General features: G+C 34.4%; 3 protein-coding genes and 2 long non-coding RNA genes across 28 annotated transcripts; all 5 read right to left on the bottom strand.

Annotated features, from left to right (window-relative positions):
- Nucleotides 1–28,405: 28,405 nt before the first annotated feature.
- On the bottom strand, nucleotides 28,406–29,540 carry LOC127151246 (uncharacterized). Its single transcript, XM_051090697.1, has 3 exons — nucleotides 29,324–29,540; nucleotides 29,057–29,248; nucleotides 28,406–28,975 (listed from the first exon to the last, which is right to left on the bottom strand). The coding sequence occupies exons 1-3, from the start codon at nucleotides 29,371–29,373 to the stop codon at nucleotides 28,705–28,707; spliced, it is 513 nt and encodes a 170-aa protein (XP_050946654.1). The 5' UTR covers nucleotides 29,374–29,540; the 3' UTR covers nucleotides 28,406–28,704.
- A 2,199-nt stretch (nucleotides 29,541–31,739) lies between these two features.
- Nucleotides 31,740–33,527, bottom strand: LOC127151245 (uncharacterized). Its single transcript, XR_007824040.1, has 4 exons — nucleotides 32,646–33,527; nucleotides 32,409–32,567; nucleotides 31,961–32,296; nucleotides 31,740–31,879 (listed from the first exon to the last, which is right to left on the bottom strand). It is a non-coding gene; the product is annotated as an uncharacterized LOC127151245 (long non-coding RNA).
- A 10,983-nt stretch (nucleotides 33,528–44,510) lies between these two features.
- On the bottom strand, nucleotides 44,511–56,580 carry LOC103496696 (pentatricopeptide repeat-containing protein At2g03380, mitochondrial). Of its 11 annotated transcripts, none has more exons than XM_051090693.1 (6): nucleotides 56,421–56,580; nucleotides 55,900–56,314; nucleotides 53,697–55,785; nucleotides 53,472–53,551; nucleotides 46,058–46,158; nucleotides 44,511–44,839 (listed from the first exon to the last, which is right to left on the bottom strand). In XM_051090693.1, the coding sequence occupies exons 2-3, from the start codon at nucleotides 56,265–56,267 to the stop codon at nucleotides 54,156–54,158; spliced, it is 1,998 nt and encodes a 665-aa protein (XP_050946650.1). In that variant the 5' UTR covers nucleotides 56,268–56,314; nucleotides 56,421–56,580; the 3' UTR covers nucleotides 44,511–44,839; nucleotides 46,058–46,158; nucleotides 53,472–53,551; nucleotides 53,697–54,155. The 11 variants fall into 11 exon arrangements, with proteins under 11 accessions (XP_050946650.1, XP_050946644.1, XP_008456885.2 ...); XM_051090689.1 differs by lacking the exons at nucleotides 44,511–44,839; nucleotides 46,058–46,158 and adding exons at nucleotides 46,565–47,301; nucleotides 47,385–47,449; nucleotides 51,349–52,266 and having other exon boundaries at nucleotides 53,697–56,314; XM_051090687.1 differs by having other exon boundaries at nucleotides 44,511–45,390; nucleotides 53,697–56,314.
- A 1,864-nt stretch (nucleotides 56,581–58,444) lies between these two features.
- LOC127151244 (uncharacterized) lies at nucleotides 58,445–128,855 on the bottom strand. 12 transcript variants are annotated; one of them, XR_007824032.1, is made up of 11 exons: nucleotides 69,635–69,873; nucleotides 69,444–69,528; nucleotides 69,258–69,357; nucleotides 68,091–68,157; nucleotides 63,606–63,734; nucleotides 63,278–63,500; nucleotides 62,981–63,173; nucleotides 62,701–62,891; nucleotides 62,252–62,606; nucleotides 62,110–62,147; nucleotides 61,020–61,433 (listed from the first exon to the last, which is right to left on the bottom strand). It is a non-coding gene; the product is annotated as an uncharacterized LOC127151244 (long non-coding RNA). The 12 variants fall into 12 exon arrangements; XR_007824034.1 differs by lacking the exons at nucleotides 61,020–61,433; nucleotides 62,110–62,147 and adding an exon at nucleotides 58,445–58,733; XR_007824029.1 differs by lacking the exon at nucleotides 62,110–62,147 and having other exon boundaries at nucleotides 61,022–61,433.
- Nucleotides 80,908–87,182, bottom strand: LOC103496695 (folate synthesis bifunctional protein, mitochondrial-like). Of its 3 annotated transcripts, XM_017046566.2 has the most exons (4): nucleotides 86,909–87,182; nucleotides 86,394–86,485; nucleotides 85,559–85,695; nucleotides 80,908–82,836 (listed from the first exon to the last, which is right to left on the bottom strand). In XM_017046566.2, exons 3-4 carry the CDS (start codon nucleotides 85,611–85,613, stop codon nucleotides 81,371–81,373), a joined length of 1,521 nt encoding a protein of 506 aa, XP_016902055.1. In that variant the 5' UTR covers nucleotides 85,614–85,695; nucleotides 86,394–86,485; nucleotides 86,909–87,182; the 3' UTR covers nucleotides 80,908–81,370. The 3 variants fall into 3 exon arrangements, with proteins under 3 accessions (XP_016902055.1, XP_008456884.1, XP_050946652.1); XM_008458662.3 differs by lacking the exon at nucleotides 86,394–86,485; XM_051090695.1 differs by lacking the exons at nucleotides 85,559–85,695; nucleotides 86,394–86,485; nucleotides 86,909–87,182 and adding an exon at nucleotides 84,983–85,179.
- Nucleotides 128,856–144,179: the final 15,324 nt, after the last annotated feature.

Genomic DNA, 144,179 nt, shown 5'->3' with positions numbered 1-144,179 from the left:
GGATTTTGGTGTCCAAAAACTCGTAGTTTCTAGTTTAAAATTATATTCTATTCAATAAAGTAGTTATTGAGGACTTATTATTGAAAATAGAATACTATAATCTTAAATCCAACAAACAAAGGTTCTGAGGCTATCAAGTGTAGACTTGAACTTTTTGTAGAGACATAAACGTGAATAAAGTTCGAGTATATAGCCCAAATGGTCTATAGTGTATGAATAAGGTTGGGCGCCTTATTCTAGGAACATTATGGATGCGGCCTACTTTGCAGTTATTACAAATGATGTGATCCTGAATCCTTCATGTAGAGACATAGGAGTGGGGGAATCCTATATAAAAGAGCTTACATAAGATTGGAACCATGAAATAGTCACTTTTAAGTTATGACAACCTTGACTATATAAAACTAACTATTTCGATTATTGATGATCTAGGTAACTTTCTTAATCCTGAGCTAACTATGAACTTCTATTCACACGGAATTATTATTAGATCTTCATAGGTGAGGGTAGCTCAATGACGCTGGCCAAATAAACCTTTCATTTTAGGCGTTAGATCAGGTGAATGGCTAGGGGCATAAGGTGCAAGACATAATTCACTTCTACCCACTCTAGGGTTAGTAGATAGGTTGTTCCCTTAAGGATTGAATTGAAGTCTTGAACAAGAGGGCCCACCCTCTCATTGGCCCAAGAGGGATTCGATTTATAGGTTGGACCTTAAACTAATTGTTCAATAATGGATCAATGGAACTTAAGGAACAAGATGTAGTGTTGGGCGTAAAATGATATTTTAACCCAGCAAGGTTAAGAACAACCTATAAAGGATTAACTTACTAATCATGGTTATATAAGATGGACAGAAATATATCTATAGTGAGGAGAGTGCAACTAAGTGACTTTAGTAGAATGACCCATTAGTTAACGAATGTTTATTAGCTCGATCTTAAAGTGTTTAACCAGTTAATCTCGGATCATTGGAGCCTATGATCTATAGGTCCATTAGGTTTCTTTGCTAGCTTATATGGAATTAACTTAAAACAGTATGTTGGAATAATTTAAATTGTTCGAATTAGGTAGAGAGAGAGGAATTCACAAATATATAAGATATAGTTGTCGGTTATAGAGCTTTATGTTTAAATGTGAATTAAATATTAAAAAGATGGATAAGGATTCATATTCAGAAGCACAGAATTGATGGAAATGGTCAAAGTTGTAAAAAGTCAAAATGTTGACTTTTAACTTTGGAAAGTCAAACTTTGATCGGTTTTATATTCAAATGTAATTTAAATTTCAGAAAAATAAATGTGGATTCATGCTCGAGAGGTCAAAATTAGTCAAGACAAATAAAATGGTAAAATATCAAAATGTTGACTTTTGACTTTGACTTGAATAGTCAAGTGATTGTAATGCCCTTGTACTAAAATTAGTGGAAAAATCCAACTTTTTATTCCATTAACACTTAGTGGGATAGGTGGCTACATAAGATGTAAACACCTAGCCCACTAAGTTCCACTAATTGTTAGTGGATTATTAGGTGTTGAGATTTAATTAAGAAACTAATTTCATGCAATTTTGCTTGTAAGTAGTCTATTTAAAAGTTTCTTTTTCAATTGTTTAAGATCTTTTGCCAATTTTAATATTTTTGAATTACTAAATATTTCTTTTCTCTTTTCCAAAATTTCAACCCAAATTTTTTCACCTCAAAATTTCCATCACTCTTTCAATTTCCTTCACCTAATCGGGTTCACTGCTCGTTCCAAGTTTGAAAAATAGCGGGTCAACTCTAGTGGTGGTCCTGGCTTCGAGTTCGTGAGGAGATTGTGAGTATCATGAAGCTTCGAAGGTAAGTTTTTTCAATAGTCCCAAATTTTATTTAATTAGGATAGATTATGCATGTTAATCTTTAAATAATTTAAATGCAATTAGAGTAATATTTTATCTTAATTTCGCTACACATTTATTTTTTACATCACCCAGTTGTCGTTACATCCCAATTTTCCTCAATCCATGTGATTGTCTTTAAAGCATCCTTCATGTCCTCCCACGTTGGGTTTTTCAGAATAAGTTGCCCAATCGCGTTTTCATTCAATTCTAAGAACGCGTTAATGTGTTTTGCCTCAAAATACTCCTTCTTATGCTTCACCACTATGTAGTCTTCTTCATCGTTAATGAAACCCTTGTAGAATATGTTGACTACATCTCTCTGACTTGAAAGCGCGAACGGGGGCCCTTAGGAAGGTTAATAAACTGCCTTTGAACGGGAAGAACCCCTTTTCTATCTTGAAATTCTTGCTTACATACTCGTTGGAGAGGGGCGCATTTTCATCGCCCAGTCCCAGGTCCTCATCTTCTTCTTCGTTTTGGGCCCTTCACCCACAAGACCTTTCTTAATTCCTTTTTCTTCTCGCCTCTTGGCAAACTGTTCTTTCAAATCCTTTTTTTTTTTTATGGTGATCTTCCTTTTCTCCCTTTGAAGGTTTCACCACTTCATCCTTCAAAGAACCTAAATCCTTCAGTTCTTTCTCAAGCTCTTTGTAAATCTCTTCGCTTGAAGTTCTCTTCAGGTTACCCTTCTTCGTGGGGAGGGTTACTTTGTCCACTTTGTTGAGGAGTTCTTCTTGCTCCTTCATCCTCATCTCTTTCTTTTCTTGTGCAAGAGCCTTAAATCCATGTGTCGTGACTTTGAGCTTAAGGAGGCTAGATGTCACATTTTCCTTTTTCTCTTGAGCCTTTTCCAGGACCCTCTCAAATTTAGTCTTTGCGATGGAAGTGGAGGATCCTTTGCAATCTCTTTCTCCTTGTTTCTCCATTTCTTCCTTCCATTGTTCTTCCTCCTCTTTTTCTTTTCGTTCCTTTTCTCTTATTTCTTCCTCCTCTCGTTGTTTCCTTTTTTTCTTTCTCTTCTCTTTCTTTATGTCTTTCTCTTCCCTTGCCTCTTCCTTTTTTCAACCAACTCTAACACTACGCTGCCAAATTTGCATCATCCACATTTATTTCTACTCCGTTAATCTTTAGTGGCTTCATTAAAACATTATCATGTTCTTCACTTTAAACTCCTCGCCAAAGCATGGTTCAGATACTCATATCCTCAGGAATTCTATTAGAAGCTCAGGCCGTGGGGTTGTGACTGGGTTGAACATTCTCTAACACAAAACCATCAACGCGTCTTTGTCAGTTTGTTCTTGTGATTTTGTGGGCTTCTAGGTTAAATACCTATTAATGGTATTGGAGTTGATTTTCTTTTCGATAATTTGGAAGGAGAAGAAAAATAAAGAATAATGTAAAAGAGTGAGAAACAAAGTTACTTGAATTTTAACCGAAAAGATTGGTTAGAAATAATGGAGAGCTTCGAGTTCTTCAGAGAATGCAAGCAGCGAAAAGTAGGACTTCGTGTTTTAGATGGGTTTATAAAGAGGTTTTTATCACGATTAAGGAATGGTTATCGCATCAGGGCTAATCATTGCGATTGAAATGTGACAGGATGTTTGACACTGTCGTTTGGACTTCTGAGGTAGCTAATCATTTCTTTGTTTTTAAAATTTTAAATAACGGTTTGAATTGCATGAAAACCTAAAAAGGCCATGGGCTAATCATTTACATGTTTGTCACATAACCAATGAAGACCAGGTGTTTCATCACGTCTATTGCATGGACCTTTTAATTCATCGCCTTAAGGGAAATGCTCCCATATAAGATGATTGAAAATATTTGGCTCCAGCTGCTTGAGGGACCTTCTGGGCCAAGTCCATGCATCAAAGACTTCTCTAGTACCACAGACTTGTTCACACGTTCTTCGATTAAACGCGTAATTCAGTACAAATTGAGTGTTTTGCCTGAAATCAAAGCAAAATATTATATCTATTTTTTGTAAAAGAAATTTCCCACAACAATGCCAAAAATTTGCTTGTTGTAAATTTGGTGTTCCGATGTACAGGTATGGTGGATTTATCATTTTAGTATTCCTATCGCAAACCTCTCTTTACAAAATCGATGGATTCAATGGTGTGAGATTGAGGTTCTAAGCATGTGATTGCACTACGCGACAAGACATGGTCATCGCATGCGATATGCTCACTATTTCTCTAGGTCAGGATCATGCAATAAATAGGACACGATCATTTCCTAGCGTAACTACTAAATCTATGTAGAACACAGAGAATTCCTATCAAGCTTAGCAACAATGTCTACTTCTCATTCAGACAGTATACAATATCTATAAAGTATGAAGTATGTATGTATTAATCCTATTATTTACACTAGAGGTTTTGTAGAATGTGATATGGAATGGCATGATTGTGGATGGTGAACTAACTTGTGTTAAAGAAATGTGAAGGAAGTGTTGGAATTATGTCCTAAAATTTGTAGTTTGTAGTTTAAATTATAGGAAACTTTCCTAAATATAACAAACTACTGAAATATTTACAGCCCATGTAACAAAGCTCATAAATTTAGCCATTTTTTAAGTATTCCAGATTTGCCCTTCCATCCTTTTCTCCACTCTGCGATTTTTTATCGTCTTCTTCCTCTCTAGTCATGCGATTTCTTCCATCTTTCTTTTCTTAGATTTGGGTAACCAAATCTATTTCTTTTTATTTCTGTTTCTTCTTTTTCTTTTTTTTCATTGTATCCTCTTTCTTCTTTTTTTTTTTAAACAGATGATGTATAAAGAATCTTGAAAAAAATTGGTTAGGCATTTAAATTAGAGTAACCAAAAACTAAAAGATTGTGTATAAAGAATATTGAAAAAAATCGTCTTTCTTCTTTTCTTTTCTACGCAGATGGTGTATAAAGAATCTTAAAAAAATTGGTTAGGGATTTAAATTAGAGGAACCAAAATTAAAAGGTCGTGTATAAAGAATATTGAAAAAAATCGTTTATACCAAATTTTGAAAAAAAAAATCATTTAGATTTAGGGTAGGCAAATCTAAACGATCGTGTAGCCAAATCTAAACGATCGTGTAACCAAATCTAAACAATCGTATACCAAATTTTGAAAAAAAAATTAGATTTGGAACCCCAAATCTAAACGATCGTGTAGCCAAATCTAAACGATCATATACCAAATTTTGAAAAAAAAATAGTTTAGATTTGGAGTAGCCAAATCTAAACAATCTTGTAGACAAATCTAAACGATCGTGTACCCAATTAATTAAACAATTGTGTACCAAATCGTGTTACCAAATATATTACGCGCATTGTTGACGGAGCATTTTGGTATTTTACACTGTGGGTCTCTGAGCTTTTTCCATTTTCAGAATTGTTCTATACAATGTAATTACTTTGCCGCTTTTTTATATTTTTGAAAAGACCCCTTAAATTATACTTTATTTAATAAAGTGGTTACTGAGCACTTATTAGTGAAAATTAAATACTATAATCTTGAATCCAATAAATTAAGGTTCTGAGACTATCTAGTGTACACTTGAACTTTATGTAGAGACATAAATATGGATCAAGTTTGAGTATATAGCCCAAACGGTCTATAGTATATGAATAAGATTAGGTGTCTTATTCTGGGGACACTATAGATGCGGCCTACTTTGTAGTTAGTACAAACGATGTGATCCTGAATTTTTCATGTAGTGACATGGAAGTATAAGCACCCTATGTAAAGAGTTTACATGAAAGATTTAAACCCGATATTTTTCTTTGGATTTTATTTTAATATGAAAGGAATAAAAGAAATTGGAAATTAAGTATATAATTAATGGTTTTTTTTCTATAAAAAGAAAAAGGAAAAAAAAAGAAAAGAAAGGATAAAAAGAGAGGGAAAAAAAGAAGAAAATTTCCATTTTTCTTTTCTTCTTCTCTTTCCCTCCACCGCCAAGTTTCCCTCATCCATTTCTTCACCATTTTCTTTACCTTTTCTGCACCAAAATTTAGAGGGACTTCAAAGGGAAGAAGGCTGAAAAAGGAAGAAGAAGAAGTTCATGAAGTGTTTTTGTTGAAGAAGACAAGGAGTTTGCAAGATCAACTTCTCTATAGTTCACTAAGCACATTTCTAGTTTTTTATTAATTTCGAGCTACACATACATAGTTAATAGATGAGATTTAAATTTACTGAAAGCTAATTAATTTTCAAACAAATTTTATGAAGAAAGCTTGAGCAAATTCTGATGTTCATTGGGTGAATTTTGAGAAAGAAAACAAGGCAAGTGGTTTTTACGCGAAATCAGGAGATCTATGTTTTTTTTTAGTATTTCAAGGTGTACCTGTGAAGTTAGGATCTCTATTTAGTATGATTAGAAAGTTTATTTAATTCGCTAATACTCTTATGAAGAAATCATGAACCCAAAAATACTAAAAAAAAGTTAAATTATAGGGACACCTTAAAGGGCTCGTGATGTACGCGATTGTTGGAGTGGTTCTGTTTTGAGGGATATATGAGATTATACACAGGGAATCAGAATTTTATATCTTTAGGTAAGTTTTAGGGAACCTCAAAATAAAGATTTTGACATAAAGAAATCTCATTTTGGATAAGTATTGGAAGAGTTATGATCATTTGAATGTCATGCCGTGAATCTAGAAACTTTTGAGAAATGTGTGGAATATGGTTTATTGTTTTTAAAGATAGACTTCTTTAGCATTATCCTTAGTAAGCCATGTCAATCATAAAATTTGAAGATCATAATATTTAGGTTTCTAATACTCGATTCTGGTTTTTTGACAGGCCAAGAGGAAATAGGTCGGATTTACACATCGAGAAACTAGTCTTAGACTATGAGTGACCAAAACCAGTTTTGAATATATATTTTTTTCTTTCTCCTAATTATTAATTATGATTGATTGATCTACACGTTTATTTATAAAGCTTTGAAAATCATTTGAATTCCATGATTATTTTCAAGTATGAGTTTTGAGACTAGATTTCATAATGAAAATTTATGCTAGCACGTGATTATTGTATGTCTGGAAAGTATTTGAACCACTGTGTTTCAAACAAAGCATGAGTTACCAAGTTTTGTTTTAAGAACTAAAACTTTTCATGAACACAATCTAAGTAAACTGGAACTTTACGAAAGATGAAGATAGCAGGCATGTTTTAATGTTTTCGTATGATTTGTTTTATGTTTCCATTAACTACATGACTAAGGTGTTGAGCCCGAGGCTATATGGTACCGTGTGCACACTGGTTAAATTCCGTTGTTGATGATGAGTGTACTCCAGAGCAACGATGTTGTCGTGAGTGTTGGGGTGGGCCCCACTATGACAAAGACGATGGAAGTACTGGGTGGGCCCCACTACATCATAGAGCTTGTAAACGTTTGTTGTATTGGGTGTGCCTTACATAACGTAGATTTGTCATGTTAGTTAAAATATTTTGATATACTTGATATGCCTTGTTAGATTTCAATGACGTATATACCGAGTATTTTAGGAACCTATTCTTACTATTGTATGTCTATGTTTACAACTTGTATAAATAGATTTATATGTGTAAGCTTTCACGTGCTCTTACCTTTAAATTTCTAGTTTTAAACTGAGTCACTCACTAAGCTTTATAGCTTACCCTTCCAAAATGTTTTACCCACTTTCCAGGTAGAGATCAGGTTTTTGGTGCCTGATAGACTGCCTTAGTCTGCTGAAGCTTCAATGTCGATTGCCAGTACGTGGTTAGGGTTGTGCATAGAGTCTATTGTGCTATGATGTATACATCTTTGTATGATATAGGTACTCTACAGCTTGGGTAAGTTTAGGAGCTACAGTTGTATAAACCTTTGTGGGTTATGTTTTGGTTAAGGTTTCTCCAGGTTTACTCGTGAAATCAATTATTTCTAGGCTACACTACAAGTAGAGAAAAGCATTGTCGATCGGCTTCACGCCATCTTTCGGTCTAAGCTAGTAGTCTGAAAGGGGGTGTGACAAAAGATAAATAATACCAACATTTATTCTCCTTTCGAGACACAAATGATGGAAGTCATTTTGCCAAGGTGAAGTTTGTCTCCAAACTCCTTCTTGCACGCGTTAGCCTTATCCTTGCTATTTGCTCTCTCTAGTAGTTGGCGATATACACTGACCAAGTGATGATTATAGCTCAACTAACCCGATAAGCTTTATAATCTAAGCATCTTATCAAGAACTTATCGTAAGGCTAAACTATAGATAACACATTGACAAATGAATAGTAAAGGAATGATAGATTGAAAAGGTATAATCATGCAATGTATTAAAGAATATAGACCTTATGGGCCAGGAGGATTCCTTAACCCTTTGCCAGTGCAAAAAAAAAAGTGCGAGCACATTGCTATGGATTTTCTGTTTGGATTACCTCATAGTTCTAGTGAACATGATGGTATATGGGTGATAGTAGACAAACTCACCAAGTCAGTACGGTTTATATCGACTAAAGTGATGTCTACACTAGATCAGCTAGCTAAGCTATATGTCGACAGGATTGTGAGTCAGTATGGATTACCAGTGTCCACAATTTCAAATAGAGACCTCAGGTTTACTTCAAAGTTGTGGCCTAGTTTGCAGAAAGTATTGGGAACAAAGTTGAAATTTAGTACAACTTTCCATCTCCAGACAGATGGTCAATCAGAGAGGACCATCCAAACCTTAGAGGACATGTTGAGAGCATGTGTCCTTCAGTTTTAAGGAAGTTGGGATACCTACTTATCACTTATGGGTATCCCAACTTTAGATAACAGCTATTAATATAGTATGGAAATGGCACCATTTGAGGCTTTGTATGGCAAACCATGTTGAACTCCTGTATGCTAGAACAAAGTAGGAGAGCGGAAGCTAGTTGGTCTTGAGTTAGTGCACATCACGATAGAAAGTATTAAGTTGATTAGAGAGAACCTAAACATAGCTTAAGATCGACAAAAGAGCTATGCGGATAAGCGACAAAGAGACTTGGAATTCCAGGTTGGGGATCAAGTTTTCTTGAAGTTATCTTTGTGAAAAGGTGTTCTTTACTTTGGGAGGAAAGGGAAGCTGAGTCCTAGATATGTTGGTCCTTACAAGATAACAAAACAAGTTAGGCCGGCAGCTTATAGACTTGAGTTACGGGCAGAACTTGCTCGAATACATGATGTTTTTCATGTATGTTAAGGAAATATATTCCAGATCTGTCACATCTGTTGCAAGCGTAACCCGGGGAGCTGAAAGAAGGCTTTAGTTACGAGGAGGAAGCAGTTTAAATCATGGATAGAAAAGAGCAAGTGTTGAGGAACGAGACGATCACACTCGTGAAAGTTCTTTGGAGACATCACGGAGTAGAGGATGCAACCTGGGAGTCAGAAGATCAGATGAGGAGGAGTTACCCAACACTCTTCACCAAAGGACTTCCAAATTTTGAGGACAAAATTTTCTAAGGGGGAGGTAAGTTGTAAACCCGAGATCTTCGTTGGATTCTGTACTATTTCCATATTTTATAAGAAGTTGAATTTAAGTTGTTGAAGAAAAATGACAAAGGTTTTGCTTCAAGCGGTCTTAATCATTTTGGAATTTTTTTATAAAAAAAAAAAAAAAGAAAAAGAAAAAAGATGGAATTTTGTTTATTATTATTTATATAGTTAGGATTAAAAAGAAAAAAGGGAAAAAAAGCAAAATTTATCTAAATATGAATTTAAAAAAGAGGAAGAGAAGGTCAAAGGACACTCATACGGTGCATTACTTTTTCAATCTTCTTCTCCACTACTTGATTTTTCTTCTCCTATTTCTCATCTCTGTTTGGTCCATCGAGTTTAGAGTTGTGTTGAGGGAGGGCCTGAGAAGATTGGAAGCAAAGATTCTGCAGTTTCGAGATTGAGGAAGATAGGAAACAACAAGCTCAAGTCATTTCTCTTGACAGATTGAATTCATATAAATATTCTCTGGTTTTTGAGTTGATTTGAACTACTCAAAAGGAATTAAACGGTGAAGTTTTTTTTTTTTTTTTTGAAATTTTATTCAATTTTTAACAAGTTTTGTGAAAGAATCTTAAGCAAATTCAGGTTTTAGATTAATGTTTTTCGAAGAGGCATTCAGGTCACAATTTGATGTGTGAAATCATGAAGCCCCTGGTTTTTTGGCTTTCTCAAATTGTACAGAGTGAGTTAGAAGCTTTAAAAGCTTATGAAATTTCCTAAAACTTTCACGAAGAAATCGTGAGCCAAAAACGTTTGGAAGTAAGTTTAATTTCAGGCACAAGTCAAAGGTTAGCAGAAGACCCGAATTTTGGACTACCTCGGTTTCGAGCGATTTCTATAGCAATCTGTTAGGAATTTTGTTTTCCTTTCTTCAAGTAAGTTGTAGGGAAGTTAAAAAGAAAGAGTTCAATACAAAGTACATTAATTTTGGTGAAGTATTGAGAAAGTTATGATTGTTTGAAGTTAGGTTGTTGAATCTGGAAATTCTAGGGAAGTTTGTGAAATGTTTTTTTATATCTAAGTTTAGAATTGATGAATGTCATCTTTTCTCTTTTTCATAAATATAAATATCTTTTCTCCATGATTACATATATTATTCTTTACCATTCCATAATTTATATATATACACATATATACATATAGTTCACCACAATTTCTTGAAAAGAAAAATCTACCATTTTAATTAAAACCGATAACATACAACTTAATTCAATTTTCAATAACACCAAAAAGATCCAAATCCTCTAATCAATTATATATCCATTCAACAAATATTTAATTAATTATAATTTCCACAAAGCCAAACAATTCTCTTTCAATTAACTTAAATTAACACTCAATAACTCAACATAATTAAATAAAAATTAAGATAACTAAATTCAAAATTACCTTAATTTTTTGGGGTCGTTATATCTTATCTCATGATGGCTGCTATAAGATAGAAAATTTAGGCGTCCGTAAAGGCCCTCATCTCTACCTAGTCACAGTGGTGAAAACTCTAGGCATCTTTTCAATACGCTCATCACAGGACCTTTGTGTACAGGAAAAATTCCCTTGTAAGGTTGCCACAAATCTATGGATATCTCTTAGATATAGACTAAAACATGCTAAAACAATATCATGCTTTCAAACAATATGTTTTGCAATCTCAAACTCAACATGTTAAAATAACTCTTTGCATAAGCAATCTCTATACTTAGTAAATTAGGTTTGCTAAAACATTCTTTAAACTCAAGTACATTAGAAACCTAGCATAACATGATTTCTTATAAATTCCTCAGGAAACTCATAAATATGCTTTAAGCTTTCCAAACATTTCTAAACTTCAAACTTGTACTTTGGACAACAATCATATAAATCAAGTATAACCCAAATACATTTGCTCCAAGCATGTTTAAAAATAATCTAGTAAAACAAGTTTAGAAGTCAAGTTAAAACTTATTTTTATCACTCACAAATGGTAGCTAATTCTTCGGCCTATAAATTTCACCAATCTCTTATTGCCCTGAAATTAGAGAGGTTAATCCCAGTTTAATCCTCTAAGATCAGAAAATACCCAAACTTAACTTAAGAATACTGAAAAACACCAAATACAACTAAAAAAAAATGATGTTGTGGTATGGTTGGTCGATGGGCATGGATGACAAACAGCACAAGCCCGAGAATAGGCTCTCCCTCAAGTGCCTGGTCGTGTGCTTGCCTCACACACAAGGCATGTTGCACACTCCATGGTCACATGTCATTGCATTATGTCCCCCCTCTAAGCATATCTTGACGCTCTGAGCGCACATTGTTGGAATTTATGTCCTAAAACTCGTAGTTTGTAATCATATTCTATTCAATAAAGTCGTTATTGAGAAATTGAATACTATAATCTTAAATCCAATAAACTAAGACCCCAAGGCTATTTAAGTAAACTTGAACTTTATGTAGAGACATCAATATGGTTTAAGTTTGAGTAAATAGCCTAAAAAGTCTATAGTATATGAACAACGGTTCCGCGCCTTATTTAGAGATACAATGGATGTGGCCCGCTTTGTAGTTAATCCAAACGATGTAATCCTGAATCATTCATTTAGAAATGTGAATGTGGGGGAATCCTATATAAATGGTTTACATAAGATAGAATCGTGAAATAGTCATTTTTACATTATAAAAACATTTCCTGTTTATAACTAACTATCTCGATTATTGATGACCTAGGTAACTTAATCTTAATCCTGAACTAACTTTGAACTCCTGTTCACACGAGATTATCCTTAGATATGCATAGGTGAGGGCAACTCATTAGCGTTAGCCCAACAAGCCTCCCATTTCAGGGGTAAGATCGGGTGGATAATTGGGAACATAGGGTGCAAGACGAAATTCGCTCCTACCCGCTTTAGGGTTAGTAGATACGTTGTTCCCTTAACGACCGAATCCAAGTCTTGAACAAAGGGGCCCCACCCTCTCTTTAGCCTGAGAGGGATTCGGTTTATAGGTTGAACCTTAAAACCAATTGTTCAATAGTAAACCATTGAAATTTGAGGAGTAAGATATAGTTTTGGGGGTCAAACGGTATTTTTCTACCTAGCCAAGCTTACAAACAACCTGTGAAGGATTAACTTACTAATCATGGTTATATCAAATGGACATAAATATATCTATAGTAAGGGGAGTGCAACTACAGGACTTTAGTGGAATGACCTATTAGTTAACAAATATTGATTAGCTCGGTATAAAAGAGTTTAACCAGTTAATCTCAGATCATTGGAGCCCATGATCTATAGGTCCATTAGGTTCCCATACTAGCTCATATGGAATAAACTTAGAAAAGTATGATAGAATGAGTCGAATCATTCGATTTTGGAGAGGAGAAAGAAACCAACAAGTATATGTGATATAGTCGTTGGTTTTTAGATTACTAATAGAGCTTTATACTAAATGGGATTTAAATATTAAATATATGAATGTGGATTCATACTCGAAAAAGATGGAAATAGCCAAAGTTGTAAAAAGTTAAAATGTTGACTTTTGACTTTTTGAAAAGTCAAACTTTTGTGACTTGAATCTCGAGAAAGTAAATACGGATTCATTCTCAAAAGGTCAAAATTAGTTAAGACAAAAAATTGAAAAAAGTCAAAATGTTGACATTTTGGTTTGAAAAGTCAAAGTTTGACTTTGAGCAAATGACAATTTTACCCTTTGATCAAAGTTAGTGAGAAAATCCAACATTTTATTGGATAAATCCACTAACTATAGTGGGCTAGGTGTTAGCAAGCTGTGAAGACATTAAGCCCACTAATGGTTAGTGGATTATGTGTTGTTGACCCATGTGTTTGCATGCACATGCAACCTTGCATGTAAATTCTCTATAAATTTGGCTCTTAAGGTCTCAAGAAAAGGGCTTTGAATTTTTTTTTTCAAAAGCAAAATTGGGCTACTGTATTTTCTAAAATTAAAAGAAATAAAACTCAACCCTTTCCTTTTTTCCCATCTTCTTTCTCTCTCCAGTTTGCTTCATCCAACTAGTCCCACAACCCGATTCTGAGTCTAGAGGATAGTAGGTCAACCCTAGTGGTGGTTCGAGCAACAATTGAAGCTTCAAACGTAAGTTTTTTTTAAAAAAATCCTATTTTTTATCTTTTTCAGTTTAGGGTTTTTTATGTTAATTATTTGCAATTAGAGTAATCTTTCGAGCTTTCTTCTGCCCTACTCATCACACAGCCTATCGCATCGCATAGGTGGCACCCCAGGCCACCTGATTTTGCACTAGTCATGTCGTGTGTATGCTAACAATCTCTTAAAACCTCCTTATCTTTAAAATATGTTCAAAACAGCACCAGGCCCTCTTGTCACTCAGCTAACCTTCAATCTTGCCCAGAAACTTCAATCAACTTCCAGAGCTTATAGCTTCCAAAAACCTCTAAACAAACCCTATTGCCTAGCTAACGTGATAAAGCCTCTTACTCTTGACCACATGGATCATCATGCATGCACCTCACCATGACATGTCGCCTAGCGTTGCTTGGCTTACTTTTCTTGATGCCTAACTTTGACATAGGGCCTTTCATATCTCCCATGGCTTCTCCTCGCCTAGCATGGCCACAACACATGCTCACAAAGTGTGCCTGGCACGTTGGACATGCTCTTAGAGGTTAGACACTATGTTGGCTATCTAGCATGTCAAAACGCTTAGCCTTCAACACTTAGCTAAGATCAACCTAAAACCTTTTCATCCCTTCACTTGGTCACAAACCTCTCAATGCCTTAACACCTAGGCAAACTTCTTCACACTTTCTTTAACAAGCAACCTAAGCAATACAACAACAATTCAATACTAGACTTTGGCTATCCTTTTAACTTAGAAATTCCTAAGAAAGGTTAGGTTTAGGGTTTACAGTAGAAAGTTCTCAAAGCTTTGGGAGTAGAGCAACCAATCTAGATCATCCAACTACTAAAGAGGTAAACCAGCTTCATTGTCAATGACTAATTGATTTAACTTCCCTTGTTTCTTCTTTAGTTAAATGGGCACCAAGTCATTCAATGTATGGTGTATGTAGAATGATTGGACCCAAAACTGACAAGTCCCTTGAGCTTACGAAGAATGTAAATGCAATAGAAGGCCTTAAAAGGTATGATCCCCATAGCAACACATATAACGTGATATGGAGGGACCATCATGAAGTGGGGAAACCAAGCTCAATACGATCAAAGGCCTTCCTATACTCTCTTTTCTTCATCTTCCTCTCAAGGTATGTCTGTAGAAGATATGGATAAATCTTAGACTACTAACTCTCTTAAGTTTCAATAGGACATTCACCAGTTGAAAAAGAATACTATACAACTTTCTCAAAAGACTAAATCCTTCAAACAAGAAGCCAAAATCTTTTAACAAGAAGCCAAATCCTTCTAACAAGAAGCTAGGGCCAATTTCACAAACATTGAGAATCAAATCACACAATTGACAATAACTGTAACTGGGGTACGGATCTCCTGCCGCAAACCCCTCTCAAATCTTCTGCATCTATCATTCTCAAATGCTATTATAACCTCAGCATACCGGGAGAGCTCGGTATATTTCCTTTTATACTTGGCTACTGATAGTGACTCTTGCTTTCTCAAAAATTCATCTGTTTTCACTTCACAGTGCGTACTCGGGTAGTACTTGTCCATCATCTTTCTACCTCCTTTTTAAGTAGGAAAGTGGTCAACCTAACCTTCCTCTTTTCACAAAAATCCGTTACTTTGAAGAATTTCTCTTCCATGCTTAACTATGACTCGGCATCCACTGAATCTGTTGAACCTTAAAAAACTGGGACACCTAGAGCCTTAAGCCGCTAGGCACTAAACCCACGGGCTGAAACAACTGATGGTAAATCTAGTAAACTTGTCTCTCTCTGACTCAACTTGAGCCCTAGGGATACTAGTTCCCCATCAAACTGACCCTGGGTAGGATCCTATGTTTCGCCCTGCTCCTACCTACGTCGTCTGCTAATACGTGGAGGCATAACTCTTATAACATATAAAACTATTAGACATGTTATAGATGCCTCTAATTCAATACGTGATGTTTTGACTATGAGACTCTAATTTTACCTTATCTTACTTTTCTTATGATTAGCTAATTCTCTTGACTCCATTCACTAGAAGAAATCTGATCTTTAATGTTGGTTTAAAAGCGACATTAAACACTCTGTTTTTCTAGAACTGACGTTAAAGCCCATTTTTATTTTATTTTTATTTTTTAATTTTTAAAAAAATCAACTTTCTCTCTCTTACTTTACTCTTTTCACAAATCCTCCCACACACGATTTTTCATCTTTCTCAAATTTCTTTCACCCTTCTCAATCTCATCACTTTCTTCCCTCTCTTCTTTGATAGCTGTCGCCGCCACCACAGCATACATCAGTTTCTTCCATCCCTGTCGTCGTCTGTGTCCTGTCGTTGTGCTCGCCATTGCCACCACTGTGCCCAGCCGACCCCTTTCTTCCTTCGAAAATCTGTATTTTTCTCTCTCTTCTTAATCGATCTCATACATTCTTTGGCCCTTTTCCAGCTTCCAATCTGCATCAGCTTTAATTTGTACGCTACGAAGAGTGGAATCACACAGAGAGGGAAAACCCAAAATAAACCCCACTGCTGTGGCCACGGTGCCGGGCGGCAACGATTCCCTTAAAAAACGAGTGAAATGCAGCAAAATATTAGGGGGATTCATGATTCAGACATCGTCATCTTCGTCATCAGCGTCATCGTCATACTGGGTATCATCATCCTCCGGCGAAGAAGGGAAATTACAGAAGGCAGCGACGTACGGTCAGGCCGGGCGAAGCAAGAACAAAGGGTGGGCATTTGCTAGTCCGATAAGAGCTTTCACGAGGCCATCGTCTTCATCATCAGAAGGGAAAAGAGAATCATCGGAGAAAAATTCGACTCTAAATTTGGACGCCATTCCTTCATTGCTGGCCGTAAGAATCTGAACACAAAATTGAAAAATGAAAATTAACATGCAGTAATTTTAATTTTACATGTTAATCATGAAATTAATTATCTTCTTTATCATTACTATTGTTTTTAAAAATTCGTGAGTTCATATTGTAAATCATGTTGTTGTTTTGAGACTTCAGAAAGTCAAAACTTTTCCCCAACCTTCATTGTTTGCTTTCTGTATTTTCGAATTTTGTCCACCAGTGGGTTCGTTTTTCTTTCTTTCTTTTTTTCATGTACTAAATATCAACTAAATTAAATAATTCTTTTTGGTCATCAATCAATAACATAGATTTATTATTTCCTAACTCACTATTTATCTTTTTTTGTTTCTATGTCTTATTCATATAATGGACCGTTAGATTTTAATCCTCCATGAGGAATTGCCATCTACATAGTCTGATTTTCAACACATTTTATTTTGAACATTATGAGAAGCAGCTTCTTGTTTGGTTGATGTATCTTGTCTTAACTTGTTTGTGATTCAACCAAGAGGAAAAGAAGGTTTGGATAATTTCATCTTTTGAAATTTGTTGCCTTTAATATGCAGTGGATGGGAAAATGGAAGAGATGATTTTTATGCAGAAGATCAGGAAACTCATGCCACTGTGCTAGATAAACTACTGGCATGGGAAAAGAAGTTATATGATGAAGTGAAGGTACATTCAAGTGTTATCTTTCTTATTGTTATTCCTACTTGTATGGCAATTTTCTTTTGAAGAAATTGTGTAATAGCCAATAGCCATGGGAAATTGTGATTTTGCTCTCAATTAATTACGTTTTATTGTCAATGGATATTGTTTTCATTTGGGTTTACTGTCTATGATGGGAGCTCATCTTCATTCTGATGCAAAAAGGGAAAGAACTTTTTTTATTAACTGACTTCTATTGTGATCATTATTTTTCAATAGGCAGGTGAGATTATGAAATTTTAGTACCAAAGAAAGGTCGCTTCATTGAACAGGCTAAAGAAACGAGGTTCTAATCCAGAAGCATTAGAGAAAGCTAAAGCAGCTGTGAGTCACCTGCATACGAGATACATTGTTGATATGCAATCATTGGACTCAACTGTCTCGGAGATTAATCGTTTGCGAGATGATCAGTTGTACCCAAAACTCGTACAACTTGTTATGGGTAAGTTGTATTTTCTTTATATCTGTTCGTGGGTAAGTGGTATGAGGTTAGAACTAGTCGTATATCTAAATTATAGCATGTCTAAATCCCCATACCTTCCTTTTAACATTTGCATTTTAACTTAGTAACAAAAATCCAGAGATGCTGTGTTCTGACTTAATAAGAAAAACCCTTTTTGTCTCCAAAACATGAGCTTTGCAGCATGCGCAGAGTTTATAAGAAAATCTTTCTATTGGTTCAGTTAATTTTTCTAATCTTTCTAATCTTTCTATGGGATGAAAAAATTACTTGATCTCAATTTCACTTGCCTTCTTACTATTTTGTCAACAATTAAGCAAAAAAATCTTTCTAATGGTTCAGTTAATTCGTATGTTGATGTAGATATGGACACTGCAAAATATAGTTGCTTTGTGCTATATACTGTCCTTTTTGATTAGATGCAAGGACTTCTTTAGTCTGCAATGCATAAGTATACTAAGTTCTGATAAAACTCTGGCTTGAGGCAGTTCTCTAAAAAGTGAAAGTATGGAATTTGGCTTTATCTGTGAGACCCATTGCCGAAGTTGTTTTTCTTCATTTTGATCTTATTGTACTATCATTGTGCTGAAAGTTCGATTGATGTTGTAATCCCACAAACTCTTTTCGAATGTGATCATATCTTTACCTCTGATTTGTGGTTCTATTTTATAGTCACGATATGCTTTCCAGTGCTATGAAGACTTCATATTCCGCTTTGTTAAGAATTTTGGTCACTTGGTTGGAGTTTTGATACAGGAAAAGCATTGGTCTTGGCCCTTTTAGAGAGCTTAGGTACTTTTATAATAATTATTGATATTTAAATGGGAACTTCAAAGGTGTTGCTTGAGGGCTTATATAGAGGAACCTTTTACAAGTATCCTGCACATCCTTTTGCTGATGGAAGATGGATGTTTCTCGAGATTGGTGAGTTTCATTGCTATGATAAATACATGTAAGTCTGAAGTTTTTTATTTTTCTTGATTTTCAACTAATATAGTCAATCGTCATCTTCAGTTCTCTTATGATTAACTTAAATAGCTATAATGGTTGTTGCTTTAGTTAATGTTGTTAGTCGAGGAGTAAGTTTTTAGTCTCTTAATTTAATTTATTGATAATGAGAAATGGAAATATTTATGCTAACTCATGTTTTTAATTTCCTTCAAAAAAAAAAAAGTTTTGGGTTCTTTTGCATATTCTGATTGTTGCCATCGATCCATCTAACCACCCTCAGACCCTTGCGCATTGTGCAATAAAAGTTATGTTTGGTAACCAACCCTTTGCTTTATTAATTAGTAATCAAATGTGAATATTTCTACTAGCAACTAGGTCATAACATTGTTTCTTATCAATTCAACCATCTCGATGTCTTTTACAAGGAGCTATCACTAAACAAATGACTGCAATAGAAGAAATGGTTGCAAGTAAGTACAATTAGCCAGACCCTCATCTTTGTGACAAGATCTTGAAGTTGGTCATTTGTGAAGCGTTCTAGTTTGCTATTAGTTGCAGTTTTAGTTATTGCTCTCTCAATATATATTTTTCTTTCTTTCTTTCTTTTTTCTTCCAAAGGATGATCAGTGTAATAATTAAGCTTCATAATTTCATTGTGTATGGAGCCAAGTTGTATATAAATGTACACATTATTAAGATTTCATTTTGTATATGTACAAGTAAAAGATTTCATTTTTAACTATTTGGTGTCATACAAAATGGACAATAATGCAAGGATTTAATAAAAATAAATTTGAAAAAACAACATTAAAGACATCGTTAATGTCAGTTTCAAAACGACATTAATGTTGACATTAAAGACAACATTAATGTCGGTTAAAAAAAATTAAAGACATCTTTAATGTCAGTGGAAAAACGACATTAAAGATGTATCATAAGCGACATTAAAGACATTTAATATTGGTGGATACCGACATTAAAGATGAACCGACATTAAAGGCCTTCAATAACACCTTCAAAGATGTCGATTTATAACTGACATTGAAGGCCTTTAATGTCGGTTTATAACCGACATTAAAGCCCAACCGACATTAAAGCCCTTTAATAACGCTCGCAAAGATGTCGGTTGCCAAGTGACATTAAAGGCCTTTAATGTCGATTTTAAACCGACATTAAAGGCTAGATTTCTTGTAGTGATTAGTTTTAACTTAACTCTCTTAGGTTTCACTTAAGACTCATGCTAGGATTCTACTCTTCTAGTTCTACTTCAATTTAACTCTTAGTTAGTTATCCATGAACTAACTCAACTTTTAGTTACTACTCACAAGTTTTCTTAGAGCTGACTGCTCTAAACTACACTTATTCTAGTTCCCTTAGAGTGTAATGCTCTAATACCAAGTTGTCACACCTCATCCCAGAGCACCTACTCACTAGGTCCGAGATGTGGCGTGAAGCCAACCGACATCATTCTTTTTCTAACAACACTTGTTGACCCTACTTAACTTGTAGCTCTTAGCTATCTCTTTTCAATTAAACTTAGACATATAGTGAGGAAAAAAATGTCTAAACTTTGAATTAATAAATTAAAATCTTTGCAAAACATCTTCAAGTTTACCCAACCAATGGACAACCTATTAAACAGTCTCATATAAATAAAAACAAAGTGCAAAGTTCCAACTATGGTGACACCGAACAACACACATAATAAACTCTTATACTAGTCTATTATAGACAAGGGCAACTAAGTTCTCTCTTAGTTTAATTACAATCTATCATGCATGCATGGAATGAGTCATACAATAATCTAGTCAAACTTCAAGCAGAGTAGGTGGAGCTTGGTTTAACAAGTGTTGGAACCATGATATCTATCTTTAAGGGAAATAAACATTGAAAAGATGAGTTATAAAGCCCTATGTGTGACAACTTCTAAAACAAACTGTGATAATGAAAATTTTGAGTAAAATATACATAAACTTAGCAAAGCAACTTTCTTTTTAAACATAGCTTCCAGTTTTCTCTTTTCCTTCTTGTTATACCTTGAACTCCTTATATCTGTAGGACGAAACTCTAGGCATGAAAACCATATCCTGTGATACGATACCTGTGAGACGAAGCTCTAGGCAGCACCAATAGCACCCTATCTTGCTATGGCTATCATGATATGGAAAATCTACGCATCTGTGGAGGCCCTCATCTCTTTCGTAGTCTATGTGATGGAAACTCTAAGCATCTACTGGATACACTCATCACACGACCTCTATACACAGGACAATCTCCCCCATAAGATTGCTATCAAATCAAAACATCTTAGTATAGACATAATCCTATTAAAAAATCTCATGCTAAAACTTTAACTTACTTAAGTTAGCATGCTTATGAAAAACTCTTGCATTAAGCAAGTCTCAAATCTAGCTTTGCTTTAAATAATCTCTTTACTCAAATATTTGCAGAAACTTAGCATTCAAACACATTCTCATAAATCTCATGTTTTAAGAAACATTTCTCAAATTGAATGCTTTAGAACTTTAACTCAATCACGCTTTCTCATTACTCATTTCTAAACATGAAACTCATGCTTTATAAGTAATTACATAAATCTAGCTTATTCAAATCCTTAAACTCAAAGCATGCTTTAAAACATAAATTCTTATCCAGCTTATAAATTTATTTTAAATTCATTTTAGTCACTCATAACTTTTGATTAGATTCTTGGCTTATAATTTGTCTTAATTCCTCTTGCCCATAAAAGAACCAGAAACATCAAGTAAGTCTTAGGTTTTAACTAAAGAAAACTTCTTCAACTTCTTACCTTTTTCCTTTCATACTCAAGAGAACTTTTTTCTTACTAACTTTGATTTTCTTTGAACTCTTTGTTGGTCTTAGCTTGTGCAAGATCAGTTCTTCAAGCTTGCTCTAGCTCAACAAAAGCTCCCAACAAATTTAGAGTCTAAAATAACAAGCCCAACTTAGCAAACTTGCTCTTAAACTTCTTAAACGAGGAAGGAGAAACTTAAACTTACTTGGATCTAGCTTCAAGTTCTACTCTTCCTCTTTAGCTCAAACTCGTCAATACCCTTGACCTCTTGGATGTCTCTTGGACGAACACCCAATTGCAGCTTGGCATCGAACTACCCTCTTGCCTGACTTCACTCTTGCAAGGAAACTCAGCTTCTCTCTACTTCTTCTCTCTACTTGCCCTTGAAGTGAAAATGGTGAGAAATGAGAAGATGAGGGTCTTTTGTATTTAAAATGTCTCATTGAGTCCAAAAAACGCTAACCTCGCGTAATAGAAATTTTCGAAGATCTGCCTGTCAAGTGTCTTTAAGTGATCTTGGTTGAGAAGAACCCAAGATCCTTTGTGATCTTCACCCTTCTCAATCGAACATGCCCAAAATCATGCTCGAGAACCCTAATATTCCCTTTTCTGCTTCCAGTCCCTATGATGGCTCCAAATCCATCTCTAAAACCTTTCTATTTTTTAACTCGATCGTCAAGCATCGAGATGTTCCTACCTTAGCATCAAGATTTGCTCTCTGTTTTCCATCTCGCTTGAGATTGCTCAAAGCTGGCCCAGAATTCTTACTACTCTTTTTTCTCTGCCTTTTCTTTCAAGCGAACAAGATCGAGTATAAACACTTCTATCTCTAGATCTTGGTCTAAACTCTTAGCCATTCCTCAACTTCTTAGCAAGCAAATGAGATAGAAGATACATGAATTACAAAGTAACAGATCCCCTCAACGTGAGACTATATCCATACCCACACGCTTAGAACAATGAGATAGAAAGGTTGGTCTTTTTCGAGTCTTATCTTAGTCAAAAAGAAATATGGAAGCTGGCATTTTTGTGTCAATTATAGGGCTTTATATAGAGCCATAGTCCCGGACAAGTTTCCCATTGTAATGATTAATGAATTGTTCGATGATTTGAATGGAGCTTGTATTTTCTCAAAGATAGATCTTAATTGAGGTAGCATCAAATTTGAGTACAAGACAAGGATGTGATAAAGATCTCATTTTGAAAACACGATGGCTATTACGAGTTCCTTGTAATGCCTTTCAGATTAACCACACGCACTGATAACTTTTCAACTAATGAATCGGACTTTTCAACCTTATCTGTGCAAATCCGTATTGGTATTCCTTGAAGACATACTTGTTTACAATGCGAATGTGAGGACTCATGTGGAGCATCTCACTATGGTATTCCAACAGCTACGAAAACATAGTTTGTTTGTCAACAAAAAGAAATGTCAATTTGCAAAAGATAGAATCATGTACTTAGGACACTAGGTGTCAGCAAAAAGAGTGGAGGCCGATCAGAAGAAAATTAGAGCTATGGTTGAATCGGATCTTCTTGAGACAATATGGAGTTAAGCGGATTTCTGGGTTTTATTAAGTATTACCAACGGTTAGTGGCAAACTATGGCACTGTTTCATCCTTGTTAACACGGTTGACGAAGAAGAACAAACTTCAGTGGTCAGAAAAGGCTATGATAGCATTTGAAAATCTTAAAAAGGCCATGGTCACATTACTGGTTTTAGCCATCCCTGATTTTAACCGACCTTTCGAAATTGAGATCGATGCTTCAGGACTTCAGTTAGGAGCTATGCTGTCACAAAATAAGAAGTTAATCGCATCTTTTAGTAAAAAACCCTTAGTGGCGGCTTAAGAGAAATATGTGTATGAGTGGGAACTCATGGCTATTGTCTTGTAGGTGGAAAAGTGATGACAATACTTGTTAGGGAGTTGATTCGCAGTGTATATTGACCAGAAAGCTCTTCGCCACATTCTTTAGCAAAGAGAAGTCCCTCCCGAGGTGCAAAAATGGGTGACGAAGCTAATGGGGTATGACTTCAAAATTTTGTATCCATTAGGACCAAACAATAAGGCAGCAAATGCTCTCTCTCACATGCTTGAGGAGGCTCAATTGAATCTGATCTCAGTACCTTTGTTACTTGAATTGAGTGTGGTTGAGAAAGAGATTAAGGTCGATGCTAAATTGATGGGAATTTTTGACTGTGTAATTCAGTTTTTCATGTTTCTCAGTTGAAGAAAGCTATGAAAGATAAGCATCGGGTGCAACTGAACATATTGCTATTGAATTACTAAATGAAATGGGTTAGGAATCGGAATGGGTTTTGGAATCGGAAAAGGTGAACCAAATGCATTCAAAAGAAGCAGAGGGTAACTGCGTATGTATGGTAAGAACCAACTTGCCCAAGAAGCTACATAGGAATCATATGCAGTTCTTAAGTCCTAGTTCCCTAATTTTCACCTTAAGTCCTAGTTCCCTAATTTTCACCTTGAGGACAAGGTGACTCTTTTCCTACTTTCTATTAAGCAAGTATACAAGAGGAGAGGTGGAAAGGGGTTTTCACCCTAACGAAGGGATAGTTGCTGGGGTCCTATAGTCTTGCGATGTAGAGAAGAATGTTAGTATACGTTTGGGTATTTTGTGCTACAGTTAGTTATCTTGGTCAATGTATGTTTTTGTGGAATGAACAGTTCACTAGGAGAGTACAACCCTCTTTTTTTAGGCTGAGTTCTTGGTGTATTTCGTGCTAGAATTCTATAGCTATATTTCTCCTATTTCTTATGTATGTTCTTGTGCTTCCTTTATTTGACAAGAGTTCATGAAGCCTTGCATTTGCAAATATTTAGAGATACAACAAATTATCAAAATTATCATCTATATTGAGAGGAAATAAATGTTCGGCTTTTCCAAACTTATAACAAATTTTACAGACGACAGAAATCTAACTTTAGTAATGAATTGAGCCCATATAGGAACTCAAGTTGTTTTTAGAGCCCAAAAAACTGTCGTACGAACCAATTTTCACTATTTACAATATTGTCAGAGGCAAAAGAGGATCCTACTAGCCAAAGTTGTAAAACATGAGTCCTCCGGTCTAAGCCTTTAGTCAATTTCACATTCTGACAAAGGAGCACGAGTGTATTGTAAAGTAAAGTGAAAGCACTTTTGCCTACAGCAAGAAGAAAGCTTGTCAAAATTAAAATCGACCTGTATGAAATTAAAACTTAATTCAACAACCCTAATTATTTGATACAAAATAAGTTGGTGATTCAAAGATGATGGAATACTAAAAATGCACCAAGATGTCCTACGTTTGTTCAATTGCCGCTTAGTTAAAAATTCAAAGATATTGAACATCTCATTTCATAACCATATAGTTTTGAGTTTTTAGTTTTTGAAAATTAACACTCGTTTGATCACCATTTTGGTTTTTAAAATTAAGCTTAAAAACACTACTTGTAGCATTCTACCAATAATTCAAAAAACCAAGTCAAAATTTAAAAATTTAAAAAAGTAGCTTTCAAAAAGTTGTTTTTGTTTTTTGAATTTGGTCGTTCAACCATTATCCGTCTCTTTAATCAAATGAGATCATACTCCCTTGCAGTTGGTTCATCACTTCATGCTTATTCGGTTAAAGAAGGCTTATTTTCATCTAACCTTTACATTGGCACTGCACTTTTGAACTTTTATGCTAAATGCAGTGATGCTAAATCAGCACGAATGGTGTTCAACAATATGGGAGATAAGAATATTATCAGGTGGAGTGCAATGATAGGTGGATATGGAGTGCAGGATGATGGAAGCGGATCCCTTTCTATTTTCTCTCACATGTTGAAGGAGGATTTGAAACCCAATGAAGTAATCTTTATGACAATATTATCTCCTTGTAGTTATTCGAGAATGGTTGAAGAGGGATAGAGGTATTTCAAATCTATGATTCTAGATTATAACCTGTATGGTTGACCTTTTAGCCTGATCAGGTAGACTGGACGAAGCATTAGATTTAAGAAAATGCCAGTTCAACTAGACGTTAGTTTGTATGGAGCTTTCCTTCATGGATGTGGATTATACTGGAGGTTCGATCTCAGAGAAGTTGTAGTCAGGGAAATGCTACAGCTACATCCAAATGAAGCTTGCTATTATGTGCTCTTACCTAACCTTTATGCTTCATATGGGAAATGGGGTCAAGTTAATGAGGCGAGAGATTTGATGCTTCAAAGAGGTTTAAACAAAGTCCCAAGGTATAGCCTAGTAGAAACTAATGCAAGTGTGTTATTTTATTAGCTGAAGCCACTTGTGTGGCTCATATATCTTCATGTTCTCGTTGAGATAGTAAAAAAGACCTTGAAGTTTTGAAATACTGAAATGTGGAATTTTCTTACTACCCTTGACCTCTCCTTTGATGGAGTTCTAACGAGCCTTATCCAATAGGGAAATGTTAGATGTTGTGATCATCTAAATTTACTTGAAGAACTTCGGTGTTTGGAGTCGTTCTTAGTTTGGTCAAGGCTTGGCCAAGTACAGGGCTACATAGAGGTATCAAAACGTTCCTTCTCCATCCTCCATCTTTCATTTCAAAAAAAGAAAGGTTTTTGTCTATCTTAACTAATTTCGATCTCCCGAGCATGAACCCATATTCATTTTTCTAAAATTCAAATCAAATTTGAATATAAAGTCGGTCAAAGTTTGACTTTTCAAGGTCAAAAGTCAACATTTTGACTTCTTACAACTTTAACCACTTTCATTAATTTCGAGCTTCCAAATATGAATATCTATTCATATTTTAAATATTTAAATCACATTTAAGCATTAAGCTCTTGCTTAAAGCTATAATCGACAGCTATATCATATATATACTTTGTTGTTTATATCTCTCTTACCTAATTCGAACAATTCGAATTATTCCAACATGTTGTTCTAAATTAATTCCATATGGCTAGTAGGGTAACCTAATAGACCTATAGATCATGGACTCCAACGATCCGAGATGAACTGGCTAAACCCTTTTAGACCAAGCTAATCAACATTCGCTAACTAACGAGTCATTCCACTAAAGTCTCGTAGTCGCACTCCCCTCACTATAGATATATTTTTGTCCATCTGATATAACCATGATCAGTAAGTTAATCCTTCACAAGTTGTTCATAACCTCGGCTAGGTCAAAATACCGTTTTACCCCTTAGGCTACATCTTGTTCCTTAAGTCCCACTAATCTACTATTGAACAATTGGTTTAAGGTCCAACCTATAAATCGAATCCCTCTCGGCCCAATGAGAGGGTGGGGCCCCTTTTTTCAAGACTTGGATTAAGTCTTTAAGGGAACAACCTACCTACTAATCCTAAAGCGGGTAAGAGTGAATTCCGTCTTGCACCCTATGTTGCCAACTATCCACCTGATCTTACCCCTAAAATGGGAGGCTTATTGGGCCAACGCTAATGAGTTTCCCTCACCTATGCAGATCTAAGGTTAATCTCGTGTGAACAGGAGTACAGTTAGCTCAAGATTAAGATTAAGTTACCTAGGTCATCAATAATCGAGATAGTAAGTTTTAAACAGTAAACGACATTATAACGTAAAAGTGACTATTTCATTGTTATGTCTTATGTAAAACTTTTACATAAGATTCACCCACTTTCATGTCTCTACATGAACGATTCAGGATTACATCGTTTGTATTAACTACAAAGCGGGTCGCATCCATAGTATCTCTGAATAAGACTCCCAACCTTTATTTATATACCATAGACTATTTAGGTTATTTACTTGAACTTAATCCATATTTATGTTTCTACATAAATTTCAAGTTTACTCAAAATAGTCTTGGGATCTTAGTTTATTGGATTTAAGATTATAGTATTCAATTTCTCAATAACGACTTTATTGAATAGAATATGATTACAAACTACAAGTTTTAAGACATAAATTCCAACAAACTCCCACTTGGACTGAGACTCCTAGTGGGATGAAAATGTTTGAATTTCACCATAATAGAGAATAATGCATATGAGTACAATAAACATATGAATATAATAAACTAGGGCACATGCCCAATAAGTCTCCGACTTGTCCTAGTTTACAAACATCGTAGACATAAATTCTGTAGGTGGCCCTCAAACACTTTAGCTGTGAGGGCTTTTGTAAAAGGATCAACAATGTTTTGCTTAGAAGAAATCTGAGTCACTACAACGTCACCACAATGTACAAATTCCTTGATAAGATGGTACTTGCGTTTGATATGCTTTCCTCGTTTATGGCTTCTAGGTTCTCGTGAATTTACAACTGCACCACTTTGTCACAGTATAAAGTGATTGGCAGATGCATATTTGGAACAATTTCCAGATCTATCAAGAATTTCCTTAGTCATATTGCTTCCTTTGCTGCTTCACAAGTTGCTACATATCAACTTCCATTATGGAGTTGGCTACACAAGTTTGTTTTACGGTTCTCCAAACTATTGCTCCTCCATTCAGAGTGAAAACTAATCCTGATGTAGACTTTCTAGCATCTTTATCCATTTGGAAATCAGAATCAGTGTACTAAGTAAAGATTAGATCCTTAGAACTATATATGAGCATGTAGTCTTTTGTTCTTCTAAGATATTTTAGAATATTCTTAACGGCTGTTCAGTGATCACGTCCAGGATTGGATTGATACCTACTGATTGTCCCTACTGAAAAGCAAATGTCAAGTCTAGTACATAACACTACAAGAGACGGGGGTACTTCTGACGCACAAATACGTCGGCGAAAATGCAAAGTACGTCGGGAAAGGATATCCCGACGTACAAAACGACGTCGGGAAGAACGTCGGGAGAAATGCGTCGCGAAAGGCTTTCCCGATGCCGTACCAACACGACGTCGTGAAAGGTTTTCCCGACGTGGAGAGACGCATCGGCAAAGACGACATTGGGAATAAGGTTTTCCCGACGCCGTCTATGCCGACGCATCTCCCGGCGTCGGGAAAACCTCTTTTCCGACATATTTTTCTCGACGTAATGAACGTCGGGAAATCTTTTTTATATATTTTTTTAAATATTTTATTTTTACTTTTTTCCTTATAATATTTTGCTCAAACATTCACAATGATGTTTGGATTGCTCAAAAATATTTCGCAACGTTTTGGATTAAATTAAAATAAATTAATAAATATACAAACACAAATTAAAAAAATAGAATTAAAATTAATAATACGAATAAGTTGACTACAAAATATAGTTCTCAAAATAGAAAAAACATAAACATAATGAAAAGCCTCCCAACGAGGTGCGTATGCGCGTCATTCTACACCTTCGATCCTAAAAATGGTATAAAAATAACTAAGTTTAATACATAATCATATATTGCAAAAACTTAAGAATAATAGAGACATATATGCGTATCGCAAAGCTAGGGATCATGTGGTGGTCCCTATTGTGCACGAGTTAGGTCTTCAATCATCTTTTTCATAGCTTCCACTTGTGAAGCTAATGCTTGGTGATTTCTATCTTGTACTTCAATCCGTTCCAAAGCTTCATGAAGTTTAGCTTGTAATTCAATCTCTTTTTGTGTGGACTGCGAACAAGATGTCGACAAACTACTTGCACTTGCCGTTCTGCGGGCCTTCGGCTTGGGTCCCCAACCAAGGCCTTTTGAGTAGCCTGGTCGTCTACCCAACACCTGATCGCATATCTCATCCTCAGAGAGTGGCTGACTACCCTTTGGGGTAGGCTGGGGTTGGAGTTCCAGCATTTGATTCTGCAACAAATTTAAAAATTATGTTAAGTAACGCGCAAAAATATATAATAAAAGTGGATAATTAATAAGGGTATAACTTACATGCGCATCCTCGGCGCCCTGCGACACGAATGTCCCAGCTCGAACGTGTGTTTCCCGGAACAATTCCACACGATCGACCGGCTGCCCTCTTCTTTCAGCGAGCTCATACTCTCGTTGTAGAAACGACTTGGACCCGCTACTATGATTGTAAGGCTGCTTCTGTCTAGCAGCCTTGTATGTCCGTGATTGCTCCTGCATTAAAACAATTATATTGTTTATTTCTTATACATATTAAAACATGTTATCATAATTAATCATGACAAATACCTGGAATGCACGGCTGATATAATGGTCACAGAGGAAGTGCCAATCCTCATCACGTCCAACCAATGCGTTTGGTGGGTTGGCACGAGCCTCCTTCGAGTCGCCAATGAGAGGGTGGGGCCCCTTTGTTCAAGACTTGGATTCAGTCTTTAAGGGAGCAACATACCTACTAAACCTAAAGCGGGTAAGACTGAATTCTGTCTTGCACCCTATCCACCCGATCTTACCCTTGAAATGGTAGGCTTATTGGGCCAACACTAATGAATTTCCCTCACCTATGCAAATTTAAGGTTAATCTCGTATGAATAGGAGTTCATAGTTAGCTCAAAATTAAGATTAAGTAACCTAGGTCATCAGTAATCGAGATAGTCACTTTTAAACAGTAAACGACATTATAACGTAAAAGTGACTATTTCATGGTTCCATCTTATGTAAAACTTTTACATAGGATACCCCCACTTTCATGTCTTTACATGACTGATTCAGGATTACATCGTTTATATTAACTACAAAGTGGGTCGTATCCATAGTATCTCTGAATAAGGTGCCCAACATTATAGTATTCAATTTCTCAATAATGACTTTATTCAATCTATATACTGTAGACTATTTAGGCTATTTACTTGAACTTAATCCATATTTATGTCTCTACATAAAGTTCAAGTTTACTCAAAATAGTCTTTTAATCTTAGTTTATTGGATTCAAGATTATAGTATTCAGTTTCTCAATAACGACTTTATTGAATAGAATATGATTACAAACTACGAGTTTTAGGACATAAATTCCAACACCCTAGGCCATACACGCACAGCCAGCCCCATCCATCGTGTTAGTGAGCCTCGATGGGCCATTTTTAAGCTTTTTTTATTTTTGTTAGAATTTTAAAGGAAGCTTTGGATGTTTTGATGATCAAAGGATTCATTGAGGATTAAATATTGATATTTCAAATCAAGGAGGCTGTAAAGGAATTTTTCGAGAAGGATCTGTTCAAGTATTGTGAGTGACAACACGATTTCTAAATGATAATTTTGAAATATGATTTACAAGCTACCATTTAAATATGCTTTGAAAGCATTATTGTGCTATACTGATTATGAAAGCATGTATTTATTGATGAGATTTGCAAGTAATGATTTATAAGCAAGCTTGAGCTTCTGAGAAAGATTGTTTACTGTTTTAGAAAAATACTTGAAAAGCATGGGTTTAATGAGAATGATTTTAAAGAGAAAACCATGGTATTCTATATACTGAGTTCTCGACGGTCAATATGCACAGTCTGGGGTATGGGACTTTGCTAACCACTGAGCCAGCTACTACCGAGATTTGGAAGGATAGTAAGACCAAAGGCGTTCTACTATCTTGATCAGTATTATTAAATTAGGCACGATAGGTCGAGATAGTTACTACCGTGACTGAGTTTCCCAAGTATAGAATATACAGAAATAAAAGAGCATTTGAAAGAAAGAGTTTAGCAAACTGAAGATTTAAGATTTTATGCTTTATGATTGATTTATGGAAAAGACTAAAGTTTATTTACTAAAAAATATGTTTTACAAAACTGTCACTCACTGGGCTATATAGCTCACCCTTTTCAAATGTTTATCCTCTTTCTAGGTATAAATTGTGAACCTCTGCGTGCTGAACATACTGCTGCCATGCCAATTTAGTTTTCAATCATGAAAGGAATAGATTTGTTAAAAGTATATTGTGTTTATGTTTAAAATTTGAGTTTCCATGTTTTGTACCTATATTTTACTCAGCATTTGTAAAAGACATTTCAAATGGGGTATACTACGATTTTAAAGTAATTTCAAGGTTTAAATACTTCGGCTGGCAAAGGTTTCATGTTTTCATGTCAAGGGTCAGCTGGAATCATCTTAGAGGTGGATCGTTTCGGTTGACATCACACCACCTCTCAGGTCCATAGCAGGTCATCTGGGAGGGGGTATGACACTACCTTCAATTATTCCAACACTACAAAAAGAAAGGGGCCTGCCGACGCGGAGATACGTCAGCAAAGCCAGTAATGCGACGAGAGACGCTACGTCAACGTAAAAACAGACATCGACAAGAACATCATGAGAAAAGCGTCGTGAAAGACACTCTCAACGTGCAAACAGAACGGCATCGATAAAAGGTTACTGTTGACGCAGTGTTCGCCGACATGGTCAACACGTTGACATTTGGAAACTGTCGACGTCTGGTAGCGGTATCGTAAACAACTTACTACCAACATCATCAAGTACGCAAACGTACATGAACCATCGATGCGGCATCGGTAAACCTTCTGACAACGTCGCATCATCAGAACAACCATTTCCGGCGCATAATGTGCATCCCGAAATCCTTATTATAATATTTTTTAATTTTGTTTTATTTAATTCTTTTCAAATTGAAATCGAATTTGATTTAAATTTCATTGAAATACTAAAGATAAAAAATTTTCGTAGTTTAAAAATTACATACATAATGAAAACAAAAAACTTAAACTAAAAACAAAAAACTAAACACATAATCTAAGCGTCGATGTCCCATGAAAGCTTCCCATGCCTTCAAACCTACAATGACACAAAATTAAATTTAAATATATCTCACCAATAATATAAAATTAAAAAACGTAAAAGTTGAAAATTATATACCTCAACGAAATCAATGTCCTCTCGAAGCCCGAAAAAGGTCTTCAATCATTTTCCTCATTTCTTCCATCTGTCGAGTTTGTGCTTCTATCAAGCGAATATTTTCTTCGTACTTCCTGCTACTCTCTTCTTCTACTACCTCAAGAAAAGTTTTTAGCTCGTTAACCTCCCTGGCGTGCGCTAGCGCTCGCTCGACAAATGTGGATGAAGAACTGCCAGCAGCATCTTGAGACTTTGGTTTGGGGCCCCAACCAAGATCTTTTGAGTAGCTCGGTCGTCTACGCAAAACGGTCTCGTATATCCCGTCCCGAAAGAGTTGTTGAGAACCCACTAGGTAGGCTGGGATTGGAGTTCCAGCATTTGATTATGCAAATAAAATTTTTGTTAATTAAGTAAAATGTGCAAATCAATTGTTACGTGAAACAAGACAAATGACAACTTATAAACTTACATGCGCATCCGTAGCTGCCTGTAAAACAAGCTGGCCACCCCGAGCATGTGTTTTCCTAAATAACTCCGCACAATCAATTGAATGAACCCGCTGTTCAGTGACCCCGATGTGGTTGTAGGGCTGCTTCGCTTTAGCAGCCTTATTCATCGACGATTGCTCCTACATGCAAACAATCAAAATGTTACATAAAAAAAACAAATGAAGTACCGTTTGAAAACATTAAAAGTACTAAATCACCTGAAATTGTCGAGTGAGGTAGTAGTCGTATAGGAAGTGCCAATTTTGCACCCGATTGCTCAATCTAGGGGGTGGATTAGCACGAGCGTGTTCAGGATTATTGAACTTTTTGAAATGGCGGTGGTTCTGTCTCCTAAACTCCTTCCACACAATGAGCATTTGATGCTCAACAAACCGAGTAAGTGCTAAATCGGTGAAATTCGACACAAATCTATAAACTGCCTTTAACGACCTCAATGTATATTCGTATAGGTAACATATATGTATAAGTGATTTAAAAACGTACCTATAAACTGCCTTTAACGACCTCAATGTACTCCAGTGTCACATCAATCCACTTAAGAAAGCAGACTGGAAAAGTGTCTCGCGTTAACACGCCGATGGTATTGCTATAGCGAACGACGTGTGGTGAGATAGGCTTGTTCTGGCCTTGAGTGACAGATATGGGGATCTTGCCATTTTGTGCAACATATCTATCCAACTCCAGGTTCCTAGAGTGATGTCATCTCCTTTATAGAAAGGATCATTACTAGTTCCTTCATCAAATCTTTCTATAGAAAGCTCTCCATGATACACCTATTTTGGGTAGAAGGGACACATTCCAATGATTAATAAATGTCTCTCCACACCTCGAGTCCCAATTCGAATTCATACATCTCCTGCATGGACACCTTATTTGTCCGTACTCATCGACGTGATACTTTGCAATGTCTAAGAATTTGAAAACTCACTCTCTATACTTAATCGATAACTTATTCCTAATGTTCATCCAACTCTTGTCCATCGTTAAACGCCTATAATATAAATAAGTGTAATTATCTTACACTAAGGGCAACCATAATTCTAACTTAATAAACTACAAGCTATCATAATTGCAGGATAGCCACATCACATCAATAAAAAATTTCAAATTCTTCAATTTTATCAATATCATACATTTAAAAATTTCATCAATATCACAATTTCAATCATTATTATCACAATTTCAATAATAATCATTCCCTAACATATTACAATTGTTAAAATTTCATTCATACATAGAATTTGATTCTTAAACAATTAAATATACATTATAACTAAAAAAACTCTACCAATTTCAATTTACAATTTAAATCCTTTTTTCAATCTACTAAATTTTATACATTCTACAAAATACATTATTCTTTAACATACACATACAATATTTATACAATATACATTATTCCCTAACGTACACATACAATATTTATACAATATACATTATTCCCTAACGTACACATACAAAATTTATACAATATATAATATACGATTTATATATACGATATACAATTTATACATATAATCTAATATATATTTTGTAGAAATGCAAAAAAGAACAAAATACACTACTTTTACCAGTAGAGACAATGAACCAAATAGACGACGGCACGAGCATGGTGGGTAATGGACGACGATCCCTCTCCTCTCTTTCTTATTTTCTTTTTTCTCTTTCCTCTTCTATTCGCGCGCGTGCCTTTTTCTTCTGTGAACAGAATTAAAATGAGAGGGGATCTCCCGACGCAACTCAAAAATGTCGAGAGAACACCCCACTCTCGACGTTGTCACTTATGACATCGTCGGTTCTCCAAAAACTACCAACATAGTCACTTATGGCGACATAAGAAGTCTTTCAAAAGTAGTCAAAATGCCATACATCCCGCGACATTACCTACCCCACGTCAACAAAACTGAGACCTCTCACGATGCCATGCAATTTGGTCTCGTGATATTGTTGTTAGAATATTTTAAATGTTCAACCTTTGTCGATGCAATCAAAGCAACATCAACAAAAGGTCGACCTCTCACAACGTCTTGCATGCGACATTAAGAGTTATTTAGGCAACGAAAACGCGTACAAGCATGGCGTCATGAAAAGTATATATTATTATTTGAATTAAACATTTTTCGCCACATCTTCTCGTTCGGCGTCATGGAAGCCACTCTGTCGACGTTGTTTGTGCGACATCACCAAACCTCCAAACTGTCGACGCCTTCTTCACAGCATCGCGAAAATGTTCTTCTTACAACGTCGCTTTTCTCAATGCCTCAACATCGACAGACCTCCAATTTTTTGTAGCGCAACAAAGTACGATATCTCAACCACTTTTAAAGAGAAAGAAGATTGTAAATTCTAAGGTCATCTTACTTTCTCATACTTTACACATATGCAATTAAAAACATCCAACAAGAGCAAAAAGGAACATCCAACAAGAAACATCAAATGCATAAAGATTTAATCTCAACCCCCTCCCCCCCCCCCCCCCCCCCCGATCTCAAACCTAGTACCCTACCCTTCAACTATTCTAACAAAATACAATATCTCAACCATTTTCAAAGAGAAAGAAGATTGTAAAGTCTAAGGTCATTTATTTTCACATATTCTACACATATGTAATTAAAAATGTCCAACAAGGGTAACAAGAAACATCCAACTAGCAAACCAATGCATAAAAACTTAATCTCAACCCCCCAACAAAAAGATGCCTAATTACAAACTTTTTCAAGCCCTCCTTAAGAAAACATACGAGTGTCTCGACAACCCGTGCATTCACCGGTTGTCCATCCGTCCTTTTGTGTGCTTTAGTCCATAATGCAACTCTTGTGACCGAATGTTGGATCTAAACTACTCTTTTTTCTACAAAATGAGGTTTATACAATGATACCACATGTACAATATGGAAGCAAAATGGAAGTACAGTAATGACATTTACCATCTCTTTGGTCAAACAAGCTTTCTACTACATGTATGTGGGAGTTGTTTTTTCTTCATGGCTTTGTACTTTTCACTTTTCAACTACTCAAATAAAAGACATTCAATATTCGTATAAATTAATAATAAGAAAATGTAAGTGTATACATTTTAAAGTAGACATTTACATACCTTGAAGTTTGCACTAGTCTTCTCACCACAAAGTCGATCCAATCATCTACAGATTGGAAATTATCAGGAAAGAGCTTCAAAATTGCATCCTTTGCTATGGCATCTCGAATCTGTTTTACTAAGCGAGATTTTTTAGCCCTCCATAATCTACCCATCTTTTGGAAGAAAAACTTTTTTTACCAATCTTCCACATTGTACCTTGACGAAAGTATAAAATAGTTAGAAATGTGTCTTCTATCTAAGCTATTTAAGTGCAATAAAGTAACTTAATACCTAGATAGATTTCCATAATACTACTTTTAAATCTTATAGGTAGTTTTAGCCAATTCTCAAGATTCACTGGTACAACTTCTCTCACTAGTGGTCCAAGAAAAGAAGCCAATCCTACTAATTCATCACTAATAGGTTGTCCATATTTATTGAAAACAAGGTCCACTCTTAACTGTTTTTCAACGGTTATTGTCTTCATTTTCGTAGGTCCTCTTTTTTTTTTTTTTTTTTTTTGCAAAGTCATCGTTTCTAGTGGGGGTTCTTCATTGGCAATATGATCTTTAACTGTCTTCTCACTAGGCAAGGTCGTCATTTCAAATGGGGGTTCTTCAAATCCATTTACGTTAGATGTTGTTGCTTGCCTACGAAGTGCTAATCTTGTTCAAGCAACCAGTAAGTCTAATATAGGATTACCTTCAATTGTCTTCACATTACGCTTGGGTGATAAACATTTGGAGTGGGCACCAATGGGAGAACTTTCCTTGTTCTACTCATTTGGAAGAAGCAAACTATCACTAATAAGCTTCCTTCACGTAGACCTTTTCTTTCCTTTGACTCTTAGTCCCATGGTATTTTGTAAATCTCTCTCAGTTAGAGATAATGATAGGTTTCTTTCCATTTCAACCTAAAAGCAATAGTATTAACAAATAATCAATAAGCATCATTTTATAATATAAATATTTATCGTCCTTTTTGTTTTCACCATGATGGAGGTGGCTTATCCAACGACATATGCATAGATATTGATACAAAGTTGTGCAAAAGTATTTATGAACAAAGTTAATTTATAGTAAATAAATAACATCAAAATGATATTCATCTAGATAGATTCAATCGTTTACAAAATAAAAGTTTTTGATACAAAATAATCATATAGACAAAGGCTTATATAGTGCATCAAACTACTTCTCAAATGAAAACACCTTCACAATCTTGTCTTGCATAAATAAGCTTGTCACCTTCATCATCTTCAACCACACTACATATGTTTTCATTACTAACCGAAGTATCATCATAATTCTCATCGTACATTTCTAAGTTGTGAAACCCTTCGGTGGTGCTTTTAATACAACATACCAATTTGAAGTGTCATTTTCTCTAGTATAAAACACTTGTTTGGCTTGAGAGGCAAATATGAAAGGCTCTTGTATAAGCTTGCTTTGACTTTGAGGTAAGTTAACAAGAGTAAATCCTTCCTCAATTTTTACTCCATTGAGAACATTTGCCCAATCACATTTGAAGATTGAAAGCTAGTAGACATAATAGTCTAACAAGATGATTTCTTGTAACACTCCATAACAAGCAACTACATCCATAACTTGAGATTTATCTTTGGCACTAGATCTACATAATGTTGTAGCACATCTATAGCAACACCACTGTTCTGATTTGACTTTTTAACACTCTTTGTGTGAAATCGTTTCCCATTTATGATGTATTTGGTGTAAGACATTGCATTCTTTCTTGGTCATTCGCAAGCCATTCTAATAAGTTAGAGTAACTTTCAACAAATGAATCTAATTCAATCTGATAAGAATAAACATATCTACTTGTTAGTTAAAGTATCTTATGGTTTTATATATCCATTGTTTGATAGGATGTTTACAAATTAGTTAGTATCACCTTAGATTTCAATCACAATGGAAATTATTCTGTATGAATCTTCCAAAGTAGATTGGAATCTTTTGCTAGTCTCCTATCTAAGACTATGAGTTCATTCATATGCATCCTGTCCAAATAAACTATCATTAAATAATAGACTTAAATTACAATAAGTAATATTGTTTAAGGTTATATCTCACTCTATAAATGGTTCCACCTCCAATGTGTTGAATAAGATGTATCAATGTGCATTATCAAGTACATCATCAGATAGTTCAATTGAAGTTCCAGAAGATATAGGACGACCCTCTAAGATGACATCGTTTGGGTATTCTTCATTACGTTGTTGACTATTCACTACCTCAACTGATTGTTTAAAATACTTGTTTGAAAAGTCAATACATTCATCAGCTAAGTAACATGTTGCAATGCACCCTTCTGGTCGTGCTTTGTTTTGTACATTACCTCTCAATACCTTGATGTATCGAATAAATTTTATTAGTACACAAAAATTAATAATTATCAATAAATCAAAGATATTTACCTTTCAAATTTGCACATCCAACGAAACTGATTGTTTCACATATGCAAGTTTCGTAACCCAAATGAATTACCAAATGTGTCATTATATCAAAAAACGACGAAGGAAATTAAAGTGCCTTTCAAAAAGATAAAATGTCCACCACTTCTTTTTCAAGATCCAACATAACCTCTCTATCAATTATACGTTGGCAAAGTCTATTGAAATATGAGCATAGTCTGTATATTGCATGTCTTGGACCTTCTGGGACAAAGCCTCTAAGCACCATAGACAAAAGTTGTTGCATCAACACATGAAAAGCATGAGACTTCAACCCATCATTTTGCATTCATCTAATGATACACACTTTGAAATGTTTGAATTGTATCTGTCAGGCAACTTCAGCTTGTACAACCTTGAACAAAATAACTTCTTCTCAGACTTCGACAATATGTGTGGAGAAAAAGGTAGATAAGTTCTTCCTCCACAGTCTTGAGGATATAGGCTAAGACAAATTTTCAAAAGTTGTATGTCTTTTCTTGCATTAATTCCATATTTTGACTTTCCATTTATAACTAATAATGTACCTATAATACTCTCACATACATTTTTCTTCACGTGCATGACATCTAAGTTGTGTCGTATTGGTAATTCTAGACAATCAAAGTTTCAAATCGTTTATGGCGTAGTTCAAACCATAATAATTTGGAATGTAATAAGATATATCATAAACTTCAAGTCCATTTACCTTCCAATATGGTAGATCAAAAAAAATTGATCACTTCTTCCATTGTTGATTTGACGATTCTTTGACTTTTGCTCTTTTTCTTTTCACGTTTTCCCAACAATTATCAAAATTTTCAAATTAGGCATAATTGCACTATTTGTAGCTATTTGGGAGGTAACTCTTCTTCTATTCTACCGTCAAACTATGCATTTTTTCTTCAATATGGATAAGTCCTTGACAAGAATTGTTTATGATCCATATGTACAAATTTTTTACTATGTTTCAACCAATAAGAACAAGTACTTTCTCCACATGTTGGGCATGCATATTTACCTTTTTTAGTGCATCCGGCAAAATTTCCATATTATGGAAAGTCATTTATAGTCCACATAAGAATTGATCTCATATTGAAATGTGTTACCTATAATATCATGAACTTATATTCCTTTTCATAGTTGTTGTAAGTCTTCCACAAGGGGTTGTAGATATATCAATATCATTTCCGGGCTATCTAGAACTAGGAATCAACAGTGTCAACATTATGTTTTCATTTTTCATGCATACCCAAGGAGGAAGATTGGAAGTAACAAGCATGATCGACCAACAGCTATATCGACTACTTAAATTGGAGAATTGGTTAAACCCATCTATAGCAAGGCCCAACCTAAGATTACATGGATCCATAGAAAACTCGAGCCATTTTTATCAATTGTTTCCCATGCAACAGAGTCAACTGGATGTCTAATCTTTCAATTAGTACTTTTATGGCTCAAATGCCAACATAAACTTTCGCTAACTTTATTTATTTTAAACATCCATTTAAGTCGTGGAATGATAGGAAAGTACCTCAATACCTTGGCGGGCACACCTTGTTTGATTTGGTTTGTTCATTCATCAATCTTCCATCTTAAACTCGTATAATGAGGACAACTTTCTAACTTTTCATTCTCATTTCTAAATAGGCAACAGTCTTTAACACATGCATGCATTTTTTGGTAACCTAAATCAAATTTCTTAAATAATTTTCTAACTTCATAAATAGATCTTGAAATAACATTGTCCATTGGGAGCATGTCATGCAAAAGCCCCAAAAGGCTAGTGAAGCTTGTATCTAACCATCCATTAAAAGTTTTCAGTTTATATAATGCTACAACTACCGACATCTTCATACACTTCGTACAACTACCACACAATGGCATATTTGCCTCTTCAATCTTTTGAGAAAAATTGTTTTCCTTCATTGATGTAGAATAGTCATGAATGTTGTCTTCTTCTCCTATATATGTTCTCTCATAGAAGTTCGGTGCTTCAAACATAAAACTCTCATCAACTTCATTCTCGACTTCATCTCCTTCACATACTCCATGATGGTACCAGAAGTTATATGTAGGGTCTATTCCCTTAATGACCACATGCTCATATATGATTTGAAAATCACAATGCCTCATGTTTCTACGGTCTTTACATGGACAAAAAAAAATTATTGGCATCTGGCTTCCTTTTCTTCACTTCTTGCAGAAAATTTCATGCTGCTTCCATATACTCATTAGTAGCACTATTAAATAAAGTTAATTTAGTTAAATATGCATTAAAGGTTAACTCAATATTAATAGTTAGTTACTTTCATAACGATTTAAATGTACCCAATCTTTATTGAACATTTTTTAGATGTTGGTAATCTTAATTGGATGACTAGTTCAATCGTCAATGACTTGGTCAACAACTGGTACTTGAGAAAAGAGAATATTGAAGGAAGTGAAGTAAGAAATGAAAAGAGAGAGCAAAAAGACCACTTCTTTAAAAGAAATGATAGAAACCACAGCCAAACAAGGGACAAGGAAATTTAATGATATGTTTCTTAGTTGAAATTGAACCACTAGAGATGCAAGTTTCTTAAAAATTGAGAAAAATAAGAAACACTTTTTTTTTTTTTTACTAACACAACATTGGAGTGGTGGGTTTCACATAGACATCCATGCATATACTTGGTGTTAATATCGTCTATACAAGTATCAAACATCATGGTTGCTACTTGTTCATCCCAATGCTCTAATCGTTCTAATTTCCTCAAAAATTAAAAAAATGTTAAACTCTTCAAATAGATTGTAAATTACTTTCAATTCTATGGTCTGATTTTAATGCCTTCAATAATGGTTGGAAGCTTAATTCAGCTAATATGGGGTGGATCCTATGATTGGAGGTGCTCAAAAGGGTATTAATGGAGGCTTCAACAAAGGAGTTTACTAAAAAATTGGGAATTTTAACGGTAACAGTTTTGTAAATCTGAAAAACTACAAGAATAATGGGAAGGTTGAAGAAGAAAAAGGAGGAAAGACCGGGAAGAAGAACAATAACAAGAACAACAGTGGTGAAAATTACAATGATAGTAAGGAAGCTAATAAGAATGCTTTGGAAAAGAGGTTCAAGACCCTTCGCCATCAGAGTCTTTGCCCATAAATGAAACAATCGGTGGATATATATCAGTCTGTAACAATGAAACTATGCAAGAGAATCTCAAGAGGCAGCTTTTTGGTAAGCTTCTCCCTATCCCTTTCTTCAATTTTTATGATCTGAATCATCTCACTGCTTGTTTTTCTTTTTTTACATAGTTTTGATTTATGTTTGCCTTTTCCCCTGTCTAGGAAGTTCTAAGATTTTTCTATTGTTGTTTAATCAATGATTTAGGTTTACCTCCGATTCTTCGCCATTAGAATGGCCCTAAGTTTCTACTTGAACTAAACATTCTAGAGGTGATTTACAAATCAAACAATTTGATATTCATCCTCTTCTGTTCATTATAGCTGGATTAACCAACAAAACCATCTCTTCATAATTTGCAGGTACTTTCTATTGGGATTAATGTCCTAAAACTTGTAGTTTAAAAATTACATTCAATGATGTGATTATTGAATTATTTATTAATGAAATAGAATACTATAATCTTGAATTCAATAAACTAAGGTTCTGAGGCTATCTTGTAGACTTGAACTTTATATAGAAACATAAATGTGAATTAAGTTTGAGTTCATAGCCTAAACAGTCTATAGTATATGAATAAAGTTGGACGCCTTATTCTGGTAACACTATGGATGGACCCTACTTTGTAGTTAGTACAAACAATGTGATCTCGAATCATTCATGTAGAGACATGAAAGTATGGGCATCCTATGTAAAGAGTTTGCATTAGATTGGACCATTACATAGTCGCTTTTGCGTTATAATAACTTTTGCGATTTAAAACTGACTATTTTTTAATTATGTAACTTAACCTTAATCCTAAACTAACTATGAACTCTTGTTCACACAAGATTATCTTTAGATCTCATTTAAATGAGGGCAGCTCATCAGCACTGGCCAATATGCCTCCCATTTCAGGGGTAAGACCGAGTGGATAGTTGAAAACATATGGTGCACAGTGGAATTCACTCCTGACCTCATTAGATTCCTTAGATATTTTGTTCTCTTATGCACTAAATCCAAGTCTTGAACAAAAAGCCCCACCTTCTCATTAGCTTGAAAGGGATTTGGTTTATAAATTAAACCTTAAACCAGTTGTTCATTAAAAGATCAGTGGTACTAAGGCACAAAGAAGTAATCAACCTGTGAAGAACTTACTGTTCATGGTTATATCAAGTCAACAAAAATATATCTATAGTGAGGTAAGTGCAACTGCGGACTTTAGTGAAATGACCTGTTAGTTAACAAATATTTATTAGCTTAATTTAGAAGGGTTTAGTCGGTCAATCTCAGATCGTTGGAACCCATGATCTACAGTCCATTAGGTCCATCTACTAACTCATTATGGTAATAAATTTTAGAACAGGGTGATCAAAAAATTTGAAATAGTTCAAATTAATTTCGTTAAAAATATTTGATATTATTAACAAGTTTTTGAGAAATAAAAGATATTTAAATAAGATTTAAATATCGAAAATTCGAATAAATATTCAAATTGATTCAATTCGATTGATTGGGATTTGATTTAATATTATTTTATTAAAATTTATTAATTAGATTAATTGATATTAAATTATAAAATAATTAAAATTTTGATTTTTAGAAAATTATTTTAAAAATCAAATAAATTTAAAATTCAAATTCAAATTCAAATTCAATTTGAATTTCATTTTATCAAAAAGGTGAAGAGGTGATACTTTCCGCCTCTCCCACCGAATTTCAAACCTATAGACATATAATAATGAGTTTGCTCAAGAATTGAGGGATGATCAGCGGAAATTGAATGAAAAAAGTTCAGTGAAGAAAAATATGAAATGTTCATATTTTTTCGTTTTCTCTCAAAACATATAAAATTCACTACCGATTCAATCCCACAATCGCATTTTAAAGCCAAAAAATAGTAAAGAAAACTCTTATGATCATCTACGACTTGGAATCAACAAAATCGATCAAGAAACAAAGGAGAATTTTGAATTTTTAGTCTAGTGTTCTTGAATTCTATGTTTTTCTATTTTTCAGTTTCATGTTAATTAATCGAAATTAGAGCATTCCAAATCGATTTTCTTCCACTGTCATGCTCGTTTTTCCATCACTTTCTCTGTTGGATATATTTGGAGAACAATCCTCTTGAACACTAGAACGTGCTCATACACTAGGCTTGTATAGAACATAAGTGCACAAAATAATCGATAGTATGGCCAACAAAGGACAACAGTTAAGAGAATGAATTGGTGAGTTTTTGGAGTTTGGAAGAATCACCATCATCATCATCATGTCCTTTTAAGCTATAAATATGCTTGTTCTTTGTTTGGTGTTGGCTAATGTGAATGAAAAAGTGTTCACAAACAGTGCTTTGGAAGTTAATGTAACAATAAATGAACATGTATTGTAATGTTTTATGTTCTGGATACTGTATGGTTACATTATAGAAGATGAACATTGTGTTCGTTCTAAAAGTTTTAATCTGAAATGGAATAACAGAACAATGATGAATGGAGTATTGAATTGTGTTTACATATTTGCTCAAGTCTTGTAAGGATTCTTCATGTTTGGGAGAAATTATATCATACGATTAGCTTAGGTGTTGTTATTCGGGGATTAGCCTTTGTTAATTAGATCAAAGCATATAGTATGAAATTTCCGTCGTTTATCAACGGTTCTGTAAAATTAAAACCGACATAGAATATGACATGGTTTGCACTAATTTGCCAGAGATGAAGATTGATTTTTATTATTGTCGAGATCATCTCATTATTTTGTTCCTTTGTATAGTATATTTAAAATGGTTGCTACTTGTCCATCCCAATTCTGTTATCTTTCTAATTTCCTCAATGCCTCCGGTAGAAGAAGGTTTCTGTTTCTATACCAGTGGCTTTAAAAGATTTTGTGAATTGGTTTGTTTGTTATTTAGTTTGATGTCTTATTCCAAACTACCTTCATATTTGTGGCTGCATCTTTCCACTTGCATCTCACAAGCACCTAATTTCAGGTAAATTTTCAAACAATGAGTTATGAATGTTTTGTTTCTTGTATTATTTTAGGGAGTGTTTTTGTTAATTTAGACTTTGATCTGGATTGATGCATTGATGGGTAAAACTAGGTGACTGTGCTGGAAATGAGTTTGGTTTAGATCTCACAAGCACCTAATCATTTTTGTATGTGCTAACTTACGCAACTTAGCCATGTCTTTTGCTATTTCTTCGATGATTGATTGTTGGTTGAAGCGAATAATTACGATTCAATTCTTTCAATATGCTCATATATTCATTCTGGAAAAAATATGCTCAACCTATGCAGAAGATACGGTAAATATAGTTTTTTAGCTTCTTACAGCCTTCATACCCTTTTAACCGTCATCTGTATGTAATAAGCTTTAATAAATCAGCAAACTGAAAAAGGAAAGAGGTTTCAAATAGCGATACTTAATCCAGGTTGCAGTATAATGACTGAGGAAATAATCATGTTCAAGTACTGTATCTCTAATCAAATTTAAATGCTTTTCCTAGGTTCTATGAGAGATCCATGTTCTATTTTTAATTCCGTAGCTGGATACATGTAAAAAAGTCACATTCTTAAGAAATATTACTAGACCCAAAGACTATTAAGTGGAGCACGCAATCAAACTTACATCGACAGTGGTAACCCTGCAACAAGTTGAAATGGCATCAACCTTGATATGATCTGGATGCAACAGCAACTTTAAGGCCCTTGCTTTTACACTAATAATGATAGTCAAAACTCAAATAGTAAGAATCATTTGAATTATACTGTCTTAGGAAATATAACTTTCCAAGCTATCTTCATTGACATTTGACAATTAAAGAGAACAAATTGACTGCATAGAAATTTTCAAAAGAGGACTTAGTTGAAAATGTATTAGATTTTTCTTCAAACATCTAGCAACAAAATAGTTGAATCGAGCATGATGAGGACCTTTCAATATGGGTTATTGATAACAACTCCATGTGCATTCATTTTGTAAAATAAGCAAACAGAGAAGTTAGAAACCTTTGGTTACCCATCTAAATAATCTCCCAGCTGCCCTACTTCTAGCAACTTGCACCAATCAATTGACGTAAACCAGCTTTCCAAATCGATTATAAACAGAAAAGCTAAAGGCTCACAACACTTGTGCAATACTCTACGCATAAGTCCGATTGTTCTTCAACCAAGGGGTCCATTCGATATTGTCCAACAAAAATAATACGCCAGAGATTTCCATGGCCATTTTCCAACCAACACCTCCTTCCTTCCACACTAAGGCTACCACCTATAATTGTAAAGGTAGAATTACAATCACCCAATTCACAAAAAAAATCCTCAACCTTCTATACCCTCTTAAAGGAAATCTCTGACATTTTATCCAATTACACCAAAATGAAAGTAACAACATGAAGAGAACAACTTGAATACGTGTGAATCTTCTCTCTTTGAATGAAAGTGGTTTTAGATTCTTCAACATTTTCTTGAAAAGTTAACACCAAGAATGTTCCTTCTTAATATGAGAAAACTCATAAAGTAGCTCCAAACGCTTGAGAGGCCAATAAAAAATCGGGCAAGGGAGATAGAAGAAGAACATAGTTCATATAGGAACTCACAACTACAAATATATAACTAAATCATGATATGGATCGTAAAAATCCCAACTCCCCAAAAACCCAAATGTGTTTTCAGAATTTCACTGCAATATTCAACTCAAAATCAAAATTCGCTTATTTCCTAAAACATGGAACTTTTGCTAATTTCGTACAACTTTGGAGGGGTAGGGAGCCGGTTAAGTTTTTACCATCAACTACATTTAACTTCCAATTACATAATTGGTATCATTGAAAAATATTAATACATAAAGAACTGAAAACACTTTTAGAACGAGTATTAAATAAAAAAAAACAAATACTTAGCCAAAACAAGAGGGGGAAATGTTGCAAACTGATTACCTTCTCTAGATATATCTCAAAAAACCTCTTTTTTGCTGCCTCAGAACTAAATCCTGCTACCCCTTTCACTGATGCAACTCCTCCTAAAAAGTTTGCTTCACCTGGTATAATACACATATATAAAACATTTTTTTATAGTAACACTCTTACTCTTATTTTACTTGACTAATGCTGTTGAGAGAGGAAACACAGCTGAAAGAAGAAAGATCAGTATCCATTGGATACCTCTTAAAAGTAAGAGACAATAACGGAGGAAATTAAAAGCATAGAAGTTGGAAGGCTCTTTTTGGTCAGTTTAAATTGAAGCTCTACCTTTGTCCATACAAGTTTAAATACATTCTAAAGAAAAGGATGACATGAATATTGACAGTCAGACAGCTATGCCGATCATGGAACTTGTGGAGATGTAAATATAGGTTAAACCTCAAAGAAAAGATATTTGAAACTCAAAACAAAACCATTGAAAGCAATAAATACAAACCGGCTTACATGGAAACCCGAGAACCGGGAGAAAAACCACGATGTTTTTAGTTTTATTATTTTCTGATAATCATACAATAGGTACAAGAGGGAACAAATAGAAAAGTACAAAGAGATAAAAAAAGAAAAGAATATTTAGGATAAATCTCCCAAATGGGCTAAACCCACTAATTCTAACACTCCCCCTCAAGTTGGGACGTAAATACCAATGAGGCCCAACTTGCTAACACAAAAGTCGAAGTTTGGCCTGAGAAGCCCCTTGGTGAAGACATCAGCAACCTGTCGACTCAAAGGGATGTACAGAATGCAAATGCTCCCACTGTCAAGTCTTTCTTTGATGAAATGTCAATCAATCTCAACATGTTTAGTTCTATCATGCTGAACTGGGTTGTTAGCAATACAAATAGCGGTTTTATTATCACAAAAAAACTTCAATGGAGTCTCACATTCTTCATGAAGATCAAATAAAACTTTATGGAGCTAAATTTCCTCGCATATTCTCAAACTCACAGCTCTATATTCGACCTCAGCACTGCTCCTAACCACAACATTTTGCTTCTTACTCCTCCAAGTTACAAGATTGCCCCAAACAAAGGTACAATAACCGAAGGTAGACTTTCTGCCAACAATAGATCCTGCCCAATCCGAGTCAATATATGTCTCAATGGTTTTTATGTTTGTCTTTTTAAATATCAACCCTTTACCATGTGTCGTTTTTATCCCAGAATTCTTTTGACAACTTTCATGCGTTCCTCATAAGGAGCCTGCATAATTAGATATGGAGTGCTTTGTACAGGACCTAGTATCTTTTCTCAGTGTAATAGGAAGATCAAGAAAGGGATCATACTTGTCAAGTTTCTCTGCATGACCTGGTTCAGCTTCATTGTTACTGATTTCCGTTCTAACCTCAATCTGCAATCAGTAATAAATCAAGTGCAAGTTACTCTGTGGGTGAAAATAAAGGGAACACTACGTTTCTAATAAGGGCAATAACTCTAACACTGGTGAAGTACGTAAAGAAGGAACCTCAAAGCATTTACCCAATGCTGAGTTTCAAGCAAGGAAAAAGAATGGATTATGCTTCAGGTGTAACGAAAAGTACTCAGCCGATCACAAATGTAAAATGGAGCAGCGCGAACTAAGAATGTTTGTAGTGGTGAATGAAAGTGAAGAATATGAGATCATTGAAGAGAATGAGCCTAAAGGAAAAGAGTTATCTAGGTTGGAAGTAAAATGAGACAGTGCAACTTATGTGGAGCTGCCCATTAACTCAATGGTGGGACTGAATGACCCTGGGACTATGAAGGAAAGGGGAAAACTACAAGAAGAGGAAGTTGTGATATTAATAGATTGGGGAGCCACCCACAACTTTATTTCTAATAAACTGGTGAAGGAGCTACAATTACCCACCAAAGAGAGCACATTACGGGTAATATTGGGTTCAGGAACAGCTGTTCATGGCAAGGGGATTTGTGAAGCCTTGGAAGTACAGCGAAAGGATTGGACTGTGAGGGAGGATTTCTTACCCTTAGAACTGGGAGGAGTAGATATTATTATGGGAATGCCTCTATTCTTTAGGAGTGACTATGGTTGATTGGAAAAATTTGTCATTGACATTTACTAGTCATGGAAAGCAAATTTGCATCAAAGGAGATCCAAGATAAGTTGCACCACATAAGTTGCACTGTCGCCGGTATAGGAAATGGACAACTCATTCAGTCCAGATAAATTCAGTCCCACCATTGTGTGGACCAATTTTACAATTCCGGATAAATTTCTTATACCAACGGTTGAAGAGTTGTTCGATGAATTGTGTGGAGCATCTCTATTCTCTAAGATCGATTTGAAATCTGGCTATCATCAGATTCAGATGGTTGATGAAGACATTGAAAAGACTGCATTTAGGACTCATGAGGGACACTATGAGTTTCTAGTTATGCCTTTTAGGCTAACGAATGCGCCAGCCACATTTCAAGCGTTAATGAATGTCATTTTCAAACCACACCTAAGAAAGTTTGTGTTGGTGTTTTTTGATAACATTCTAATTTACAGTAAGAATGTGGAGGAGCGTGTGAAACACGTGGAGCTGGTTTTTTCTATTCTAAGGAAACATGAGATGTATGCTAATAGAAAAAAATATAATTTTGCTCAGTCAAAAATTGAGTATTTGGGGCATGTTATTTCTGGAGAAGGTCTTGAGGTTGATCCGAAAGAGATCGAGTCTATAGCTGAATGGCCGAAGCCAACTAACATCAGGGGAGTCTGAGGGTTCCTTGGGTTAACTGGTTATTATAGAAGGTTTGTGCAGCAGTATGGTTCCATAGTAGCACCTCTAACTCAGCTACTTAAGAAAGGGGGGTTTAAGTGGAATGAGGAGGCTGAAGAAGCATTTGAAAGATTGAAGAAAGCAATGATGTCCCTCCCTGTTTTAGCACTGCCAAATTTTGATCAACCGTTTGAGATTGAAACGGATGCATTAGGTTATGGTGTTGATGCTATCTTGATTCAGTCTAAACGCCCAATAGCCTTCTACAGTCATACACTGGCAATGAGAGACAGGGCACGACCAATTTACGAAAGAGAATTGATGCCAGTTGTTCTTGTTGTACAAAGGCGGAGGTCGTACCTATTGGGAACGAAATTCCTTGTTAAGACTGACCAAAGATCGTTGAAATTCCTGCTAGAGCAAAGGGAAGTACTCATTTGAGGTGATTTATAAGTCGGATCTTGAAAATAAAGCTGCAGATGCCTTGTCGAGGAAACCACCAAATATACAGTTGTGTGGCATATCAATACCAGTCTTGATTGATCTAAAATCTATCAAGGAGGAAGTGGAAAATGACTTAAAACTTCAAAAAGTGATAGTTGAATTGAAGGAGTTAAGAGACCAGAAAGACGGGAGGTATTTGGTTTAGAATGTTTGACATGTCAACAAAACAAAACATTGGCTTTGTCTCCAACTGGCTTGTTGGTACCGTTAGAAATTCCACAATAAATTATAGAGTGATATATCCATGGATTTCGTGGATGGACTGTCAAGGGCTAAGGGATATGAGGTGATATTGGTGGTGGTGGACCATTTAAGCAAATGTGGTCATTTTTTGCCCCTTAAACATCCTTATACAGCTAGAGCAGTAGCAGAACTTTTTGTGAGAGAGATAGTTAAATTCCATGGTTTCCCTACATCTATTGTTTCGGATAGGGATAAAATTTTCCTTAGTCATTTTTAGAAGAAAATGTTAATGTCCGATACAAAGTTGAACAAAAGCCTACCATCCGCAATCAAACGATCAAATAGAGGTAGTAAACAGAGGGGTGGAGACATATCTTAGATGTTTTTGCAGTGAGAAACCCAAAGAGTGGGTTAATTGGTTACCATGGGCTGAATTTTGGTATAATACCATATTTCAAAGGACACTAGGTGTAACTCCTTTTCTAGTGGTCTATAGTCAAAAGCCTCCATCTTTATTGTCTTATGGTGATGGTGAAACCATTAATTCTACATGGATGAACAGTTAAGGGAAAGAGAGATTGCTTTGGCAGCATGAACATTTACGTTTAGCTCAAGACCAAATGAAGAAGTATGCTGACCGCAAGAGAAGGGATGTTTTGTACCAAGTTGGAGATTTGGTTTTCTTGTAATTTAGACCCTACAGACAGTGAGGAGAAAAAGGAACAACAAGCTTTCTCCAAAAAATTTCGAGCCCTATAAGATCTTAGAGAAAGTTGATTCGGTGGCTTACAAGCTTGATCTTCCAGAAAATACTTCCATTCATCCTGTATTTTATGTCTCACAATTGAAGAAATTGGTGGCTGAGCACACGAATATACAACCTACTATTTAGTATGTAAATGAAAATTATAAATGGAAAGCAAAGCCTAAAGAGATCCTCAGTTATCAGAACAAAGTTGGAAGTTGGGAAGGGTTGTCGAGGCATGAAGCTACCTGGGAAAGCTATGAAGATATGCAGCGACTTTACCCTGATTTTTACCTTGAGGACAAGGTGAATTTAGAGAGGGGGAGTAATGATAGACCTCCTATTAGATTCCATTATAGTAGGAGAAAGAAAGGGAAGTCGCACATATGAAGCATGTGAAGCAGGGCAGTCAATTAGTAGTGATTAAGTTGGTTAACTTTAGTATAAATAGTAGTTAGTTTGGGCGGGAAGTGTAATTAGTTTTTGGGTGAGAATTTGAGTTGCAACTTGTTACTTCTTGAGAGACAGAAGAACAAGAGAGATTGTACTATGAATTGAGAATTCCTCAATTCACTTCTACTGTAAATTCTATTCAATACATCTATTTTAGGAAAGAGATGGAGAAACAAATATTTCATATAAATAAAGTTCGGGTGACCTAACCGAAAATGACACATAAAGTCAAGTTCATAAGTACTAAAATAGGAAGACAGTAAACTAGTCGTAGAGATACTACTCCGAAGGTATCATCATCAAGGATGTAAAGTCCCCTGCTATGCCAGGCAGTGTCAATCGTCCTCCCCGAACTCAAGTTTTGAAAGTAAACAGATACAGTGAAGCTCACGAGTGATCTTACTGATAGATAACAAATTGTAAGAAAGCTTAGGCACATGCAAAACATTTCGGAGGGAGAAACGGTCAAAGAGAATTATTTGTCCTTTCCCAGAATCGGGGCTAAAGAGTCGTCGACTATTCGGATTTTCTCATTACCGGCACAAGGGGTATAAGAGACAAAGTGCTCTGAGAAACTTGTCAAGTGATCTGTGGCTCCTGAGTCCAAAATCCAGGGATTCTTCCTATCAACACTAATAAGGCCAAGGGACTGAGACATACCTGACTGAGCAATGGCGCTTAGAGTAAGAGAACTGGTCTGGCTAGCAGTAGGGCCAGTTGGCAGAGAGTACTGGCAATCTCCCTAACATTGATATGCCCAAAGTTTTGTTGCTCGTTGGAGGAACGTTTGTTACCTCTTGGGGGCCGATTGTGGAGTTTCCAACACTGATCCTTGGTATACCATTGTTTCTTGCAGTGCTCACAAACGAGAATTGGTTTCCCATTATTCTTTTCATTATCAAGGGTCAAGGATCGAGCACTAAAGGCAGCAAAGTTAGTTATATAATTTGAAGGCACATTAGGAAGCGAAATTACCAGGTTCTTGGAATACATCGGTAGATTGGTCAGTGCCAAGGATGCTCCAACTTCAAAAACAACTCTCCTGTAGGTTTGGTTAATCCCGAGACCACAAACATATGGTGTCCATAACCTGAGGTACCGATGACTCGTCCGCTTCAATCCCCGATCTGTTACGGCGTTGGTCAGCCCCATTCCTATAGAAGAAAGGTTGCTATAAAGGGTCGACGAACAGATTTGCATTGCTGTAAAGATTTTACAGTTTTGAAGGTTGTTGTCCGGCGGCAATGGGCGGGCACGTGTGGCGGCGAATGACCGGAAGGGTGAGACGGTTGGACAAGCGACGGCGCATAGAAACGAATGGGATGGACAGTGAGATTAACAGACAGCGATGCATGAAGTGGTTTTTAGCCGGAAGGTTGCGCGAACGGCGGCAAGGGTTGGCGCATTGGATAGATCGACGGCAACTGAATCTGTTGGAGTAGTTTTTCCATGGCAACGGCAGCTTCTGTTTTGGACTGGGTGTTTCCTAAACTTTTTTCTAGGGTTTCGTTGTTACTTCTCTCTGATACCATATTGAAACTAATAAACACGAAACCGGCTTACATGGAAACCCGAGAACTAGGAGAAAAACCACGATGCTTTTAGTTTTATTATTTTCTGATAATCATACAATAGGTACAAGAGGGAATAAATAGAAAAGTACAAAAAGATAAAAAAGGAAAGAATATTTACAATAAATCTTCTCAATGGGCTAAGCCCCTAATTCTAACAAAAACCGTTCTATATTGTATCATAACAAATTCTGTACCAATCTTTGCAACATCTTCTGTAGCACAGTACGAACTGATAAAGGAATGGTTAAAAAGGAACAAATAATCTCCCTGATTGATTTTTTTAGGAATAAATGTTGATTCCATGTATTTTTGTAGATACCAACATCATGCAATGAAGAAATAAAGAATATGTAGCAAAAGTTATGAATATTTTCTCCATTGTTTCAAATTTCACACTACGGTTGACCAAAAAGGAAAAAACAAAAAGGACACAACATGTAGAAGAAAGAATATTCAAACATTCGAACTCAGCTAAGAAATGTGCTCTAATCAATATTACATCCGACTAAAGCAAACAAATTATAGGCTAAAGAAATTAGTCTTTTCTATAATATGAAGGCAAAAGTTCTACATCAAGAAACACCTCCAATCCGAGAACGGTATTCTCTTGAATCAAATGTCATCTCGATTTTATGAACGTTGTGAATTTATCGTGTTATATGCCACACATAATCACAGGCAAAAGTTCATAATACATAATACATATACTCAATCTATTTAATCACCATTATCTAATTTTGCAAGTACTTCCTTTTATTTTAGCTACTCCACCCCATACTATTCTAATTTCAAGTATGTTTCTGCATTAGGTGATCATTAGTTAAAACCATGGATTATATCGAAGCCGAGGTTACATTTATGTGCACCCAAATCATACATATGACTGGTCTTTACTTAATTTGAATACAAAGATTACAAAGCATACACACTTAAATCAAGGCACGATAGCAATAAAGCGTCTGACAACCATAATCTACAGTAGGATACAAAATCAAGAATCTTCATGGTTTAATAACTACACAATCAACAGGTATAACCAGTTTGTATACAATTTGATCCTTCCAAATTCTTTAACATTGCTAAAACACCAAGAATAACAGAAGTCAACCACAGATCCACAACTTTTAAATAGAAAACAAACTTCAAGAGTAGTTAGAAAAGAGAAAAGGAACACTAAAATAAAACACTAAAAATGAGCAAGAAATTTACCTTGTTGTTGATGCAAAGAGATAGTCAGCAGAGGTCGTTGGAGACAAACGGAGGTCAGCAAAGGATGTGGAACTTAAGATCTACAATATGGTGGAGAAATTATTTAGGTCAACAATTATATTTCAGAGTTTGGAATGATGAAAAGAGTTTATATACTGAGACTGATATTCCACTCAATGCTCTCATCATAAAAACGATGTAGAAGAAAGGAAGAAGAAGACTAACCTCGAATCATTAGCTTCAAGTGTCTAATAGCAATAGAGAGACAAGCTGGTAGACGAAAAACCCTAAGCAAAACCCATGTGGACGACGGTGAGTTGCCTTGTAGAGACGACGAGGAACAGAGACAACAAACAAAGAGATGACGAACAGAGAGACAATGGACAGAGATGAAAGTCTCCTCATCGTCGGTTGAACGGCAGTCGTGAGAGGGAGGGTATCGCAGCAAAAGAGATGAGAAATCGTCATTTTGAGGGTGTATGTTGCGCGCGTTTGCTTGAGCAAAAGAAGATGAGAAATCGTGAAAGGGCTCTAAAGGGAAAATATTTAGACAGGATAATGGTTCTTTTCTATTTCCCACTTTTTGTTTTTTTTTTCTTTTCAATAGCCCAATTTAAAATGGGCTTCAAGGGCTATTAAAAGTCCCATTTCTTGTAGTGATATGAGCCACACAAGTGGCTTCAGCTAATGAAATAGCACACCTGCATTACTTTCTACTAGGCTATACCCTGGGACTTTGTTCAAACCTCTCTGCAGCATCAAATCTCTCACCTCATTAACTTGACCCCATTTCCCATCTGAAGCATAAAGGTTAGATAAGAGCACATAATAGCAAGCTTCATTTGGATGTAGCTGTAGCATTTCCCTGACTACGACTTCTCCGAGATCGAACCTCGAGTATAATCCACATCCATGAAGGAAAGCTCCATACAAACTAACGTCTGGTTGAACTGGCATTTTCTTAATGAAGTCCAATGCTTCATCCAGTCTACCTGATCGGGCTAAAAGATCAACCATACAGGCATAATGTTTCATGGAAGGAACAAAGTTATAATCCTGAATCATAGATTTGAAATACCTCCATCCCTCTTCAACCATTCCCGAAGAGCTACAAGCAGATAATATTGTGGTAAAAATTACTTCATTGGGTTTCAAATCCTCCTTCAACATGTCAGAGAAAATAGAAAGGGATCCGCTTCCATCGCCCTGCACTCCATAACCACCTATCATTGCACTCCACGTGATAATATTCTTATCTCCCATACTGTCGAACACAGTTCGTGCTGATTTAGCATCACCGCATTTAGCATAAAAGTTCAAAAGTGCAGTGCCAATGTAAAGATTAGAAAATAAGCCTTCTTTAACCGAATAAGCATGAAGTGATGAACCGACCTGTACAGCACCTAGGGTGGCAGATGCTGAAAGGGTGCTCACCAGTGTTATTGCATCAGGTGCAAGGGAGTATGATCTCATTTGATTAAAGAGACGGAGGGCATCATAAGCAGATCCACTCTGAGCATACCCAGATATCATAGAGTTCCAAGTAATCACATCTTTTTCCAAAACCCCATGAAATATAACATAAGCATCGCCAATCTTATGGCATTTAGCATACATGTCAATAAGAGCATTCTTCACTGCACACTCTTCCAGCCCAAGTTTTATCCCAAGTCCATGAACTGACATTCCTAAATTCAAATTACCAGAAACCGAACACGCTGAAAGAACACTTGCAGCAGTGACAGAATTAGGTAAGAGATCTGACCTTATTTCATCAGCAAAGAGCCTCAATCCATCGTTAGGTTGGCTAGCTTGGGTATATCCAACAATCATTGCAGTCCATGAAACAAGATCAATAGTAGGTAGTTCATCAAATATCATGCGAGCATCTCTAGTTTGCCCACATTTAACATACATGTCCAAAAAAGTAGTCGCCAAGAAAGAGCTAAATTCAACAATGTTCTTAATGGCATAGCCATGCACCCATTTCCCTTGATGTAAAGCTCTTAATTTTGTACACGCATTTATTATGCTTCCTAAAGTGAATGGGTTGCTTTCAACCAATGCATCTCTCATCCGATTGAATAAAACTAGACCCTCCTCCGCACAATTATTTTGTACATATCCCGCAATCATTGAAGTCCATGAAACCACATTTTTATCCATAATTTCTTCGAACACAGCACTTGAGCACTCAACCTGCCTACATTTACCATACATATCTATCAAACCAGTCATTACAAAGCTATCCGGACCCCCCACCTTCACAATCTGACAATGGACCTTTCTGCCTTCATCAATTTCACGCAATTCGCTACAGGCTTTCAAAATAATCGAAAAAATTATGTTATCGCATTCTCTAAAAGACATTCTCATGCAATTATAGAATGGAATAACATCCACAAACAAGTCATTCAAAAAATACCACCTGATCATCACCTTCCACGCATAAAAATCGGGGTCAGGCATTTGATCGAACACCATTCGAGCAGACCTCACATCCCCAAGTGCGCCATAAACACCAACCAACTTCGTGTCACAAAGAAGATTACCGATAAGGCCGTGTACTATAAGCAACCCATGGAACTTGATGAGAGTATGAATGTTCCTAAAAAGTCCCATGAGATAACAGCACGAATGTAACGAAATAAACTGTACTGAGGGCATGGTTTGATGGAGGTCGGAGAGTGGGGGATGTGAAGCATATGTGGAATAAGACATCCGGTGCCCCATTTGAAGTAAAGAACCTGTGAGATGGGAGAAGGCTCGAGGAAGGCTAAAGAAGCGTTGTAACATTCCGAGTTGTGAAATACTCAACCGTCATGCCGGCATTCTTCGTGTTCCTATTCAAAACATAGCGGCAGTGGGTAAAGAAATTAAGGAAGAGAAATTGAGATAAATATACAAGCACAGTGGCCAAAAGAAAGAACAAATAAAATAGAAATCAACCTTTAGTTTAACAAATTTCGCCGCTTCTCTTATGCTTGGAAGCTTAGGATTTGAAGGAATTTTGATGAAAAGTGTTATTCTTATTTAAAAACTTTTCTGTACCAAAATGGTCGGATTAAATTATATAATTGGCCTCATCCTTTCTAATTTTAGATTAACAAATTCGCAGATAAAAATTTATATTAGAAAATTCTTAATTTTCATTTTCTTTTTCTATTACCATTCAACCATAAAATTTTAAATACATTCATTTCAAATCTTTCTCATTCCAAACAAAATAATAATTTAAAATCATTTTAATTCAAATGAAGGATTTAAGCTCAAACAAGTTTATGAATTTTGCCCTTCACACCAAAATTTGAGGCTACATCACAAGAAGACAACAAAAAGTTTAACTAAGTCATCAAAAGCTTAGTTCAATTTGCTATCTGTATATATTGAGAACCAAAAGATTCTAGGCTCAATTCTCTCATCCTACTCAAAAAAAGAAAAAAAGATACCTACAAGATTTAGATGAATATCCATCTTCATATTTTGATAGGGACTATTGCCAAAATTCAAGTTACTCTCATGTAAATTATTCCATATTAATCATTTTTATTTTTCTTGGTTTAGATCCTATTTTGGTTTGTGGTTCTATTTTGGTACATAAATCTTAACAAAACTTTACTTTGATTCATATCGTTAGAATTTCATCAATTCGTTAATGGAATGATAATGTGACTTTTATATTTAAATGACCAGGCTCTTCATCATATTAATTAAATTATAAATAATCAAGAAATCTTGGTAATTTATTCTATAAATCTTTTACGCAAATGCATGAACCCAATCAACACACTTGACCCAAATTAAAAACTAATTTTATTCGTTTTTCTCTTCAAAACTCAAATTTCTCACAGCCTTTCTTAGCTCCTCCACCATTTATTATTACTTAAAAAAAATGGAATCTTGAAGCAAGTCATAAAAACATTGAGTAGAGTAAAAGAAATCAAATCAAACTAACATGTTGGTTTTAACATTCATAGTAAGGTAAAATAAACAAAACAAAATAAAATAAGTACAATACAAGTATAAAATCAACCCTATGAAATTGTAGTTAAATTTTTCCACAATAAATAACAAAACACAAATAAAAAGAAGAAAAAGAATTGGGAGGAGGAAGAGAAAAAAAAACACCTCAACGTATCACAAAATATCTCAAACTTGAGGCACTAAAAAGCCTATATGTCGATGAAATTGCATCAAGCATTGTAGCCACTATTCCACTAAGTGTTAATGAAATTATCTAACAAAATGTTGGATTTTTCCACTAACTTTAGTCCAAGGCCAATATGATCATTTGACCATTCAAGTCAAAGTGAAACTTTTATTTTTTACCATTTTGTCCGTCTTGACTAATTTCGATCTTCGAGCGTGAATCTGCATTCATTTTTCTGAAATTCAAATCATATTTGAATATAAAACCGATTAAAGTTGACTTTTCAAAGTCAAAAGTCAACATTTTGACTCTTTACAACTTTGATCATTTCCATCAATCCTAAGCTTCAAAATATGAATCCGAAATTATATTTTTAATATTTAAATCACATTTAAATTTAAAGTTCTATATCAAATTGATAACTGATGACTATATCACATATATTTTGATTTCTCTATCTTTACCTAATTTGAAAATTTCGAATTAATCCAACATATTATTCTAATTTAATTCCACCTATAGATCATGTGCTCCAACGATCCGAGATTAACTAGCTAAACCGTTTTAGACCGAGCTTGTCACATCCCCCTTCTAGACTACCTGCTAGCTTAGCCTGAAAAATGACGTGAAGTCGACTGACATCGCTCTCCTCTAACGATATCTATCGTGTCACACTCCCTCCCAGACTACCTGCTACCTTAGACTGAAAGATGGCGTGAAGCCGACGAACAACGCTTTTCTGTACCTGTATCTGTCGACTCTGCTTAAAACTTTCATGTGATGAACTTGCCAATCTAGTATATAAACTATTATACATGCAACAAAACACAACGGATCCTAGGCTAGTCAAACACATACATGAAGTGTACCTCAAAATTTACCGATTTCACGAGTAAACCTAAAGACACCTTAATCAAAATATAACCAACAAAATTTACACAACTACAGCTCCTAAAGCTTATACAAACTGTGGAGTATCTATAACATACAAGGGTGTATATACATCATAACACAACAGACTCTATGCCCAACTCAAAACACGTACTGGCAATCGATAATGGAGCTTCAGCAGACTAAGGTAATCTATCAGGCACCGGGAACTCGATCTCTACCTGGAAAATGGGTAAAACATTCGGAAAGGGTGAGCTATGAAGCTCAGTGAGTGACTCAGTTTAAAACTATGAATTTAAAGATAAGAGCACGTGAAAACTTTACACATATAAATATGTTTATACAAGTCGTAAATGTAAACGTGTAGTAGTAAGAATAGCTTACTTAAATACTCAGCATGTTCATCATTGAAATCTAGCAAGGCATATCAAGTATATCGAAGCATTTTAACTAACATGACAAATCTACGTTGTGTAGGGTACACCCAGTACAACAACGTTTACAAGCACTACGATGTAGTGGGACCCGCCCAGCACTCCCATCGTCTTTATCGTAGTGGGGTCAGCCCAGCACTCATGACAGCATCGTTGTTATGGAGTACCCTCAACGTCAACAACGGAATCTAACTAGTGTACACACGGTAATCTCTAGCCTCAGGCTCAAGATCTCAGTCATGTAGTTAATGAAAATTTCATAAATCATCTAAAAATATTAAAACATGTCTGCTTATAAATTTTACACAAAGCTCGAACTTTACTCAGCTCTTTCGAGGAAAACTGTAGTTTTTAAAACAAAACTTCTTACTAATTCATGCTTTGCTTAAGATATTGTGGTTTAAATACTTTCCAAACATTTAATATCTACGTGCTAGCATAAATTTCTTTAAGAAATCTAGTCTCCAAATGTATACTTGAAAATAGTCATGAAATTCAAATACCTTTCACAGCTTCGTAAGTAAACATTTATCGTATTCAATCAAAATAACAGTTATGGAAAATATTTCAAAGTTGGTTTTGTCGCTCACCGTCTTGGGCTAGATCCTTGGTCTATAAGCTCGATTTAATTCTTCTCGGCTTGCCAACAACCCAACCGAGTATTAGAACTTTAAACATTCTGGTTTTCTAAAGATATACATAACATGTCGCACCAAAGATGACGCTCACGAAAACAAAGCTTAAGAAATAAAATCCTATTTCAACAACTCTCTGAAATTTCCAGATTTCTAACATAAACTTCAAATGATTATAACTTTCTCAATACTTAACCAAAATGAGTGTTCTTTATATTAAAATCTTCATTTTGAGATCCTCTAAAACTTACCTGAAGGCATGTAAATCTGATTCCCCGTGCATAAACTCAGATAACCCTCAAAACAGAACCACTTCCAGAATCGCGCGCACACGATCTCTTTAACTTGTCCCTACAATTTAACTGATTTTTAATCATTTTTGGTTCACGATTTCTTCATAAAAGTTGTATTAAATTGAATAAGCTTTCCAACTATACTAAATAGAGATCCTAACTCCACCTGTACACTCTGAAATACAAGAAAAACCAGAGACCTCCTGATTTCGATTGAAAACCAACTGCCCTATTTTCTTCATCAAAAAGCACCCAATGAATATCCGAATTTGCTCCAACTTTCTTCATAAAGTTTGTTTGAAAATGAGTTAACTTTCAGTAAATGTAAACCTCACCTCTTAATTCCTTTTGAAGAGTTCAAATCGAATTAAAAACCAGTGATGTGCAGAATGAACCAAAATTCAGCCATGGATACACTTTGCTTGAGTTCTCCTCCTCTTCTTCAACCTCACAATTCTAGTAAAATTCCTCTTCTCCTTCCAAACTCTCTCTTAAATGTTCTCTACAAATTGAAGAAGGAAATAAATGGAAGTTGGATGAGAATTTTTCTTCAAAATTCTTGGTAGTGAAGGGAAGAGAAGAAGAAGAAGAAAAGAAAAAAAATGAATTTTTCTTCTCTTTTTCTTTTTTTTATCCTTTCTTTTCTTTCTTTTATTTAATTTATTTAATAAAACTATTTAATATATAAATATATATATATATATATATTTACACTTAATTTCCATTTTCTTTTCTTTTCTTTTTCCACATTTAAAGAAATTAAACCAAGAAAATATAGGGTTTACATATCGACTCTGTTGAACTCTTGAACCTAATAAACATTCTAATCTTGTATATAAACTATTTTACATGCAACACAACATAGCGAAACCTAGACTAATCATAGACGTACAGGACGTGGAGTCCTGAAATAACCGATTTAGCATGTAAACCTAACAGAGGCACCTTAACCAAAAACATAAACAACAAATGTTAAACAACCGCACACCTAGAGCTTACATAAACTGTAGAGTATCTATATCTTATAAAGACATATACAACATAACAAAATATACTCTATATACAACTCCAACTACGTACTGGTAATCGATATGGAAGCTTCAGCAAACTAACGTAGTCTATCAGGCACCGGGAGCTTGATCTCTACTTGGAAAGTGGGAAAACCATTTTGGAAGGGTAAGCTATAAAGTTTAGTGAGCGACTCAGTTCAAAACTGTAAATTTAATGATCGGAACACATGAAAACTTTACATATATAAATCTGTTTAATCAATTTGCAAAAATAAACGTATAAGAGTAATAATAATAACAACTTTCTCAAATACCCAGTGTGTACGTCATTGAAATCTAGCAAGGCATAACAAGCATATAAAAAAAATTAACTAATATGACAAATCTACATTGTGTAGCACATGCCCAGTACAACCGACGTTTACTAGCTCTACGATGTAATGGGGTCCACCCAGCACTTTCATCGTCTTTATCGTAATGGAACCCGTCCAACACTCACGACAGCATCATTGTTGTGAAGTACACTCAAAGCCAACAACGAAATCTAACCTGTGTGCACACAGTATCATATAACCTCATGCTTAATATCTCAGTCATGTAGTTAGCAAAAAATCTCAAGATGTCATATTAAAACATTAGAACATGTCTGCTATCTTTATCTTTCATAAAACTCAAGCTTACTCAGATTCACTACAAAAAGTGGGGAGATTCCCGATGCACAAAAACATCGGCAGAAGTGAAAAAGACGTTGGAAAACAAATTCTTGACGTAGAAAGGAATGTCGGGAAGACTGTTGAAAGAAACGCGTCGAGAGACCTTTTCCCAACGCGTCACCAACAAGGCGTCAGGAATAACCTTCTTTCGACGTTTTCTTCACCGACATTCTTGATGTGTTGGAAGTAAGTAATCCTCGATGTCGACATTTTCGACGTCATTGGTGCATAAAAAATAACTACTCCCAACGTGTATATATCAGACGTCGTCCATGTGTTGGAAAATATTTTTAATATGTATTTTTTATATTTTAAATATGTAATTTTTCTTTTTTTCCTAAAATATTTTCTTGTAATGTTTTTCAATCGAGTCTCTATTTCCTAAAATATTCACGCTCGTTTTCAATTAAATTAAAAAAAATTAAAATAAATTAGTAAATTACAAAATACAAACACAAATTCAACAAAAAATTTAATGTTCATAATACAAAAAAGCGCAAAGAAAGTCGTACATCTCCTAACGAGCCTCATCCACTCTACACAGCGGGTTCTACAATGATGCAAAAGTAGCTAAGTTTAGTACATATATATGCATATCATCACAGTATACTATAATTTCAAAAACTTAAGAATAATGAAAACATGTATACATACCACAAAAGCTAGGGATCATCATGTGGTGGTCTTTACTGTGCCCGAGTCATATCTTCTATCAACTTTCGCATTCGTTCCACTTCTGAAAATAACACTTCGTGATTTCTTGTCTGCTCTTCAATCTGTTTCATATCTTGATCAAGCTTACCTGTAATTGAAGTTCTACTATGGATTGCGGACATGACGTCGTGGAACTGCTCACACTTGTCATCTTGCGGGCCTTCGGCTTGGGCCCCTAACCAAAGCCTTTTAAGTAGTCTAGTCGTCTATCCAACACCGTCTCGCATATCTCATCCCTAGAGAGTGGCTAATTACCTTCTAGGGTAGGCTAAGACTGGAGTTCTAGCATTTGATGCTGCAAAAAATTTAAAAACTATCTTATTAAGTAAAAAATATATTATATATTAAAGAGGACAAATGAAAGCAGAAGTGTTGGTTGCATAATTTACATGTGCATCCTCCGCAGCCTGGGACACGAACGTTCCGTCTCGAATGTGTGTTTGTTGGAACAACTCTACATGATCGACCAACTCCTCTCTTTGCTCAAAGAGCTCATGCTGTCGTTGTAGAAACGACTTTGATCCACTACTATGATTATAAGGCTGCTTCTGTCTAACAATCTTGTTAATCCGTGATTGCTCTTGTATGAAAACAATTATTTTATTTATTTCTTATACATATTAAAAGTTGAAATCATAATTAACCTTGACAAAGAGTTCAGTTGCTCACCTTGAATGCACAGCTCATGTAGTGGTCATAGAGGAAGTGTCAATCCTTATCACGTCCCACCAATAGGTTTGTTGGGTTGGCACGAACCTTCTTAGCATCGTTGTATTTTTTGAAGTGTTTGTGACAGTCGTCCCGATACTCTTTAAAGATGGTGAGCATCTGTTGCTCAACAAACCTATTCATTGCTTGATCACTGAAATCAATCATAAAAAACTGCTACACATTACAAAAACAACACATTAGCTTAGTTAACTTAAATATGTTTCAAATGAAATCATAAATGTGTAGTGGAATTACCTGGAGGTATCCCTTGATTACCTCGATGTATTTTCTACCTACATCTGTATACTTAAGGCAACGGACAGGAAATGTCTTTCGCACTCACACACCTATCGTTTGGTTGAAGCGAACGGCGTGTGGGGAAATAAGCTTTTCTACGCCAGGGGTGATTGTCATTGGAATCCACCCATTGACTGCAACGTAGCGCTCTGACTCTAAGAGTCAAGACTGCACACGTCTCCTAGGAGTCGGAGTCGCAGATGGTTGAGAAGACGATCTTATTCAATAAATTATAAGAACATATAATGTTAGAAAAAAAACTTGAAATAATCCTAAGTTAAAATACCATTATTAGACTCTCTCGAATTGTCGTCTACGAACAACGACCCTCCCACAAGGTTATCTAAATCGTCTGTAAACTCAAGGAACATAGCATCCGTCTCAAGGAAATTAGTGCGTGGGAATGACATTATGCCTGTGGACATAGAAAACAAACATTCAATAAGCAAATACGAACAAATAGCTAGAATCGAAATATATAAACTATATAAATATGTGGGTAGGTGGTTCATCACTATAATTCGTCGTCGTCGCTTGTTTCGCTTGCATGTGACAAGTGTTCATCCACATGGTCGATGAAGTCGTCAGTGACATGACGCACAACCGATCTTTCAACGATTGTGGGATCAATGTCAGTCCTGGATAGAGTGTCATCCTCGATTTGCTCATCCACTCGATGGCTGACAACGATTCTAGTATATTCAGGTCCTCATTCTCAACATCGTCCACTTCTGGCACATCCCATATACGCTTATTCTGGACGACTTGCACAACTTTCCAATTGCTACGATTTTTAATTTGGGTCATCTAAGTAAAAAACTTGATGTGCTTGTGTCGCAAGAATTACAGGTTCCTCCACGAACTAAAAATGGGACGTGTTAAGAGATTTGTCGCCTAGTTCAATGTGTATTCTTTGACTTTTGTTGACGTTCGTGTCATACCACTGACACTCGAATAGCCAGACATTTCTTTCCAACGGATATTAAACGTGCAACACTTCGTCTAGAACACCGTAGAAATTATTGGCTCCACTTCCACTTGCATTGCTTTCACCAATGACCATCAGTTCACCATTTTGTGTAGTACGTCAGGAATCAAGTTCTGACGTTTGAAATCTTAGCCTATCCATGATGCATCCATTGTAACAACGAACGTCATATGATGGTCCCATCGCAAGTGAGAAGAAATTGTAAGATAGATTTTCAGAATCACGAAGTTCTATAACTTGAAACGAATATGACAACAATTATACACATTCATGTGCTTAAATACGTTGGTGCATACATGTCACACGAAAACTTGCTATATACCTGTGCTTGAAACCATTCAGGGAATCCCCATTGATATCTTTTATACAAATTCATAGCATTTTGAGCATGTCGACGTATTAGCCTCAAATGTTTCCTAACGGGGATGATTATGAGTTTAATTTGTGTAACAATAAATGTATAACAAATACTAACAACTATACCTAAGAATGACGAAGATAAGGAATGCTTACTTAGATACTCCGATATTTCGTCTACATTGTTAAGTATGTACCAATGTAAAAGGCGTTTCTCTTCCTGTGATATAGTATGAAGACTTGACGCACCTAAGGGTCGTACTTTCTGCTTGAAAATTTCAAACTCACCAATTACCTCATCCTCTACAATGATATCATTATTTCGCCCATCTCTTGTGAATCGAGTCTCTATACCATTTAGGTAATGCGAACAAAAGGTGCTCGATTCATTCATCACATACGCTTCTGCAATTGACCCCTCAGGACGTGCTTTGTTTCTAACATACTCTTTTAAAGTACATAGACTTCTTTCAATGGGATACATCTAACTGTAAGAAACTAGACTAGTAACCTTGGTTTCATATGGTAAGTGAACGGCTACGTGTACCATAAAGCTAAAGAAGGCAGGTGGAAATATTCTTTCCAACTTACAAAGTATGATTATGATGTTTGCTTGCAATCTGTCTTAATTACTTACTTTTATCATTCTGGCGCCCAAGTCACGAAAAAATTACATAATTCGATAATAGCAGTGTACACGTTTTTCAGTAAAAGTGCTCGAATACCAATAGGTAGCAGTCGATGTAATAAACATGACAATTGTGCGTTTTGAGTCCTGATATTTTCTTCTCTCTTTCATGCACACATTGCGATATATTGGAAACAAATCCATCGGGAAACTTAACTAATTTCAAGAATTTGCAAAACTCAACTCTTTCACTGCTAGTCAATGTGTAGCTCGCATGTGGCTTGACCAATCAATTACCAACTTCTATAAGGTGTACATCCTTTCTTATCTTCAGATCTTATAGGTCCAACCGAGCATTTGTGACATCCTTGATTTTTCCTTCGATATTCAACAACGTACCAACCAAATTGTCACAAACATTCTTCTCAATGTGCATTACGTCAAGTTTGTGATGTAACAGTAATCTCGACTAGTAAGGAAGTTTGAAAAAAACTACTTCTCTTCATCTAATTAAGAGCTCTCTTTCTTTTCTTATCTTTTATTGAAGGATGTTTACTCATAACTGGAAACTCCAACTGATCTAGCTGTTCTAAGACTTCGTGCCCATTCATCACAACTGGAGGAGCCTTACGCTCTACCTTTCCATCGTGCAGCCTACTTCTATGTCACACATGGTTCTCTGGAAGATAGCGTCTATGTCCCATGAAGGTTTTTCGACCTCGTATCTCGAACGACAATCTATCACCCATGCATATGGGACATGCTTGATACCCCTTTGTACTCCCCTCATAGGTCACCATAAGCCGGAAAGTCATTAATCGTCCCCAACAAGGCTGCATGTAACTGAAAGAACTGATCTATAAGAGAGTCATACGTACGTACCCCAAAAGTCAATAACTCTTTCAGTTCCTCAATCAATGGTTGGAGATACACATTGATTTCCCTACCAGGAGATCTAGGACCGGGTATGAGTAGTGACATGAAGAAATTTTTCTCTTTCATGCATTTCCATGGTGGCAAATTGTAAGAAAGTAACACAACAGACCATATAATGTACAAGGTACTAATTTGACCAAATGGGTTAAATCCATCTGAAGCCAACCCCAAATGCACGTTCCGTGGATCAGAAGCAAAATCATGAAATTCATTATCAAAGTGCTTCCATCCCTCTGCATCAGTTGGATGTCTCAACACATTTATCCCTATGTCATCTCATGTCAGCAAACCTTTCTTGCTATACAAACAGGCATTGTAATCTCAGTACCAAAGGAAAGTGGTGCAATACCTTATGTGGAATTTTTTCCCTCTATTATGATTAACCTTGTACCAAGCCTCGCCACATATAGGATAATGTTGTAAATCAGCAAACTCTTTCCAGTACAATACACAATTGTACTTGTACGCGCGAATAGTCTCATATCCCATGCCCAAGTCACGAAGTTTTCGTTTATCTTTATAAAATTAACTAGGGATAGTACTACTACACATTGGAAACATTATTCTTAAGAGTTCTAACAACATGTCGAACGACTTGTTACTCCAACCATTTAGAACTTTCACGTGCATCAACTTAACTAAAAAATTTAAGGACAAAAATTCAGAACAACCGGGGTATAACTCATTACATGCTTCATTCAATAAGTCCTGAAATATGTTTTTTGTATCTTTATCTATATCTACCCCAATATTCCTCGATATTTCATCTTCCAAACGACGTTCCTCCGTTTCCTCATCTTGTTTAATCAGGGCTTGTAAATTATTCAGCATACCAAATATGTCATCTTCTTTATTAAACTGCTTACTACTAGTTCCTTCATCAAAAGGGTTACTACTAGTTCCTTCCTCAAAGTTTTTAGTACCTTTAAAGCTTAATGACTGATCTTCATGATACACTCATTCTGTGTAGTAGGGAGATATTCCAATAGTCAGTAGATGTCGTTCCACACCCTCTAGTGAGTTTCAATTTAATTTCATACATCTTTTGCATGGACATTTTATTCGTCCATAGGCATCAATGTGAAACTTGGCAAATTCCCTCTCTACACTCAAGAAAAAACTTATTCTTAAGTTTCATCCAACCCTTGTCCATCGTTTAAGTCCCTAAAACATAAATAGGTTTGATTAGAAACATATCCCTCTCCTCTCACATCCTAAACTTACTCCCCTAAATGTACAATCTCTCATAATTTTCACTAAAACTAACTTCAAACTACAGAGGCGACCGTAACTGCAGGATAGCTAGAACAACCTAATTATTAACCACAAACAACTTCAATCTTCGCATCCTACCCACCCCTTCCAACAACGCTACCTTACAAGTTATTCTACTACCACCCTTTCAAACTCTAAAAAATACAAACAAATTCAAAACAAAAAAGACTACCATAAATACAGGATAACCATCCCAAATCAATAACAAATGTCACACCCCCTCTCGGACTACCTGCTACCTTAGACCGAAAGATGGCGTGAAGCCGACGAACAACGCTTTTCTGTACCTGTATCTGTCGACTCTGCTTAAAACTTTCATGTGATGAACTTGCCAATCTAGTATATAAACTATTGTACATGCCACAAAACACAGCGGATCCTAGGCTAGTCAAACACATACATGAAGTGTACCTCAAAATTTACCGATTTCACGAGTAAACCTAAAGACACCTTAATCAAAATATAACCAACAAAATTTACACAACTACAGCTCCTAAAGCTTATACAAACTGTGGAGTATCTATAACATACAAGGGTGTATATACACCACAACATAACAGACTCTATGCCCAACTCAAAACACGTACTGGCAATCGATAATGAAGCTTCCGCAGACTAAGGCAGTCTATCAGGCACCGGGAAGTCGATCTCTACCTGGAAAATGGGTAAAACATTTTGGAAAGGGTGAGCTATGAAGCTCAGTGAGTGACTCAATTTAAAACTATGAATTTAAAGATAAGAGCACGTGAAAACTTTACACATATAAATCTGTTTATACAAGTCGCAAATGTAAATGTGTAGTAGTAAGAATAACTTCCTTAAATACTCAGCATGTTCATCATTGAAATCTAGCAAGGCATATCAAGTATATCGAAGCATTTTAACTAACATGACGAATCTACGTTGTGTAGGGTACACATAGTACAACAACGTTTACAAGCACTACGATGTAGTGGGGCCCGCCCAGCACTCCTATCAACTTTGTCGTAGTGGGGCCCGCCCAGCACTCACGACAGCATCGTTGTTACGGAGTACACTCAACGTCAACAACGGAATCTAACTAGTGTGCACACGGTAATCTCTAGCCTCAGGCTCAAGATCTCAGTCATGTAGTTAATGAAAATTTCATAAATCATCTTTAAATATTAAAACATGCCTCCTTATAAATTTTACACAAAGCTTGAACTTTACTCAGCTCTTTCGTGGAAAATTGTAGTTCTTAAAACAAAACTTCATACTAATTCATGCTTTGCTTAAAATATTGTGGTTTAAATACTTTCCAAACATTTAATATCTACGTGCTAGCATAAATTTCTTTAAGAAATCTAGTCTCCAAATGTATACTTGAAAATAGTCATGAAATTCAAATACCTTTCACAGCTTCGTAAGTAAACATTTATCGTATTCAATCAAAATAACAGTTATGAAAAATATTTCAAAGTTGGTTTTGTCGCTCACCGTCTTGGGCTAGATCCTTGGTCTATAAGCTCGATTTAATTCTTCTCGGCTTGCCAACAACCCAACCGAGTATTAGAACTTTAAACATTCTGGTTTTCTAAAGATATACATAACATGTCGCACCAAAGATGACGCTCACGAAAACAAAGCTTAAGAAATAAAATCCTATTTCAACAACTCTCTGAAATTTCCAGATTTCTAACATAAACTTCAAATGATTATAACTTTCTCAATACTTAACCAAAATGAGTGTTCTTTATATTAAAATCTTCATTTTGAGATCCTCTAAAACTTACCTGAAGGCATGTAAATCTGATTCCCCGTGCATAAACTCAGATAACCCTCAAAACAGAACCACTTCCAGAATCGCGCGCACACGACCTCTTTAACTTGTCCCTACAAGTTAACTAATTTTTAGTCGTTTTTGGTTTATAATTTCTTCATGAAAGTTGTAGTAAATTGAATACGCTTTCCAACCATACCAAATAGAGATTCTAACTCCACCGATACACTCTGAAATACAAGAAAAACCAGAGACCTCCTGATTTCGATTGAAAACCAACTGCCCTATTTTCTTCATCAAAAAGCACCAAATGAATATCCGAATTTGCTCCAACGTTCTTCATAAAGTTTGTTTAAAAATGAGTTAACTTTCAGTAAATGTAAATCTCACCTCTTAATTCTTTTTGAAGAGTTCAAACCAAATTAAAAACCAGTGATGTGCAGAATGAACTAAAATTCAGCCATTGATACACTTTGCTTGAGTTCTCCTCCTCTTCTTCAACCTAAAAATTCTAGTAAAATTTCTCTTCTTCTTCCTAACTCTCTCTTAGAAGTTCTCTGCAAATTGAAGAAGGAAAAAGAAAAAAAAATGGAACTTGGATGTCTTCGAAATCTTGGCGGTGAAGGGAAGAGAAGAAGAAGAAGAAGAAGAAAAGAAAAAATGAAATTTTCTTCTCCTTTTCTTCTTTTTATCCTTTCTTTTCTTTCTTTTCTTTACTTTATTTAATAAAACTATTTAATATATAAATATATATATATATATATATTTACACTTAATTTCTATTTTCTTTTTCTCTTTTTTTCTTTCCACATTTAAAGAAATTAAACCAAGAAAATATCGGGTTTACAACAAAGTTATTCAAAACTACTAAAAAAATAAAGTATTAGAAGTGAACTAAAGGCTACCATAACTGCAGGATAGCCAAAACGAATCTTAACATATATTACATAATTTTTAACACAATAATAACCATTGCCCCCTCCCCCCTCAAACTTTAAACCATAATCCCTCACTTCAAAATTTCAATTCACCCCCCTCCCGCACTTCAAATTTTCAATTCAACCCCCCTCAAAATTTCAATTCAACCCCTTCTCCCCTTCAAAATTTGAATTCAACCCCAACTCCCTCTAATTTTTAACACACCCTCTTCAAATATTCAACTAAACCCCGCTCACCCTCTTCAAATTCAACCTACACATTCAAAATTTCAATTCTACAAATTAATTTCTCAAATACCCCCTTCAACCCACATTCAAAATTCTCATTTCAAAAACCAAAATCTATTCCTAAATAATATCCTACAACTAATTCATCATTAAAATCCTAAAACTAATTTTCAAAAACAAAAACCTAATCTAAAATAACATTTTTTAAGATTTAGGATTTTAAACTTACCTCAACTACGAATGTGCGGTGGTGGACTGGGAGAGGGACGACAATAGACTCACCACGACGAGGGCAACGACGATGACTGTTGGATGCTTCTCTTCTCTTAGATCGCCGTCAAAATCGATCTCTCGTCGCTTCTTTTCTCTTTCATTTCGGTTATGTGTTTCACAGAACTAAAATATCAATTTATAAGAGAACTTTCAATACAACACAAAAACGTCGAGAGATCCCCTTACTCCCAATGCAGTTCTCGATGAATAACTAATGGCGTCGGGGATCTCGCCTTACTTCCGACGTTATTGCCGACACACACAAATAGCGTCGGAAGATCCCTTTACTTCCGACGAAGTCTCCGACACCATGTAGGATGCGCCGGAAATATCTGTCTCACAATTAATGTTCAATAATTTCCTACTGATAGTTTCCGATGCTTGCATGGTGCGTCGGGATAAGCTATTATTTTCGATGTCTATATCACGGCGTTGGGAAAATTGGTATTTTTCGACGTGTGTAAATTAGCATCGGGATAATGGGTATTCCCCGATATTTGTTCTTTCGACGCCTTTTTTTGTGTCATGATAACCTCGATTTCTTGTAGTGATTGTTCGTGAAAAACTAAATATCTAAAACAATACTTGCTTAAAATTATCTTATTTCAACTACTCTTTAGAAAAACAATAGTAATGTGCTCATATATAAATTTCATCATAAAACCTAAGCTTGAAACTTATGCTTGAAACCATTTGTGAAAATCACATGTTATTCAGAAAATCAGATTCAAACATAGCAACACAATCATAGATAACAATTTAGAAATTATTTTTTAAATATGTTTGTCACTCACACCCTTAGGTTAGTTCCTTAGAATGTAGACTCGACTTATTTATTCTTGGCCTATCAAAAAAACCAAAACCGAGCGTCAAAACCTTATATAGTCTTGTATCACTATACTTACTTTTGATGACGCACAAAAGATGACATTCAACAATTCTAAACTCAGACGTAAAAGAGTATTTCTCCTATTTCCCCAGAATTTTCCAGATTTAATAACTGAACTTCAAACATTCATAACTTTCTCAATACTTCATCAAAATTAATGTACTTGATATCAAACTCTCTACTTTTTAACTCCTCTATAACTTATTGGAAGAAATGAAAATGAGATTCTCAACAGATTGCTATAGAAATGGCCCAAAACAGAGATGGTCGAAAATTGAGTCTTTTGCTATCCATTGACTTGCTCCTGAAATTAAGCTTACTTCCAGTCATTTTTGGCTTATGATTTTTTCATAAAAGTTGTAGGAAATTTTATAAGCCTTTGAACCATACCTAATAGAGCTTCTAACTCCCTCTGTACGATCTAGAAAACATGAAAATTGGAGCCTTCACGAATTCGCACCCAAACTTATGACCTGAATGCCTCTTCGAAAAACGCCAATCTACAATCAGAATTTGCTCATGCTTCCTTCACAAAACTTGTTAGAAATTCAATAAAATTTCGAACAAAATAAAATTCACCTTTTAATTCCTCTTGACAAGTGCAAACAAACTAAAAAACCAAAGGATGTCTGTGTGAATTCAATATGTCTAGAAAATAACTTGAGTTTGTTGTTTCCTATCTTCTTCAACCTTCAAATTGTGAATTTTTTTGCTTCCAATCTTCTCAAATCCTTCCTCAACACAACTCTGAAGTTGAAAAACCAAAAAAAGATGAGAAATGGGAGAAGAATCCTTGGCGGTGGAGAAGAAGAATGAGAGAGAAAAAATATCAAATGACCCATTTTTACTTCCTCTCTTCTTTTCCACTTTTTTTTCTTTAATTTCCTTTTTAATAACAAATATATATAATGTTATTTGCATTTTTCTTTATCCTTCTCTCTTTTTTTTTTAAAAAATAAAATATTTAACACAAAACATTGTCATTTTTCTTCAACAACTTAAGTTCAACTTCCTATATTATATGACAATAACAAAGAATCCAAAGAGAGAATCTTGGGTTTACAGAGCTAATCAACATTCATTAACTAACAGATCATTTCACTAAAGTTTCGTAGTTGCACTACTCTCACTATAGATATATTTATGTCTATCTGATATAACTATGATCAGTAAGTTAATCATTCACAAGTTGTTCATAACCTCGGTTGGATCAAAATACTGTTTTACCCCCGAGATTACATCTTGCTCCTTAAGTCTCATAGATCCACAATTAAACAATTAGTTTAAGGTTTAACCTATAAACTAAATCCCTCTCGAGTCAATGAGATGGTGGGGGTCCTTGTTCAAGACTTGGATTTAGTCCTTGAGGGAATAACCCATCTACTAATCCTAAAGTAGGTAGGAAGGAATTTCGTCTTGTACCTTATGTCCCCTAGCTATCAAACTAGTCTTACCCCTGAAAAGGGAGACTTATTGGGCCAATGTTGTTGAGTTGCTCTCACCTATGTAAATCTAAGGATAATTCTGTGTGAACATAAGTTCATAGTGAGCTTAAATTTAAGATTAAGTTATCTAGGTCATCAATAATCGAAATAGTCAGTTTTTAAACAGTCAACGATGTTATAACTCAAAAATGACTATTTCATGGTTTAGTCTTATGTAAACTTTTTACATTGGATACTCGAATTTCATGTCTCTAAATGAACCATTCAGGATCACATCGTTTGTACTAATTACAAAGTGGGTCGCATCCATAGTGTCCCTAGAATAAGGCGCCTAACCTTATCATACACTATAGACTGTTTGGGTTATATACTCGAACTTTATCTACGTTTATGTCAATACATAAAATTCAAGTCTACACTAGATAGCCTCGGGATCTTAGTTATTTGATTTAAGACTATAATATTCTATTTTCACTAATAAGTACTCTTTAATAACTACTTTATTGAATAGAATATAATACAAACTACAAGTTTTAGGACATAAATTCCAACAGTAAGATATATAATTTACTTACTTTCTTATATATACACATGTATATTTAATTATTTCACATATATATACCTCATATTATAAAATAAAGCAACTTTAATAATATTCTATATATAACCTGGCCTATATCCTAAAGACCCAACTAATTCGATCCAATAATATACCATGTAATATATTCGTTTCACATACTGTATATATCGAGTTTTTTGTATGCTAACGTATATTCAATATGTAGTTTCAGATTAACTTCAACGAATAATATGAAAAATATAATTTGTTAATTTAAAAAAAATTAAATATAAGAATAATATTGTCCCATGAATATAATATATTCAGCTGCAGTTCAACGAAAATTATGAACAATATATATAGTTAATTTAGAAAACATAATTTTTATGAACTATTGTGTAACTCTTGAAACGACATCTTTCTCATGGACTAAAATATACTGCAATGTTGGTCATACCTAGAAAAGAATAATATATATATATATATATATATATATATATATATATATATATATATAATGTAACGTATTATACATAATATGCCCCAATATATAATGAACAAATATGTAAACCGAAACCAACTTCATATACTGGAAAAGTTTTGAAATGATATTTAAATTTATTAAAATCATTGTGTGGATTTAATATAATCGTTATAAATTGCAACTATATTCCTCTACAAACGAACAAACTTTTACTAATTTGAGACAAAATCAATTGAAATACTATTGCAATAATCATTTCAAAAATATATTCTAGTGTGTTTGATAAAAAAAAAAGACAATGTTATATAGAATGTTAACTTGGCATAATATAGGAGATGAAAAAAATGTGAACGCACCAGAAAACATGAAGGAGATGAACGACCACTAGAAGAAATATGCCCTTTAATGTCGGTTGGAAAAAATGAAAATGGAGCTTTAATGTCGCTTTTTGAAATGCGAATGTTTAATGCCGGTTTAAAACCGATGTTAAAGAGAGAGCTTTAATGTCGGTTTAAAACCGACATTAAAGGTATAGTTAATTTTATTTTTATTTTTAAAGAACTTAAGTACCTTCTCTCTTACTTTACTATTTTATTTCTCACGATCCCTTGCCACATGATTTCTTCCCTCTCCTTATCAATTTCTTCCATCTCTTCTCAATCTCATTTTCAACCTCTTCTCCGACGAATAGTCACCGCGCACACAATCGTCGTCCCTCGTGTCCAGCCATCGCCGCGTCTGTCACTGTTGTGCTCGTTCGTTGTTCGTTCACAGTCCTCATTCCTCACGTTTGCGCGTTCGTGCCCAGCCCTCGCTACCACCGTTCCTAGCCTTTTCGTCGACCACTAGCCGCTAAATAACTTTTCACACTCTTTCACGACTTCATCAATGTTCTTTCTTCTCATTCTTGCTGTGAAATCTCATTTTCAATACTTCAATCCTTTTTTTCCATACGAAATTGGAGAACATAGTTTCATCCGAGGTTAGGGATTTTCTTTTGTGTTAAAGCACTTGAGTGTGGTTTTATCCTTTTAGGTTTAATATATACGTATGTTCCCTTAACTCTAGAAATTGAAATTTTGATATTCAGTTGTTCTTCAAATGATTCATGAAGCGAATCTTTTAGGTGAAGCAAGTCAACCTCAAAGATGGCAAGGCTCTTGATGCTGATATTGTCGTTGTAGGTGTCAAAGGCAGACCCTTGATATCTTTTTTCAAATAGTAGGTCCTTGATATTTTTGTTGCTTTTAGATATATAAAAAAAGGAACAAGCTACTGACTAGTTTCTCTCAATATTTATTTTGGCTACAATTATGGAATATGTCTCTTCTTGCTTTTGTTTATGGAACTGAACGCAACTGCTGAGCTTTCCATTTCCTGTACAGATACTATGGGATGTCAGCTAAACTTTGACAGTATGAGCTTAATTATATTCTCCAGGTTAGATCTAAGTTTTGTTATTAAACTAAGCTCGCAATCATGAATTAGAAGAAGCAAAGACAATTCTAAATATTAGATTGCACTATTCGTGGCAGAAATTTTTTGTACAATGATATTGTTCAAAATTTCAAATTGTATGTAGATCTATTAGTTTCAATTATGTGTTGGGTTAAGGGTCGCTATCAATTAGTTTTTTCAGTTATGTGTTGGATTTATTCCTTGTTTTTTTATGTGATTTGGAGGATTAAGATTTCCAAGAAAGTTAAAGTTCTTTATCTGGCAAGTCAATCTTGGTTGTGTCGTGTGAACATTTTGAATGAGCTTTTAAGAAGACTACAATAATGGGTCCTTTCTGTTGTATTCTTTAGTTCATGGTGAGGTTTCGTGTTTCTCTTTGGAATTCATACCTGAAGTTACTTTGTAATCATTCTATAGGCAACATCTTACCTAGTTGGACATTCTTTCTGTAGGGGTCTGTTGTGACCCCCCTTTCTTTACCTTTGGCATGTTTTTGCATTCTTTCATTTTTTCTCAAAAAAAGTTATTTTTATATAAAAACAGCTCCTATATTTAATGAAAAATTCTATTTTTTCTGTATGACTTGTCTCCATTATAGGATAAAGGTGTTCTTCTTACGACTTATGATATTGTGAGGAATAATTCAAAGTCTTTGTAAGGAAACTGCTTCTCTGAAGATAATGAAACTGAGGATGGAACAACATGGGATTACATGATCCTTGATGAGGTCATTATTAGTTACTTGTAGTTTACTTATCATGAAGTTGTTCGTTTTTTTAATATTTAGCAGATAAGCTTATTTTATTTGTACTAATTGTTCTTTACCATAAAGAAACTATACTGTTTTCTTTTCACATATGAAAGTCTTAGTTCATTAGGTTCAAACTTCCATACTCTGTTATTAGAAGTTGATTCCAAGATTCAAGAACGTATTTTCTTTTTCTGTTTTATTTTAATAGCATGAAGTTCATGTACTCATTTCACCATATATTCAGTAGGTGTGTGTTAAAGTGTTGATATAATTAAATTTACCTCAATCCACCAACTTAAGCTTTTGGGTCAATTGGTGACATAGAATGATATCAAAACATGAGGTCCTACGTTAAAAAAACCTCTACAATGTTATTTTCTCCCAAATTAATATTCAATTTCACCTGTTGGGTCGTCAATTAGTGACTTAATAATGTTTATAAATTTTTTCATCTTTTGTTAGTCATTTCTTCCCACAATCATAAATAGCTTGTTTCCCATAAATCGATGTAGACTGTGTTTTTACTCCATTCTCTCCATTGGCACTGTGTTTTTACTGTGATCCATTGGCGCTGTGTTTTTACTGTGATCCCATACGGAGTTAACTATCTCCATTCTCTCTCCCTCTCTCTACTAGTAACTGTGGGCCCTGTTTAACTTTTGTTGTCCTGACCTATTGGGTGACAAGCACTGGTATGGTTCCTCGTTTTATTATTGGTTGTTCTGTATTGTTAGATATATTTTTGTCTTTTTTTATTAATAAAAATAATAGCTTTCATTGAGAAAAAAAATGAAAGAATACAAAAAAACCAAACCACCAAAATGCCCCATCTAAAAGAAGAGACATATTCCAATAATTAGATTGTTTCATGATTGGATGTGTCTATTTTTTGCTTTAATTTCTATGATATGAAGCAACGGTACAAATTATATCATCATCTTTAAAACATAAAGATAAAAAGTTTTAAATAGGTTAGTTTCTATTTCAATATATTGAGGTTGTATCATATCATTCTTCGACAAGTTAGTAGAGAAGTATTGGGGGAGTGATGAGAATAAAAAACAACAGCCAAGTCAAGGTAATCACTGAATATTCAAAAGATCTGTCACATTCTGTATATATATGTGTATTTGTTTTACAGAAGCTTCTCTCTCTTTAGTATATGTGTATACATGTAGAATAAAAAAATAAATGTTTATGAAACGACGATCATTTGTCTCCATCATCTGTTGTGGGGTTGACATTTTGCATAGTTTCTTTGGGCTTGTTGGTTGTTCTGTACTTTACAGATTGGTGTGTTGTTTTGATTTCTCTTTTTTATCTGAACTTTTTACATTGGGGGGGGGGGGGATGTGTGCAATATTGGATTTTATGCTGATGTGTTCTTGAACAATACTCAAACTAGTGGTCTATTAAAAACATCAGTGACAAAATATTTGTCACTGCAATTGATATGTGTTCTTTGTCAGGTTGCTGCTCTGGGAGAAGGTGTTTCTTAGAAGCCAAACTTTTGAGCAGGTAGATGCAAATTTAAGTTAGTTTAATTTGACTATTTTCCTTTCTGATCTGTATCAAATGAGGTCTATGCTATTAATAATGTAGGAAGAAAGTTCCATTACTTTAGAGAGAGGTATTTACAACATCAAATGTGTGAGATTTATGATCGTGAACATAAGGAAGGTTAGCTCTAATCATTGAAATATTTAGTGCCTTGAAGTTGCTAGGATCCAACATTTTTTTTTCTTGGACAAAAGAGAATATATATATCTTTTCCTAATTGTGATGCTCAACTCACGAGTTAATAGACACAAATATCAAAGCCACTTCATCCAATCATGAACCAAGGAATTTGGATCTTAAAGCTTAGGAAAGAAGAGTTTGTGAATGCTGGGTTTGTTTACATTCCATATTTTTTTGCTTCTTTTTCATTTAAGTGATGTTGCTAATACAAAGTAGTCAATCAGAAGAAACAACATGAAGGGCCTGTGTGTACTATATGTGGTGTAAATGAAAAATGATTTTGGCTGTTAATTCCTCCCTTTTCAGGGGACACTTTCTTTCTTTCTTCTATGAGTCCCAACAGGCTATAGAACTGCTTACTACTATGATTGACATGTTTGTTTGCAATAATGGAGATGATAGAAATCAGAAGTTATCGGATTAAATGGTTTATTTTGATCTTGCTTGTAGAATGATTGAAGTCATCAGATTGAAAGCTAAGCGATTGTGTAGATAGCCAGGCGATCGTTGAAGGTTGAAGGCTGAGAAGGCGTTTAGGATTTCTTATTTAAGTCTTGTATTAGGTTCTTGTTTCATGTACTATTGTAGAATGTATATATAAACACAATATTAAGTTTTCATTTTGTGTATACAAATGTAAAAGATAAATATTATAGTTTCTAAAATAATATTAATTTTATTAATTTGTTGGAGCGAGAAAAAAATATTTATCTATATGGATTCAATGTTGGTTTATAAAAATTGGACAATAATACAATAATTAAATAAATATAAATTTCTAAAAATGGACAAAAACAAGCCTTTAATGTCGGTTTTAAACTGACATTATTGGCCTCTTTAATGTCGGTTTTAAAACGACATCATAGCCCAATCGACATTAAAGGGCTTCAATAACACTATCAAAGATGTCGGTTTAAAACCGACATTAAAGCCCAACCGACATTAAAGGGCTTCAATAACACTATCAAAGATGTCGGTTGAAAATTGACATTAAAGGCCTTTAATGTCGGTTTTAAACCGACATTAAAGAGGCCTTTACTGTCGTTTTTAAACCGACATCAAAGCCCAACCGACATTAAAGGCCTTTAATAACGCTCGCAAAGATGTTGGTTGCCAAGTGACATTAAAGCCCTTTAATGTCGGTTTTAAACCGACATTAAAGGTCAGATTTCTTGTAGTGGACAAAGTATAACAATGCAAAATCTGACCGGAAGAAGAAACAATGGAGAGAGAGAGAGTTTAGTTGAAATATTGTAGATAATATATTTGTTAAAGGAAAATTTTCGTAAATATAACAAACTACAAAAATATTTACGGCCCGTGTAACAAAGATCAAAGTTAGTCATTTTTTAAATATTCCAAGTTTATCCTTCCATCTTTCTTCTCCTATTCGCTACAATTTTTTCTATCTCTTTCCTCCTTTCCTCTTTCTTTTTTTTTTTTGTCACTGCGATTTCTTTCCATCAATATTTCTTCTTTTCCTCTTCGTTTTTTACGTCGTTTAGATTAGGGTAACCAACTTCGTTTAGATTAGGATAACCAAATCTAAAAGATTGTGTATAAAGAATTTTGAAAAAAATCGTTTAGATTGAAGTAGTTAAATCTAAACGATTGTCTAAAAAAAATGATTGTGTACCAATTTTTTTTTTAAATCTTTTAGCCAAATCTAAACGATCATGTATCAAAGAATCTTGAAAAAAATAAACAATCGTGTACCAAAAGAATCTTGAAAAAATTTGTTTAGCAAAATCTAAACGATCGTATACCAAATTTTGAAAAAAATTGTTTAGATTTGAGGTAGTCAAATCTAAACGATCGTGTAACCAAATCTAAACGATCGTATAACCAAATTAAACAATAGAATTGAAAAAAATAAATCGTTTAAATTTGACTATCCATTTTTTGCATTTTCCATCGTAGGTTTGTGAACTTTTTTCCGTTTTCGAAATTATTTTATACAGTATAAATATTTTGCAGCTTTGTTATATTTTTTAAAGAACCCTTAATTAAATACAAAATACGAGTTTTTTAATTGTATGTTATATATGTCATAATTAGATAGATCACTAATAAATGCAAACAAATAAATAAAATAAAAAATATTAAATAATTAGTTGTATAAATAGGTAAGTTTTTTGTTAAGGGGAAATCCGTCCATAAAATTTGCTAAATATTATATAATAGCTAAAATTTTCAAATGTAATTAGTTTAATGTTTTGTTATATACATACAAACTTCCCTAAATTTAAGGATATTTATAAAATATTAGTTTTATAGTAGGCTAGTTCCATGAATTTTTCTTGCATGAACTAATTAACCTAGACCACGTGTTGTGAACTGGTGACAACTTGTGCCAGAAAACCTGTAGAAACATGGTACACGAGAGTTTGCTATAATTTTTAAAATATAAGAAGTACTTTAAATAATATTTCCTAAATTTTGGCTCAGTAATTGAAAAATCATTTCAGATGAAGAAAAAATCACTACATTGAATTTGCAGAAATCTTCCCAAATCTATTAGCAAATATAATTCCAAACTTTAGCAATTCAAACTACATAAATTATCACATGTTTGAAATTTGAATTTTTTTTTAGGCATATATACTTTTCAATTGCATATGTTGCGGTATACAATTGTTAATGATTAAATAAGAATACACTTTTCGAATATACATTTCCTTCTTCCTTTTTTTCTAGAAAAATACATTTCTAGCGATGTTAGATTGTATAAATAAAATAATATTTCTATATAATGGTTATATTTCAAATTAAGTTTGACAAAAAAAAAATGGAGATATGTGACAAAAAATGAAGATTGGTATATGTCATATGTGACAAAAGAAATGAAAATGAAAAAAAAAAAAGAAAAGGATGGCGAATGAACGTAAAGGAGGAGAGTAGAGAATTGATGAAAATATATTAGAAAAAACTCAAACTTTTCAATATCCAAAGAGACAAAGACATTGTCCACTCTGCATCGCAATGATATCGCTAATTCCTCAATCTCGTACAATGGAAAAGGGAAGGAGAATAGCCGATACCTCTCACGGAACATCGAACAAGGAGAGGTCTGCAAAATTTTCATCTCAAGTCTAATAGAATTCAGTTTATCTTCTTCAGTTGTTGGAATGCTTGATACTCAACAATAATTTCATCCATGTGCTGACTAACAGGAGTCGTGGCAGAGCCTGCCTACAGCTTTTCCTTCCCTTAAAATTAGATGATTTATTCTTCTTTGGCTTTGAACCTTGAACCTTCCTCAGTCCCAAGTCTGACAAGAATGTTTCGATTTGCTTCCAATGGCATAATCTGTTAAAAGTAAATTGACAAAAACAGAAGCAAGCATTTTCAAAATAATGCTTCAGCTCTTTTTCTCTTTTTGCATTGCATCACATAATCTCACTGCATCCACATTATCTCTCACATTATGTACTCTAACAATGTTTGCGCCGCCAAGAACCCCTACAGTAACTGCAGCAACCGTAGCAGGATCTCGCTCCGTCGCAACTGATCGAGAACACACTTCACCAAGAAATTTCTTTCTCGAAGGTCCAATCAACATGGGAGCATGAGACAATCCCAAACTTCTCCTTGCAATTGCTGTTCGGATCTTTGGTACACCTGTTAGGATTTCCAAATTTTGTTTTGTGGTTTTTGAAAATCCAACCCCGGGATCAATGATTATCCTCCAGGCCGGGATGCCTGATGATTCTGCATCTCTAATCTTAGAGTGTAGCTCCAAGGCAATCTGATTACAAACATCATCATACTGCAAATTCTCATTGTTTTGCATTGTCGATGGGTCTCCTCTCATGTGCATTGCAATATATGGCACATTAAGATCAGCAACAACCTTGTGCATTTCAGGATCCAAATTCCCTGCTGATACATCATTTACAATATGAGCCCCTCTTTTGACTGCTTCCAATGCAACTTTCGAATAAAACGTATCTACAGATATGAGCTTTCCACCCATCTCTGGCATTCTTGTTACAGCTTCCAAAACTGGAATCAATCTATCCAATTCTTCTTCAACAGAAATCATAGGTGCCATAGGTCGTGTTGACTGAGCACCAATGTCAATCATATCCGCACCATCTGAAACCATTGAACGTACCTGAGAAACTGCAGCTTCAATAGATTGAAATTTTCCACCATCACTAAAACTGTCAGGTGTCAAATTAAGAACCCCCATGACAGAAGTCTTGCAAGACCAGTCCCATAAGCTGTTTCCAACGGACAAAACCCTTCTCATTCCTTCTTTACCAACAAGATATTCACCCCCAACTTTCTCCCAAGACTCAAAAAGTCCACCATGATCAGCAGCCAAAGAATGCCAGGAAGCAACATCATCTGTATCAACATCTGAACCCAGCAAATCGATCAAAGGAGCAAGCACGAATGGCCTTTCCCAGATTCTTTCATGAGGTATGGTGAGAATATCGGAGTGTATTTTATATCTTCCATACAACAGAATATCCAAGTCAATCGGCCTTGGGCCATACCGTATACCAGCAGTACGTCCCAGCTGCTTCTCTATGTTCTTAACTGCACTCAGCAGTTCATGTGGCCCAAGTTTTGTGACAGCTCGAACAGCAGAGTTAAGAAATTGAGGTTGATCAGTGACATAAGCTGGTGCTGTCTCATACAAACAAGCATGTCTTGTAATGTGTATCCCTGCCTTTTTCATTAACCGCAAAGCTTCATTGAAATTCTGCAGTCTATCACCCACGTTACTTCCTAAAGCAATCACAACTTCTTGCTCTCGAGAGCATATTTCCACCACTTTATCTTGTGACGATGAATGAAAGAATGAAATTTGCAATGCTACAAGTAGAAATATGGTTGATCAGAAACAAGACGAGATATTGATTCAAACAACAGCTTTCTTTCATTACTTAAATTCATAGTCTAACAAAAAAAACGCCTGGCAGAATGTACAACTCTATAGTCTTTGTGAAGAAGTTGAGAAAAATATTGGCAATCAATTCCAAAACAATGTTTAAAAAGCTCACTGCAACTTTGACGGTTTTAGTCATAGAGAGTCAAAGCATGAGCCTTGAGACAGACTAAAAGCAAAAGTCTCATTTTAACTAGAATAAAAATAAAAAATAAAAATAAAAATAAACTGTAAGCCACTGTGGCTAATCCTGTAGTCTTAATACTGTAAAGCCACATCAATTTTGTTTTTACTAGGACTGTAACAATACCGACAAAATTAGGGAAATAAAGACAAAAATACTAAAAAAATATATATAATACATACACAAATACATATATATATTAGGACAAAAAGATAGATCTAGGGAAAGAGTTAGCATACCATTTATTTTATTATTGTTATTATTATTGTTACTATTTTTGGATAAAAACAACAGCTTTCCTTGAGAAAAAAATGAAAGGATACAAGGGCATCCAAAAGAACCAAGCCCCAAAAGGAACCCCACTAAAAAAGGATTTTTAGCTAAGGTAAAATACTGCCTATAGAGTAATTACAAAAAACCTTCAAAACCAAAGCCTAAAGAGAAACACGAAACCTCACAAAGAACCAAACCTCACACAGGTTCCTCTCCACCCCCCAAAACACTCTATTGTTTCTCTTACCCCACAGATTACAAATCACTGCACACACCCCAACACACCAAAAGAAACATCCTTTCTCTCTGAAAGGGGCATGAACAAGGAATTTCCCAATCATCAGATAACGTCTCTCTGGCAAGCCAACAAAACATCAAACTCCTGCAAGAAAAGGATCCAAATGGATCTCACATACAGACAATCCTAGATAAAGTGATCCAGGCTTTGCTCCGCCTTCTGACAAAGAATGCAGCAAACAGGACCGTTCAACAAAGGCAACTTTCTCGATACCTTATCCATTGAATGATGCAGCCAATCAAAACTTGTCAAACAAAGAACCCAACTTTCTTTGGTATCTTAATGCTCCATCAGGCATCGAACACAGACTAGGAGAAGGGTCAACTAAAATCCTAAAGAAAGACTTACGGGAAAACCATCCTTCTGCCCAATCTAAAATCAAAACCCTGAATCAAAAAAAGAAGAGAAGCCACCTCCGTCAACTCCCTATTGGACAACGCATGACAAAAACCAAAAGAGAAAGAGACCGTGTTCCCATACCACACCAGAACATCCTACACAGAGCAATTTTTTAAAGAAGACAAATGGTATAACCTAGGAAAAGCTAAACAGAGGGGTCTATCCCCCAGATGGTCCTCCCAAAGAAAACGTTTTCTTGCCTTTTCCCACGACACTGAACCAAGATGGGAAAAAGAGGGAAGAAAGAGATAAATAACTTTCCAAGGATTATGGAACCTCAAAAGGAATCCTTATGCTAGGGATGGTTGTCTGAAGTGTAAGGGTAAAGTTGAAAATATTGATTAGATCAACATTTGTTGAAAAACTGTAAAACTATAAATTAATAGCTAATAAACTAGAGGTGGTGGCAGCACCACAAAAAATATGGGGAAAAAGAGAGAACGAAAACCAATTTTATACTAGCTATAATAATAAAATAAATGCATGTTTAGGGTGGTTTCAAAATTGTTAAAATCACTTTGAAAAATAATTTTAATCGTTCAAAATTAACTTAATACTTAATCTTACATTTTTTTAATAGAATACTCGGTATCATCAAAATTGGTTCCAATGATTAAAAGCATATTTGCAAAAGATTTGAGAATGAAAAGTGATTTTAACTAATTTATAATCACTCCTAGACAAGCCCTAAGAAAAAAGAATTAAAATACAGCAGCCAAAGGAAAGAACAAGGAAAATGGAAGCCAACTTCTTTTTTCTGTTTACTCTCAACTTCTTTTGCCGCCTAGAACCTTTTATAATCCAATGAGTAAAACATATGTTAAAGTGTTAAAAACTGCAAGGTCGTAAATATTTTCTTTGAGAAGTCCAATAAGCAACAGTGCACCAAATTTTTTAAAATTTGATTTGTATTGCTTACCTTTCACTCTATTGATAAATATGTAAGCCTTGCGGCACTTGAAGGTTGCCACAAACATTTTTGAAAACATTGTTCAACCCATGGTGGTTTGACAATCAATTTTGATTCTTGAATCATCACAACGAGGACAGAAGCCCACCAACTAAAATCTTTATAGTCATACTCGCACTCCTACCTTTCATTCTAATCTGAAATCTTTGTAATCCAAAAGATTTGATCAAGTAAATACATGAACTAAGAAGATAGATTTTTTTATGGATAAGAATGTTCATGTAACATTTGAACAAGAATCCAAAAGCCATGTCTTACAATATTTTCTTTGGATAAAGAAACATTTCATTGATAAATGCAAAAAGGGAAAACCCCAAATCACCTATAGGTGATTACAATAGAGATTTTCCAGTTGGTAATGAAGAAAAATAAGCTACAATGTTTACAGTGCTTAATTTTTCACCAAGATACAGCAATAAAAACAAACGATTCTAAAAACCTATCATAAGAGAAAAAAGAGTCACTAAATAGGCAACCATTTCTTTCGCCCCAAAAACCAAGTCTTAGAATAAGATGTCTACTTACCTCCACCATATCTGAATCCTTGCCTGCCGATAATGCGATGTTTCAAAATGTTCATTTGTGAGAAGAAGTTGAGTAAATGAAGCAAAAATTAGCCTCTTCAACAAGTTAATGAATTCCCTTCACAACAAGAATTGGGGCTGCATGGCAAGATGGCAACAAAAAGTCAACTACAAGATTTCGATGAATGTTCATTATTCTTCTATTTTCAAAGCAAAGCTACTCATGTAATACAAAAGAAGAAATTTGAGTGTGTCCAACCCACGCAAACACTGAAATTCCACCATCATTTTTATACGGAAAATCAAGTTAATCTTGCGAATAAATCCTGTGTTACTCATTTTTACTACTCTTGTGTATTACCTCCCTATAAATAGGAAGGGCCCAAGATTTCAACACTAGACCAAGAAACATTACCAAAATTTATCTTTTGACTAGCTCTACTATATATGATGCTTTAGAAATTTTAACAGCATTATGATGTAACCATTACAAATCACAGGAGAAACAATTTGAATTACATATTCAATCAAGAAAACTAACATTCAAAACACTTTCTAATAAGGTACAGCAAGACTTTTACAAAATCTAACATATAACATAGCTAATCAATTAAAACTAAAGTCAAACTCAAACCAATCCTCAAAACAAAATAAATAAACTAAGTCTATTAGGCTATTACAACCACCCAGCTCAATCCGATCCCTGAGCTCAAGGGAAACCACAACAAGATTTAAAACTAAGATAGGATTTCAGCTCCCTATACGTTCTTAAACAAAGTAGATTTAAAAGACAAGCCGAATAGTCAATCGTTTTTAAACTCCCTCTTCGGCATTACCAAAGTTGTAGCACTCCCCATGGACTACGATCTGGTTGGTGGTCAGAACAGAGCACGTACTAGTAAGTAGCCACACCTAAAGGGCCACTGAACTGAACAACATACAAGTAACTATTGCAGATTACGTAACAAAGCTCCCAAGGGGGAAAATAAAGCACAACTTTAATAAACTGATTATAAAATAAAAAAGAAATCCTTGAAGAGAAAAGATTAGTCTCCGGTGTAATAGTTCAACAAGGAGAGACAAAAAGGTGTAAAAGAAAAGAATTCCGAAATGATTACGCCTCAATCTCCGAAAGTAAAGCAAAACCAAACGGTAAAGTAAAAAAGGAAAGAGAAGAAAGAAATGCAATTAAGGAGAAAAGCATTTGAAGAGAGAAGAACAAGGCAATGCATTAGCTTCGGAAACTCCATTTCCATTTCCATGTGAAATGACAAGAAACAAAGAGAATCTAGCAGAAAAACAAGAACGTAATAGAAAAGAAAATAAAAAAAAACCTATCGGAAAGAGGTACCTGGTGCTGAAGAAGAACACAGTATTCTCCGTTTTTGGATCTTGTAGGAGATGGAGATGTTTGTTAATGGAGTTTTTTTTTTTTTTTTTTTTTGGGGAAGAAAGGAGTAAGTAATTTGGCGATGATGGTTGTTGTTGTTCGGTTCTTTGTGTTCTCAGCGGGAAGAGAGACTAAAGCGGCTTTGTCTCAGAGTCCTCCAAATCTGGGCCACCGCTACTCTGTGCATTTTGGCTAGCCTTCACGCTCACCGTCTGCCTTCCGCTCCTAATCACATTGCGTGTCTTTGGGCTCCTTTTATAGAAGTCCATTTTCTCCTCACTACTTGGAAGTCATTTCTTTCTACTGTCTTTTCTTTTTTCTTCTTTTTTGCAGCGATTTCTTTTCATGTCTTTCTTCTTTTTCTCTAAATGATCGTCTACAAAAAAATAGACAAATCGTTTAGATTGGAATAGCCAAATCTAAACAATCGTCTAAAAAATAAACGATCGTGTAAACAAATCTAAACAGTTGTGTATCAAAAGAATTAGAAAAATCGCTCAGCCAAATCTAAACGATCCTGTAGCAAAGAATCTTGAAAAATAAACGATTGTGTACCAAAGAATTTTGAAAAAATAAACGATCATACAGATAAATTTAAACGATCGTATACCAAAAGGATCTTTAAAAAAATCGTTTAGCAAAATCTAAACAATCGTGTACCAAATTTTGAAAACAAATCGTTTAGATTTGGCTACTAAATAATTGTGTAATCAAATTAAATGATCCTATAACCATCCACCCGTTCTTATCTTTGAAATGGGAGACTTATTGGGCCAACGTCGTTGAGCTGCCTCACCTATGCAAATTTAAGGATAATTTTGTTTGGACAAAAGTTCATAGTTAGCTTAGGATTAAGTTTAAATTGTCTGAGTCATCATAATTGAAATAGTCATTTTATATAGTCAACGATGTTATAACTTAAAGGTGACTATTTCATAGTTCCAATCTTATGTAAACTTTTTACATAGGATGCCCTCGCTCCTATGTCTCTACATGAACGATTTAGGATCACATCGTTTGTACTAACTACAGAGCGAGTTGCATCCATAGTGTTCCTAGAATAAGACGCCCAACCTTATTTATGGACTATAGACCGTTTGGGCTATATACTCAAACTTGACCCACGTTTATATCTCTACATAAAATTTAAGTCTACATTAGACAGCTTCGGGACCTTATTTTATTGGATTCAAGATTATAGTATTCTATTTTCACTTATAAGTCCTCAATAACCACTTTATTGAATAGAACATAATTTTAATTACAAACTACGAGTTTTATGACATAAATTTCAATAAACTCCCACTTGGACTAAAACTCCTAGTGTGAGAAAATAATTTTGAATTTAATCGTGAAAGAGTCACTACAAGAAATCGGAGTTCTCCCGACGCAGAGAAAAACTTTGGGAGACAAATCGTCAGGAATGAAAGGATCTTCCGACTCTAAGTGTAAAACGTCAGGAATTACATGTTTTCCCGACGTCATGCATTATGCGTCGGGGCAAGCGTCGAAAATTACATGTTATCCCGACGCGTCGTGTATGAGTCGGAAAAGAACCTTCAGAAATTAGGCCATATTAATTATGACAGACATGTATTTCCGATGCCATGTATCATGCGTTGGGGACAACGTTGGGAATAAGGAGCATTTCCGACATCGTTAGTGGGATCTCCCGACGTGTTCGGGCTGTGTCGAGAGATACCCTATAAATTTCATTTCCTAAAACGACAAAGAAAAAAAGAGAGAGAAGCGAAGCGAAGAATGATTTGCCGCCATGCCCTTGCCGCTGTTGCCCTCGCCGCCATACATTGAGGTAAGTTTAAAATGGTTAATTTTTAAGTTTATTTAGATAGTTTAGGGTTTTAGGATTTTGTTTTGGAATAGATTTTTGTTTGTGAAATGTATTGTTGTATTGAATGTATGTTGAATTGAAACTTTGAATGTTATTGAATTGAAATTTGAAGTAGGTTAAATAAAAATTTTAAGGGATAGGGGGGCTTCAATGGGAAATTTGAAGTGGGTGGGGGTTGGTTTAATTTAAAATTTGAAGTGGTGGAGGATGAATTGAAAATTTGAAGTGAGTTTAGTTGAATTTAAATTTTGAAGGGGGAGTTTAGAGTTGAATTGAAAATTTGAAGTGGGGGGGGGGGTTAATTGAAATTTTGAAGGGGGTGGAGGGATGAATTGAAAATTTGAAATGTGGAAGGGTTGAATAGAAACTTTGAAGGAGGTGGGGGGTTTGAATTGAAAATTTGAGAGGGGCAATCCAATTTGTTTGCGTTAAAAATTCTGTAACATGTGTTGAATAAAAATGCTCGTGTCAACCCACCCAACATATTGGTGGGACGTGATGAGGATTGACACTTCCTCTACGACCACTACATAAGCCGTGCATTCCAAGTGAACAATTGAACCATTTATCATGATTAATTACGATTTCAACTTTTAATATGTATAAGAACTAAACAATATAATTGTTTTCATGCAGAAGCAATCACGGACGAACAAGGCTGCTAGACAGAAGCAACCTTACAATTATAGCAGTGGGTCAAAGTTGTTTCTACAACGACAGCACGAGCTCGCTGAGAAAAAAGGAGAACTGATCGACCGTGTGGAGTTGTTACGAGAAACACACGTTCAAGCTAGGAAGTTCGTATCACAGGCCGTAGAGGATACGCATGTAAGTTATCGAAGCAACACTTATGCCCTTATTAATTACCCTCTTTTTACGTTACCTAACTTAGTTTTTAAATTTGTTGTAGAATCAAATGCTGGAACTCCAGTCCCAGCCTACCCCAGAGGGTAGTCAGCTGCTCTCTGGGGATGAGATATGCGATTAGGTGTTGGGTAGACGACCAGGCTACTCAAAAGGCCTTGGTTGGGAACCCAAGCTGAAGGTCCGCAAGACGACGAGTGTGAGCAGTTCCACGATGTCATGTTCGCAGTCCACAGAAAAAAGATTGAATTACAAGTTAAACCTAATGAAGCTTTGAACGAGTTGAAGTGCAAGATGAAAATCACAAAGTGTTAGCTTTAGAAGTGGAACAAATGCGAAAGCTGATACAAGACTTGACTCAGGCACAACAAGGACCACCACATGATCTCTAGCTTTGTGGTACGTATATATGTCTCCATTATTCTTAAGTTTTTGCAATGATAGTATACAGTGACGATATGGATATATGTACTAAATTTAGCTACTTTTGTATCATTGTAGGACCTGCGGTGTAGAATGGCGCGTACGAGGCTCGTTATGAGACGTATGACTTTCTTTGCGCTTCTTTGTATTTTGAATACTATATTTTTTGTATTATGAATGCTATTATATTTTTTGAACTTCTTCGTATTATCAATATTAAAATTTTTTATTCAATTTGTATTTGTATTTCGTAATTTACTAATTTATTTTGAATTTTCTTTAATTTAATCCAAAACGAACGTGATTATTTCACAAAATAGAGAATTTGTTTGAGGAAAATATTTTAGGAAACAAATAAAATTTTAAATATTAAAAAATACATATAAAAAGAAATTTCTGACGTAAAAAACGTCGGGAATAGGTTGCACATTATATGTCAGGGTTAGTTTTTCCTGACGCACATCAGACATCGGCTATAAGTACATCGAAAAAAATCATTCCCAACACACAAAAGTACGTCGAAAATGATCACGTCAGGAATTACTATTTCTGATGCGTGACACGCATAGACAAATCGAACATTGGGATAAAGGTATTCCCGATGCCTTGTTGGTGATGCGTCGGGAATACTTCTCCCGATGCATTTCTTCCGACGTCGATTCCGATGCCCAACATTTTTATCACGTTCCCCGACGTTTTGTTGCGTCAGAAGTTCCTTCGCTTCTTGTAGTGAGTTACTCATATGAGTACAATAGTCATATGAAACAAATGGATACAATAAACTTGGACATACACCCAAATATTCTCTTACTTGTCCTAGTGCACAAACATCGTTGACTTAAACTATTTAGGTAACCTTCAAGCATTTTAGTCATGAAGGACTTTGTAAACAAAACAATCACGATTTGCTCAACAAGTATCGAGGTTACTACAAAGTTGCTACAATGCGTAAATACCCAGATAAAGTAGTACACTTTAACTTTACGCTTCTTCACACTACTGCTCCTTCATTTTGAGTAAATATTGAATTTAATGTAGAATTTCTAGAATCTTTGGAAATCAAAATTAGTGTATTCGATAAGGATCAGATCCTTAGCACTATACACGAGCACATAGTCTTTTAAATTTCTAAACTATTTTAGAATATACTTAACGACAACCCAACTCTTTTGGAATTCTGCATTTTATATCTAGACAACATTTTGTTTATATATGATGCTTGAGTCTGACTAGTATTCTGTTCTCGTCGTTTCGAACAATTTGGAACTTTAGAACACATTGTGCATTTCCAAATCTCTTATTTGAAAGTGCATAGCTAGTCATTTCTAGACGTCAGATAGATAATCTACATTATTCATTGCCTTTTCATAAGTCAACGGATCCTCTTAAACCATCATCAAGTATGAAGATTGGGTTTTTGATAAAATTAGGTAACAGTCAGGTTGATGAACAACCTTCCCACTACTTCGAGGCATTCTCAACTCTTGAGAAGAATGTGACTAACCAGATTCCCTAGTTTTATTAACTACTTTAGTGGATGAACTAGGTTTATTTATAACATCTTTGGAAATCCTGTTCAATACTAATTTACTAAGTGGTTCATTAATTTATGATGAGGTTTTCCTTTACGAATCTAGTATTTGTCTATACAAATTTCTTATTCCTTAAGGATCAAAGAGCAAAGCTCATTATAGAGCAAATCATGTCCAACAAGTTCAGTTTCTTCTTTTTGATACACTGTTTTGCTTAGGTGTACTAGATGTAGAGAGTTATGATTGGATTTAGAGCTCTATCAAATAGTCTTGGAATCATAAGTCCACAAACTCTCCACCTCAATCTGATCGAAGTGTCTTTATATTTTTTACCTAATTGATTCTCAACTTTAGTCTTATATTCCCTGAACTTTTCAAGAGAATCAGACTTATGATGCAATAGGTAAACATGACCAAATCCTTGAATAATCATCAACAAAATTGATGAAATATTTATATCTTCTTTGAACTTTGACATTCATTGATCCACAGATGTCCAAATGTATGAGCTCTAATGGTATTTTGGTTCTAAGACCTTTTCCTGTAAAAGATCTCTTGGTCATTATTCCTTTTAAGATAAGACTCATATGAAGGTAAAGAGTTATCTTCCAACTAATTTATAGGTCTACTCTTAGCCAATCTCATAATTGCATTGAGATTTATGTGATCAAATCTTAAGTACCATATATATATATATATATATATATATATATATATATTAGAAGAAACCTTTATCTTTTATGCTAAACAATTCAGTATTAAAGACAAATTTGCTCCAATTGGTCTTAACCTATATAAGATGTTTATTAAGTATGACAGAACAAAATTGAATACTTTTTCTAGAATGACGAACCTTTCATTGATTTCAAAAAATATTCTATAAATTTGTTATGAAATACAAGAGATAGATATTAATTAAATTTCTCAACTTTTTGAGAAGTATACAAAATATTTTTAAGTATGAAATATTTATATAAACAACTTTAGATCTTCTATTTACTTCAGCGATATTGAAGTGCATCATCATGGCCAGGACATGTTCTATAATAGAAGTCCCTTCGTTCATTCGCTTGGTGTAACTGTTCTTAATAGCTTCGTGTCTGAAGGACCATAAAGGCTGACCAAACATTTCCCTCAATGAATCCATAAACTCTTTAGTCGTAGCTAAGAATTCATGTTTCTTTCGCCAAAACATTAGATATGTTGCCAAAATCATTTACCTTAACCCATCGATCATATGCTTCCCGAATATTTCGGTTAACATTCAAGGCTAAGACTTAAGGACGTTCCTTAGTTAGGACAAACCTTAAATCATCTATGACTAGTATTGTATTTAGGTTTTTTCAAGTCGTATAATTATCGCCGTTAAGATTCTCGAAAGCTAAGAGTTGTACTATTGAGCTATTCATGCTGAAAAATAAAACGTATTCTATTTAGTGAAAAACTACAATCCTTTAAGAACTAATTAGTTTAGCAAATATTAATAATGTACATATCATTATTATGTTGAATAACTTTTACTGAAGGGTAGTCAATTATGCCTCCTTTGAACCAAGACAATCTTGATCAAATGCTAACTCCTGAATATCTCATATTCGCTTAGCACCTAGCTACCGCTATTTCGATCGAGAATATACTAACAACTTAGTAATTCTTGTAAGTGTAACCCTTCATTTTCAGATCTCAGAGATAAGAATCATTATATTCCATAAAGTAGAAAGACAATATGAAAATTGATCTAAGAGACCCTATCCATGTATGGAGTTCGTGATGTTCCAAATCCTATAATACAACCCTCGAGGGATCGTCGCTCTAAGGTAGAGACAAGCAGACGCATTATAGAAATCCCATGTTGCGACCCAATGGAAGAGACCGTGGGATGTGTTGTCACATATCCCTCACCCACTTACTATGAACTACTTCTCTTATTCATCTTGATATTAATCCATGCAAACACTTTCCAAAGGGAGTCTGTTCCTATATACCGTCCCAAGTCCTGCATGGACCTCATGGTGTGAACTCTTAGTGACGCTGGAGTTAAAAGTACATTACTTTTCTCTAGCTGAAGTATCCTAAGACGGTTTTAAAGGGTATTCAGAAAAATATGATCATATTTAGGCTAACTTAAACATATCTTAAGTCTAAGTGAAACATCCGACATAACCATTATATCGGATTTTAACCTACGATATCTAGGTGATAAACTATTTTTATTACCTCACATCTCTCACGCATGCTCATAAAACTATGTTAACTAGGCCTAAGAACTGATTATGACTTGTTGATAAGATCAAATTAGGTAAGCCTCTTGTAACTAGTTTTACAAGATATCAACCTCATTTTTAGAAGATATGTTTTTAACCTAGGTGCGCATGCAATTTATATTTGTTATAGATTTTAAATGTTTAATTCATTTTATGACACTTATAAAAACGTCAAACCTATAACATACATCTAACAATAAATAACCATTATATAAACAAATTAATTAATATGAATTTTTGATTTATTTAACTTTTAGTTAAATCATATTTAATTAAGTTAAATCATATTTAATTAAATTAAATCATATCGAATTAAATTAAATAAATCATATTAAAATAAAATAAATAAATCATATGAAATTAAATTAAATAAATCCATAATTAATTAATTTCATTAAATCATATTTAATTAAAATTAAGGGATATTTTAAAAAATATAACAAAGCGACAAATTATTTACACTGTATAGAACAATTTCAAAAAGGGAAAAAGCCCACAGGCCCGCAATGAAAAATACTAAAAAAGCTCCGTCAACAAGGTGCGTAATATATTTGGTACACGATCGTTTAGATTTAGCTATTGTTTGGTACACGATCATTTAGACTTGACTATTGTTTGGTACACGATCGTTTAGATTTGAACATCTAAATCGTTTAATTTGGTTAGATTTGGCCACACGATCATTTAGATTTAGCTATTGTTTGGTACACGATCATTTAGACTTGACTATTGTTTGGTACACGTTCGTTTAGATTTAGACATCTAAATCGTTTAATTTGGTTAGATTTGGCCACACGATCGTTTAAATTTTTGGCTACCCCAAATCTAAATGATTTTTTTATACGATCATTTAGATTTAGCTAAACGAATTTTTTCAAGATTCTTTTGGTACATTATCGTTTTTTTTAAGATTCTTTGGTACACGATCGTTTAAATTTGGCTAAACGATTTTTTAATTCTTTTGGTACACAATCGTTTATTCTTTTTACACGATTGTTTAGATTTGCTACTTCAATCTAAATGATTTTTTCAAGATTCTTTATACATGATCTTTTAAATTTGGTTACCATAATAAACGACGTAAAAAAAAGAGAAAAAGAAGAAAGACGATGGAAAGAAATCACGAGAAAAAAAGAAGAGAAAAATAAGAAATACGATAGAAAGAAATCAGATTTGGTTACTCAAATCTAGACGACATAAAAAAAGAAGAGGAAAAAAAGAAAGACAATGGAAAGAAATCATAGTGAAAGAAAAGAAGAGAAAAGAAAGAAAGACGATAGAAAAAAAATCAGATTTGGTTACTCAAATCTAAACGACGTAGAAAAAGAAGAGGAAAAAAAGAAAGACGATGAAAAAATCGCAGCTAAGATGAGAAGAAAGACGGAAGGGCAAACCTAGAATATTAAAAAAAAAAGACTAACTTTATGGGTTTTGTTACGTGGGCCGTAAATATTTTAGTAGTTTATTATATTTATGAAAATTAACCTAAAATTAACTTAATTAATTAATCATATTAATTAATTAACGTGTATACTAATATTATAACCATTATAACATATTTTCAATGCATGAACATGTAACCTATGGACCGACCCAAAGGCCATCAAATAGGCTTGAACCGGCTTAGCCCGACAGGGAACCATCAGGCGTAGGTCACCAACCGGGTCGGGCAAAGCTGACGCGTGGCAAACTCACTGGCTTATGAATGGGATCGGGATGGGTACCGGGTCGGTTTACGCACATGGGTCACTAAGTGGAAACGCAAATCGGGTCGGGGATCAGACGCCCGGGTCAAATGGTCGGTTGGACCATGGGCGACGCATATGCTTTCTAGACCAAAACGAGTGGGCTGCACGTGAGGTGTGGGCCGAACTGGATGTTGGACCGCATGAAGAGGCTTTTGGGTCACCATTTCGGCACACAGGCGGGTCAAATCCACTCTAACCAGGTCTGAAGCTGTAAATGGGTCTGTTTTAAAAAACTTTTCGATTTTTCACTTTTTCTCTCTCCTGATTAAAGCAATTACAACCTAATCTCAACTCTAAAGACTCCAATAAAATTACAAACCTTTTGTAACAATAAATTAAGCCATGAACCAGACTAATTATAATAATTATTAAAAATTGAAACCTAATTGAGCACCAAAACCATAATATATCCCTTTTAGTTCAACACACAATTTATCAAATAAATCGAAACAACCACCATATGCAAATGAGTAAAATAAAGCATGTTCTGATACATAATGGAAAATCGAGACATGCACAGTGGAAGTACGAATTAAAAATTACTCTAGATGAAACTAAACTCTTCAGTGATTAACATGCTTAATTCTATCTTAATAAAAAGAAATCAGGGTTGAAGAAAATCTTTCCTTCGTGGATTTTTAATTTTTGAAATCTCTTCACGATGACGAACCGAAATCACCACTAGTATTGATCTACTATTATTTGAACATATAATCAGATTATGAGACCTGTTAAGTGAAGGAAAATATGAGAGGGATGAAAATGGATGAGGAGATTAGGTTGAGATTTGAGAGAGAAAAAAAAGTTTTATTTTGTAATTCAAATTACAAAAAGGGCAAAAATTTCCTTTAAAATAAAAAATACCCTTTTTATAGACTAATTACATGCAAAATTGCATGTAATTAGTTTATTAAATCTTAACACCCACTAATCCACTAACCATTAGTGGAACTTAGAAAGCTAGATGTTTACATCTCATGTAGTCACCTGCCCAACTAAGTGTTAGTGAGGTTATCCAATAAAATGATGGATTTTTCCACTAACTTTAGTCCAAGGGCAATATGGTCATTTGATCATTCAAGTCAAAGTCAAACTTTGAGTTTTTCAAGTCAAAAGTCAACATTTTGACTTTTTACCATTCTGACCATCTTGACTAATTTTGATCTCCCGAGCATGAATTCGTATTTATTTTTCTAAAATTCAAATCACATTTGAATATAAACCCATCAAAGTTTGAATTTTCAAAGTCAAAAGTTAACATTTTGACTTTTTACAACTTTAGCCATTTCCATGATTTCGAGCTTCCGAACATGAATCCATATTCATATTTTTAATATTAAAATTACATTTAAACATAAAGCTCTATAACCAACGACTATATTACATATATTTGTCCGTTTTTCTCTCTCTACCTAATTCGAACAATTCAAATTATTCCAAAATATTGTTCTAAGTTAATTCCATATGAGCTAGTAGGGAAACCTAATGGACCTATAGATCATGGGCTCCAACGATCCGAGATTAATTGGTCAAACTCTTTAGACCGAGCTAATCAACATTCATTAACTAATGGGTCATTCCACTAAAATCTCATAGTTACACTCCTTTACTATAGACATATTTGTGTCCATTTGATATAACCATGATCAGTAAGTTAATCTTTCACGGATTGTTCGTAACCTCGGCTAGGTCAAAATATCATTTTACCCCCGAGATTACATCTTGTTCCTTAAATCTTATTGATCTACTATTGAACAATTGGTTTATGATTGGTTTAAGGTTCAACCTAGAAACCAAATTTCTCTCGGGTCAATGAGAGGGTTGGATCCTTTGTTCAAGACTTGGATTGAGTCCTTAAGAGAACAACCTATCTACTAACCTTAAAATAGGTAGCAGTGAATTCCGTCTTGCACCCTATGTCTCTAGCCATCCACCCGTTCTTACCTTTGAAATGGGAAGCTTATTGGGCCAGTGCCGTTGAGCTGCCCTCACCTTTGCAAATCTAAAGATAATTTTGTTTGAACAGAATTTCATAATTAGCTCAGGATTAAGATTAAGTTACCTAGGTCATTATAATCGAAATAGTCAGTTTATATAGTAAACGGTATTATAACTTAAAAGTGACTATTTCATGGTTCCAATATTATGTAAACTCTTTACATAGGATGCCTCCACTCCCATGTCTCTACATGAATGATTCAGGATCACATCGTTTGTACTAACTACAGAGCGAACCACATCCATAGTGTTTCTTGAATAAGGCGCCCAATCTTATTTATGCACTATAGATCGTTTGGGTTATATACTCGAACTTGATCCACGTTTATTTCTCTACATAAACTTCAAATCTACACTAGATAGCCTTGGGACCTTAGTTTATTGGATTCAAGATCATAGTATTCTATTTTCACTAATAAGTCCTCAATAACCACTTTATTGAATAGAACATAATTTTAACTATAAGTTACAAGTTTTAGGACATAAATTCCAACAACTATGTCCAAAAGTACATACACGAAATAGTGCATAATTTTAGTACTCCCATTACTAGCGTTGTAAGTTTCTACCTTCAGTTTTTATATGTTAACATTCAATAAATGATTTAAACTCATTCTTTTCATATCTTTCTTTCTTTGTGTAGTTCAATACAAAAAATGCATATAGGCAAGAGGAGATTAATGAGATTCGAACAAAATGGGCAAGTTTTGTTGGCCGATTTGTTTAAGCTTCTACATGTTTTTTTTTGTCGAGATAAGTTAGTAGTTGACTTTAGTTTGTGAAGGAACTGGTTGTTGTAAGTATAGTTTAATTTTGGGGTTTTTCTGCTTGTAGCTTTCTACTTGTAGTTTTTGTGGGGACGAGCGTTCTATAGTTTTTGGAAGGAAAGACAGTCCTTTACTAATAGTTGATTATTAGATAGTTTGTACATATACTTTAGTTTTGGATTTTTTGTTTGTAGCTTTCATAGGGATGAGCGGTCTCGTAATAATTGTTGTTTAGAGAATTATTATGTAATCATGACCTTACATATTATTTCTAGATTTCAAATATTTCACTTATAGTGGTTAGATATTGTGTGTTTATTCATATGTGATTATATATAAGTGTTGGATGATGTGTATTTGTTGTAGTACTATATAGAAGTGTGAAAAAGTGTGCTAGTATTTTAGGTGTTGGATCTTGTGCATTGCAAGTGAAATAGAAATATTACTGGTTTTCCATGGAGGATAGCATGCGTAAATTGATATGTGACACTACAAAAAATAACATATACAATAGCTAACGAAAAAGGCTATAATAGACTTTTTATAGCCTTTTTCGAAAGTCCTGATAACCCATATTATTAAAAATCTGGGGCTTTTTATAACATTTTTTCGAAGCTATTATGAGTGCTATCGTAGAGTACGAAGATATAGCCTATATACATTGCAATAAAAACATTTGATAGCATTTTTCATTAGAGTTATAATAAGTTTATATAGCTTAAATAATGTGTTATCTTTGACATATAATAGTCCTTTTTCAATGCTATAATATAGTATTTGTAGCTATAATACTAAGCTATAATATAGTATTTACAGCTATAATATTAAGTTATACTGTAATATTTACAGTTGTAATAAAGCTATTTAATTGGTTTCTATTATTATAATAATTTATAATAACCTTTGGATACCATTTTGTTTCTGGCTATATAAATCTTTCTATAGCTTTAATTTATTTTATGGCTATGAAAGAGGTAACTTTTTTCTCAAAAATAATTTTTGAATTAATTAGCTTCCATCCATAATATATTAAAATTACAAAATAAAGTAGTTAGCAATTTGCTTAATGAATGTTGCGATCTAAATTTACCAACCACACAAATTAACAATCAAAATACACAAATTAGTAAATGTACCAACCACACAAATTAACCCTTAAAATACAAACAAAGTTCATCATAAGTGTACAAGAATATATGAGTTAACTGTCATCGTTGGTTCTTTAGTTCTCTAGTTAAGACGACTCCATTTCATTCACCTACATAAATTTATAAAACATATATTAATTAAACAAGTATAGAAAATCTTTAACAAATGTAGACAAAAAAAATTAAAATTAGACAACATACATGATCACTTTATCAGGTGGCCATGCAACTGTAGTTCACAAAGCTTTTTTAACACATGTCATATTTGATGTTGGCCTCCACGAAATGCATTTGGTTTCTTTGCTACATCAACCCATACACTAATCGCATATGGACCAATAGGAACACGATGAACCAGAGCAGCTGGATCACTAGAAAACCATCTTCCTTCAGCAACAATCTCTCCCGAGCCATACCAATCTAATAACTTGCACTTAATTTGACTGTTGTTATTGATTTTCTGTCAAAAGACAAATATGAGATACTAGAATAAGAAGATAATGACATCATAAACAATTTTCATCCTGGCAATGGTGGTGGTTTTTGGAGCTTTATGAATCTAATAATCGACCAAACTTACCGAAGCCGCCACGATCGAATTTTTTCACTTTGATTCTTCTCTTCTTCAGTTTATCAGTTTTGTTGTGATGTATTGAGTTATATAAAACAGGATAGTTGGTTCTTGTTTAGGCTTGTTCTCAAAGGATTTTTTTTCCAATATAGACAAAATTGTAATGCATAGAAGATAATATAGATTATTCAATGAGATATTATATTTATAGTTCTATGGTAATTCTTCTTTTAATAATGTGATTATGAAATGTTAATGAGGCTAAATGGTTTTAATACATACCTACCTTTTATATTGTTATTAATAGCTCTACAAAAACCGCTATTAAAAGTCAATAACGTTTTGCAACGACAACATTCATAAAATTCTACAAAAAATTGTTTACAGCATTTTTTCAATGTTATTAAAAATGCTATTGAAACATTTTATAGCGATTTTCCAACGCAATAAGAAATGTTATTAGAATGAGATAGCGTTTTCTCTTACGTTATAAAAAGCATTTATAACATCATATTTGTGTTACTGTTGGGGACATATTATAGCATTTTGCATAGCGGTGAAAAAACGCTATGAAAAGTCATGGACTTTCAATAACATTGGCTACGACATCATTTCGAAAGCGTTATCAAAAATCAACAATAGCGTTTTTTTGATGCTATCGTAACTGATATTTCTTGTAGTGACCCTTTCTACCAAGTTGCCAATCTCTATTGAATTTTCTCACATTTAGGATTCTAAAAAGACAGCTTTAATATTACTCCTCAATAGGAGACCAGAGTATCAAGAAGGTAAGTGCCAACCTCACAATCAAATGCTTTCGCCTACCTTTGTAACTTAACCTGGTCAGAATTAGCACCCTAGATAGTGTACTTGTTTCTATTGATTTTCAAATCCAACATCACTCCAAAGAATTTGACCATATGATTGAGGGTGTGGAAAGACTCCTCTTTTTTGAAACAAAAGAGCAAAGTATCATCAACAAATCCTTGAAGATAGTCATTAGTATAAAACCTTCCTGATTCATAATCCTATCTTAAGAATGTTCATAGCCCTTTAGTGTGGCTTAATGCACTGACATACAAAAGAAGATCATGCTTTCAACATACTTAACCATATGAAATTAACAAAACAATTATGCTCATAAACCCCAAGAACACATAATAATATTTCTGCAAGCTAGTCATTATCAATCATAATGTTTTATTCCATAGTCCAATATATTCAAAGCCTATCAGAATAATATAATTTTTTTAAACAGAAACAAGCCTTTTTATTAATAATAACGAAACTAAAACTCAATACAAGAGTATTATACTAAGAGCAAAACGAACTAATGGAAAATACAAGCTAAAGTTTAAATAAAGACTATACTTAGGCAACACAAATATGATGAAAATCTAAAAACAAACCCAAACAAAAAATAACGAGCTAATCAAAGCCACTCAATGACAATACATCAGCCGAAAGCTAAATACAAAGAAAAACTTAAACTCTCTCAAAATTAGCCCACTAGAATATAAAATCTTACACATCCAAATATAAAAGCTGAAAGAAGAAAGAGAAAGCTAAAAAGATACAACCAGTTGCCTCGAAATTGTCTTGTTAATGCAATCTAATGCCTAGAGGAACTTGAAGCAGTCTACCAATCCACAAAATCTTACTAGTATTGCCTTCCACTCATTCTCCAGTTCTTAAAGAGAAATCTGCTTTAGCAATGTTAGTCTTTGAAAAACCCTTCATCCCACCTTATAAGAATGCCTATGAAACTCTTTAAAGCTTCCAAAACAAAGTCCAACCAACATCTTTTGAGCTCTATATGCTTTTTAAGATTGCTTTATCGAAGCTGTTTGATAGAACACCAAGTAGTTGTGTTCTAATTTGATTGACAATTACATCAAAGTTTATAAAGTAGAATTGTTGAACGACGATTCTGAATTCAAACATACAGAAAACTAAGAACGCCAAAAGTAAAATCACCCTCTCTACCTATCCTCTCTCTCAAGGAAGAGTGTAGAAAAAAAACCCAAAAACTAATCCATTCTCCTTTCTAAAGTCAACATATTTAACTTCCTCTTTCCTCTAACTGACTATGGTCCCCACCACCACCATGATCCTCACTCATAGTACCCTTACTCCTTCTAACACACAATGTGCCCTCACCCTCAATAACACATGTAATATTATCTTTCTTCTTTCTTCTACTCTATTGCAACACAATTGAAGGTCTAATATTGCATTCCTTGTCCAAAATCACCTTGTCCTCCAGGTGGAAATTTGGAAACTGTTGTGTAAAATCATCCTAATTCTTCTACATTGCTTTGTGTGGTGGTAACTCTTTCTAGTGATTAACACCTCCCACTCTTTTGTTGTAGGATTCTTCCGATACCCAAACAATTCTTCGGGCACTGTCATTCATTCCAGATTTTTAGTCACATATGGCAGTAGCTATTGGACCTTGGTGTGGTCGCCTATCATTTTTTTGAGCTGGAAAACTTGGAACACTGGATGTATTGATGTGGTAGCCGACAGTTCCAACTTATAGTTAACATAACCTATTCTTTCCATCACTTTGTATGGTCCAAAGTATTTTGGATATAGTTTTCATTTCTTTTCTTTCTTAAAGACATTTGACGGTATGGCCTAATCTTCAAGAACACCATATCTCCCACCTCAAACTTGACATGCCTTCTTTTCTTGTTTGCATATTTCTTCATCTTGTCTTATGCATTTCTAAGATGTTCCTTTAAAGCTCCAAATGCTGCATCTCTTTCCTTCAATTGCTGATCTAATGTAGAATTCGATGTGTCCATATCTCTATAGTATAGCAGTGGCGGTGGTAACCTACCATAAACCACTTGGAAAGGGATTATCCCTATGACACTCTGGTAAGTGGTGTTATACCAATACTCTACCCAAGGAAGCTAATTCACACACTCTTTAGGTCTTTCCTCACAAAAGCATCTCAAATAGACTTCAACCCCATGATTCACTACTTTAGTTTGCCCATCCAATTGTGGATGATACATTGAACATCGATTCAATCTAGTTCAAGATAAGCAAAACATTTCACACAAAAAATGACAAAGGAATACCTTATCACGATCAAATACAATGGACTTTGGAAAGCCATGCAATCGTATTATCTCTTTTACACAAATGTAACAACAAATTTAGCACAATACAGATGCTTCAAAGCTAAAAAATGTGCATACTTACTCATTCGGTTAACTGCCACTAGAATGACTTCAAGTCCCCTAGATTTTGGCAATCCGTCAATGACGTCCACGGAAATTTCACTCCAAATGGCATCTAGTATTCCCAGAGGCATCAATAATCTAGTCGGAGATAGGGCTAAGGACTTGTTGCGCTAACAAATGATGCATTCATCACAGTACTTCACATCTTATTTCATCCTTTCTCAATAAAGTTCTCCTGTTAATCGTTATATGTTTTAAGGAATTCTGAGTGTCCTTAAAACACTGAATCATGGAATGTGTGTAGGATGGTGGGCAATAATGTAGAAGTCTACGATATCGCCAGTCTTCCCTTGTATTTCAATATGCCTTGCTGTAAAGAAAAATTGGGAACTACATTCTCATCTTTTTCTAACTAACTGATGATCTCTCTTAGTTGAGTATCATTCTCCACTTCTTCTTTGATAATGATCAAATTTAGTAAAGCCGGAGTAGAGATATGATTTAAATGAGCTGCAGGAGGTACTCTTGATAATGCATCAGTTGCCTTGTTCTCTAGTCTAGGCTTATAAACCACTTCAAATGTGTACCCTAATAACTTGGCAATCCACTTTTGACGTTGTGGATGTATCACCCTCTGTTATAACAAGAACTTTAGTGATCATTGGTTTGTTTTAACCGTGAACTTCCTCCCTAATAAGTAAGGCCTCCATTGTTGTATAACAAGAACCAGAACCATAAGCTCTCTCTCATAAACCTATTTTGCATAATCTCGGAGTGACAAGGTGTGTCTGAAGTAAGCTATTGGCTGTCCGACTTAAATTAGTACAACTCCAACTCCATAACTTGAAGCATTCGTCTTAAATTCAAAAGAAAGAGTGAAGCCTGACATGGCTAATATAGGTAGTGTCATCATTGTTATTTTCAATTTCTTAAAGGTAGCTTGAGCTTCCTTTGTTCACTTTCAGGCACCGAGCTTTAATAATTGGGTTAATAAGGCTGCCACATTTCTATAATGCTGCACAAGTCTTTTATAGTAGCCATCGAGGCCAAGAAATCCTTTCATTTCTTTAACGTTTTAGGTGTTGACCACTATTTGATGGCTCTCATCTTCTCGGGGTCCACTTCTATTCCTTTGCCTAAAATAAGATGCCTAAGATATCCTACTCTAGTTTTTGCAAAGTTGCATTTGTGGAGATTGGCATAGAGCCCATTCTCACGCAATATATCCAACACCAATCCTAAAGGTTGCAAATGGTCCTTCAAACGTTTGCTATAGATAAGAATATCCAATAAGTTATAAGTCTTCTAGTTAAATTGACTAATGAAAAAAAATAAAAAATGTTATTAAGCTAAAAATAAATAATTGTACATGTGATATATATTTAAAATTTCTACCATATTACCAATATATTAATATTGGATTTATATATAATTGGGATCACAATAGATAGTTCATCAATTTTCAATAGATCACAATTGATGAAGGAAATATTAGTTTTAAACAAAGAAGGGAAAATAGATAATTAAAAAAGATGATCTAATAGTAATAATAATTAAAAAAACTCAAGAAGAAAAGAAAATAGAAGAATGAAAAATATGTATTTTAAAAAATGTTATTGTGATTAAATCAAAGGTGTAATATGGAAAATGACTCAGAGAAAAAAATTTCAAAAATTCATTTTTATTAAATTTTCAAGATTTGCGGTAGTTGCAGGAGATAGTGGTCGGAAGTTTGCTGACGAAGTTGTCAGAAATGACACCCAATAGTCGACTGACAATGGTCACCAAGGGTGGTGTTTGGAGTTGGCCGACGAATTTTCTAGATTGAATTAAAAAAAAAGTAATCCATGGACTTGAATAGTGTTTATTATTCAAACCCATGGGAAAGAGTGTAGGAAGCTTTGGTGAAAACGGTCGTTGATCAATGGTGAAGATGGTCAACCATCGTCAATGTTTAATTAAGACAATTGGTTGGTCGTCGATCATCATGACAATTAGTCGCCAAGGGTCATGGCTATTAACCATTGACCATTGACCATCATGACAAGAGGCACAACATCGATAATTAACGATAACGATTAGTCACCGTCGATCAAGATGTTCACCTGATGACATAAACATCCAAAGTTGTAGGTCACCAACAATCAAAATGATTGGTCACCGATGATCGATGATCGATAGTCAAGATGATCTGAAGGCGATAATCAAGATGATCCAGAGTCGACAGTTAAGATGATCGGTTGTCATGACTGTCAAACGATCCCGATTGGTCATCATGGTTGATCATCAAGTTGGCTAACGTTTGTTGTCAATAGTCATCAATGATCAATGGTAAAAGATTGAAACGAAATTTTTTCTAAAACATATGACATTTAATAATAATAAAAAAACATATTCCAAACTCATGGGTTTGGTTTCTTAATCCTAGGAATTTTATTCCAATGGTCCAAACATGGGTTTGGCTTCAAATGTCAAACCCTCCTAATTCCAAACCCATGGGCCAAACACCCTCTTAAGTATAAACCGAGATAATCTATGGTGGTTTGTAATGTGTAGTGTATTTTCGTGCTTGATTTCAACGATCAAGCAATGAATAAATTTGTTGAGCATCAAATGCTCACTTCTTTCAAGGAGTTCAGGAGTGAATTTCGTAAATATTTCAAAAATACAATGATCTTCAACAGGCACGTGCCGACCCACGCTGGTGGGACGTCTAGAAGATTGACACTTCCTATGCGATCCCTATATGAGCTGTGCATTTTAGGTGAGACTTATATATTGTAATGGTACATTATTTCATTTGACTTTTGTATATATAAATTTAACAATTGTTTTCATGCAGAAGCAATCACAGACGAACAAGGCTGTTAGACAAAAGTAGCTTTACAATCATAGTAACGGGTCCAAGTCGTTTCTACAATGACAGCACGAGCTCGCTGAGCAACGAGGTCAGCCAATCGATCGTGTGGAGTTATTTAAGGAAACACATGCTCGGAGAAGCACGTTTGTTTCGCGGGTCATTGAGGATGCACATGTAAGTTCAAACGATACTTTTATCTTATTTTGTACTTTTATCTGTGTCTTAATTACTTAATTACAAAATTTGTTGCAGAATCAAATACTAGAATTCAAGTCCCAGCCAACCCTAGAGGGTTCTCAGCCACTCTCTGGGGATGAGATATGCGAGACTGTTTTGGTTAGATGATTGGGCTACTCAAAAGTTCTTGGTTGGGGACCTAAGCCTAAGTCCCACAAGAGTTTTGCTAGCAGTTCTTCAACCTCAATTTCGTAAGCTAGGGAGTTCGAAGACGCTAAAGTGAAGATTGTGCAGCAATGAGTCGAGTTTGAAGAAGTTAAACATATGATTGAAGAACAGAGGACATCAGATCTGCTAACTTCACAAATGGAAGAAATGAAGAAGATGGTAGAAGAAATAAGTCGGGTACAAAGGGGACCATGATCCCTTGCGGTAAGTATTTTCCAATTATTAAGTTTTTTACTTTGTATTATTCAGTGATATGTATATCTAAACTTATTTTTGTATCATTATAGGTCTGAAGTTGTTGTAATATGGCGTTCGCCGCCATTAAGAAACAAATGTATTTTTTTTCATTTCTATGTAATTTTTTCAAACATTCCTATATAGTGTAACATTTAATTATAATATATTCATTTTGGATTTGGTGTTTTATATAATTATTTACAAATTTATTGCTTATTTTATATAATTTGATTCAATTTAAATCCAATTTAAATCCAATAAAAACTGAAAAGAGTAATATACAATTGAGTAAAGAATAATTCAACAAAAAAAAATATTTTAAAACTATTTCCCGATGCACGGTAGGTGTCAGAAGCTAATACCTTTCTCCGACTCTTGTTCGAAAACGTCGGAGTAAATTTTTTTGATGTTGTGTCGAGAAATATCTTTTCCCAACGCTTGTGGAGGACGTCGGGGATTATGGTTTCCCAACATTGTATCAACGTCGTCCACAGAGATGTCGGAAGACATATATTCATGATGTTATACTGGATGCACGTCGAGAATAGTTCTCTCTGAAGGGATGAGAGCCCTTGCACAGCAGAAGAATTACAGAACCATTATTCAATTTAGTTTGGAAATATAAAAATACCAATACATTGGTAAGAAGAAATTACACAACTAAGAAGAGGTAGAATACTAACACACGTTGATGTCTCTGGATATACAAAATTTCAAATTGGGTACCACCACTTGGAAACCTTCATATTCTCTAGTTTGAGATTTGGTTTGTGAGAACTAAAATTGGAGAAAGGGAAATTTTGTTTAGGGAGATTTTTCTGAGAGAATTCAAAATACGTAAATCACATAACTTATCTGTTTTAACGTACCATACCAGTATCTCCTGAAGAAGAGGAAAGTTGAAGAGAAAAACAAGTAAGGTGGGAAAGCCAACCACATTTTCTATTAATTTAACCAATTAAATAAATAGTAATATTAAAAAAAATAAATAATTAAATAATTTAATTAATTAATTAATTAATTAAATCATATTTAATCAATATTTCATTTAAATCATGTTTAAATGAATATTTCTCACACATCCTATAATTTTAATTTAATTAAATCAAATTTAATTAAATAAAATTAAACTAAACTATTAATTAATTCTCTAATTAATTAATTTCTAAATTAAATATCATATATTTAATCTAATCCAAATTTGAATCATATTCAAATATAAATTTCTCTCATAACCTATAGTTTTAATGTATATCATATACTCATTAAATTTTAACCTATAATTTTAATATGAATCTAATTCACATTAAATTAATATTTGAATTCATTTAAATATTTTATTCTCTCATAAATTAATTTTGAATCATATCTAAAACTAAATTTATATAATAAAGTTTAGGGGTCTTTTAAAAAATATAACAAAGCGGCAAAATATTTACACTGTATAGAATAATTTCGAAAACGAAAAAAACCCACACGCTCAAAATTTGGTACACGATCGTTTATATTTGGCTAAACGAATTTTTTCAAGACTCTTTTGGTACATGGTCGTTTATTTTTTCAAGATTTTTTGGTACACGATCGTTTAGATTTGGCTACCCCAATCTAAATGATTTTTTTCAAGATTCTTTATACATGATCCTTCAGGTTTGTCTACTTTTTGTAGTTTAGATTTGGTTAACCAAATCTAAACGACGTAAAAAAAGAAGAGGAAAAGAAGAAAGACGATGGAAAGAGATCGAAGTGGAAAAAAAGAAGAGGAAAAGAAGAAAGACGATAGAAAGAAATCGTAGTGAAAAAGAGAAGAAAGATGGAAGGGCAAACCTAGATTATTTAAAAAATGGCTAACTCCATGGCTTTGTTACATGGGTCGTAAATATTTCAGTGGTTTGTTATATTTATGAAATTTTTTCTAAAGTTTAATTAAAATATAAACTTTATATTATAATGTATCACCATACATTATTTGAACATTTTGAATGACAACCAATACAAATAAATTGGACCTAATGGACCAACAAATCAGAAGCTACAACAATATGAGATTAGTTGGTTAAACTCATTAACCACATTAATCAATATTTGTTAACTATGTACACTCTACTAAAGACTCACAACTGAACTCTTCTCATTGTAGATATATTTCTGTGTCTACGGATATGGACCAATACCAATAAGTTAGTCTTTCATAAGTGTTTGTAACACTCGTTAGGTCATATTACCATTTTACCCCTAGGTTACTACTAGTCCTTAAATACTAGTGCTCCTCTAATGAACAACTTGTTTATGGTCTAACCACTAAAGAAAAACCCCTCTCATGCCATACAGAGGGTGGGATCCTTTGTTCAAGTCCCGAAGACACTATTTAAGGGAACACTTATCTACTTACTTTAAAGTTAGGAAGGAGTGAATTCCATCTTATATGATTATGTTCCCAGCTCTCCACTCGGTCTTATCCACAAAATGATATACATATTGAGTCGACAATATCATCACTCTCACCCATACAAATCAAAGGACAATCCTTCGCGAACAAAAGGTCATAATACACTCAGGATTAAGACAAAGTTACCTAGGTCATCCTAATGAAATATAAACCTAACTAGTTAATGGAGTTATATCTAGTGGTTATTATTTCGTGGTCCGATCTTATATAAACTCATAGCATATAGGATACCCTCACTTGCATGTCACCTATACAAACGTGTTGGATGCGTTTATATCAAATACAAAGTTAGTCGTATCCATAGTGTTATCAGGATAAGGTACCCGGGCCTTAACCCTATATTGTAGACTTTTTAAGCTGATCTTGAACATTGATCCATGTATGTTTCTACATACTGTTTAAGAATCATCAAACAACTTAGGATGTTAGTTTATTGGATTAGGGTAATTAAGACAAAACTAATAATATAACTAATAACACTTATTGAAATTATAACAATAATGCTTTATCAATAACGATCAATGAATTATATTTACTATCTACGAGTATTAGGACATAAAATCCAACACTCCTGACGCATTTCTCCCAACACTCTTCTCAATGTCGCTTTGTACGTCGAGAAAGCCTTTCTCGATGCATTTCCAATCTACGCCTATACATTGCTGTGTCTGGTGTTCCCTAACTTGTTGTACTATATGTTGTTGCTGGTGAAGCTTGAAGTGATGGGGGAGAAGGCAAATAATGCTACTTATCTATCTGAAAATGAACCAGAAAAAATTTTCAATTTTTGAAAAGGACACCAAGTACGTATTTAAAATTTACTTTAATGATTTTTGGAGTGTGTTAACTGTTATAAAAATTCTATAACAAATACCGGCATTGATAGCCTTTGAACATAGCCTTTTTGTTTGTCTTTGTTTGAATTACTCTAGAAAATGGTTGTTTGGGTTTAATTGGGTAGGTTAGGTAGTAGTATAAACTATGTAGAGCTAATTTTGGTGATGTTTAGACTTGATTTTTGCTGTCATATGGTGTAATATTTGATGTCAAATAGTTTGCTGAGGTTGCTAGGTGTTTGTGTGATGAGGTATATGATTGTACTGTGATTGCCCTTGATTCTTTCCTTTTTTACAGAAGCCAAGGATCCCTTTAACTTAATTTTAAAAACTTTGAGTATTGGTTGGTGTTATTTACTGTAGTATACTGTTTTTTTTAGCATTGACGGCAACATGTACAACTATTTTCTTTAGTTCACCATTTGGTTTAAGCTCTATCTTGTTCCCCTAGTTTTTGAAAACTTTTTGTGCACATGTTAGATTGTTAAACCTTTTGTTAGATTTTCTTTCGGCGAGAACAGCTCAACTAAGAACAATTGTTACCATGTCGTTATTTCTTTGTTTGGGGGTTGAAAAAGTTTATAAGTTACTTTGTTAGGATGATCTTTACTGTGGTAGTAATATTTTTCTTGAGGGGAAGGGGTGAAATATTGTTTTCTAGTATGTTATTTTCTAAGCTTATTTATCTATATTCATTTGCTTAATTGACTATTATTAGTATTTCATAATCATATATTGATATATATTTTATATATTCATGTAGGTGGATCAAATGATACATTATCAAAGCAAAAGAGAATCAACAATGACAACTCAACTACATTGATAATATAACTTTAAATACTTGATGAATCAGGTGCATTTTGAGAGTTAGTGTATTTTATCTATGCTTGTTTAGTTTGAATAACAACTTTATTTTAGGAACTTATTTAATACTTTATTTTGCAGTGTCGATGAATTATCAACGATAGTTATGGTGTTTGGTTTGTTAGAAAGTTTTTGATGTGTTTGGATTTCAATTAAAATTGAGTAGTTGAAGTAAAGTTTATGAAAATCTAATTAATTTAAAATTATTGTTATTGAGAAATTAAATATTTTATAACCACGAGCAAAAGCTACAGAAATTTCTGTATAGCAAAAAAGAAAAGCTATAAAAAATTTAATACAATTATAATAGTAGTAATTATAATAGAAGCATTATTATAACCTATAATTATAGATATAAATAATATATTATAGCCTTGAAAAAATGTCATTATAGGTTAAAGATAGCATCCTATTTTAGCTATGTAAATATATTATAGCTTTACTAAAAAACACTATCAAATGGATTTATAGCAACATATTTAAGCTATATATTTATACTATATTATAACATCCATTGTAGTTCTACAAAAACGTTATAAAATGTCACAGACTTTTAATAACATGGGCTGTCACGACTTTCGTTATAGTTTTTTCGTTATGTATTGTATCTATTATTTCTTGTAGTGAATCTTGCTTCAAAATTCATAGTTAAAGTCATTAAAGATTAAACAAAGTTCATGCTATCATGAATGATCAAATCAGTCGAACAAGAATTCATACAAACGTAAGATTGGAATTCAATTAAATATTGAAATTAAAAATAATTTAGACATGATTTTCAATTAAGAATCGCTAGAATTTTCATTTCCACTAAAAGTACCTTAATTCTTCACTGATCTCAAAATAGGTACGTTCAAGAAGAAATTGAAACAACTGACACATTTTTTAATGACTAGAAAGAGAAAATTTTATTGATGGAATCGAGAAAGAATTACACAAGAGATGACACAATTAAGTGTGTATTTTTGAAAAATGAAGTGAAGGAATACAGTTTACACCTCAACAATGGCTTTAGGAAAAACAAATTCTCAATTATATATATTTAGATTCTTTGCTTTCTCCCTTCCACTCGATTGTAAACTAATTGTCCTAAGAACATTTATATTTTGTATTTAAAGACAAGACCACCATAGAAGAATAAATAAAAACTCATTTAGTGAATGAGTATATTTGGTAGAAAAAACTTGAATATTTTAAAAAATAACAAAATATTGTTAACACGAGATTTACAGAGAAATTTGGTTCGTTGAATTGAACTTGTGTTGATGTTGTATTTATATTGATTTGATGCGATGTGGTTCGATTTCTAGAATTTGATCCTAATTCTCTCTCGACTGGATGCTTACGTATGATTTGAGAAAGCGGAGTACGTGATGTTTTTGAAGTTGGAGTCTTAGCTTTCATCTAAGGAGCTCAGTCTTCGAGGGTAGGGAGTCTTCTAGCTGTTTGGAGAATTCTCTTTAGATTTTTTGGAGTCAAAAAATTTCCAATCCCCACAAATGAAGAAAACTCCTCTATTTATAGAGTTCCTTAGTAGGCTTTTATGAATTTGAGCCTGGTCTGGTCTATAGATCATACCCATGGACTCAATCGCATAAATTTGAGTCATATTTAATTTTGGGCTAAATTTAGCTTGTTTTTGGGCTCAATTGAATTTTAGCCAAAGTAAATAATATTTAATTAAACAAAAATAATTAATTTGATCCAATTGTCACATGTGACATTATTAGAATTGTCCAATTTGTCTTTAAATTTAATTTGAGATACATGTTAACTTTTAGTTAATCCCAAATACAATTATTTTAGTAAATGACGTGATAATTTGTAATTTGTTACAAAATTTCTTATTCAACAAATGCCAGTTTTTGAGATTTATGCACGTGTATGGGTGGGTGAATCTCGAAAAGATAAATTTAAAGTCCAAATATGAGTTTTTTTTTGCTCAATTTGACATATCAAATTAATCAAACTATGAATTTAGTACATGAGTTTGATTTAAATTTGAACTAAAGGTTGGAATATGGCTAATCCTTAATTTGAAAAAAGTTTAAGGTTTTATCCTTAACTTACTTTGATTCAAGAATAAAAACTCAAATTTGATGATGATTTTTTTATAAAATTTAAAACTATATTTTAATTTGAGATAAAGATTAGGTTTCTACCATACCTTAATTTTTATAGAGGATGCACAAAAGAAATGACCAATTTTAATTTTAGGATAAAATGACCAAATTTAATTTTGAGATAAATACAAGACTTCAATCTTGGGATAAAGTTAGATTTATGGTTCTAATTTAAATTTGAGATAAATATGAAGGTAAAATCTAAATTTTGAAATATTTAAATACGCTTAATTATCTCAAAGAGTGGACTTTGAGATTTTATTTTATTTTATTTTAAAATATGTTTGAATATCTGAAAAGTGAAATCTGAAATTTTATTCCAAAATAAAATAAAATAAGATAATTGAATTTTAATTTAGTTTTATTATTTGAAAATTTTAAAATCATTCCAAACCTATTAGGAATTGGACACAAGCCTTCTAAATAGACTCATACCTTGATTATTTTTTCCTTATCAAGCATAACAAAGGTATGAGAGAAAAAAACTTCTCTTCTCTTTTTTTTTTTTTCCTTCTTTTCTAATGATTTTTCTTTTTAACTCTCTGTCCCCTTTTTTTTAGGAAGCAAAGTTGTCGTGCCTCTTTTTGCTTCCAAACGCGTCTTCAAAAGGTGAGGATTTTTTTCTTCTTTCCTCTTTTTTTTATTATTCTTTTATTTTTCGCATTCGTTTGCAGAGGTGACTCCGCCATCAGCAATCCAACTTCTACTAAGGAACGATCGAGTTTTATTCGTTAGATCCACCGTCTTAGTAGAAGCGATCGAGCACCTTCGTCGTTTAGAGAGGTGACTCTGCCATCAACGATCCAACTTTTACTGGAGGACGGTCGGGCTTTTATCATCAGATTCACTACCCTGGTAGGAGTGATCGGGTACCTTCGTCGTTTGCAGAGGTGACTCCGCCGTCAGCGATCCAACTTTTACTTGGGGACGATTATGCTTTATCGTCAGATCCACTGTTCTGGAGGAGCGATCGGTACCTTCGTTGTTTGGAGAGGTGATTTCGCCGTCAACGATCCAACTTCTACTGTGGGACGATGGGCTTTTGCCGTCAGATCCAACACCCTAGTAGGAGTGATCGGACACCTTTGTCATTTAGAGAGGTGACTTCGCCGTCAGCGATCCAACTTCTACTAGGGGACGATCAGACTTTTGCCGTCAGATCTACCGCCCTGGTAGGAGCGATCGGGTACCTTCGTCGTTTGGAGAGGTGACTCAACCGTCATCAATCCAACTTTTATTGAGGGACGATCAGACTTTTGTCGTCAGATCCACCGCCCTAGTAGGAGCAATTGGACATCTTCGTCGTGCTTTACCGTCAGCGATCCAACTTCTACTAGGGGACGATCGGGCATTTGTCGTCAAATCTACTGCCCTGGTAGAAGCGATCGAATATCTTGGAGAGATAGAGGTGAAGTTTCATCGTCATCATCATTTGGAGAGATGGAGGAAAAGTTGTATCATCGTCATCTTAGAGAGAGGGAGGCAAAGTTGCACGATCAACATCATCTTGGAGAGGCAAAGGCGGAGCTGCACCGTCGTTGTCCTCTTAGGGCTACAATATATTGAAGATGAGGTAGAGTTTATTTTTTCTGCATCGACATTTTTTAGAGGACGTAAAGCCGCATCTGCATCAATGAAGCCTAAAGTCTTCAAACTTGCTTGAAGAAGCAACGATTAAGGTTTTTTTCCTTTGGTTTGAGGAAGACAAAACTTTTGAATTTAAATATGAGAAAGCGTCGATGAAGCCTTCATGCTTGAATATGAGGATGCATCGATGAAACCTTTGAACTTGGACATGGAAAAGTAACAGTACGATCCTCAAAGTCGGTGGAGCATTGGTGAAGTCTCCAGTCTTGCTTTTGAATGAGCCTTCATGAAATATTTTGAACTCGAGTTTTAAGAAACATCAAAAAAGCCTCAGAATTTTGATTTTGAGGAACTTCTAAACTTAACGAATGAGTGTTGAACTTCAAAAGAGTGATGCCACCTTATAAGCATCTAACTTTGCAACATCTTGCTCTTAGTGCCATACCTTTTTAATTTTGTTATATTGCCCCCAGCAAGGCATCTTTAACTTTAAGTTGATATTCTTTGATGAGAACGAAAACCATCAATTGCTAGTGTCATGCTTTATGTGATCATGACACTACTCTTGTTTTCCATTCTTCTTAACTGAGTTTTTTTTTACTGGATTGAACTTAAAGTTTTCCTTAAGCTACCTATGTACCCTTTATAATATAGGGATCAAGTTATAACGTAGTTCAACTGATTGTTTTTTTTACTGAACTGAACTTAAAGTTTTCCTTAAGATGTCTACGTACCCTTTATAATATAAGGATTAAGTCATAACATAGTTCAACTGATTTTTTTTTTTAACTAGACTAAACTTAAAGTTTCCCTTAAGTTGCCTACATACCCTTTATAATATAAGGATCAAGTCATAACGTAGTTCAATTGATTTTTTTTAACTGGACGAACTTAAAGTTTGCCTTAAGCTACCTACGTACCCTTTATAATATAAGGATCAAGTCATAATGTAGTTCAATTTTTTTTTTGTCGTTCACCTTTTAAGCTCTTGTGGGCTAGGAGCACCATGCAGTTTAGGCTCTTGCGATAAGAAGCTTTGCATGTTTAGTAGCTCATATTTTCATCAAGGATTTGTTCACCTTTTTCGTTTGTAGAATTGGTGAATATAATAAGTCTTGGTTTCACTGTCAATGAGCCTTCTGTACTTATGTCAACAGATAGCTTCATCTTCATGCGTGATGGGACACAACTGTGAATCTTATCGTCATCATTGTTTTCTTCATGAAATAACTTTGTCTTTAAAATTTTCATCTCTTTGTTGTTGATTGTTTGTCATCTTTAGACGATCAAAAGAAAATGTTGAAGGTCGATCTTTCTTTGATGTGGATATACTTAGCCTTTTGAAAGCCGAAGTTCGAGTGGTAGACATTGGACATTGATTTTCTTCTTATTTCGTGGTCATACTCAATCTTTGAAAGACTGAAGATCGAGTAGTTGAAGGCTTGATACGATCAAAGATAGAAGTCCTTTGCTTAATTTCATTTGAATTGTCGACTTCTTCAGAAGATGCATAGTTGTTGTTGACTTCTACTATGCTGACCGCATGACATGCAGTGACTTATAATATTTTTTTTTTGAATTATCCTCAAGGAAGCTTCTTGGAAAGAATTCTGTCAAAGTGATCGACTGTCGAAGGAAGTCCTCGTCTTTTTCTTTGATAGGCATAGACTTAACATCTTTTTGTTTCTTTTTCCTTTATTTTTATGAGACAAGTTTCCTTTTAAATGCTTTTGATGGAAGTGTTACTTTCGTTTAAATGGAATTTGTTTGTCTCTCTTTTTGACGAGCCATGACTATCCATTCTCTACCATCATCCTCAATAGGCTCTTCTTTGTTTTGAGAGTTCATCATCATGATCTTTTGTGGGAATCGGAGAAGTATAGGTTCGAAACCCTAATTGAATTAAACTTTCCCTTTGATCATAAAGCAACATTGATGGCAAAACACCTGAAGTCATCTTGACTGCAACATGATTCGTTTGAGCTACTTCATCAATATCCAGCTCAATCTTATTTTCACGAGCCAACTTTAGAATTAGCTCCTTCAACACGAAGCACTTTTCAACAGGGTGACTAATGACCCGATGATACTTGTAGTAGTTAAGATCATTTACTTTTCCTGTGTGCTCTAATCGTTTACATTCTGACAACTTAATAAGTTATTTATCTATCAATTGCTCCAACATGTCTGCAACATTAGAGTCAGGAAAGGAATAAACTTTTTTTGTCTTTCTCTAAGAGTTGGGCATCGCTTTTCATCTCCATCATGCTTTCTTTCATGTTTTGTTTCTTTTCTTTTAGAGAAAGATTTCAATGGAGTCTCTTGAACAACCATAGACTCGTTTCGGACACTATTTGTAATCTTTTTAGAATCATTGATTTCATTCTTGTCACTCCTCGTTCTTTGAACCAAGAAATCTTTTACTCCTCTGTTGGCAATACTCAGCTCCATATCATGAGCGTGAGTTGTAAATTTTTCAAACGTACGAGGTTTTATTCCTTGTAAAATATAGAGAAGTTCCCAGTGCATACCTTGGGTGCACATCTCCACTACATACAGTTTAGTGAGCTTGTCTTTGAAATCTAGGCTTAGAGCTCTCTATTGGTTTATTTAGTCAATAATTGGCTCTCCCTTTCGCTGTTTGGTGTTTGTCAACTCCATCATGCTGACAACACGCCTAGTGCTATAGAAGCGGTTGAGAAACTCTGTTTCTAGTTATTCCTAGTTGTCAATTACTTCCGACTCTATATCAGTATACCACTCGAAAGCATTTCCTTTTAAGCTTTGAATGAATTGCCTGACTCGTTGGTCTCTTCTTGATCCTGCATTTTCGCATGTTTCAACAAAGTGAGCAATGTGTTGCTTTGGATTGTCCTTTCTGTTGAATTGTTGAAACTTTGGATGGTTGTACCCAACAAACATTTGTAAGTCATTAATTCTTTGGGTTTATGACTTGGAGTACATGAAAGAAGTTTGTTGTGGTCCTCCATACTGAACTTTTATGGAACTTTTGATCATATCTTGTAGCTGTTAGACTGATAGGGAGGCAACAGAGATGGACTGTTGCATTTGATTTTCCTGCAACACAGCTTTTTCTTTATCGTCAACTTTGAAAAGAGGAGTTTTGTTTGACTCATCAGTTTCACAAGTCCGCATCTGGTCTCTCAAAGCTGAGATTTCGTGGTTTCGTTCCTCCACAACCTTCATCAAGAGGTTAATGTTTCTCTCCATCTCCGTCATGGCAGCCTCGACCATTATATCAGCTATCATGACAGACATCACGTTAGGGTGTGCTTCCTTCTTTGACTTGCTAGGGGCAGAATCAGAATTTTCATATAAAGGATTTTCCTTGATGACAATCCCAGCTTTAGGAGACTCTATCAATTTCTTAAGGATGCTCTGCGCGATGTTAGAACCTTGACCCTGATGGATAGCATATATACGCAGCGAAAAACAGGATTGATAATTTTACTCTAATTGCAACTAAACTTAAATTTAGTGATTAACATGCATTAAGCACAACTTTAATTACAAAATTATGGTTAAAAGAAACATTTACCTTTGAAGCTCCCTGATGCTCCAAATCTTCTCACGATCACAAACCCCAAAACACCACTAGAGATGACCTGCTATACTTTGTACTAAGAACCGGGTTGTGGTATCCATCAAATGAAGGAATTGGAGAGAGATATGGAATTAAGTTTTTGATAATAAGATTTGCCAAAAGTCTTTTTTTCAGCTTCAAAAAGAGAACTATTTATAACCTAATTACATGCATAATTGCATGTAATTAGTTGGCTAATATCTCAACACTTTGTATTCCACTAACATTTAGTGGAATTACTCACCATTCCATTTAGTGTGATTTTGGATATTCCTATTAATTTTGGTTAAAGGGCAAAATGGTCTTTTGACCATTTTAGTCAAAGTCAAACTTTGACTTTTCAAGTCAAAAGTCAACCGTTTTGACTTTTTACCATTTTGTCCGTCTTGACTAATTCCAATCTTTTGAGCATGAATCTGCATTCATTTTTCCTAAATTCAAATCACATTTGAACATTAAAGTCAGTCAAAGTTTGATTTCATTTATAAAAAAAAAAACAACATTTTGATTTTTTACAACTTTGACCATTTCCATTATTTTGAGCTTTCATATATGAATATCTATTCATACTTTTAATATTTAAATCACATTTAAACATAAAGCTCTTGCTCAAAACTATAACCGACTATTACATCCCATGTAGTTGTTGGTTTATCTCTCTTTACATAATTCGAAGAATTCGAATTATTCCAACATGTCGTTCTAAGTTAATTCTATATGAGCTAGTAGGGGAACCAAATGGACCTATAGATCATGGGCTCCACCAATATGAGATTAACTTGCTAAACCCTTTTTGACCAAACTAATCAACATTCGTTAACTAACGAGTCATTCCACTAAAGTCTCGTAGTTGCACTTCCCTCACTATAGATATATTTATGTCTATTTGATATAACCATGATCAGTAAGTTAATCCTTCACAGATCGTTCGTAACCTCGGCTAGGTCAAAATATCGTTTTTACCCCTAAGACTACATCTTGTTTCTTAAGTCCCACTGATCCACTATTGAACATTTGGTTTAAGGACCAATCTATAAGCCGAATCCCTCTGAGATCTTGAGAGGTTAGGGCCCCTTTGTTCAAGGCTTGGATTCAGTTCTTAAGGGAACAACCTATTGCCTAAATCCTTAGCCATACTGCTTTCTTTGCTGCTTCGCAAGCTGCTACATATTCAGCTTCCATTGTGGAGTTGGCTATACAAGTTTTTTTTACGCTTCTCCATACTACTGCTCCTCAATTTAGAGTGAATATTGATCCTGATGTAGACTTTCGAGCATCTTTATCCGTTTGGAAATCAGAATCAGTGTATTTTGTAAGGATCAGATCCTTAGTACCATATACAAGCATGTAGTCTTTTGTTCTTCTAAGATATTTTAGAATATTTTTAACGACTGTCCAGTGATCACGTCCAGGATTGGACTGATACCTACTGACCATCCCTATTGAAAAGCAAATGTCAGGTCTAGTACATAACATTGTGTACATCAAACTTTCAACAGCGGAAGCATAAGGAATTTTTCTCATATCCTCAACCTCTTGAGGTGTCTTAGGACATTGTTCATTTAACAAATGAATTCCATATCTGTATGGCAGCAGACCCTTTTTGAAATTCTGCATTTTATATCTAGACAACATTTTGTCAATATAAGATGCTTAAGACATGGCTAGTGTTCTATTTTTTCGGTTCCGAACAATTTGGATTTCAAGAACATATTGTGCATCTCTCAAATCTTTCATTTGAAATTGCGTAGCTAGCCATTTCTTGATATCAGTAAGATAACCTATGTCATTCCCAATGAATAGAATATCATCTACACATAATACCAAGAATGCTACAATGGAATTGACGATCCTTTTGTAAACACAAGGTTCATCAATATTTTGTTCAAAAACATAAGACTTGATTGCCATATCAAACCTTATATTCCAGGATCTAAATGCTTGCTTCAAATCATAAATGGATTTCTGAAGCTTACAAACTTTTTATTCTTGACCCTTTTTAATAAACCCCTCTAATTGAGCCATATAGATACTCTCTTCAAGATTTCTATTCAAAAAAGTTGCTTTGACATCCATCTGCTAAATTTTATAATCATAAAAAGTGGCAATGGGATAAGAGTATTCTAATCGAATTAAGCATGGCAACATGAGAGAATGTTTCTTCATAGTCCACTCCTTCTCTTTGGATATAACCCTTTGCCACAAGTCAAGCCTTGAAAGTCTGTACTTTACCAGCTTGGTCTCATTTTCTCTTGTAGATCCATTTACAACCAATAGGTTTTACGTTATTTGGTTGATCTACTAGAGTCCAGACAGAATTAAAGAACATAGACTCTATTTCGAGCTCCATGGCTTTGATCCATTGGTCACGATCTACATCATTCATTTTCTGTTTATAGGTTAATGTATCCTCTATGCCATCATCAGGTATGACGACCGGAGTTTCACTTAAACTTAAATAACAATTAAGCTGATGAACAACCCTTTCACTACGTCAAGGCTCTCTCAACTCTTGAGAAGGATGTGTTTGACCAGATATCTTAGTTTTATCAACTACTTTAGTGGATGAACTAGGTCTATCTAAAGCACTCTTGGAAATCTCTTTTAACACTAATTTACTACGAGGTTGATGATCCTTGATATGGTCTTCCTCTAAGAATGTGGCATTTGTTGATACAAATACTTTATTTTCTTGAGGATTATAAAACAGATCACCTCTAAATTCCTTTGGATATCCTACAAATAGGCATAATTTTGAACGATGTTCTAATTTTTTAGGATTTTGCACCAACACGTGTGTCGGACATCCCCAAATTCTAAAGTGACGTAAACTTCCTTTACATGCTTTCCATAGCTCATAAGATGTTTCTGAAACACTTTTAGAGGGAACGTTATTCAAAATATAGACAGTTGTTTCTAAAGCATATCCCCAAAAAGAATCTGGCAACTGAGCAAAGTTCATCATAGAGCGAACCATGTCTAACAAGGTATGGTTTCTTCTTTATGATACATCGTTCTGCTGAGGCGTACTATGAGCAGAGAGTTGTGATTGGATTCCATGTTCTATCAAATAGTCTTGGAATTGTAAGTCCAAATATTCTCCATCTCGATCTGATCGAAGTATTTTTATTGTTTTACCTAATTCATTCTCAACTTCAACCTTATATTCTTTGAACTTTTCAAAAGAATCAGACTTGTGATGAATTAGATAAACATGATCGTACCTCGAATAATCATCCATAAAACTAATGAAATATTCGTATCCTCTCCGAGCTTTGACGTTCATTGGTCCATAGAGGTTCTAATGTACGAGCTCTAAAGGAATTTTAGCTCTGAGACCTTTTCCAGTAAAAGATCTCTTGGTCATTTTTCCTTCAAGACAAGATTCACAAGGAGGTAAAGAGTTAATCTTCTAACTTACTTAGAAGTCCACTTTTAACTAATCTCCCAATCCTATTCAGATTTACATGACCAAGTCTTAAGTGCCATAAATAGGCGTTAGAAGAAACTCTTTGTCTTTCATTCTGAGTTTTGACTGTTATAAACATTTTAGTATTTTAGACAAAATTTGCTCGTGTTGGTCTTAACTTATATAAGTTGTTTTCATGTATGGCAGAACAGATTTGAATACCTTTATAGAAAATGAACGCTTCATTAACTTTAAAAGATATTTTATACATATGTTCTAAAATACAAGAAATAGATATTAAATTTCTTTTCATTTGTGGTACATACAAGACATTCTTGAGTATGATATATCTATTTCCAAAAAACAACTTTAAATCTCCCACTACTTCAGCTGAGACCATCTCTCCTATTCCAACCTTGAGAGTGATCTCGCCTTTTGAAAGCCTTTTCCAATAACTATTTTCCTGAAATGAGAAGCAAATATGGTCAGTGGCTCTTAAATCTAATATCCAGGTTGAATTTTCATACTCCACTAAACATGCTTTAACAGTAAATCATATTTACATTGCATTTCCTTCTCTACTTTTTTCTCAGCAAGGTACTTTAGACAGTTTCTTAACCAGTGCCCGTTCTGACCACAGTGGTAACACTTACCTTTTTCTGCAGATTTCTTTCCCTTGTTCTGTTTTGGAGTCTTCCCCTTTCTCTTCTTTTTTATTTATTTAGCACCGAGGTCGCGCCAAATTTTGCTTTCAAGGCAGTGGTTCGACACGACACAACAATGATGATCAATGTTTGTTTTTTTTTCCAACAATTGAAAGCAAAATTCTCAAATGTTGATCAGATCTGAAAAGAAAAAAAAAAAGAGGAAAGAAAAGGAGTTTCAGACATCTTTCTCTGAGTCGAGGCGTGTCAAAACAGATAAGTACCACAACTAATTCATCTTCATTCTTGTGTTGGGTTGTTGGTAAGTTTTGATTTTTATAATTCCCTTTCTGTCTCTCTTACTATCTCTCTCATTTAATGCTTATTGCTTGATATTTCCTCAATAAGGGTTGGTTTTGGTGAAGTTTTTCTATGTAATGTTAGTTGTTTTGATGTAATTCATTGGGGGAATTTCACTGGGGTTTAGATCATAGGTGTACTGTAAATTGGTCACAACCTTCTACCGAAGGAGTTGACTGTTGTTGTGGGTATTATAAAATAATGTGTTTCGACCTGCCTTTGATGCAAAATTGAGAATAAAATCTTTGAAGCCAACGTATATCTTCAGTTTCTTTATGTAATTCACCTGTTGTTCTTCATTTGCTTGGTTTTTTATGTTCTTTTCGGTTTGGAATGAAGAATTTGAGAGCTAAAACTTCCAAATGGTAGAGTTGGGATTGATGTGGGAACACAATGGAAGAATTTTTCTCTATTAGGTGTGCAACGTGTCCCAATATTTTGGTAAGTTAGTAGAAGGTGGGCTAAATTCTAGGAGTAATTTTCTAAAATTACTGTTTATTTTGGTAAGTTGTTATTTATTTATTTGACTAATAAACTGTAATTTATTCATTATAGTATTTATAAAATTAGAAAATCTTGATGAATAATAAATAAATAAGTAATATAAATGATGATTTGTTGATAATTTGTTATGCATTACAAAATTGGAAGATACAGTGCATAACAAATCTTGAAGTTTTGGTTAATTGGCATTATGGCACTAATTTAATTGTGAATATTTGGACATAATAAATTGGAAATTAATGACCAAAATAAATTAGTAAGCAACTTAGCATTTAAGCTTTCACTATGTAATGGAAAGTTTTCAGCTTACCATATATATAATCTTTCCAAATATTGTTAATTTGGATAAAAATGGTATTGAAATTTTCTTCTGAAGATATTTTGATTGGTAATTTATTTTACGAATATAAACTAATACAATTGAGCCTTTTATGGTTAAGTTTGAATGAACTTTATATAGATTTGTGTTTCACAAATTTAATTCGTACATATGGGGTAATAATTTAGTGAGTTTATTTCTATGCTATATTTGAGGATAATATTCCTTATATATATATTTGATGAGTATATACTATAATATTTTGTATAGTTTGACAAATATTTTGAATAGTTTGACAAATTTATGTTATAGTAATGAATGCTATTGTGATGATTTGAATTAGTCTATGCATTCTTGGATGAAAATAATGTATGACATGAATCATGCATAAGATTAATTAGAAGTAGAAAGTCAATTAAACACAAGGATCATGAATACCTTATAATAGAGTTTTGTGAACTAAATGGATTTATTCATGAAATTTATTCCTCTCAACAAAATAGTATTGTTGAACTTTAAATATGAGTATTGTAGAACTTTAAATATATTCTGCATTTAAATATTTAGTAGTGTGGGGGAGTCTAACTAAGGTAGCATATCTTGTATTCAAGAAATCTTCAGCATGATTGAAAACCCTTGATTATGTTTACTGATTATATTCATAATAGTGTTGCATATATATTTATATATTCAAATCAGTTTGTGAATAGCGTGATCTACTTGAGCATGTCTATTAGCATGTTAGCATGGGTAGAAATGTATATGTCGTGTGACAGAGTTATGCATGACTTACTTCATGAATTGTTGATTAATTTGGTTGTTAATCTTCATGAAAATGAAAGTATTACTATTACTTGTAATCAACTTTGGTTGTACAACATTATTTGCATATTACTAAAGTTTCCTAGTAGTATGAAAATATGCAAATTCATTCTTTATGAATCTCATTGGATCTTATCAAAGCTTAAGATATATTGTCTAAACTATTGAATTTATGATTATAAGGAACATGGGGGACTTATACCCTAAGGTGTCTCCAAATTAAAGTGGTATCAGAGTCATGTTGTTATGGTTTAGCCTTGTTGATATAATTCTAGGTTGAACAAAGGTGTAGTGGAACCTTAAAAGTAGTCACAATATTATCCATGGTTAAGCTCTATTGAATAGGCAATATGCTTTAGCTATAGAGGAGTTAGCCTAGATAAAAGTCTAATGGATGGATGTCTACTTTAAGGGAGGTTCAGTTGGAACTTTGTTCGAGGAGAGGATCGTTGGGAATGCGACCAAAGTCTCACATTAGATAAAGAAACTGATCATAAGTACATAGGTGTAACTTTAGACTAATGAAAAATATTTTGAATCAAACGTGAAATTTAGAATGTTTTGATTCTTATTCTCATACGACCAAATTAGCCACTATAGAGCCTTAAAAGCTTTTGTAGTTGTATGTGGTCTTCTAATACATCAAGTGTATGTAAAGATGAAAAATGTACCATTATATGGGTCCAGTAGTATGAATGACATAGAAGCCTAATGGGAGATGCACCATTGTGGGGGGTCTCTATACCAGTATATTTGTATTAAGATTCATACACGGCCATAGGGTAGTGCCAAGAATAGTGTATTATGGCAAAAGAAGACATATTCGTCTGAAACATGGAGTTGTGAGATGATGGTTGAATGAAAGAATTATCTTCTTGAAGTATGTAAGATCTGAGGAAACTTGTAGATCCTCTCCAAAGACCTAACAAGGAGAGAGTAATTCTAGGATTTTCAACTAGTATGAGACTCGAACATTTGATGGTCCATAGCCCTTTTCTAGGTGGTTTGCTGCGGTATACTTGATGGTCCATAGCCATGTATGGGTATTCCTTAAATGGATTTGATGGATAAAACTAAAACCATAGAAATTTCCATAGCCCTTCTTTGGGGTGGTCCTGGTATGGACTTGATGGATAACTGTAAAATCTTCATAGCTCAGTTTTGAGTGGTTTGTCTTTGACAAATTTGATGAAGTTGGTCTTAATGTGGACAATTGTGAAGTCTTCATAGCTCAATTTTGAGTGGTCTATTGTGATAGACTTGATGAAGCAATAAACGTGATTCTGAGGGTGTGGTCGCCTTCTATGAAAAAGTTTAAGGATCTTTTTCTAGAGCTTCACGTTGACCCGAGGTTCTATGAGCACGACCTTAAATAGCACGATTTTGAGTTGTCTATTGTGATAGACTTTATTGCAGAATCAATGGAAAATTAAGAAGTAAAACGTGTTGTGGGGGTCTCAACCATAGTTATTGAAAGTTCAAAAAGTAACTTACTTTCTTTAATTGGATTGTTGCCCCACCTCACTACGCATCAATTCAAATCAAAAGATATTGATGTTTAAGTTTATACTACTTCTTTCTTTGCTCAGAGAAAATGCTTTATTACTGTTTTTAATTGGATTGCAATGGTAGCTATTCGTGGGGGATTGTTAGGAATGACTATCATTGTACTATTTTATAAAAGTTGGAAATTAATAATTGCTATTATTTAATATATTTTTTAACTCAAAAATCATAATTCTTTTATATATATATATGTTTCAAGAAAAGTTTTTGGGTAATCTTTTTCCTTTTCAACTAAAAAACTTTCTCTGGGCGTTTTTTCTTCTGATTCTATTCCTAACTCTTACGAGTGCACGCTAGAGTTTGGAAGTTGTGTTAGGAAGCAACCCGGCATATGCGATTTAGCACCGAGGTCGCGCCGAATTTTGCTTTCAAGGTAGTGGTTCGACACGGCACAACAACGATGATCAATGTTTGTTTTTTTCCAACATGATCTTTAAAGCGCAACATACAACACTGTTATTCTACGACATTAATAACTAGAGCTCAAGTGCAGCTATACTAGCCTCAATTCTATATAATGTGCACGGATTTCTAGGTCAAAAGAGATCCTATCTTTTTGCAGGCTCCACCTAAATTCTTTACATTTCTTCTCTATTTATCCCCCTCTTCAATTATCCCCGTTCATATTAGTGACTAAGGTACTTCCAACTTGGAGTTGGGATTTTAGGTTGTGGATTTCTTTTAGGATTGATTTATTGTTCGATTTTATGTGATAAACATCTACCTTCGATTGTCTATTTAATGAGATGCATTTTGATTGCTTTCACAAATAACGAGTGTATCTTGTTTGCTTATTCATTTAACTTTCAAGAATGACTAAGAAGCACGGTTAGAAATTGGTTGTATGTTCTAGAACAAGTTTCTTGATTATACCTCCATGAACTAAATAGAATTTATAGTGAATAAAATGATAGGAATAGGCAATCTAACTTACTTTTGTCACAACTTGTAACCCTTTGTTCTTAATGCAAGCTTGGAAAGGTATCTGGTGTCACATCTCCTCCCGGACTACCTGCTACCTTAGACCGAAAGATGGCGTGAAGCTGACGAACAACGCTTTTCTATAATTGTATCTATCGACTCTGCTTAAAACTTTTATGTGATGAACTTGCCAATCTAGTATATAAACTGTTATACATGCAACAAAACACAGCGGATCCTAGGCTAGTCAAACACAGCTAGTCAAACACATACAGAAGTGTACCTCAAAATTTACCGATTTCACAAGTAAACCTAAAGACACCTTAATCAAAATATAACCAACAAAATTTACACAACTACAGCTCCTCAAGCTTATACAAACTGTGGAGTATCTATAACATACAAGGGTGTATATACATCACAATACAACAGACTCTATGCCCAACTCAAAACACGTACTGGCAATCGATCATGGAGCTTCAGCAGAATAAGGCAGTCTATCAGGCACCGGGAACTCGATCTCTACCTGGAAAATGGGTAAAACATTTTGGAAAGGGTGAGCTATGAAGCTCAGTGAGTGACTCAGTTTAAAACTACGAATTTAAAGATAAGAGCACGTGAAAACTTTACACATATAAATCTATTTATACAAGTCGTAAATGTAAATGTATAGTAATAAGAATAGCTTCCTTAAATACTCAGCATGTTCATCATTGAAATCTAGTAAGGCATATCAAGTATATCGAAGAATTTTAACTAACATGACAAATCTACGTTGTGTAGGGTACACCCAGTACAACAATGTTTACAAGCACTACGATGTAGTGGGGCCCGCCCAGCACTCCCATCGTCTTTGTCGTAGTGGAGCCCGCCCAGCACTCACGACAGCATCGTTGTTACGGAGTACACTCAACGTCAACAACGGAATCTAATCAGTGTGCACATGGTAATCTCTAGCCTTATGCTCAAGATCTCAGTCATGTAGTTAATGAAAATTTCATAAATCATCTAAAAATATTAAAACATGCCTGCTTATAAATTTTACACAAAGCTCGAACTTTACTCAGCTCTTTCGTGGAAAACTGTAGTTCTTAAAACAAAACTTCTTACTAATTCATGCTTTGCTTAAAACATTGTGGTTTAAATACTTTCCAAACATTTAATATCTACGTGCTAGCATAAATTTCTTTAAGAAATCTAGTCTCCAAATGTATACTTGAAAATAGTCATGAAATTCAAATACCTTTCATGGCTTCGTAAATAAACATTTATCGCATTCAATCATAATAATAGTTATGGAAAATATTTCAAAGTTGGTTTTGTCACTCACCGTCTTGGGCTAGATCCTTGGTCTATAAGCTCGGTTTAATTCTTCTCGGCCTGCCAACAACCCAACCGAGTATTAAAACTCTAAACATTCTGGTTTCCTAAAGATATACATAACATGTCGCACCAAAGATGACGCTCACGAAAACAAAGCTTAAGAAATAAAATCCTATTTCAACAACTCTCTGAAATTTCCAAATTTCTAACATAAACTTCAAAGGACTATAACTTCCTTAATACTTAACCAAAATGAGTGTTCTTTATATCAAAATCTTCATTTTGAGATCCTCTAAAACTTACCTGAAGACATACTAAATCTGAAAGTTGTAGTAAATTGAATAAGCTTTTCAACCATACAAAATATAGATTCTAACTCCAGTACACTCTGAAATACAAGAAAAACCAGAGACCTCCTGATTTCGAGTGAAAACCAACTGCCATGTTTTCTTCATCAAAAAGCACCCAATGAATATCCAAATTTGCTCCAACTTTCTTCATAAAGTTTGTTTGAAAATGAGTTAACTTTTAGTAAATGTAAATCTCACCTCTTAATTCCTTTTGAAGAGTTCAAACCGAATTAAAAACCAGTGATGTACAGAATGAACTAAAATTCAGCCATGGATACACTTTGCTTGAGTTCTCCTCCTCTTCTTCAACCTCAAATTTCTAGTAAAATTCCTCTTCTTCTTCCAAACTCTCTCTTAGAAGTTCTCTGCAAATTGAAGAAGGAAAAAAAATGGAAGTTTGATGTCTTCAAAATTCTTGGCGGTGAAGGGAAGAGAAGAAGAAGAAGAAAAGAAAAAATGAAATTTTCTTCTCTTTTTCTTCTTTTTATCCTTTCTTTTTTTCTTTTCTTTAATTTATTTAATAAAACTATTTAATATATAAATAAATATATATATATATATACACTTAATTTCCATTTTTTTTTCTTTTTTTCCACATTTAAAGAAATTAAACCAAGAAAATATCGGGTTTACATCTGGGGTGCATGAGCTCAAAATTCCTCAACAAGTTTAGTTTGATCGTCCAACTTGATTAATACATAGGGCATTTATTGTGAATTCAATGAAGGATTGTGTGTTTATAGTAAAACTTGATTAGAGTCCTAATCAAATCCATTCCTATTCTTAGGCTATAGTTTGAATACAGAATTTTTCTTAAAGTGATTTTGTTTTCCTTATCTCAATCTACACTACACACAATTTACGTTTTCTTACTTGATCACCAATGAAACCCCTCGGTCGCTACACTTGAATTTGATAATTGCACTAACACAAGTGATAGATTCTTTATTGAGATGATCTGTTCCACTAGCTACAAGCTTTTTAGAACAATTGAGCTTTATTTGATTTAAGTCTCGACAGACTTACGAATAAATGAATTGACAACTCAATGAATTAGAATTCTTGAATGCAAATTTCATATAGCCCTAAGCATCATAATATCTACTAAGTTTAAATTTAGTGATTTCATGTTTAGTTTAGACTTTTTCTTTAATCTCTCGTGAATTGAACTAATTTGATTCTAACCAAGAATACAAATAAAGAATAGGACTAACCGATCTCTTTAGATTGTCACATCAAAGAATCCTAAATCTTAATGCAAATTTGAATTGGCATGGAAACCACAAAGAATAGAAGTGCTTTTGAAGAATTTAGTTTAAATAAAAAGTAATTCTTGTTCAATAAATAAGGGCAATTAGATCTCTTATTTTTTGATTTTATGTGCTAAATCACGTGTATTTCATGGTTTTTCGCTTGATAACAAACATCATTTATGTAATAAAATTAGGAGTATTTTATTTGACATTTACATTACATAATTCAATTTAACATACTAAGACCTAAGATTATATGATGTAATTGAACATTATGGGGAAATTGCCAAAAATAGGTTAAGAAAAGAGGTTTAAATGACTTTGGGGACAAGTTTTCAAAAGAAAGACTTTTAGGACAATTTAGGTGTGAATGGACAAAAATGCCCTTCATTAAATTTCTATCCCTCTTCATTGAATTTTTCGACTACCCACGTTCGCTTTTCCTTCTCTTTCGTGTAGAACACCTGAAGTAAAAAAAAAAAACATCTCCTTTCGTTGGCTTTTGAAATTTCCCGCTCTGCTCTTCGAAGATACTCGACTGTTTGTCGGTCCTCCAGTGCATTTCGTCGCTTCTCCTTTTCGAACCATTCAATCAACTTTGAGCATTTTCTCTTATTTCAATGAGTTTTATCTGTAACCCATTTTCAATATATTTGCTGTAAATGTTTGGTTTCGGAATCGACTTATTTGCTGGAATTTGTTCTTTTTTCTTCAGGCTTCAATCATGACATCGACATCGACCGACGGACCATTGTACAAGATTAATCCTTCCCATCATTTTTATTTCCTAGTAAGTTTTTTGCTCATTTAGAAAAGACAACACATAATATTAAGGCCAAACTCAAACCCGATCAATTAGCCTTATTTAGAAAAACAAAGTTTGGGCACTTTTTAGACCTAAATATTGTCTTTAATGGGCCACTCATCCACTACTTACTGTTAAGGGAGGTGGAAGATGAACGAAAGGATTCTATAAGTTTCTTACTAGGGGGCGTTGTTTGTACATTCGGTAGGAGAGAGTTTAACATCATAACTGGACTATGGGATCCTAAAGAGGACTATATTCAGTTCGACTGTTGGAGAAGTTTTTCAAAGATAAGGAGTGTATTTATGTTAGTGACTTAGAGGATATATTTTTGGAATACGAGGGTGATGACGATGATATTGTGAAATTAGCTTTAGTCTACTTTATAGAGATATCTTTGCTGAGAAAAGATAGGCGAACCAAAGTCAACATTGGTTTTTTCAAGATCGCTGATGATTTGAATACATTTAATAATTATGATTGGGGTGGGATTGTTTTGGACGCACGCTAAGTGCCTTGAAAAGAGCCTTGGACAAGCAATATGCCAAGGGAAAGAAGAAATCAACACAGACAAAAAAATATACTATCAATGGATTTCCGTATGTATCACAGATATGTGACTTCTTACTTCTTACTTCAAAACTTATGCATACATTTAAAATTAAATGATCGTTTAGTTATTTTAAACGATCGTTTAGTTGTTTTAAATGATCGTTTAGTTATTTTAAACGATCGTTTAGTTGTTTTTAATGATCGTTTAGTTATGTTAAACGATCGTTTAGTTATTTTCAAACGATTGTGAAACCACTTGTTTATATATCTATATATATCTTGTGGCACTTCCTAAACTTGTTTGTCAAATGTCGAATAGGTTTGGGCATATTAGTCTATACCAACCATCATTGGATGTGGTGTAGATAAAGTAAACGATCATGCCATACCACGAATGTTGAGGTGGGTGTGCCAACAATCACTAAAGTCCTAAACTATAAGCCAGGTGTTTGACTCGCCAATGGTAAGTAGCAAGCAATAGTAACTAACTTAAGGATCGCATGATTTTGTGCTTCTTTCTTTGTCCTAAATACATTTGTCTTTTTCTATTTACAGTTGATAATTAAGACGGTCATTGAGATGACACCTGAAGAGTAGCAGTTGAAAATTGATTCAGGTTAACTTTTTGAAAACCTCCGCTCATCTACCATTGTTCAGTCGAAGAATGATGGTTCAAAAAGAGGAAGAGAAGTTGTTAATGATGAAGATGACTTCAAAAAGAGTAAGAAACAGAAGTCCAACACTAAGATGAAAAAGGCTATTTGGAATATCCAAGATCGAGTAGCAGTTGTTAAAGGACAACTTACTAGTATAAAATCAGATATTGACAAATTGAAGGGCATGATGTCAACCATATTGAAGCACATTGGACTTCAAAGAAAGGTTAGGAATGAAACTGTTAAGTGTATTGACGTTAGTTGTTTCATATTTGGTAATTACTCATACGTTAAGTTGCATGTTCTCGCTAATTCATTTTGAGGTTCCATAGGGTGACGAAGGAGACCGCAAGGTGTTTGAAGGCTTAGTAGATCATATATTAGAAAGTGAAGAAGTGGATAATGCTAAGACCGAAGATGTTGACACAGGCGGTACCCCTAATTGGTTGAGGATGCCAAAGGAGGATGAATACATTGAACTTAAAAAGAAGGTTTGGTTCCACGTTCTTGCTAATATTGATGTTTAATTTCTATCATTATCCACGCTAATGCATTATTAGCTTCCATAGGGCGACGAAGATGTTCACACCGTCTGTACACCTCTTTGGTTGAGGTTTAATATTGAGTTAGAGAAGTCAATCGATGTGTTGAAGAAGAAGGTTGATATTGGTTTAGAGGAGCCAATAGATGTCATTGACGATGAGGTTAAAATTGAGAACAATGGGAAAAAACTTCGTACTCATTTTGATGAAGACGTCACAGAGATAGAATCATTTCCCACTCAACGACCACACGTTCGGCCCGTCCGTAGGAAGTGTGCAAGTGTTTACCTATAAACCCAATTCACAACTCTACCTAAACGGTCTGTGACATCAACCACCACCACCTCTCAGTCTCAACCAATTTTTTTATGATCCTATGCACAAAATAGTTGACGTCCATTTAGATAGACTTCGAGCTTGGATTACAGACAAGCGTACAGACGATGAGGTGGGTGAAACCTTTCATGGGAAAAAATCGAAGGTTTTTTTTAGAGATTTGTTTATGTGTCGTCGGTGGTTGGCAGATGAGGTAAGAGATTATCTTATCATTTATGCCATTATAATTTTTTTATTGTTATGGTTCTATACATTTACTGTTTACTTTCGTTTCTATTAGCATTTGGATGCACCTTTTCTTTTTATTCGCTTGAAGATTAAGGCAGCCGGGATACCTTCTTCTCAGAACTTCACAACTGCAAACACAATCTTTATGGTTTGGAATCGTCACGTTACTTTATGTATGTATTTGCGTTTGATATTTGTCTTTCGGTCTGATATTTGCGTTTGTATATTTTTCTTTGCAGCGCATTTTAGTTGCAAAGTGGTCCCTATACAAAGAATGTATTAAAGAGAATCGCCCGTTTGACTGGAAGGAAGAGTATAGGTTGGTTGACTATGTTGTCGGGTCAAAAGAGGACTTCCAAGATCCTTAGGTAAGTGTTGATTACGTTTACTCTCCATTCAATGTCCATGCCAACCATTGGGTTCTATTATGCTTGGATTTGGTAAGTTGTCAAGTCAAGGTATGGGATTCGCTTCCGTCACTTACAACTGCCGAAGAGATGACAAACATATTACTACCCATTCGAGAGTTGGTGCCAAAGTTGTTAGATAGTACTGGCTTCTTTGATAGGAGAGGTAGCTCATCGACATACAAGGAACCTTGGCCAGTTGTCATTGTTGACTCAAATCCACTTTAACGAAATAATAGTGATTGTGGCGTATTCACAATTAAGTATTTTGAGTACATAGCTGCTGGTGTTGGTTTAGATACATTATGTCAAGAAAACATGTCCTACTTCAAAAAACAATTAGCATTTCAATTATGGACCAACACTCCTATGTATTGAAATATTTACATAAATCACAAGTATCAATTGGCTTTTCGATTATTCTCTATGTTGAATTTCAATTAGTATCAATTGGATTTTCGATTATTCTCTATGTTGCACTTCAATTAGTATCAATTGGCATTTCAATTAGTAGTATCGATTATTCTCTATGTTGCAAAACTACTTGTAGCTAAACTATCGCTTAATATTTTTTCTGATTTTAAGAAGATCGTTAAGACTTTACTAAACGATCGTGTAAAGATATGTGCACGATCTTTTACATTAGTGTCATACATATAAACAATCGCTTAATACTCTTCACCTGAACGTTTAGGAAATCGCTTAATATTCTTTTAGATATCAATGTGGTTTCTCTAAACGATCGCTTAATATTTTGATGTTTATTAAGGAGATCATTAAGACTTTACTAAACGATCGTGTAAAGATATGTGCACGATCTTTTACATTAGTGTTATACATATAAACGATCTCTTAATACTCTTCACCTAGGAGATTGCTTAATATTCTTACTAAATGATCGCTTAAACATATGTGCGCGATGAGTATTTCTCTACACGAATATTTTGTGATATGTATCTAAACGAATACAAATATTAACTCAAAAGTATAAGAACCAAATATATATATATATATATATATATATATTTAGTTACGAAAAGTATTTATTCGCCCAAAGTTCCAGTACATACTGTTGTCTAAACAGTTTCATGTTTGGCACAGTTAGACAACCAAGGTCACTACCAGTTACAAGGCATTCAATAAATTTAGAACAGAAAATTCCACAATCCAATAAACGCCCTTTCTGTAATGTGGCCTTCGATCTACGTATTGGCTAAGGGCCATATGTGAAGTTATCTGAATGAAGGTTGACTCCAATTTCAATTGCGAGTGAGGTGATGCATTGTGCAGGCATTTGAAGAGCTTCATCAACAAGTTTCTGCTCAACATAATTTGGCATTGAGTCGAACACGTAGATCTTGCATTTTCTCATATCAGCTGCAATAGCCAACCGGTGCTCTTTTATGTTGATGCAGCTAATCACGTATTTGACATCTCCCCACCCTGGTATTCCTTCGTAATCACCAACAGCTGTGTTGAAATAGTCTTCCACATCTTTTTCTGTCCATATAGTTAGGTGTGATGTTGGGTCTGTCTATTCAACTTTGTTATTATCTGGTGTCACCAAATGAGTATCGAAAATCTGGTTCCAAACAATGCAGTTTGGATCCACATGCCACATCGGATTATATCTATCTACTTCTCTGATTTCCACATCTGGGACAGGTATTGTAGATTCTGATATGATCTTAGTAGATTTTGTGGGTGGATTACCTTGTTCATCTTCATCAAGAACCTTTTTATTTGCTATTTTACATAGCTTTCTTCTCTTTATTGGTTTTTCTTGTTCATCTTTATCAGGCATAGTTACTGGTTCTTTTTCAACCAAAGTAACTGCTTCATCATTTTTTTGAATCTCAACCTGTTGTTTTGTTGTTTCCTGCAATGTAATCGTATTAAACAAGTAACAAACTATTAATTCAAACGACTACAAATTTTTTGTGTATACATACCAGTTGAGATTCTTCATTTACAATTTGTACAGTTTGATCCAATGGAGCCAATTCACAAACTGCAAGAGGTTGGCTCACAAGTGGAAGGGTAGTAATCATTTGTGGCAGGTCTTTTTCTTTCGGACTTTTAGCAGTTAGATTATCCGATATATCTCTTATAGTCATTAGCAAGTCTGCATCCCTATCGTCTATGCTTATATCACTACCACATTCCTGTTGATGTTCCCTAAACAAAATGAGAAAAAAATGAGAATAAGAAAAAAATACAATTGTTATTTATAAACTAGTAAACAATGAATGAAATGTTAACCTTTGGGTTTCCTCTTGATGTTCAGTATGTTGTTGTTCAGTATGTTGTTCTTGAACAACATACTCATTGTTATTCTAATGAGTATGATCATTCCCTTGATTTTCAGTTTGATTCTAATAAACAAATAAAAACGAACATAAAATTAAAAAATAATGTATTGTTAAACGATCGTGTATATAAAAGTAAACGATCGCGTAACTTTGATAAACGATCGTTTATCAAAGTTAAACGATCGTGTAACTTTGATAAACGATCGATAACTAATGTATTATGAAAACAAATTTTACCTGGACCAATCTCTCGAGCATCTGCTTCATTTCATACAACTCCAATGACTGCTTTGTGATTGTGTCATCCATCCTACAGACTATAGAAGTCAGTGTGGATAAATCCTTACGAACTTCTTTTATTTCCTTCTTCAGTTTCTTGTAGGATTTTGAATGACTTTGTTCTTCTTTGTCATTGGACTTCTTTAATCTGCAACGTTTCTTCTTGGTGATTGGATGCATTTCAGACTAGTCAGCCACTGTTTGACTTTGTTCTCTTTGGGGTGACAGTTGTGGAGATGAGTCTGATTGCTCCAATGATTTGTTGTTCATTGCTCCAATGGATTCATCGTCCTCCATTTGCATGTTATCATCCCCTCGAATTCGACTCTCCATGAAAGTCTTCTCTTGGGTTGACATCTTCAGTTTATGTTGAACAGTAGTCTATAATGTAATTGTATTAAACGATCGTGTAATTGTATTAAACGATCGTGTAATTGTATTAAACGATCGCTGACAAGTTTTACTTACATTTTTCTTGTCGAATATGTTCTTCTGCAATATTTTGTAAGATGGAGCTTGCGTACAATTCCATCTCAATATCCTAGGGATTAATCCCTTACTGTTTCTTGTGGCCAGGTGCTCATTTGCAGTTGAGAGTACTTCATAAGCCCACACCTACAACATTTAAACAAATATGTTAAACTTTGATGTTCAATTGACATTTACTTAAAGTGTATGAACAAATAAAAATCACCTGAAAAGCAAGCACGTAGCCTTTGATGTTGTAGTATGACACTGCTTTGGAACTTGTTGTCTTTTTCAGCTCGTATGCTTCTTTTTATCCTTGGAGACTTGTCTTTAAACTGTTGTGCAGACGAGTGTAGAAGAAAGTTGACCAATTGAAGCTTTTAAATGCTTCATCATCAACTCTTCCCAAAATATTCATGTCAAACTGTGTTTTCTTATCCTTTCCAACCATCACAGTTTTTATAAAGACAACCAAGGCGACCTTCACAGCATCGTCATCATTTGTAAACTCAAAATTCTTGAAAATTTTCTCAATTTCCAAGCATGTTATTAGTTTCTTGTTTTCTGATTCGAATAAAAGGCTTTGTAGGCACTTGCTATCGCAATCTTTCTCCAATGGATTGTTTGTTGGCCACAATCAAGTTATGATGTTGAATTCCTTTTGGGTAAAACGGACGTTCTTCCCTAAAACCTAAGAAACAGATTCCATCTGCGTTACCGTCTTCAGGTATCTACCTCAGCAAGAAATGATGGATCAACTGGCCGGTTGAAGACCATGTTCACATTCAGCAATGGACCAAAAATTATTTTGTTGAACATTTGCAGCTGTTCTTTGGTCAGTTTATCCTTAATAAGACTATCGATCTTGTGCACTTGGCATGACACAGTGGCAGGCAAATACTTGTCGCTAGGTATAGCCATCCTGAAAATATAGTTAATCGGAAAGTAATAAATTTAACAATCTAAAGAACTATATTGAAGACAAAAGTCGAAATGTTTGAAATATAAAGAAAGGAAAAGTGTAACGTTATAGTAGGAAAAGTTCGGAAAAATACCTTTTGACGTTGACGAAAAATATGGACTGAGACAAAAATGGTCTGAGAGAACAATGGACTGAGAGAAAACGAAGGTGAGTGATCATTACGGTTGTGTATTGCGAAGTGACAGAAAACAAACGAAGAAGGCGGAACGTATATATCGGTTTTTTTACCAAATGGGCAATATTGTAAATTTGCGTACTTTTTTAAAATGCTGAATCGCGGTTGTAACCAATTCGCGGTTGTGTTTCGTTGTTTTAAAAGATCGTTTAAAACTAAAACGATCGTTTAGTTTTTTATAATCGATCGTTTAGTTAATTTCAAACGATCGTTTGGTTGTTTTTACATGATGTTTTGGTTGTTTTTAACTGATCGTTTAGTTTTGTTCAACTGATCGTTTAATTGTTATCAAACGATCGTTTACTTTAGTTTTGTTTAACCGATCGTTTAGTTGTTTTCAGACGATCGTTTGGTTATTTTTACACGATGGTTTGGTTGTTTTTAACCGATCGTTTAGTTATTTTTAAACGATCATTTAGATATTTTAAACGAACGTTTAGTTATTTTTAAACGATCCTAAAACCAGTTTCTTGTGTTCCTAAATGAATAAGCCAATTGTTATTTTCGTCTTCTTCATCCATCTGGAAGCACGGAAAGTAAGAATGTTGGGACACATCATTAAGAAAACACATCATTAACAAACATTCATTAATTAGTGTAATAATTAGTACATTGGTAGAGAAATTTCTAATCTTGTATGCTCGACTTGTCAGTATATGAAATTGGATTGGTACACGTTAATCTGTTGTGACCTATTTGTTTACACCGACCACACTTATGCAATTTCGGAGCTTCACCAACACTTGGAATCCTCTTTTTCTTCGGTCGACCAACTCTTTTGACTACTTTCGGAGGTAAAACAGTCATATGTACGTAGTCTTCGCTTGTCTTCCAATCTGACTGATTCCCAACTGGGTAGACGGCCTCCGCGTATGCAGCCAACAAACATTCATTAGTGTAATAATTAGCACATAAACTATAAACATTTATATTATGATCCCGTGCTGCCGCAATGGCATGTGAGCATGGTAGTTGCTCAGCTTGAAACTCCTTGCAAGTGCATTCTTTAGTCTGAAGATTTACGACCTCCTCCTTATCTAAATCTTTAACATGAAATTGGTAACAGTCAATTGGGTTGACCTTCATTGTCAAAGCTCCTTCTTGTTTCTTTTGAATAACTAACTCTGCCCATTTGGTCAATGTAGACGTCACTTTAATGTCTTCTTCTCGACGCTCCCAAAACCAACGTTGTAGCAAAGCTCGAACATGTTCAAGGAATGAAGCAATAGGCAAATCTCTAGGTTTTTTCAGTATAGAATTCATGGACTCTGCTATATTTGTTGTCATCATGTTATATCGTCTTCCTGGGCAGTGAACACGAGACCACCGTGCTATTCCAACATCATTTAAATATTTCCCTAAACTATTAGGAAATGCAAGAAGATGTCTCCACGCTTCTACAAATGTTGATTCATGATATGTTCTCGATGCATTATAAAACAAAGTAGCAATCGTGTCATTCTTATATTTATCATGCAAATTTTGACTCAAATGTTGGACACAAAGGTCGTGGAATGCAGAGGGGAAAACTGATGAAATACCCTTGGAGAAGCATGTTTTCCGATCTGTCACGAAGCCTAGATTAGGCACCTCCCCTATTGTACCTTTCAATTTTTCTAAGAACCACTGTATTGAGTCATTTGTTTCTCTATCAACTACTCCAAAGGCTAGAGGATAGATCTGATTGTTACTATCTAAGCAAACGGCCCCTATCAACTAACCCCGATATTTGTTCTTAAGAAATGTTCCATCCATGACTATGACCAGTCTAATGCAATTTAAGAATCCTCTAACACATGGACCAATAGTCATAAAAAGATATTTAAAGAAACGATCATCTTCGAGTTCCATGTGAAATATTGTACCTGGATTTGTAAATTTGAGTGCTTCACCATATCTACGCAAAAGATTATATGACTCTTCAGGAGACCCTTGCACTCGTTCATATGCATTTTCTCTGACACGCCATGCTTTCTCATAACTCATATTTATGCCATAGTCTTGCCTCATGTCTTATATAATATCATGTGGTTTGTATATGCCACCAGCTCCCTTGAATTTGGACTTTATTAATTCTCCAACAACCCAAGATTTTGCTTGCGTATGATCACAATTCAAAAACTCAAGAGAACATGAATGAACTTTCACATACTTTTTAATCTTGAATATATTTGAATCCTTCAGTCTAACCGCTCGCAATCTCCAACCACACTTGTTGTCGATGCATCTAACGAAAAGAACCTCTTTTGTAGACTTTTTTACTAAAAATTGAAAAAAAATTCATTGCCAACACACTTAATCTCATTGACAAATCTCTCTTGCAAAAAAAGATTTGTCCTACATCCAACTCTTCACTTGTACAGCTTTCTTCGGACCAACCACTTCCTTTTGTCTTCAACTTCCGACTAGAGGAGCTGTAGTCAACTTTACCTTTTCCTTTGCAATCTTTTGTAGGAGCATCTCTTTGTTCTGGGATGTCAAACAATTCATTGTACATCCCAACTGACTCCTATGTAAAAGTATCATCTTTTGAATGATATGACTCATATGATTCCTATATAGCCGAATTGGTCCCTATTATGTTATCACACAAGCCAGCCTAAACTTCACCAATATCAACTTCATTCTCATCTAATGTATCCATTCCAATTGGAGGATGAGGGTTTAAATTTGAACTTGGTTGCTCCCAGATACTGAATTGTAATCTTTGTTTAACACTTTCATGCTTCGGTTGCTTGTAGGCTCAAATGATAAGTATAGGGGGACCTCCAATGGATTTTCACTAAGAATATAAAACTTCAAATCACGATCATTGCTTAACTCAAATGGAGGAGCTTCCTTTTCCCCTTTTATCTCATATATACATCTTATCTTTATGTCGAACTTTGTAGGGTCAACTTCTGCAAGGTCATATAATTCATATTGTAAATCTTTGTGCGTTATTTCTTTACTGACAACAATGCATTTTAACACTCTTCCTTCATATTTTCTTCGTCCCTCATCCCATGCACCACTGTGACGCACTAAAATCCGAACATGTGCCATCCTTAAACTACCTTAAGTAGCTTTGTATCTTCAAAAATTGAGTTAAACTTAAGAACCTACAAGATGCGTGCAAGATGTAAAGAAATAACAAAAATGACTGCAAGATGTGTGCGGGCCTAAGAGAGTTACTAAACATGCAAAGAATAGCTCTAAATGGATTAGGAGGTGTGCCAATTTGATTTTGAAATAAATAGTGAAAGTTTGGAACGTGCGAGATACGTGCGAGATGTGTGCGAGATACGTGCGAGATAAAGCATGAGGCCTAAGAGAGTTACTAAACATGCAAAGAAAAGCTCTAAATGGATTAGGAGGTGTACCAATTTGATTTTGAAATAAATAGTGAAAGTTTGGAACGTGCAAGATACGTGCGAGATGTGTGCGAGATACGTGCGAGATAAAGCATGAGGGCCTAAAAGAGTTACTAAACATGCAAAGAATAGCTCTAAATGGATTAAGAGGTGTACCAAGTTGATTTTGAAATAAATAGTGAAAGTTTGGAACGTGCGAGATATGTGCGAGATGTGTGCGAGATACGTGCGAGATAAAGCATGAGGGCCTAAGAGAGTTACTAAACATGCAAAGAATAGCTCTAAATGGATTAGGAGGTGTATCAAGTTGATTTTGAAATAAATAGTGAAAGTTTGGAACGTGCGAGATACGTGCTAGATAAAGCATAAGGGCCTAAGAGAGTTACTAAACATGCAAAGAATAGCTCTAAATGGATTAGGAGGTGTACAAATTTCATTTTGAAATAAATAGTGAAAGTTTGGAACGTGCGAGATACGTGCGAGATGTGTGCGAGATACGTGCGAGATAAAGCATGAGGGCCTAAGAGAGTTACTAAACATGCAAATAATAGCTCTAAGTGGATTAGGAGGTGTACCAATTTGATTTTGAAATAAATAGTGAAAGTTTGGAACGTGCCAGATACGTGCGAGATAAAAAAAAAACCTCCATTTCTTCTATTCCTATTGCTTACTCCTCCTCTATTTGATCCAATTAAATCCTCATCCTCTAACTCAATTCATTTTTCACTACCCATTGAACTTTCTAAGAACCTAAAACCAAACTTTGACAAAACTAATTTACAGCAAATAAGTCCATTCCAAAAACCAGACAATTACGGATGAAAATAACAACAAATACCCCAACCAAACATTTACTTACAGCAAATAAATTGAAAATGGGTTAGCAATGAAACTCACCCAAATAAGAGAAAACGCTCGAAGTTGATTGAATGGTTCGAAGAGGAGCGACGAAATGCACTGAACAACGACCGACGAAGGGCAAGCGACGATGGGCGGAGTAGGTTCAGGTGTTCTACTCGAAAGAAAAGAGAAGGGAAAGGAAACTATACGCGAAAGAGAAGGAATCGATCGTGGAGAGAAGGGAAAGCAAACGTGGAAGAGAGAAAGGAAAAGAACGGTATTTTTGTCCATTCACACCCAAATTGTTCTAAAAGTCTTTCTTTTGAAAACTTGTACCAAAAGTCATTTAAACCTCTTTTTTTAACCTATTTTTGGCAATTTTCCAACATTATGCATGCAACATATAAGTAATTCTTGTTTGTTAATTGAAATAAATCGCAACTGTTTTACAAAAATTACATATTTTAATTATAATTTTTATACATCGAATATTATTGTTTTTAGTAAGAGGTTTTATAATGCTTTTATTTAAACAAAAATGGTATTGAAAATAAGGAAAGTTTACGCGTATATAACAAAATATAAAGGAGTATTTTAAAAGATATAACAAAACGACAAAATATTTATAGAATAATTCGAAAAACAAAGTTCGCAAACCCACAATGAAAAATATAAAAAAATGTCTCCATCAACAAGATACATGATTGTTTAGATTTGTCTATTGTTTGATACACGATCGTTTAGATTTGATTCGTTAAGATTTAAGTAGCCAAATCTAAATGATTTTTTTGTTTCAAAATTCTTTGGTACACGATCATTTAGATTAGGTTTAAACGATTTTTTCAAGATTGTTTTGGTACATGACCATTTAGATTTGGCTATACAATCGTTTATTTTATTTTATTTTATTTTTTGTAGATTTGGGTAGATTTGGGTAACCCAAATCTAAACGATTTTTTAAATATTCTTTAATACACTATCGTTTAGATTCTTTGGTACCAAATTTAAACGACGCTTTTTTTCAAGATTTTTTATATTTAGTACACGATATTGAACAACCAAATAACAGTTTGAGAAAAAAGACAAATCTTTTATATTTGGTACACGATCTTTAGATTGGCAAAACGATATTTAGGTAGCCAAATCTAAACAATTTTTTTTAAGATTTGGTACACGATCATTTAGATTAGCTAAACGATTTTTTAAAGATTCTTTTGGTATACGATCGTTTAGATTTGACTACTCCAATCTAAATGATTTTTTAAGGATTCTTTGTACATGATCGTTTATATTTGACTTTTTTTTTGTACACGACTGTTTAGATTTGGCTACCGAAACTTTCGTGTTTTTCTAATATTTTATATTTAGTACACGATCTTAAACAACCAAATAAAAGGTTTGAGAAAAAAATAGATCTTTTATATTTTATGCACGATCAACCAAATAACAATTTGGAAAAAAAAAAGAAAAGAAGAAAAACGATGAAACAGACGAAGATGGGACGAAAGACGAAAGGACAAACCTAGAATATTTAAAAAATGGCTACCTTCATGGGATTTGTTATACGAGCCGTAAATATTTTATCAATTTATTATATTTATGAAAATTTTCCATATATATACACATATATCTATGTATATGTGTAGATATATGTGTATATATATGTATGTGTATATGTATATATGTGTATATGTATGTGTATATATGTATATATGTATGTGTATATATGTATATGTGTATATATGTATGTGTATGTGTATATATATGTATGTGTATATATGTATCATGTATATATATATGTATGTGTATATATGTGTGTGTGTATATATATATATGTATATGTATATACATAATCGGGTTGGGCCAGGTCAATTAGACCTCGTACTTGCACAACCTGACCAACTCGACTCAACTTGTTTTAATTTTCTTCAATTTTCTAATCCAACTCAACCCCACACATTAACCCAACCCACCCCACACATTAACTCAACCCGACCCTTACGATTTGGACTGGGTAATTCAGGTTGGTCGGGTTAAGGGTTACCAAGTTTTTTTAACACCCCTATTGATTTATCTTTGCCTATTTCATATTCTACTTTTGTCTATCAAGTTCTCATTTCATCTACTTGGAGCATCATTAACAAAGTAAGAGGATTATCTTTGTCTATCTCTGCAGATAGACAAAAACAGTGTTCAATTTTTATGTCTCATAAACAAAGTTAGAGAATTATCTTTGTCTATCTCAGATAGACAAAGATAAAGATAGTATTATATTTCTATCTATCCTATTCTCATTTCACTTTCTTGTATCATCATCATCTAATTAAATCATGTGGAAGATATACAAAGTTAGAGTTATTATCTTTGTCTATCTCGGATTGGCAAAAATAATGTTTTGATTTCTATTTATCCCCGATAGGCAGAGATGGGGTCTACCTCTATATATCCTAGATGTTTGAAATAGATAACCTAGATGTTTGAAATAGATAATTATGTA

The sequence above is a fragment of the Cucumis melo genome, chromosome 10 (assembly GCF_025177605.1).
Source record: "Cucumis melo cultivar AY chromosome 10, USDA_Cmelo_AY_1.0, whole genome shotgun sequence".
Classification (NCBI taxonomy): Eukaryota; Viridiplantae; Streptophyta; class Magnoliopsida; order Cucurbitales; family Cucurbitaceae; genus Cucumis; species Cucumis melo.
The sequence above is the reverse complement of the archived record's forward strand: the minus strand, read 5'-3'. Positions and strand labels throughout refer to the sequence as shown.

Coding starts and splice junctions, on each gene's coding strand:
- LOC127151246 (XM_051090697.1), bottom strand. CDS start 29,373: ATGAGGATTGGCACTTCCTCTGTGACCATTATATCAGCCGTGCATTCC. Junction 29,249..29,323: donor ATATCAGCCGTGCATTCCAG/GTATTTGTCATG, acceptor GTTTTAATGCAG/GAGCAATCACGGACATACAA. Junction 28,976..29,056: donor AGGGCGCCGAGGATGCGCAT/GTAAGTTATACC, acceptor AATTTGTTGCAG/AATCAAATGCTGGAACTCCA.
- LOC103496695 (XM_051090695.1), bottom strand. CDS start 85,052: ATGTTTTCAAAAATGTTTGTGGCAACCTTCAAGTGCCGCAAGGCTTAC. Junction 82,837..84,982: donor ATTTATCAATAGAGTGAAAG/GTAAGCAATACA, acceptor TTCTACTTGTAG/CATTGCAAATTTCATTCTTT.
- LOC103496696 (XM_051090687.1), bottom strand. CDS start 56,267: ATGTTACAACGCTTCTTTAGCCTTCCTCGAGCCTTCTCCCATCTCACA.